Here is a 124,115-nt window from a genome sequence, read left to right on the forward strand (position 1 = left end):
GTGACAGATAGACAGATGGATGGAGTCTTAGTAATACGGTCCCGTTTTTACCCTTTGGATAAAAACCGCGAAGAAAGAGTTTAAGCCAAAGCAACTCTCATAGATACCGTTGCCCGACTTAAACTTTTATCATTACATTTATTACCTTATTATTACTAGGAAATAATTAAAAGCTTAAGCCACAGAACCCGGTTTAAGTCTACATTTTCCCCTGATTTCCGTTTTTCCATCGTAATTCTATCCTTTCGCAAGTTTCGGTTAATTAAAGGATACCTTTTGTCTTTAGAGCCTATTATGTTCAAGATTTGAGAAATCTAATACCCCGAAGATGATTCAATGTAGTCGTGCATTAAATTTTATAAGATCTTTGCGTTTTTGTTCCGGAATGAGGATTAATGAATATGTTATACATTTTAGATGATTTTTGTATTTCAAAATTTTTTAAAAGCTTTCCAAAAAGACTGACAGAAAGAGCTGACTCTTCCATAGAAAATGGACCAGCCAAAATGTATGAAACAGCCAAAATTATTTTTTTGCTGGTTTAGTGGTTTCATTTCGAGGTTGATCCCATAGTAAAAGTTGCTTAGTATAATTCCAAAACCGCCCTGGCAACGGGAATGCAGTTATTTTTAGCCACCCTGTATGGGAACCTCAGTACGGCTACCATCAGTTTGGCATTGACATAAACGCTATCGTGAACGTAATTTACTTTCTCTACATATTAGTGCGAAAGAGATATATAGAAAGTAAATTACATTCACGATAGCGTTTATGTCAATGCCAAACTGATGGTAGCCGTATGGAATTTTATAACAAAAGTTAAAAGTTTAAATTATCATAACACGAAAACTACGAAAAATCGGCTAACATACACGGGGTATATTCTGATAGTCCACGAAGTGAGGAATCTAAAACCAATTTTTAGACGTCAAGGTTTGGACCACCCTGTAGGTATATATTTCATTATTTTTATCGTATTGTATTTATTATGTTTTTCAGTTGTTTGCAATAGTTCCTAATTTAATTCTCTTACTTTTATTCTTGCACCATTTTGGTTATGGTTGACTGGCCATTTGTACATTTTATTTGTATTTCGCGCAATAAAGTTTAAAGAAATAAATAATTATGTAGATTTTACTTCATCCGATGAACTTTAAACCGTTTCACCTAGACATTGTCGGCTCTGAGTGGCAAGTGACGTTGGCTGAAACGTCAATAATCGAACCGGAAGTTGTCGTCGGCCATCGCAGCTCCATTAGGGATGTGTCGACAAGGATCCGGGCAAGCTGGATATGCTCCAAATAAAAGGCTAATTCGAACGTGCATTCGGATATAAAAATGATCATTTTGCTATCTCACACGCGTGTGTGTATTTCGCTCGTGATCGTACATGTACAATGAGCTGCATAGGTAGCTGACCCCCCATGCATAGAACTTTGTTAACAGGGGGATCAACTATCTCTGCAGCTGACTGTAAGAAAAATAGGTAAGTACATTACATGTATTATAATAAGTACCTAAGAGAGCAAATATAAAATAAATAGCTACAAAGCAACTACCACACCGCTCGTTATCAATGTTGCCAATAATTGAAAATAAGGGTAACATTCCATTTCCAACGACAGCTGCACTACTGTCAATTTTACTATGGAAATTGATAATGACAGCGACGCGTTCAGTACCGGTCTGTACCGGTAGTGCAGCTGCGGTTAGAAATGGAATGTTACCATAAAGGTTGACATAACCTTATCCTTACCCTACTTAGGAAATCCTTACTTCACCAGACAGTAAATTACACGAAAAGTTGTCGTTGAAAGTTACGTTTAAAGTAGCCATTGAAAAATATGTAATTAAAAGTAAAAAATGAAAATGCATAACCTGTTAGTCCATCCCTAACTTCGCCTGTGCTTCGGCTAATCATTAATTAATGCCCATAATACAGTTACTGTATTACGATTTAACTGAATACTTTATATGTATATATATATTTATATATAGTTTATATGTTTATGTATACATATATGTATATGTGTATTTTATGTAAGTATATGTCTAAGTATATATATATGTGTCGCAACCTGGTCATGATTACGGATGGTGAAATGAGTCCGTACTCATGACTCGTCGGAAGTTGCTGCGGAACGCAAGCGCCATCTGCGGCGTTGTACGGAGTCTAGGAGTGGGGGCACGAGAATGGCGAGAGGTCATTCTACTTCCAGCAGTGGAACAGTGCGCTAGTCTCTTAGGAACTGTACCGCGTTTTCGTCAGAACTACCTAGCCTACCTATTGATTTGTGATTACTCGTAACATTAAAATTGAATTGTTTAAAGATACCTCACTAATAAAATAATAACAGTGTTTTCTTGAGTTTTACTTTTGATAATTATGTCCGATGAAGAACTCGACCCTCCTGATCCGTTATCAGATGTGGGATCTCCCCGTGTTGCCCAGCGAGGTTTTTTTGCAAATAGAAACGCACAGTTAATACAATCGCGAAGTGATACGCGTAATAGAGATAATCAGTGGCGTGAACTATTTGAGCGGCAAAATGAAAACATGCAACAGTTAATCAAAGCAATATCGTCATCGGGCTCGTCAAATAATCAACACTTTGTGCTGCCGGAATTCAACCCTGACAAGGCGGAAGTGGATGCAAGATCATGGTGTGCGACCGCTGACCTTTGTTTAGCTGACAACCCACTAAGCGGGGGACAGCTTATCGTGGTGATAAGCAAGGCGCTCAAGGGTTCGGCATCGGCATGGCTGGCTCACATCTCGTATCCCGGCATGAATTGGCCAGAGTTCAAGGATTTGTTCATCGCAAGGTTTGTCTGTACTGAGACAAATGCAGGTACCCTCATTAATTTTTCTAATGACAATCCAAATGAAAACGAATCGTTGTCGGCTTACGCTAGTCGCCTTATTTCCTCTTTAATGACTCGCTGGAAAGATGTAACTAAAGAACAAATTGCGGTATCGACAGTTCTTGCGCATATTTCGCGATATGATTCGCGCTTACAACGGCTAGCATTTACAACAGAAATTACGTCACGACAACAGCTTCAAAAAGAATTACAAGCTTATTCGTTTCTTAAACGTAAAATTGCAAATAATAATGACAACAAAGCTGTTTCCGATTATAAACGATTAAAGCTTACTCCTTCTACTTCTCTAAAATGTTTTAATTGTGGCAAGGTTGGCCACAAGCGATCAGATTGTCGACAGAAAGGAAAAGACGCTAAGCAACTCCGACCATCAGCGGCTACAGCAGCTTCGGCTTCTCCAGTGCTACAACAACCGTCACCCAAGTCAAGCTCCATCGTGTGCTTCAAATGTGGAAACAAGGGACATGTAGCCAGCGGTTGTATCAGCAGACCCCGGACCAGCAGCGACGTGCCTGCGGAGCGTCGTGTCGAAATATGTGAAGTTCGACCTCCATTAGGGACACTTGAACATAGTGGTGAGTCGTTTTGTTTTTTTTACGACTGTGGTGCTGAGTGCTCGTTAATTAAAGAAAGTGTAGCGCCTAAATTTTGTGGCAAACGGATTTCTAATGTAGTATCGATTACCGGGATTGAAAAAGGCTGTATAAAATCAACAGAACAGATTTTGTGTACTGTAAAAATTAATGATTACTCAGCAGAGCTCTTATTACATGTTTTGCCTGACTTTCATATGCGCGATGATATTGTGATTGGTCGTGATATTTTAGGGCAGGGTATTTCTGCGTATATGACGGCTACTGATTTCTCCTTAGATAGAGTTAATGTCGTGAATAGTTGTGATGTTGCAAATACCCTACCTAACTTTGATAACATTGACACGGACATTTCTTCGCAAGACAAGCCAAAACTTTTGCAAGTCTTAGAACGATATTCAGGCTATTTTACGACCGGAATGCCAACTACGCGCGTGACTACCGGCGAACTCGAAATAAGACTCAAAGATCCTAATCGTACAGTGCAGAGGCGTCCCTATAGGCTATCTGCGGACGAACGTAGGTCAATGCGTGATAAGGTTGATGAGCTTTTGCGAGCGAACATTATTAGGCCCAGCCGTTCTCCCTTTTCTAGCCCAGCACTACTGGTCAAAAAGGCAGATAACTCTGATAGGATGGTTATAGATTATAGGGAGCTTAACAATAATACTGTCCCAGATAGGTACCCGCTGCCCTTGATTCAGGACCAAATTTCTCGACTGCGCGGAGCTAATTTCTTTACAAAACTTGATTGTGCTAGTGGCTTTCATTTAATTCCAGTCAGCCCCGACTCAATCGAACGCACAGCCTTCATAACACCTGATGGCACCTATGAGTACTTAGCAATGCCTTTCGGATTAAGAAACGCAATTTCGGTCTTTCAGAGGGCTATTATCAATGCTCTGGGTGATCTGGCACATGATTACGTCATTGTGTATGTTGACGACATTTTAATTGTCTCTAAAGATGAAAAGCAAGGACTTGAACGTTTAAATACCGTTCTAGACATATTAACAAAGGCCGGCTTTTCTCTTAACCTGAAAAAGTGCTCCTTTCTTAAAACAAAGGTAGTATTTTTGGGTTACGAGGTAGAGTCCGGTGAGATAAGGCCAAATAAACGTAAGATAGAAGCATTAACTGCGCTGCCTCCTCCTGAATCCGTGACCCAATTAAGGCAATTTATAGGGCTGTCTTCTTACTTCCGTCAATTTGTGCCAAAATTCTCTACCATCATGGCACCGCTTTACAAATTAACGTCGCTAAAGGGTAATTTTGTTTGGAAATCTGATCATGAGGAAATACGCAAAAAGGTTATTTCAATCTTGACGAACGATCCAGTTCTTGTGATATTTGACCCTCAATATCCGACTGAATTACACACGGACGCGAGTTCAGACGGATATGGTGCAATCTTAATCCAAGTTATTAACAAAAAGCGCCATGTAGTAGCATACTATAGTAAACGTACCACCTCCGCAGAAGCCAGGTATCATTCTTACGAGTTGGAGACCCTTGCTGTAGTGAACGCGATAAAACACTTCCGTCAGTATTTGCATGGTCTTAAATTTCGTGTCGTAACTGACTGTAACTCCTTGAAGGCCTCCCGCAATAAAGCTGATCTTACCCCAAGAGTCCACAGATGGTGGGCTTATCTCCAGCTATTTGACTTTGACGTAGAATACAGGGAGGGCAGACTTATGTCTCACGCAGATTTTCTTTCACGTAATCCGTTACCAGCAGCAGATGTCAGCCAGAAACACCCCGTCAAGCGAATTGAACGAAAGCGCGTGGATATTACCGAGCTCTCTTCAAACTGGCTTTTGGCAGAACAACAACGTGATACAGAGATTGCTAAAATTGTCAAAGATTTAAGTAATGAAGCAATAAATAGAGACCTCGCTAATACCTATGTGCTTCGTTCAGGAGTATTACACCGAAAAATCCAGCGAAATGGTAGGACAAAATGTCTCCCAATTGTTCCACATGCTTTAAAATGGTCCGTTATAAACAACATTCACGAGTCCATAGTCCATCTTGGGTACGAAAAGACACTTGAGAAAGTGTATGATTATTATTGGTTCGAGGGTATGTCGCGATATGTTAAAAAGTTTGTGGACAATTGTGTGACATGCAAAGTGGCAAAATCACATACTGGTAAAGTCCAAGCCGAATTGCATCCAATCCCAAAGGTAACAACCCCGTGGCATACAATACACATTGACGCCACAGGTAAGCTGAGTGGAAAGAACGATTGCAAGGAGTATGTATTTGTCCTTATTGACGCTTTTACGAAGTTTGTTTTGCTCTACCATACCAAAAATATTGACACTAAGAGTAGCATTCGGGCTGTAACTAATAGTGTAGAACTTTTTGGCGCTCCAGCGCGTATAATTGCAGACCAGGGTAGATGTTTTGCAAATAGGGAATTTCGTGAGTTTTGTGATAGCAAGAACATCGAGTTGCATTTAATCGCGACTGGCTCATCGCGTGCTAACGGGCAGGTAGAACGGGTAATGGGTGTGATAAAGTCTATGCTAACCGCCATAGAGGCTACTGAGAGATCATGGCAGGATTCTTTAGGAGATGTTCAACTGGCGATAAATTGTACTGTTAATAGGGTCACAAAGTTCTCTCCTCTGGAGCTGATGATAGGTAAGGTAGCAAGGCCGTTGTCACTAATGGCTAGCAATATTGATGTTGATGTAGACTTAGAGGAAATCAGGGAGATCGCGGCAGAGGGGATAGAAAAATCGGCTCAGTATAATAAACAAAGATTTGACAAAACCAAGGCAAAACTTAATAAGTTCTCTGTGGGCGACTTTGTCCTGATTGAGAACGAAGAACGCAATCAGACAAAGTTGGACCCTAAGTTTAAAGGTCCCTTTAAAATCATAGAGGTACTTGAAGGTGATCGTTATGTTTTGAAGGCTCTAAATTCAAAGCGCACCTACAAGTATGCTCATGATAGGCTAAGAAAAATGCCCGAGGGACAAGCACCCATTAACATCAGTGATTCTGAAATATCGGAACTGGAAGAATCTGATTAATAACATTACCATATGGGTAAGTGTCTTCTTGAGTCGCAGTCATGAAAATCACAGGGATGATTTCGTGTATCGCATAAAACCACAGGGATGGTTATATGTGGAGTGACCACAGGGTTGGTTGTATAGGCTACAGGGATAGCCGGACAAAAGAGACACTGTTATCCAAATAGGTATTTTGAATATTGTAAAAAAAAAAGATGATTTGTTTTGATGGGTGCTTGTGCTCGAGATATTACTTTTGTATCCAGAAATTCTGCTATTTTCTTTGCATAAGGTGTATGCATTGTATTAGTTGATTGTGTAAAAATCATAGAAATAATGTAAAGATAATGAACAGGATAAGACAAATAAAAGAAAAATGGCATTTTTGGAGTTTTTATTGTTCAAAACGGAACTTGAGACAAGTACTTGGTCAGGATTGACCGAACGATGATGATACTGTTCGTGTATTTTCACTGTTGCAGATTAACACGAGGACGTGTGACACGTAGGATGGCCGTGTCGCAACCTGGTCATGATTACGGATGGTGAAATGAGTCCGTACTCATGACTCGTCGGAAGTTGCTGCGGAACGCAAGCGCCATCTGCGGCGTTGTACGGAGTCTAGGAGTGGGGGCACGAGAATGGCGAGAGGTCATTCTACTTCCAGCAGTGGAACAGTGCGCTAGTCTCTTAGGAACTGTACCGCGTTTTCGTCAGAACTACCTAGCCTACCTATTGATTTGTGATTACTCGTAACATTAAAATTGAATTGTTTAAAGATACCTCACTAATAAAATAATAACAGTGTTTTCTTGAGTTTTACTTTTGATAATTATGTCCGATGAAGAACTCGACCCTCCTGATCCGTTATATGTATAGGTATGTTTATAGTTTATGCGTATTTATACTATTTATTAATATGTACCTAGTACTGGTTTTTTTTTTCTTTAAGTACTTATTTGCTCTCATCGTCCTTTATGTGTATCCAAAATTCTCATAGTGCTATTTGTCCATATTAAATTGTCTTTCACCTGTTAGTATCTGATCCTTTCGCATTTTCTCAAAGGTTAGCTGGAAGAGATCCCTTTTAGGGATAAGTTCGCCTTTGTACATAACATTTTTATTTTTGTTTTGGTTTTGTCCATTTTATGTAAACCTGTTTATGTGCAATAAAGTGACATACATACACACGATTTAAAACATTTTTTTTTATATTCGGGACATCTTACGATATAACGACGATATAAACATAAAATAGATAAATACATATTTATATACCTACATAGAAAATAATGACTCAGGAACAAATATCTGTGTTAACGACAAAAATAAATGCCATTACTGGGATTCGAACCCAGGACCATCGGCTTCGCAGGCAGGGTCACTGCCCACTAGGCCAGACCGGAATTCAGGGACGTATTTTGCCGATCCTGATCTTCAATGAACTGCAACATTGATAATGGATACACAACAAAATGGAAATCAAATCAGCGAATGCAAAGTATTACGCTGATGTGTACCTATAGTCATTTGTTTTACAAGGGGGCAAAGTTGTTGTTTAACCGCTCGTGCTAATATTGATACCCGAGCAAGCGAAAGATTCCAAAATTGAAGCACGGGTGTAGCGAGTGGTTCGAAAAATGGAATCTTGAGCGTTGCGAGGGTTTGAAAGTACGAGGGTTAAACAAAATTTGCCCCCGAGTGAAACACGAAATTTTTCACCACACCAACCCGAAGCAAATATTAAATGTAAAATATCAAACAAAATCAAACCAAATGAAATCCAAATGAATGTTATTAAATATTTATCTTCCAAAATCATCATTTAAAAGTCAATTCTACCAGCAAACATAAGAAAACAACTCAAAATTTGCATTAGATTACTTTGCCTCACATGTGAATAAAATGCAACTTTGCTATCAGTTTTTGAAGTGCATAGCAAGCCTTTCCGAGCTGGTGTGGTGAAAAGTATATTTTATTAGAAGGATTTCATAAGTTGGTATTTTGCATATTCCACAATCTTTAGATCTTGGGCGCTTCCGCCGGTCGTCCGCACCAATTACTCCCGGCGGACTCGATAGAATAACCAAATTACACACTTTTCGCGTCACACCCCTTAGATGGAAGCTGGCTGAAAGGAAATTAAAAAATTAGTAGTGTCATCTATGGTTAATCTCGGCACAGACGATCGGCCCGATTCGAACTTTAAGATACGTCAATTACTAGATCTAGACACGATATGGATTAGATGTGTCAGTGTCAAAAGTGTCGTTTTTGTTTGCAGAAACACTGACACATCTACTCGTAATCCATATCATTGTTAGATCTATTAATTGACGTATCTTAAAGTTCGAATCCTCCCTCCCTAATTCTAAGATCCCTTACAGGGATAAGTTCGCCTTTGTACCTGTATTTCTGTAAATATTATATAAACCTGTGTTGTGTACAATAAAGTGATTACTACTAAAGCCTAACAAGTTCCTTTTTAGCCCTCGCCACGTTGCGGATTTTCGATGGAACTAATTTATTTTAATGGCAATTATTTTGTTTGACATCCGACATTGAAAGTCATTGAATGTCACCGATGTAAACAAATCGAAAATGATTGTAAATATTTCAGGATAATAATAGATTTTGCAATCAAAATGCCCAAAAAAATTCACACCGATGCTAAACAAATAATTTTAAATACATTAAAATACTTGCGACAGAAAAAGGATACGGGATTCAGTAGCATTCCATTAAACAATGTTGTGAAATTATTTGTTGACATGACGGGTACTGATTTTCATAGTGAGTTTGTAATAAACTGGTTAGTTTTGTACTAAATATGAATATTAATTATTAAATTATTATTTTTCTCATTTAAGGCGTCTTTAGTGCTATAATCAAAAATATTTATTATAAGAATGAGCCATTACCACCACGAGTGACTGAATCTGGTAAATATATATACGGAGGTCGAATATTTAGAATCAAATTATGGCGGATAGGTAAATTATTCATACTTAATTATCAACTAAACATGCTCTTTCGATTGGGTTTCGATTGGGAAACATACTTCTACAACTCACATGTACATAATTGTATACCTCACTCGCTCTTGCACGATGCCAATACACACTGTCCCGACTATTCATGACGTACACGTATTGTTGCTATATGTAAGCTGTTTGTAGCGACATTATATCAGGGCTAAAAAAGAACTTGTCAGGCTATACTACTACTAATGGGGCAGCTACGCTTAGGCAAAACGTAGTACAGAAATGGTATCATGGTCGCATTTTTATCATTTGTCATGTCATGCGTCACTTTCACACTTACATATTTGTTAGAACGTGACAGGCATGGTGACAAATGATAAAGAGCCGAACATCTTAGCCCCACAGATGTAGTTCATAGTTGTTTTCCACCGCATTTTCTCGGAAACGTTCGTATTCTACTTCATATAGACTGAAAGACGCGTTCGTAGGTTTCCGTAAAAATGCGATGGAAAATAATTATGCTCTACCTACATCTATATCTAATTTCGCAAAAGTGTTTAATAACAGACGGACAGACCGACAGACGGACAGGGTAGTCTTAGTAATAGGGTCCAGTTTTTACCCTTTTGGGTACGGAACCCTAAAAAGGAGCAAAATAACAAAAGCATCATACCTTTACACAAAATCAAAAGTCTGAAGTAACATTTGCAAAATAGTGCTCAAGGCAATGTCACTTCAAACATTGCTTGCCTCTTTAAACCCATGTTTAAAACGTTCAGTTACAAATGGAAACTCTTGCATCTTTAAAGTCGTATGTCTTTTAACCCTCTGAACGCCAAGACGTCTCCTGACGCGCGCGGCTGCAGCCCAAAATAAGGGTAACATTCCATTTCTGACCGCAGCTGCTCTACTAACTAGTACGAACGCGTCGGTGTTTTTGTCAATTTCCATAGTAAAACGAAAGTTAGTGCTGCTGTCTTTAGAAATGGACTGTCACCTTAAAGGGGCCCACTGATTAACAGTCCGCCGGACGGTATCGGCCTGTCGGTTGTTCGGAACTGTCAAAATTCTATTCAAACTGACAGCAGGCCGATACCGTCCGGCAGGCTGTTAATCAGTGGGCCCGTTTAGTCTTTGTGTATTCCAACAAGGTTCACGGTGACGCGCCGCACACGATAGGCGTGGCATTTAAAGGAGGAGTTCAAGGAGGAGTTTTGGCCGAAGGGTGTCAAGTTCCGGCGGTTCCACGGCCGGCTCCCTGACACTGCGGGGTTGCGAACTGCATCGCAGCCATAATTGTGTTTTGAGTTTTAAGATATATTTTGTAATAAGATGTATGCTAGTTTTAAAGTATTTATCTATGGGCCAATAGTTGCCTGAAAATAAATGTTTTCATTCATTCATTCAAAGGGTTAAGATTTGCTAAAGAGAAATATGTGTGGTTTGGCTTGAGACGTCTCCATAAAGATTGCTGATTTCGGGTAAAAAGCTGTGCTACTTTTCGTGTTCAACTTTTCCTCTCTTTAACTTGGGGAATGGCAATTTTTTATTCAGATATTTACTTTTAGCTGCTTGTAAATAAACATTCGTCGTGTTTCTTACAGTTACATCGTATTTTATCTCCTTGCCGAAGGCCCGTATTAGCTCGGTACTTAGAGGCCAAATTCGAACTTAGGTACTCAGTGTACCAGAATAATGGGTATCTGTATAACAGTGGCGGATCGTCCATAGAACTCGATTCCCATCGGCTTGTCTGATATTCAGGCTCTTGGGCTATTTCTTTAAACTTATGCAGAAAAGGAAGGGCAACTCAGCTACGGCTTGCCTACGAAAGATCTAGATGCGCCGCCACTGCTGTATAATGTCATTTAGCTATAGTGTCTTTTATTGTGTATATTCGCGACAATACATGTATGCAAAAATCATTCAAATATCATTCTAAGATCAATGTACCTACGTCGAATTGGCCTGTTAGTATTGTCTTTGATAAGTTGTAGCGTTATTCGATTAATGTATATTATTGCATGGACAATATAAGTGCTATTAATATTGGACCTTATTACACTCGGAAATCTAATAGCAAATCATTAAAGCAGCAATTATTTATATGACCTTCAAATATATACGGTATTTTACAAAAATATTTTTCATTATTTTTGAAACTCCCATTTTGTCCTATAACTTCTAAACAAACCAAATCTCCTAACTTTCTTTACAACGTACTCAAAATATAAGTTAAGATTATAAATTTTTAAGCTAACTCAAGCACACAAACGGCAAAAACTTATAATTTATGCATCCCCCTAATTTCCTTCAAGAAGTTCATTCAAGAGAGGAACAAGAGACAATTTACTTGAAAAATGTCTCTGCAAGAGTAAGTAGCTTTTAATTATACCTACTTTATAATAAAATAAGACAGATTTAGGTACCAGGGTCGAAGTCACGCAAAAACATGTCGTAAACATAAGCGAGAATTTAAAATAAGGTTTTATATTAGTCATGGTCTGACATAACAAAATCACTCTGTGTACAATTATGGTTTTGCTTCAAGAAGAAACTTTGTTTTTCCTGTATTAAATAACAAAACTCTTAATTCAATACACAGTCAAAGCTAAATTCACCTTTATGGCCGCCACTGACAGGCCAATTCGAAAGTGCACCTGAAATAAGAACGATATTTGAATCATCATCATCAAATCGTTCTTTTTGCTTTGAATTAGTGCGAGCCAGACGCAAATGATAGCTCTAGCCGCGTAGCCAAGATGCCAATCGTTTAAGCTCCGTAGCGATCAAAAAGCAACGCGATAGCGATTGTAAGCTTGGCTAGGCCGGCTGATATGATTCCAATATTATCAGGCGTAGCTCACTCCGCGATTTCGTCACTTTGCTAAAAAGACATCCTTTCCACACCAATTTTGGTGGCTAGCCATCAGTCATATTCGAACTTTAAGATACGTCAAATAATAGATATGGAAACGATATAGATTAGATATGTCAGTGTCAAACAAGTGTCAAAAGTGACGTTTTTGTTTGAAGAAACGTCGCTTTTGACACTTGTTTGACACTGACATATCTAATCCATATCTTTTCTAGATCTATTAACTGATGTATCTTAAAGTTCGAATTGGGCCGCATAAGCCGCGCGTGGCGCTGCCGCCACCTTATCTGTCCTGATCGTAACGACGCGTTTTGTTAGAGAGTGAGTCTTCTGTACGTAGTACTATTATTCTGTGATATTTTTCAAAAACCGTTTAGATATCAGGTGCACGTTCGAATCGTCCTGAGATTCGAATCCCCGTAGAGCCACTACGCCGTAGCACTGACCCTCGTAAATTCGTAGCAAATGTCGTAGCACTTGGCCTTACGACTCTTTAAATTAAATGTTCAAGCTGTTTCAAACAATTGATTTCGGACTTTTAGAAACCTAACCTGAAACCTATAGTAAAGTCATAGGGTCTCTATTGTTTCCCATAAAGTTTTAAGTCATAATGGAATGTTTTTCCAGATTTTTGTTAGTCGTAATTTGGTTTTTCTCAGAAACGCGTAATTTTGGATTGTCATCAAACAAACCTAATCTAACTTGCTATCTATAGGTGGGATAACCCTACGAAAATCCTGAAAAGTTAAAGGTTTCAGAATTATGACTGTGGACGCAACTAAAATAGGCGGTCGCCCTGCCATATAGTTAGACCGTAAAAAGTGCAAGTGTCATTTTAAACGTCAAACTTCTATGAAATTATGATGTAATACTATATAATACTTACACTGCGTGGGCTATCAAATCCGCTGCAGACTTTTATTGGTGCGACTCATAGACTAGGAATCCTCTAGACCGAGTTTAGAGCAATTATTTCATGACACAACAACCGATGATGCCTAAAATGCGGGGGGGCGCGGGACGAGGTAAGCGAAGTCCCGTGCCGTGATTGGTCCGTTCAAAGACACGAACGTCACACAAAGACACTTTCGACTCGAACATGGACCGTATGCGTGGCAGAGGGGGTAGCGCGACTATGCTCAGTCTGGAGGATGTTTTGTCTGTGGTGCGACTATACTAAATTTGTACGGGAGAGCATATGTGTGGTGACCTCGATTGACTTCTGTGCTTCGTCTAATAGTTGAGGTGGTTCCGTGATTTATAATAATGCTTTCATAATCTTTAACTTTTTCAACACCTTGATGCAACAGCATTTTCATTCTAGTTATATCTCCAGTCTCCGTATACGGATGGTCAAAACTCCAGGTTATTTCATAAAAAAGATAAGCTATTTCATATAAAGAACAGATTAGACCACAACGGGTATTTTGCCCTGCGTCAGAGCACAGTGACAGTAACCCATCTCAGAATAGGAATACGATATTTAATTTAAATCTCCACTGCTTGTTCGCTCGCTGGATTCATCATAACATAATCCATGACCGGTCACGGTCCTTAAAACGTTCACAGTTATTACTGACGCATGCACATGTGCACATCTATGTATGTATACTGTAGGTATTTGTTTAGGTCTATTAGGTCCCAGCGTGCATAAGTTGTTCCCAGAAATCGCGAAGCGTCTGGTTGACGTAACTGGTGACCGAAGAGCTGGCGGCTACCTCGCACAACGTATCAGCATTGCGATACAGCGAGGAAATGCCGCCAGCATCCTTGGTACAATGCCTCAAGGGCCTATTTTAGATTTAAGCTAATTATTAATTTCTTTTAGTAATGCCACTGTATATATCTTTAGATATATACTACTCTCTTATATATGTACTCTGACCAGACGCCCCGAGGACAACAATCCCGCAATGTTGCTATCGGTAGACGGTGCAATGTTTGCACTTTTGAGTTCCTTTGAAACTTGCTATAAAAACCCCCCTATATTGTACACCTTGCTTGAGTAAAATAGGTTCAGACTTCAGAGAAATATGTGAAATTTCACGTACGTAGAAATAGGGGATTATTTTGATTGTAATAACAGGTTTTGATTTTGATCTAGATTTGTTTTTTTCGTTTGAAGGAGAACTTACAGATCATATCAAAGACAAATCCAGGTTAAATTCATAACATATTACAATCAGAATGGTAACAGAAGTTGTCCACGCTAAGTCATTCACCGAGTTTTATTAATAGCCACTTTTCACCACTAACTAATGACGTAGAAAAACATCGTGCGAGACGGAATTTTTATTTGTTACTACTTAAACATTCCGCTGGCATTTTTTCGAAGGCTTACATTTGGTACCGCCTCGACGGTAAACCGCGCACAAACTATTGCGAATTTCAGTTCAACCCTTAATCTCTCCCTTCTGCGGGCAGGTACCTAGCTAATATACACGCAGAGGTTACATGTTGAAGGAGATAATGGAAATTAATTGGCAAATCAGCTTTATACTTAATACATAACGTATATCAGTAAAAATAGTAAGGTGGCGGTAGTGGTGCTCGACGCGGTCCCAGTACATGTCATTTTGAAACTTAAGTCTTTATCAATAGAGGTGACAGCAGGGTGTCATCTATAACACTTTAAACTCTCGCGTTTTGTACACATATTAAATAATGAAATTATATCGCGGTAGACTCGTTTGTGTAATTAAATAGGGTGTCATCTATTGGGCATTAGCATGTCGAGCACTTGTATAACCACCAGTATTACCACCTTACCTAAAAGGCTAAATTAATTCTGGCCAATGTTGTTGTCGTCCTTAATTTTACAGTATTTTTGCGAGTACATATTGTCGATAATTTAGTGTTCCACTATTAGGCTTCGCTTTCCCTAGTTTTCCACTCAACCCTGTTGTTTGTATTTTCCCACCATTTCGGATAGAATGCCTCCAACTTGTCCCGCCAACTTTTTTTGGGTGTGATCGTGCTCCGATCTGCACCATCTATGGCGTTCCGTTGGTCGCACTCAGTAACTATTTTAACCCATCTTTCCGGGTATCTACCGTTACTTTCCGTGGCCATATACCCCGCATATGCAATAGAGCAAAAAAAAAACCGGGCAAGTGCTAGTTGGACTCGCGCACGAAGGGTTCCGTACCATAATGCAAAAAAAAAAACAAAAAAAAAGCAAAAAAAAAAACGGTCACCCATCCAAGTACTGACCCCTCCCGACGTTGCTTAACTTTGGTCAAAAATCACGTTTGTTGTATGGGAGCCTCATTTAAATCATTATTTTATTCGGTTTTTAGTATTTGTTGTTATAGCGGCAACAGAAATACATCATCTGTGAAAATTTCAACTATCTAGCTATCACGGTTCGTGAGATACAGCCTGGTGACAGACGGACGGACGGACGGACGGACGGACGGACGGACGGACGGACGGACAGCGAAGTCTTAGTAATAGGGTCCCGTTTTACCCTTTGGGTACGAAACCCTAAAATAGGGTCCCGTTTTACCCTTTGGCTACGGAACCCTAAAATTACATATTTACGTTGAATAATGTAACATACTTGATTCATTTAAACCGTCACAAACATTTTGCTACGTCGAACATATTCACGATCTAAAACCACCAAATTTCCTTTAGCTGTGGCTCAGAATACAGAGCGACATTGCTGAATGCAGAATCTTGTCAAAACATCAACATGCTGCGCCGAATAGAGATTAGCCTGTGCTCCGGAGATTCGCAGATTGAATCTATTGGCTGAATACTTGTTCAAGAATATTTACGACAGAATTGGTATCATGGATTTTAGGTACCTCCTATAGGATCCACCAGGAAGTATGGATACCTGGTATATAAATATAAATAGAAAAGACAGTTTAAGTTTAATAAGATAAAATACTTATCTTATTTTATCTTTTGTATAGCTATGTCGTGTCTCAGGACCAGCGTCAAGGTACCAAGCTGAGTAGAAACCTTTTCAGTGACGTTATAAGGTGTTTTTGTGACCTATGTAGTTAAGTTTTTGGTGTTTTGTGCTTAAACGTCTTGAATATATAAATAAATTTTATTCTATTCTACTTAAATATATCAATAAATATATTATGTTAATATGTGAATTGAAGTTTCCGTTTTCATGTCCAAACCATCTAATTTTATATAATTGTAAGACTGAGGCATGACACAGTAATCTACGATTAAACATTATATCCATTGTAATTTAAGTAACATAGGCTAAAAAAAATTTCCCAGAAGGCCGTGATTTAAAACCAAAGTTTTGTTAGTTATTTAAGGGAGCGCTAAGAAAATTTAACTTTGCGGGTTAAATATAGCCCAGAAGTTGTATGAAAGTTCCTCAAAATTGGTCCACCGAGTACTTGCGGATTATCAAATATTACTAACAGCTTAAATAGATTACGCCGTAAGTTTGTATTAAACATATACATAAAGGACATCTCTATAGCCTGGGAAGTAGTGTCATAAGGTGCAAATTTTGGTATCGGATGAATTCACTTAGCACAGATGTAATATACGTAAAGCTAAGCTAATTGAGCCCGGTAGACATCCGCCACCCCCTGGCAGGTAGGCAGGGGGGGCAGTCAAAGTAATTTGTAATGGATTCAAGCTTTGAACTCCTTTTTAACCCCCTTAGAGGATGAATTTTTAAAAATGCTGAAATTACTTTTCTTGTATTCTAATAATATGCGCATATATAAAGTTTCAAGCCCCACACTCGAAAAAAATGTTGATCTCCATACAAATTTTCAACCCCTATTTCACCACCTTAGGGGATAAATTTTCAAAAACGCTGAAATTAGTTTTCTCGTAATTTAATAATATATCTTTTACCGAAGTTTGAAATTCCTAGCTTAAAATAAAACATGAACTCCATATAAACTTTCGTCCCCGTTTTAACCCCCTTAGGGGTTGAATTTTTCAAAATCGCTTCTTATCTCTTGTACACATTATAAATGTAACCTGGTATGCAAATTTCAACTTTCTAGCAATTATATATAGTTTCGGCTGATAATATTAATAATTGAATAAAAAATTGCAAACCGATTTTGATTTGTTGGTCAATATTTTTGTTTTTTTCTATTAAACTGTACGTTAAATGTCTCAAAAATGAATTCCTTATGCCCGATTTATCTGGAAATGATACCAAACTCGAGGTGGTAGGTAAATAGAAGCCGATATGCAGCGTGTAACTTTGGATGCCCCCCTGCTTACCCACCAGGGGGTGGCGTTTGGCTACCGGGCTGGATTGGCTTAGCTTTACGTATACTACATCTGTGCCAAGTGAATTCATCCGATACCAAAATTTGCACGTCCCATACATTGGGTGACACTGCTTACCTCACTACTACCAGTCAACCATAGGGCAAATCAGAAATTCTCGAACGTGGGTGCAGTGAGAAAAATATTTCAGAACACAACCACTACATATTAGCAGGTTTTTAACCTTTGGAGGTAATTCACAACTTCTCAGCTGTATGAAAACGTGTGGGAGGTTACAATTTCAATGAAAATTAACAATAAACTGAATAATAAATGTGTCTCTTTGGTGTGCCGAAAAAAGCTAATTTGCTAATTATAATTCTCCTAGTAATTTAGGAAAGTATGAATATTTTTAACAATTCATTACCATAAAACCGCCTAGTTAAAATCGTAAAGCACTGAACTACGGTAATTATGGTCAATAACTAAATCGAATAGATTTGTTTAGGCATGATTGGCATGAATAATTATTATTTCAGTGTCGGAGTGATGAATATTGAATTACGAGTTGAACTTTGTAGACCGTAGTTGGATAGTTTGTAGTTATAAGAACATATTATAGGTAGGTATATAATAAAATATCATAAAGAACACGCTCTGTTCAGACCCTTACACCTTAGGGCGAGCTTACCCCTCTGCCGAAAAACTAGCACCATTGTACAAACTTTTGCATGGACTAACATGGCTATTTTGTACATTACGTAAAAATCATGTAGAAATAGCAATACTTTTGACGTCCCTTCCCCCACAAAAATCGGCAGACTGTTTCGTACAGAAAATGACAGCCATGACGTCTCCAGTTACTAAATGCTCTAAGCCTACTGCAAACCACGTTCGGCGTGTTGCCTCCCTGTCACATTTACGTACGAATTTACAAGTGCGACAGACAGGCAACACGTCAAACGTGGTTCGCGGTAGACCCTCTCCTAAGCTAAAAAGCGGTATTTGCATAAAATTTTCATTGAAAATACGTCCTTCCCTCCTAAGCTAAAAGGACGTATTATCAATGAAAAATTTATGCAAATACCGCTTTTTAGCTTAGGAGGGCAGCTCAGGCGAGGACAAATCCCCACCACTCCATACAATAATACATTTATCCAAGCTTGAGCCGATAACGCTTTAAAATTCTCGGTACATTGGTTTTACGAACTTTATATTGTCTCTGTTACTACACAGAAGCCCGGTTTCTTTCCAATTAAACTTGGCCGTTTTTATTTCTTTTAACTTTACCTATTTAGCAAACCATTTGCAAAACCCTTGCCCCGGAATCTTAATGCCCTCAAGGAACAAATCCCAACTCATCTCGCCCGTTCCCTGAGCCGATAACTTGCTCAAACAGTAACTTGACAGATTAGCCGAGGGCCCTCCGACTTTCGAGACCCTCTACATGTAAGAGGTTACAAAGGGCTTGGGAACTGATTTTAAACGAGTAGAATTGCTGTGTAGCTCTATAGAATGGTTATGGAAGCCTTTTTGAACGTTTTTACATAACTACATAATTTGTAAACGACTGCTGTAGAAAAACAATAGGTACGTATAATTTTAATTTCGTAAGCTTGTGTATTACGTGACGCATCAATAACGTAACACAAGAAACAAGCGTAAAGGGTTAAAGCCCTTCCACCTTTACCGCACTTTTCCTCAGTAAGTATCTAGGTAAATATGGTGAGCTTAGGTACCCGTATAAGGGCACTTGTCCATATTATCTGCATGGTGAATTTCATTCCAATCTTATATGAAAATTAATAAAACATCACGTGACTCGGACATTCAGTCGTCGAGACAACAACCTACCTACCACAACCTCTACACCTAATACATACAACCTACATGGAACCTATAGACAGCCCAAAGTGTAAGTACATTTAAGAGACAGCCTAATACGAAATTATTTAAGTTGGTATATGAAACGAGATATTTAATATCCGAATGGCATAAGATAGTCGAAAGCAAAGAGTAAACTTTCAACTGTAGGAACGAGTAGGTATATCAGACTGCGCCGGAGCTTTCAGAGCCTATCAAGTCTAAACCTGAAAATCGAAAAGCAAATAGGCCCGCACCAAACGACATAACCTCGAATTAGGCTTGCAAGATTGCGGTGCAGCAGGAATGCAGACCGCGAGCTGTTTGCAGTGGCATGCCGCGGCAGATTGGGACCCGCATTGTCTAGGGCAGATCCATCTAGTCAATACATGGAGCTAGGTTTTCAGGGAGAAAGCCAGGAAACGAAAATAAAAATTTTTAAAAACGGACAAGTGCGAGTTAGACTCGCGCACGAAGGGTGCCGTATCATTACGCAAAAACCGGCAAAAAAATCACGTTTGTTGTATGAGAGCCCCATATATATTTAGTATTTGTTGTTATAACGGCAACAGAAATACATCATGTGTGAAAATTTGAACTGTCTATCACGGTCCATGATTATACAGCCTGGTGACAGACAGACAGACGGACAGTGGAGTCTTACTATAACAGGGTACGCAACCCTAAAAAAGTTTCATTGGTATACAAATAACTGTAAAAATATCGATCGTTAGCTGTTTAGCATGTCGCTACAGATTGAAATCCACATTGTTTTGAGCAGATCGATCTAGACATGCAGACAAGCCAGAGTAAAATGATGGTGAACTAACTACCTGACATCATTAAGACATCGTTTTGATGTCAGGTTCACGTTCAAATTGGCCTGTTTGTAAAATTGTAACCTCATATTTCATGTAGGTACTAATATGTCACTACTAGTACCTACATATAGGTAAACTGATGCTGGTCGTCAGGAAATTAATGCTCGGTTTCCTAGGATAGCGGTCATATAGCGGCTGTCTCCTTAAATACTACGACATCCATATTTAGCCGTATTATTTAGTATGGAGACGGCCGCTATATGACGGCACCGCTATCCTAGGAAAACCGATCTTGACTTATTGACCAAGTATTTAGATGCTATAATGAAAATGCCACCTTCCACCTGTAATTTTAGCTTCACCGTAGCTCCCGGTACCGATGAATAATGTGCCCGCACGGCCCCCAGCCGATCCACGATTTGTTTACGATATGGAATTAAGCTCCTGCAGAGATCGTCATCCAATCATCCGTGTCACCCGATCCAAAACAGCTTAACCACCTAGACTAATGTATACCCTTTAGTCGTTTTGGATATTTGGTTGGGAGTACAGTTCAGATTGAAAGAGCGCACGTGACTTGAGGGTCTATTTCCGATTGTGTTAACTGAAATATTGAAATTATATTGCAGTCGTATTGGTTTACACGTTAGGGGATTTCAGTTCGACTTTCTATGTACTGAAATTGGGGAACCTCTACGCTAAAAAGCAGATAGAGAGTGTCTAAATACACTTGCCCTCTGTCTGACACATTGAGGGAATAACCATTAAGTAATCATGAGTAATCAGTAGGTATTAACTGATCGACTGCGAAGATTATGTTCAGCTTGGGCAAAAATGCTTTTGTAGTCACATATCTTCCTCGCGTTGTCCCGGCTTTTGCCACGGCTCATGGGAGCCTGGGGTCCGCTTGACAACTAATCTTATCTTATCTTATCAATTGTATCTGTGATTTTATGAGGAGGTTCGATAATTAGGTATTATGGAATATTTTTATGTACACTTTTTTCACATAGCCACTAGTAGGTATACCTAGGTATAAAAAAATCCCTACCTCCTATTAGCATGCAGTTAAGATAAAATTAAATGAAATATTTGATTGGATTGGAACTAGGATTTGTGTCCCGAATACCTAGTAACGTGTAATGGAACTCGTATCGTTGCACGGAAATTGACTTTAGGATTTAAGTGCTTTGTGGCAGTCTAGATAATGTACCTGCATTATCTATCTGTCTGGCTGTGAAGGAGTCTGAAATTCATTGTCTGGCAACCACGTTTAAGCTAGTTGTAGTTAATTAAAACAAGAATCAATAGTATAGATAATTTTATTTATATATTTATTTATTTGATCTTTATTGCACATAAGAAAACACACTGTACAAAAGGCGAACTTAATGTCATAAGGCATTCTCTACCAGTCAACCTTTAGGCAAAGCAGATAAGTTGTAGGCGGTGCAAAAATATGTGGTATAATTACTTTGATGATACATTTATTTATTTTATTTATTTATAATGTCAGTGAACAGTTAGTATCGAAAGTAGAGGATGAAAAAACCCTCCAAAAGTCCTGCCCCCAGGGTGGCAGTAATACTATTACCTACAAATAATCTCTATAAGTAGTTGTCGGTTATCGCGACAGTTAGTCATGATATAAAACTTTGGTAACGGATTATATCGCATATAATGAATTTAAAATACCTACATCCCCTTTAAAAGTTACGAACGAATAAATGTTGCCTAGGTACAATGACAAACTTTTTTCTCTGTAGGTACTGTTAAAGGTGTTAAGTACATTAAAGTTTTATTCTGCATGTGTGACAAAGAAGTCAGTCGAATGTTTATTTGGATATCTTAATTATGTATATAGTTCGTACATGTATTGGCGCAATGATAACAAAATGTGCGTTCGAACTGACCTCCAGTCCATTTTTCTATAACTTTTAGCTTAAGTTTATAAAATGGTTTTTGATTATATGCGAACTACTTTTCTCTACGAGAATCTTCTGTACAGTTCCGTATGAAACAAAAGGCACCTTAATTGGTTTCTTTTACTAAACCGACCTGCACATAAGGATGATGAAGTCATGAGAGCGCTACCATTTGCAAAACTCTACATAATATGTAGAGACAGCCAAAATATATGAACATGTAATTTTTTAAGTTACTTGAAATACTTTCCTTAGGGAAGTAGGTCGCCGCCTGTAAGAAAGGGGCCTTGACCCGCACTCCGGGTTTTTCCTGGTGCAAAGGCTGTTCATCGCAATTCAACGCTGTAATGCAGCGAGTGTGATGGGCACCTTAGCGCCGGGGGTAGCGCAGGCTGCGCAGGGAGGCCTCTTTCAGTAGTTTTTATATTCCTTGGTTTATTTTAGACATATTTAGGGTTGTTAGTTTTAATTTAGTATTATTCATAGATATATTTATATAGGTCATAAGTTATTTATTTGTCATGTTAGTGTCTTTTTCAATGAAATAAATTTGTTAGTTTGTTGAAATACCTATGATGTTCCTTCACGCGGTTATGATGTTCACCTGCTTGTGCGTGAGATCAATTAGGTACCTATATATTACCTATTTGTTTATTTGTTAGGTAATTTTGGGTCCCTTCATCATCTCTCGTCCCGACTTTTTGCCACTGCTCAGAGAGGGAGGGTTCAGGGAGGCGCATAGCGACAAGTTCCCTAACGGCACAGAATTACTAAATACAGAAGACTCACTCTCTAACAAAACGCGTCTGTTACGGTCAGCACAGATATGGCCGCTAGGTGGCGACAGCGCCACGCGCGGCTTATGGCAAACCCCAAAATTGGGGCCGAACGGATGTACTTTTAGCTACCTGTAGCAAAGCGACGAAATCGCGGAGTGAGACACGCCTGCTAACGGCTCGGCCACGCCATTGAGCGACTTGCGACGGCGACAGGAATAACCGGAGGTTCGAGCGAGACACAGCGATCGGACCTTTCGTTCCCACCTATGGTTGTCGCTACCGCCATCGCCAGTCGCGTAATATCGTGGCCGAGCCTTAAAGTGTGAAAACAAAAGTACGTAAGTAAAGAAAGGATTAAAAAGATACGCCCGCTTCTGGCTAGCTTCGGTACCCACCTAGCACATTTGGATTTAAAGTGCTATAGGATAGGACCAATGTTCCGATAGAACGCAAGTTCGACATTAATTGATTGCTTGAACATACTCAAACATTTTGAGGACATAAAATAATTCAGGCTCTAATAGGTAAACTTGAATAAAAGTTTAACATGTCCATACGTTTAACGTCGTTGATAATACATCCAAAATATATTCACTCCGTCTTTCATTCCCTTTGCGTTTGCAAGAAAAGACGACGGTTCGCGGAATGCGGGCCTCGAGATAATTTCAAATGAAAATATTTTCCACGTCTTTAAAATTTTTGCGGGATAAGCCTCGTTGGTTAAGCATTTACTTTTTGTAGACTGTTGAAATGCGGCAGAAATACTTTTGTTAGATCACGAAAAAGTCGTTTTACTGCCCAGCCTCTCTCCTGTTAGAAAAGTAAATTGGGTACTATTTTATTGACAGAGAAAAATCCCCGCAATTTGCGAACTTCGATTTTCGCGGTTATAGCCCTGATTTGATTCTGATGAAGTATAAATTTAATATTCCGTGATAACCAATCTCCTTGCCTTTGACTAAAAGCCGTAACACACTACCGCACCTCGATCTTGTCAACATTGTCTACTTAAACGTGTTATAATAAATGTCAGCTTGTTTCTACTCTGTGGTCAATATACCGTACCATAGACATAAATAGTTTATTTTATTACAACTAGTGAATGAGTCCGTTCAACTTCAACAAGATATAAACAAAAATTGTGCAGTGATTGTAGTGGGCGTAGTCACTAGCGCCTTTTATCTGATAAATTAATTGATTATAAAAGATAAGGCCCTAATGCTGTAGCGACATTGTACTAGATAAAAATATAGGGCTACTCTGATAAAAAGAATGCAAACCCAACACATTTAGGGCACAGTGTAATGTTTTGTTCTTCAGTAACTTGACTAACCAGATTTTCGTATAAATTGTAAGGATTAATAACGTTTTCTTACTGTTGCTGTATTTATAAAGTGATTATGGAATAGGTATAATTCATGAAAGTGTCTAAGTTCGAAGAAAAGTGACTCAAACTACAACTTACATCGACTATGTGATTCATCAAAACTTTTCTCTTAATTACTGTGTGTAAGGTGCGTGTGATGCGAGAAAAATGTTCCAGAAAGCATTATTAGCCCTTTTTCTGACTGCTAACGTGCAATGCCAATCGAACAAAGACTTATACAATGGACAGTATAACAACGAATTTTATAAAACGCAAAGATTGGACAGTTCTCAAGAGACAAGACTGCCTAATCCTGGAGACAGTGATTACAGGACTTATGTGTATAACAGCAGGAGATACGGGACGGATCCAACCCGGTACAATCCTTTCAATCCCAGTATAAACCAGCCGGGAGGTTTTCCATACAATCCCCTTAATACAAACCCTTTGGATGACTCATACAAGTTTAACACAGTAAGTTTTTGAATTTTTTACATGTTCTACTGAATTGCTTGTTTACATGACTGTTTGTTTACTTTATCAACCATCTAACAATTGTAACAGAAACTTTTAACCTCAGTTCAAAAGTACGTAAAAATAGGACGGTGTAAAGAAAAAAGAATCTAATAGGAATACTGTGGGTTCCTTCCTTGTGCACTAACATAAGACATGTTAGTATGTTAGTCTGTTAGTCCCTTGCTTTTTATTGGTTGGCACTGGTATCTTAATTAAAGATTATGTTTCGGTTTAGTTAAATGATTGTAGTTTTAATATTTAATGACATTCTGTAAACAATGTGTACCTAAATATGAAAAATATTCCTAAAAGTTCTTTGTTAACATATTTTTGGACCTGTATTGCAATTTATTATCTGTAACATCCGAACAGTTATCTTGGCAATCTATATTATACTCTGTGATTACAGCCCCAAGACCCAAACAACCCAGATGCCCTGTTCCCGGGAGTGCTCGGGGGCTGGAGAGAGGACCTCCAAGGCAGGGAGCGGCGGGACTCACGGATGCTCAAGCGAGACATCTTTGTTAACACAAACTATGGACAAGTGCAGGGTTTTAAGGTAATTAAAAGTAATGTATTTGAATTAAATATTATAATATGTTATATGAATGTACAGTCGCCATCACCATCAGATATATTAGAACTGCCAAAGTGCTCAAAAATATCTGAAGATACAAATACAAGTAATTTATTGAGAAAAGTATAGTACAGTGGTTGTTCTTAATGACTAACGCTTACGCTCTAACGCTTTGGCAATAGAGACATGTTCAGATATTTGTGAGTGCCTTGCGGCCCCGATATATTTGATGGCAACTGTACCATAAACTTAAATGTTACCTATCAAAAGCAATCCAAACTTCCCTCGCCATATTCTTTCCAAAATACTAACAAATTAGGTATTTGTATCCTCATAGCACTCTCTGAAGGTTATATTCATTAAAGACATCTATCCAATTATATTTTAGTGTTTATAATAGTCAGATGATAGTCAGAGTGTTTTCCATTAAACAATTCTGCTGCTAGACATCAGACATCACATATTGGTTAAATTGGCTCAATTAGTTAGTAACAAGATCAAGCAGCTGCTTTTAAACGCACATTTTATTTAGAGGATTTTTTTCAGGTCCATTTATATGACAATCCAGATCCAGACTCTGGATATAGACCCTGGTTGACTCCAGTAGAAAGGATACAGGGAGAGGCCTCAGTTTTCCTGGGGATTCCCTATGCTAGACCTCCTGTTTTGGATGGAAGATTCAAGGTAAGTTGCTACATTGCATTCTCTAGTTTGCGATCACGGGTTATTCCCACTAGTTACCACCAAGTTCTTACCAGTGGTAACTCCTGGGAACTTTTTTCCCACCTTTTACCACTAGTAACTACTGGGAAAAGGTATTCCCAGTAGTTACCACCAACTCAGTTTGGTCGGTCAGTTACCACTGGTAAAAGGTGGGATTTTTTTTCCCAGTAGTTACCAGTGGTAAAAGGTGGGAAAATAAAATCCCATTAGTTACCACTGGTAAGAACTTGGTGGTAACTAGCAGGAATAACCGGCGATCACCGCTCAAAAATCTTAGTTCTGCATCTCTCAGTGACTGAGAGGGCAACTCGAATGCACACTGACTTCAGAATGATGTTATACGCTCGTACTTCTCTCTACATAACGACCTAGGATAACTAAATGAGATCATTCAGATGTCATTCTGATAATGTCAGTGTATGTTCGAATGATCTGTGACCAATCTTCTAAAAATTGTTGTGTGTGACCACGTCTCTATGCTACTAAAATGACAGTCTAATTAGCCAATTAATCCTCCCATCCTATTTTTGTATCAATTTTGTATTATAATGACAAATTATTCGAATAAATTGAGACAATTTACTTGTTTTAATATCGTACTTATTAAACAATGTTAATGTACATTATCTTCCTTCCATAGCCCCCTCGACAGCACCCAGGCTGGCAGCTCCTCCAGGCCGTAGACTGGGGCCCCGCATGCCCCCAACCAGTTAGGTTCACCGGGGCAACCAAAGGCATCCGCGACATGGACGAAGATTGTCTGTATCTCAACATATTCTCGCCTAATGTAAGTACCAGTTTTTTATGTGTAAATGGCAGGTGACATCAGATTTAACCCCTCAACGGCCTCCTAGCCTAGTTGGTAGAGACCCGGAACAACAGGCACGGGTTTGAATCCTGGTATGGGCATTTATTTGTGTGTTCATCACAAATATTTATTACTGAGTTATGTACTTTCGTACGAGACTAAAGTTGTCCTATAATTTTATTTATATAGCCCTTTATTCTGAACATGATTGTTGGTTTTTAGTTTTGAATGTTTATATGAAGTCTCTTGGTTCAGTGTGCCTGTCGGCAAAGTTGTCCTATAATACCTATTAAAAAAAATTGTATGATTATATTTCCTGACCTATTTCTCTTTGCTGGGAAGCGAGGATTTAAACCTTTGGTGAATCAACTGATATATTGAATAGTAAATTAAATAATTTAAACATACAAGTACACAATTTACTACAACATGTGAAAAATAATGAAAGTAGCATACAAACAATAATTTAAAAAATATATGAAGTAACTTAAAAAAAATACATACGTATTTCAAGCCATTGGCCATTTTTAAGGCCGCCTATTGTCTTATGTCCTTCATAATCTAGGTCTGCGTGCCGAAGCGTATTATAATAATTGTTTTGTCACATAAGCTGTGCCACATAAATTGCAACTTATGTAAATGGCATACAGTCGTATTTACTATGATATTTGGAACGGATTTGTATAAGTATTATGTTGATAATAATTATAATTAGGTATATGGGTCTCGTCCGCAGAGATGTAGTTCGTTTGATATGATTTCATAATAAGTAATAGTTGTACAACATACATAAGGTGCAAAAGGTTATTAGTATTTGTTGCCTAATGGATAGGTCAGTATAATAACATAAGCATTCCTGTAAAGTTAGCAGATTGAAACAACGCGCCACTCGCGCCAGAACTTCACTTCCAAATATTAATAAATCACTATTTTTATTGTTTATATATTAGTTTTTGGGCTTCCTACCCAAAGGGTAAAAAATGGGACCCTATTACTAAGACTCCACTGTCAGTCTGTCTGTCTATCACCAGGCTGTATCTCATGATTCTCATAAACCGTAACTGATTGTTAATTTTTTTACAGATGATATGTTTCTGTTGTCCTTATAACAACAAATATTAAAAACAGAATAAAATAAATATTTACACTGTAATTAATCTACATATTGAGGGCATCTCTCAATATGTAGATTAATTACAGTGTAAATATCTTTTTCTTAAGCTATTCGAGAATGCGTCAAAGGTATCTCTATCTATCTACAGTCTACACCTTTGGCGCGTAGTCTAATCCGGTACTTCTAATGCTGACTGTACTAAATACTTAATTTTCAGAGTTTCTATTATAATACTCAAATCTAAACATAGCCTCTAGAAAGTTTTATTTTTAAGTAACGCGGTAATCTCATTACGTAAATAGACGCCAAATAATTACTCTTTCAACTGAAATTAGCATAGTGATTTCACGCTGCATCGGTCAAAAGTTCATTGACCCGTAATCTCATTAAGCTTGCATTGGTTTAATTACTCCAATTCATCCGGTAAAGCGCGTGGCGGTTAGTAGTTTTTAAATGAGTAATAATATACTTTATGCCAATGGAATAAGAGTTACAATTGGTCAGTTAACAGTGTGCACGATGGCACATATGCCGAAATGACCTTTACTATCTTCGCGCACAGATAGTCATCACTAAATAGAGCGTTTAAAGTAATTTTCAGTTGCTTCTCATACTATGTTTTAGTTTAACTCACATTTATAGACGGGTCTATCGCGAATTTATTTTATTACGGTCTTTGTTTAACGACGTTTCGACACAGGTTTCACTGGTCGTGGTCTGCTAATGTCGGTAAATAAAGGTAATAATATAAATTCGCGATAGACCCGTGTATAAATTTAATGTGAGTTAATAATTAATATGTGTTCAAAACCCTAAAGTTATAAATATTATATGTTTTAGTTTTATCGTGAAATTTAATTAATATATCTCACCAATCCCAATAGGTCTCAGGAAAGGGGGAGGCCTATGTTCAGCAGTGGACGTTTTATGGCTGAGATGATGATGATGATCTCACCAATTATGGGCTCAGTTAGGTTGCGTCCACATTTATGGGCTGTACCTATGTGTACGAGAGTAGGTAACAAAAACACCTGTTTTCCGGGAATATACCTAAATAGTCTGCTTTGGTATAAGTTTTGTAAGATGTTACAGAAGGCATAGATCTCATAGGCATGTTTCGTTTATTTGTAAATATGACAGCGCATGTTGCATCTAGTTGTAGGTGATCTATGCCTTCGCAATAAGACCACAGATTCAATCAACGCGACGATGCTGCCTGGTAATTCGAATTTGAACTCTATACCTTTATCATACGTAGTCATATTCATATTTATCTAATTATACAATGGTCTTATCGTGTCAGCCTAATTTGAACTTTACAGCATGGATATAAGCAGGCGCGGATCCAGCCCTAAAAAAAGGTTGTGGTCACAGCCACTCCAAATTCGGCCAAGTGCGAGTGGAGGGTACCTGATGATTCCCCGACCAATAAATTCGCAGAGGGATCGCAAGCGATTTATTTCAGTCTATAATACACACTTACAATTTTACAATTTTTAGCAGATTGTCTAGTCGCATTGTAACGTTGTAACGTTTCGCCGAAAATGGTTTCGTAGAGTCAATTATTCGTAGATGTAACTATTGGCCGACTAACTTTTGGTAGACTCTTGATTCACATATCATTCAGTTCGCTTCTGTGTAAATTAGCAGACCAATTATTAGAAGAATTTCATTAGAGTAATCTTTTCATCAAGCAACCTTCAGTCGAGTAACGTTTTATATCTTTTATAAAGTTTTTGTCAAGTGGCACTCGATCACACTACGTATAGGTCAGGAAATGAATGCTCAAAAAACGTTGTAGAGGGAAATGCTAGGAACACAATTTTTGAAAATGAATTCAGCACCCCCGATTTATACGAAAATGATACCAAACACGGCCTAGCAGCTTCACTAATGTAGATATCAAGATAAAATTGAAAGCCCTAAATAAACTTTCAAGATCGGATATCTCAAAAACTATTCAAGATAACGAAAAACTTGATTGAATAAAACTTGTAACAAATTTTATCAGCTTTTGGTTTGTCTTAGTAGTCATGTCGCTAAGACGCAAAGTTTCCAAGATATAAGTGAAAAACCGAAAAATGAGACCTTCTTTCCCCCCTCTACCCCCCAGCACCGGGGCTACGGCCGGGGACTTTTGATATGTTCACCTCCTAACTAGGTCCAAACAAAGTTATGGACTCAAAAATTGTGTTCCTAGCATTTCCCTCTATAACTTTTTATTGCTTGGCCTAATATAAGTACTGTGGACGGTTTTACCTGTGGACACTGCCGGTATTTAAAGATCTACCTACTAACGATCGTGAACTTAAAAAAATGCATTTTCTTATTCGTCGGGTGACAAGCAAAAGTCATTAACTAACACCATTGAAATTATTGGACAATAAACCGGGTTACAAAGTGTAATAAAATGCATTGTTACTTTAATTTTTCGATAGTACTTATTAGGTAGTGACTGTTGCTTGTTACCCGACGATATTACTTACAGATATTAACCATATTTATAAATTGACGGAGATTTTTTTGGCTCTGAAAAAAAATTTATGTTAATAACTTGTAATTATATATAATAAAAGTGTTATTTTATTAATAACTAAATTTTTATCCTCGTAATATAAATGTTTTTTTTTTTTGTGAATTCGGTGAATGATACAAGTGTGTAAATAATCACAAAATAAGCTTCAAGGTTTCATTGTTGTTTTCTACAGTTTTCGCATTTCACCAGATGTTTAATTGATACCTAACTAAATAGCATGGTTAATAAAAAGGAGGTAGAGTAGTGTACCTACCTATGGTTAATTTACTCGGGCAATTTTGACGTTCATCAAACGATAATTCTACGAAAAGTAAATCTGCGTATCGATCAACTGACTACTCTGCGTACTTATACCTAATGAAATTCTGCCAAAGCGTCTGCGATACTAAAATCGGCGTTTTTCTAGTCGGGGAATCAATCGGGCACCCTATTAGGGTTGTGGGCATGCCCACCGTGCCCACAACGGTGGATCCGCGCCTGGATATAAGGCTGATAGTTCACAACTAATAGCCTATGCCGTTTTTGCCGCTGACACGTCAATCTGATTTGAACTCTATGGCGTTAGTGTTACAGTCAGTTTGGCAATTAATGGACGGATTAATATTGCATCATATGCGTGATAGATGGGGTTGATTGACTTGATTGGTTAGTAAACTGTCGGTTGCTTTGTTTAATTTTGAAATTGGGACTTCTCTTGGGGTAAGGAGAATGAGCCAAGTTTAAGCTGCCTTATTACTTTAAGTTACTAAGATACTTTAAGTTTCGTTAAGCTTATTTTAGTGTACTAGGAGCACCTTTAGATTCATTAATTTACTTATACTTACCAAGCTTATTTTATTGTGCTACGAGTAGGAGCACCATTAAATTCATTAATTTACTTATACATACTTACTTCTCGAGTTGCTATTGGTCTCATAATATGCTTCAATGGAGCATTCCACGGGCTCTCCCGTACAAACGCATTTTATTTCCTGCGTTACGAATTTTTTTTCGGCATTTAAAGCAGGCGATTATTTTTCTGTGAATATTTTTGACCATTTGTCATATAAAATGAAACTCTTATGCCTGCAAATCTTCAGAAAATTCGCGTTTGTACGGAACAAACGGTAGACAATTTCATGGAATGCTCCAATAGGCATAGACAAAACTTAAAAAAGCTATATATTTTATTTATTTATTTATTTACATAAGGAGATCCAACAGCTAACTAAATGACAATGGAATCATAAATAGATATATAGAGCCAATTACAGGAACTCGCAAATAGATATGTAGTAAAAACATATACTTAAGTAACACGCATCACACACACACACACACACACACACACATCGCACACATGAAAGAGATAAGACTCAAACCAAAACTAACAACATTCGCTTACATAATCAAAGCCTACTACCGGTGACAGGACACCAATTAAGTAAATAGTGTAAAAACAAAGAAAAAAAAAACTGAAAAACTAAGAACAAAATAAAGTGTTATGTTATAACTTAGATACTACATATACAAAGCACTCACTTACGAGATAAATAAAAAGTGCCTAATTGAAACACATTTCCGTCAATTTACGCCTCACGGAGGGAATGTCGCAATTAAATATATCAATGTCAAGCTCTTTCGTTAGCTTATTCAAATTACGGCTCGCACGGTTAAGAAAACTATTACGTCTGTAGTTGGATGATGTTCGCTTTAATGAGATAGGAGGAAAGTATCTTTTTAACCGAGAAGGGGTTACGAATGAGATCTGCTGGAGCAATTCCGGGCAATCTATTTCACCAGTTATGATTTTAAGGAGGAATATAACATCAGCAATTTCACGTCGTTCGAATAATGGTACCAGATGCTGTTTCCTACAAGTAACTAAGTAATCAGTTCGACTAGAGGGGCACTTAAGTTTATGGCTCAAATACTTTAGAAACTTTTTCTGCACACGTTCTATCCTACCTATGTACGTATTATAGCAGGGGTTCCAGATTTGGGATGCATATTCAAGTTTACTTCGAACTAGAGAGCAAAACAAGATTTTAAGTGTTTTAGCCTGAGTAAAATAAATGGAACTGCGCATTATAAAGCCTAGCGTTTTCAGGGCACTACTTACAATACCGTCAATATGAGTATCAAATAGAAGTTTAAAATCATGTACCACTCCCAAATCTCTCATAGATTGGACCTTATTCAATAATTGGCCTTTGAGTTTATATGTGGTAGGAATTATGTTATGTCTACGCGAAAATGTCAGGAAGGAACATTTCGATGGATTCAAATCTAATTTATTATTTAAACAATATTCGTCGAGTCGCGTGAGGTCAGATTGAATCAGCAGTGAGTCATAGGTCGTATTCACTTTCCCAAAGATCTTCATGTCATCAGCAAAACAGAGTAGTTTAGAATGTATGAAGCACTTACTGATGTCGTTAATAAAAATGTTAAAAAGCAGTGGTCCGAGCAGTGAACCCTGGGGGACGCCACTAGGAATAGTCACCCACCCTGAGATGTAATTATTCAGCACAACTGCCTGGGACCTATTGTCGATATAAGAAGAGAACCATCTCAGTAAGTCGCCACAGATTCCGATGTCATACAACTTGGATATCAGGATAGCATGGTCAATACGATCAAAAGCCTTGCTGTAATCCGTGTAAATGACATCAACCTGGGTGCCATTATCCATCGCACCAGTAACATACTCATTGAGAAGGACAAGGTTGGATACTGTCGATCTGCGCTGCAAAAAGCCATGTTGGTTCGGGCTAAAAGAACTTTTCAAGGAAGAATAGACTTGGTTATATACAATTTTTTCTAAAACTTTCGATAGTATACATAATTTGGAAATAGGTCTATAATTTTTGATGTCAGTTTTAGGTCCTTTTTTATGTACTGGTGTGATGAAGGCCGACTTCCACAATGGCGGGACAATACCCTCTGCGAGTGAGCGCTTAAATAACAAGGAAATGGGAACCGCCAAGCTATCAGAACAATTTATCAGGAACTGGGCAGGTAGATCATCGGGGCCAGCTGACTTAGACGGGTCTAGTTTAAGTAGCATGTTTCTGACTATACCAGAGCTTACACCAATACGCGTCAAGATAGCTGTAGAATTAACAACATTACTAGGATTAGGAACAGTGTTATTGGAATTTGATGTTGAAAAAGACGATAAGAAATAATCTGAGAAAGCCCTGCATATATCTGGTCCAGTGTTAACTAAGTCACCATCATAATTTAAACTATTAGGTATGCCATGTGATTTAGACCGCGATTTGACAAATGACCAGAAATGTTTAGGGTTTTTACATATATTACTCTCGACATTACAAATATAATTAGTAAAACACTGTTGCTCCAGCCTTCGTACTCTGTCCCGCTGTACAGTAAACGATACCAAATCAGATTTATTCCTATATTTTTTATATTTTTTCAAATATTTAAATTTTTCCTTAATAGCATATTTCAAAGGACGTGAGAACCACGATGGAAACGAATCAACTTTAATTTTTTTACTTGGAACAAATTTGTGCCTCAGTCGTTCATAGTTTTCGTAAAAGAAATTGAGAGAATTAACTAACGAACGCGTAGAAAACTCCGCCTCCCAGTTTATGGATGAAAATTCACTATTTATGGACGCGTAGTCACCCTTGTTATAAAAATATTTCACGCGAGAGTCGGATCGCAACAAGTCAATAAAAGTGAAATTAACCTCAATTACTAAAGCTTTGTGGTACGGGTCAATCGGTACCAATGGATTCAGACATTCGCACACACTTACAACATCGTTCGATAGAACGAGATCCAACAGCTTCCCGAAATTATTTAAGACGTCATTATACTGGCAAAGACCGTGTGTAAACAAATCATCTACTAAACTGCATTCATCACTACTTACGTAATTAGACGGAACTAACGAGGAATCCCGGGGCGTCCATAAAATATTACTCATGTTGAAGTCACCGACTACTAAAAACTTATCGTTAGGATTACTTAAAATGTTATCACCTAAACGGCCCAAAAAATTGGATAACTGCTGCGAGAAAGAGTGGCCCTGAGATTGCTTACACAGGTATAATACACAAATATGAAGTTTGACCGAATGTTTGTTACCGTCATTAAGTGTTAAAGTGACCCATAAGTCCTCAGCAGAAGACTGGTAAGTTGGCTGCGGTGTTACTGTCAACTGCCTACGAGTAGCAATTAGCACACCTCCACCTCGGGTTTGACCCGTTAAAGCAAGATCACGATCCCGCCGCCATACAACGTAGTGGTCATCAAATAATTCAGAATCTAGGATCTCATCCACTAACCACGTCTCGGTCAAGATAATTATGTCATAAACTTCCCTACTAAGATTACGGTAAAATGTTAAAGTTTTCGAACGAAGGCCCCGTACGTTTTGATAATAAATAGTAGGATAAGTCCTTCCTACTGTCGAGCTATCGAATGGAATAACATAAAACTAAAATAGAATAATTGTAGATTAAAACACATGAAATAATTGCGAATCGTATAAAAATAAGTAGGTAGGTACAAGGAGAATAGCAACTTATAAAATAAGCGAGCGCGCAAACACCATCCAAAACAGAACATAAAATCAATGCTATGAGTGCGAGAGAGCAAGATCATTAACATAAAGTGTAACAAATGCGACAAAACGAGATCATTACATTTAAGTGAGCGGCTCGAAAATGCGTAACAACCAATGCACTTAGTGATAAGCCCGTGCAGTAAACAATAGGAGCGGTCGACCCGGGTGGTCCGTACTGCGGTACTCAAACTTACGTGCACCCGGAGTAAAAACAAAGTAGGTAACATTAACATTAAATTCGACCACAATAACTTTAATAAACAACAAACTAGAGTAACTTGTTTAAATCGCACTCGTTATTTATAACAGTAATTTTTGAACTATCATTTTTACGGACATGAATTTTACAATATTTGACCCAAATATACTCATAACCTTTAGCCTTAAGGGTTTTTTTTGTATTGGTAAGTAGTTTCTTATTTTCCGAAGTCAGGTGATCATTCAAATATATATTATGAGTGCTGCCCTGGAACCCGATATCTTCCGCTGTGAGCTTCTTCTTCAATCTTGCCGAGGCTATGAGGTCTTCTTTTACGTAGCGGTTATTGAAACGAACTATTATTAGCTTCTCGTTTGAGTTTTTTTAAACTCTATTCCAGACGGAAGCAGGCACCACAGCCCAGAAATACCCAGTAATGGTGTACATCCACGGCGGGCAGTTCTCCTCGGGAGCCTCGAACCTGTTCCCCGCTCATATGCTCGCGGCCTTTTACAAGGTCGTCGTGGTCTCCATCAACTACAGGCTTGGTGCTCTTGGTAAGTAGGAAGTACTGATCAACAATCTTATTTCAGTGTATGTATATGTATACTGAACTTATTAAAGCTGTCATTAAAATTAAACTATTACCTACGCTTGTACTGTGTTAAATGTCTCGTTAATAAAAGAAGAGAATGAGGTACCTACATAACATTACGTATGAATGATAACAGTGAAATATAATTTTAAAAATAAGACGCTGACAATTTCTTGCCTGTTGTAATAGTGTGTCTGTTGCTGCGCATTCTCATGGTGTGATACCTGTAACATTTTAAGACTGTGAACTAAGTAATTTGAATGTTTTTGCCATATCTAATTCCAAAAGTCTGGCTTCATAAAACTATTGCTCAAAGTATGTATACGTATTTCTTTTACAGGCTTTCTCTCTACTGCCGACGACAACTCCCCTGGCAACTACGGCATACTCGACCAGGCGATGGCCTTACGTTGGATCCGGGACAACATAGGTAAGGCTTTTGACTGGTTTAAACCTTTAATATCTTGTGTTCCATTGACTATTAAAAGTTCCATGGCTGAGAGTATACTGACATTTGTAATGCGTGAATAATTTCTACAAAAATACGTTCTTAAAGAAAACTTGCAGTTTATTATCTAAGATATATTTCACAGGTATACCTCAGGGTGATACTATAGGGCCATAACTATTCCTAGTGTAAATGTAATAGTAAATATAATAATAACAATAAATTAAACGATTATTAATAATGGATAGAGTTCGACCAAGAAAAGTCTGCATCAATTTTGATAGCTCACGCAGTGCAGGTGTTATTTATACGTCATCATTTCACAGAAGTTTGACGTTTAAAATAACATTTGCACTGCGTGGGCTATCAAAATCGCTGCAAACTTTTCTTGGTCTAACTCTAAGAGCGTGTTTGATATATGCCCTAACGACAGTAATTACTTACCACTCGAAGCCCTCATTTGGGAACAACCATAGTCTTATTGAAGTATAATCGCATTCCTTGTTGTAGATCCGTTCAATGGGGACCGCAATTCCATCACCCTTTTCGGGCCGGGCGCTGGCGCCGCCTCTGCTGGTTTGTTGGCCTTAGCGCCGACCACAAGGGATATAGTCACCGGCATTATAGCTCAGGTAAAGGTTTAAATGATGATGATGATGATACATTCCTGTTATCCCTCATTAGGGACATAGGGCTCGCAGAAGAATCCTCCATTTGTCACGATCTTGAGCGGCTTCTTCCAGCTCTTTCCAGCCGAGTCCAGTTGAGCCAGCCTCTTTCTCAACTGATCGCCTCCATGTAGTACAAGGCCTCCCCGACCGCCTACTACCGGCCGCATGCCAGCGGAGACCCTGCTTGGCCAGATGGCTGTCCGGCCTACGGAGTACGTGTCCGATCCAGCGCCATTTCCTTTCGAGGATTTCCCTTTTAAGCGAAGGTTTAAATAACGAGTAATAACTAAGTTGCCGCGTAAGAGCCCTCGCGGTTCAACTTCGATTTATTTCTTATGCAAACGTGCGTGGTCGTACGCATTTAACCGCCATACTTTAAATATTTATGTATGATGCGAAAATATTAACATCCAAAAACGTTGCAGGATAAAGAATATCTAAAGCTCACTCCACACTCGTACGCGAAACGCGGCGCGAAGCCGCCATTCCCGCACGAGTGTGGAGTGAGCTTTCTAACACCTATATATTTTTAAACTTTTCCATAAAGGCTGGATTTAACTATCTATTTTATTTTACTTACAGAGCGGCTCAGCGCTCGCAGACTGGGCGATGATAGAAGACAAGTTTCGTGTGCAAAACACCTCGCTCGTGTTCGGCCGTCTACTCGGCTGCCCCATCGACTCTTCATGGAAACTGGTCAACTGTCTCCGTCAAGGCCGTAGTTTCTACGAGTTGGGGAATGCTGAATTTGAGGTATTTTACTACACTAGCCTGTCCTTATAAGAGTTGATTGGAAGACCTCGCTCATGTTCGGTCATCAACTCCACTGCCTCTTTTGACTCTTCATGGAAACCGGTCGACGGTCTCCGTCAAGGTCGTATCTTTTGCGAGCTAGGAAACGCTGAATTTGAGGTACTTACCTGTCAAATGCTGTCTTGTCGTGCACTCTACGGTCACCTTTGGGGGTTTTGGTACCCCACTTTGACCTTAAACTGTGTTGATTATATATATTTTTTACCTTTCAGCCTCACGTCGGCTTCATCCCCTGGGGTCCAGTCTACGAGAATAACTTCACATACCCTGCCGACGGCTGGTACGAGGGCTGGAGGGAGCGAGACTGGCACTTCCTGGACGCCATGCCTGAAGACCTCATCCGCAGGAGGCAGTTCAACCCCGCGCTGCGATACATGACCGGCGTCACCACGCAGGAGGCGGCCTATGTGCTGTGTGAGTACATGTAGACAGGTTATATACTATAGGATACAGGGTTGGAGACGCGACTGGCATTCATGGACGCTATGCCTGAAGACCTCATCCGCAGGAGGCAGTTCAACCCCGCGCTGCGATACATGACCGGCGTCACCACGCAGGAGGTGGCCTATGTGCTGTGTGAGTACATGTAGACAGGTTATATACTATAGGATACAGGGTTGAAGACGCGACTGGCATTCATGGACGCTATGCCTGAAGACCTCATCCGCAGGAGGCAGTTCAACCCCGCGCTGCGATACATGACCGGCGTCACCACGCAGGAGGCGGCCTACGTGCTGTGTGAGTACATGTAGACAGGTTATATGCTATAGGATACCTCGAGGGTTGGAGACGCGACCGGCACATCCTGGACGCCATGCCTGAAGACCTCATCCGCAGGAGGCAGTTCAACCCCGCGCTGCGCTACATGACCGGCGTCACCACGCAGGAGGCGGCCTACGTGCTGTGTGAGTACATGTAGACAGGTTATATACTATAGGATACCTCGAGGGTTGGAGACGCGATGGCACTTCCTGGACGCCATGCCTGAAGACCTCATCCGCAGGAAGCAGTTCAGTACTTCTTTTTGTCACGGTTCGTATAAAACAATTTGGGTCTAACGGTGGGTTTTGACGTAAATTCACGTAATATTTTGCACTCTTTTGGCCTTAGAAGTTGCATCAGAAATGCACGGTTTAAAGTCAGGGTTCCTCCTCAGCATCTCACCGTAAAGGGACCGTGTGCGTTGTAAGGCTCTTGAAAGAACATTAAATTTACGTAAAATAACTTTCTTTGTCCACAGATAACAACCAATCTCTAGCGCCCAACTTCGAGATATCAGAGACGTGGTTCAACCAGAAGGTGCAAGAGCTGGTGAAGCGGTACAACTACACGCTGAACCCGCGGGGAGTGTACGAGGCGATCCGCTACATGTATACCTACCACCCCGAGCCGCATAACGTCAGCGCCATCAGGGACCAATATGTGCACGTAAGTGTGTTAAAATTCATATTTGTTCATATTTGTGTGTTGTATTTGTGTAAACAGAATAACGGTAACACTTTTTCACAGCAGTTATCAAATTTTTTAAGTAACCTAAGTGTAATAGTATCTAATAACCCCGATGACAAATATTTAGTGGTTGGTGATTTTAATATGAGTAACATTATATGGACTGGCGGCGGCTCGTCTATGATTCCGTCTAATTATGTTACCGCTGATGAGTGCAGTTTAATTGACGATTTAAGCATGCTTGGTCTACTTCAATATAATGGTGTTTTCAATCAATTTAATAAGTTGTTAGATCTCGTCCTTTGCAATGATCTTGTCTCTGTGTGTGAATGCCCTACCGCCCTGGTACCCATTGATCCCTATCATAAGCCCATAATAATTCGTATGAATTTTTCAATGACGGACCCCTTACATTCAGCTCCTCAGGTGAAATTCTTTTATAATAAGGGTGACTACGAGTCTATTGATAAGGAGTTAACATTAATAAATTGGGAAGAGGAGTTTTCTGGACGTACTCTTAATCAGTCACTTGATTTCTTTTACGAATCTTTTAAGATGTTAAGGGATAGTTACATACCTAAAAAGAAAATTTATTCTGATTCGTATCCGGTATGGTATTCATTAGCACTAAAGAAGGTTCTAAAAGAAAAACATAAATACTTTAAAAAATTGAAGAGATATGGTAATATATCCGATTTAATTTCATTTAATGTTCTGAGAGACAGGGCGCATAGATTGGAGCAGCACTGCTTTGATATATACATGGAACGTGTGGAATCGAATATAGAGAAGTCCCCTAAGCAGTTTTGGGCATTTGTTAAATCTCGTTCGACTTCAAACAAAATTCCTAGTTGCTTGAAATATAATAATAGGTCGGTTAACAATGGGCCAGACATTTGTAACGCTTTTTCTGAATATTTTACTTCTACTTTCTCCTCGCTAAATTTTCCACCTCAGGTAAATCATAGTACGGGTTGTGTATTCGGCTTGAGTGGTGTTGAAGTGAACCCGAATATGGTCACTAGAATACTACTCAACTTGGATACAGCTAAATCTGCTGGCCCAGATGAGTTACCAGCTCTGTTTTTAAAGAACTGTGCCAAGGCACTTGTCATACCTATTGTTCTATTATTTAGACGCTCTTTAAAAGAATGCACAGTTCCTGATATTTGGAAATCAGCCTTTATCACCCCTGTTTATAAAAAAGGATCTAAAGCGGATATAACTAATTATAGACCTATCTCTAAGTTATGTATTTTGGCCAAGGTTTTTGAGAAAATTGTTTATGAACAAGTATATATTTCACTTAAACACTCATTTATCTTAAATCAACACGGTTTCTTACAACGTAGGTCTACTATTTCAAATCTTGTGTTATTTAATGAATATGTATCTAAGGCAATGGATGACGGCTTTCAAGTTGACGTAGTCTACACAGACTACAGTAAGGCCTTCGATAAAATTGACCACCGGTTATTAATTTCTAAACTTGAAAATATAGGAATCAATGGAGATCTACTGAGATGGTTCACATCCTATATTGATAATAGATCTCAGGCCGTAGTTGTCAACAATTACATGTCAGGGTGGGTAACGGTTCCAAGTGGAGTCCCCCAAGGATCTTTACTGGGTCCGTTACTTTTTAATATCTTTATTAATGACATTGGGAACTGTTTCACCTACTCTAACCTACTCTGCTTTGCCGATGATATGAAAATTTTTATAAAAGTAAAGTATCCCCATGATTCAAGTCTCTTACAGTCTGATTTGTTACGCCTAGATGAGTACTGCCTAGCTAATGGGCTTGACCTGAATCCTTCCAAATGTTTCTCAATGTCATTTTCGCGCAAATATAACCCAATTGTTACTTCTTACAGGCTTAAGGGTCAACTTCTTGTCAAAATACCCTTTATGAAGGATCTTGGAGTCATCCAAAACTCCAAACTGCTATTTGATAAGCATATTGATAGTATAGTAGGCAGTGCATATAGGTCATTAGGCTTCATAATGCGTAATTCCACTCACTTTAAGCAAGCAAAAACATTGAAAGTGCTATACTGCTCATTAGTCAGAAGCAAGCTGGAGTACGCATCTCAAATATGGAACCCCTGCTATTCTACATATACTGAAAGAATAGAACGTATTCAACGTAAATTCATTAAATTTCTGTGTTTCAAAACTAAATCTCCTTATAGCTCATCTAACTATCTATCTATTTGTAAAAGACATCACTTAGTTCCACTTCAAAAACGGCGGGAAATAGCTGACATAACTTATTTACTTAGTATCACTACTGGTTTGGTGGATAGTCCTGAGTTACTTTCCAATATCTCTTTTAATACTCCCACTCGTTGTAAAAGGTATTATCCTCCTATTTCCGTTAAATTTTCATCGTCTAAATACAGACAAAATAGTTTCTTGTCGCGTGCGAGTAGAGCTTTAAACAATCTGGCAAACCAATTAGATATAGATATATTTAATTGTAAGATACCTTTGGTTAAACATTATTTGACGCTAAAATGTTTTGATTGAGCATGTGTAATAAGTATTTGTTTGCTACTTTTCTATTGTATTTCTGATTGTAGGTTTTTTTTTTAAATATTGTCATTTTTGGAGTGTACTTAATATTTACTGTAAAAAAAAAAGAAAAAACTCTTATGTTGTGTGTTGCTGTGTCCGAGCGTCGACACTTTTCATTCAAGTAAATTTGAATGTACAATCTCTAGCTACATGTGTGATCCTGTAATTGGCTTTCCATCTCTTATTAATGTGGCATACTCTGTATAGATAGCTGTTGGATCTCCATAACATAAATAAATAAATAAAAATAAATAAAAACACTTGAGGCACTTAGATATTAGTGTCTTACTCTGTGATTTAGTAGAAATAGAACTACTTTATTAAGTAATAGAATTAAACTATTGTGGTTTTTGGACATTGGACTCTAATTTATTAAACAAAGCTATTGTTTCTTTTATATAGAGATGGTTTCTGTTCTAAGTGAGACGAAAAAAGTCCGTTTAAAAAGCATTTTTATCGTCATATCGACTATCTAGGTATATGGTTAAATTCATAGGAGAAATACGTATCGCAACCAAAAGGTATCATTAGTATGTCACTTAAGTGTGTACCAGTAAAGCGGTACAACTACACCCTGCATCTGCGAGGAGTCTACGAAGTTTTCTGGTACATGTAAGGCCTCAGGTCGACGTCTGGATGACTCACGGACTTCTGACCGAAGTCTCCTGTTTGGCGAGTCCGGGGCAACCTGCCGAATCCTACGCCGACAAAGATCGCTCTTTAGCGATAAGATCACCTGCTATCTGCCTCTATAATCAAATCTGTTTCTGAAATTGTATCATCTACTGGACTGTTCTACCTTCTGTCTGTCTATATTCACAGCTCCTATCGGACTTTCTATACCGCGCCCCTACCGACAAGATGGTGAAACTCCTCCTTGAACAAAAAGTCCCAGTGTACATGTACGTCCTGAATACAACAGTAGAATCCTACAACTGGCCCCATTGGAGACAGTACTCACACGACGTCGAACATTACTTCCTGACTGGGGCTCCGTTCATGGACCAAGAGTTCTTCCCGAGGAAGCAGAGGATCGAGAGGCAGATGTGGACGCCGAATGATAGAAACATGAGCCATTTCTTTATGAAGGCGTTCTCGGATTTCGCGAGGTTTGGGTGAGTTGATTGCGATTTATTGACAGACGTTTGTCAAACAAAAATGAATCAAATATCATTTATTATCCGACAACTAAAACCCATCTTACAGACTAAAATGCACATAATAATTATGACTTTACAAGACCCACCGGTGACACAGAATAAATAATAGTACTAGGTACAGAAGATTCACTCTAACAAAACGCGTCTGTTACGATTAGGACAGATAATGACCGCTTGGTGGCGACAGCGCCACGCGCGGCTTATTGCTAACCACCAAAATTGGTGTGGGACGGATGTACTTGTAGTTACCTGTTGCAAAGCGACGAAATCGCAGGGTGAATCACGCCTGCCGGTCATTAGTTAAAATAAGTTATAATAATTATTATTTTTCAGCAACCCAACCCGCACAAGAATTCTCGGTGTGCACTTCGAACAAGCGACAGAAGGTCAACTCCGCTATCTCAACCTCAACACCACGTACAACTCAACCATACAGCTCAACTACCGACAGACCGAACTGGCCTTCTGGACGATGTATCTACCGACGGTAGTGGGCCGGTTCGTGCCGACCTACCCTCCTATCACTGAGGTAATTATCTGTAGACAATCAAATACATGATACAACTCCGCCATCCAGCTCAACTACCGACAGACTGAACTGGCCTTCTGGACGATGTATCTACCGACAGTGGGCCGGTTCGTGCCGACCTACCCTCCGATCACTGAGGTAATATATCTGTAGACAAGCAAATACACCATGCAACTCTACCATACAGCTCAACTACCGACAGACCGAACTGGCCTTCTGGACGATGTATCTACCGACGGTAGTGGGCCGGTTTGTGCCGACCTACCCTCCTATTACTGAGGTAATATATCTGTAGACAATCAAATACATGATACAACTCAACCATCCAGCTCAACTACCGACAGACCGAACTGGCCTTCTGGACGATGTATCTACCAACGGTAGTGGGCCGGTTCGTGCCGACCTACCCTCCTGTTACTTAGTCGGTCCGGTCAGTATTTATCAGAGAATTGATTTTAAGCCCTGGTTTCCTAGGATAGCGGTGCTGTCATATAGCGGCCACCTCCATATAAAATACTACGACATCCATATTTAGCCGTATTATTTTGTATGGAGACGGCCGCTATATGACGGCACCGCTATCCTAGGAAACCCGAGCTTAAGAGTTGCAGCTGTGTTGACAGTAACAATTCTATTGACCAATTTAGTACCCATTACCATTATAGAGTGAAATCTCGGTAGCTCTATTTGCAGAACGATGGACTAGTCATCCAGAGTCGCGAGACAGTGAATTTTTCCGTTTTCCGTTTATTTCTACGCTTTGTTTTGTTTCCAGTATTGGTGGGAGCCAAAGCAACCGCTCCAAATTGCCTTTTGGACTGTGTCGGTGGCGTGTCTCCTGCTCATAGTATTGGTGGTTGTCTGCTGTATGCTGTGGCGGAATGCTAAGAGGTAAATTAATTACAGTTAACTCAATCTTCCCTAAAGATCGGTTTTTCTATGGTAGCCGTCATAATTAGACCGACCGCTTAACTGAGTCTTCGCCTGCGCGGTACGGGGGTGACGGGGCGGGACGACTAAGGGTGGCGGGGAAGGTGCGGGCGCCGTACGCCTCAGCGATGGCTCAGTTAAGGCCCCCCCCACATCTGGCGTCTTTCGAGCGTCGGCGTCTACAGTTCTATGGCCGACGTCGACGCAACGTCGACGCAGCGTCGACGCAACTGCGCAGCGACGTCATTTTCCATAGCGCTGGACCGACGCCGACAGACGCCGACGCTCGAAAGACGCCAGATGTGGGGGGGACCCTAAGCGGTCGGTCTATAGCGGCCGTCTCCATACTAAATCTTCTTCTCTGTCGTATCGCTCTTGACAGAGCGGTCGTGGTCACGTTGAGGCGTCCGCATCGGTAGGAGAGGCAGACACAGCTCTTCGCACGATCTCCCGCCATCTCTCCCTGTTGGCAGACTGTCTGGCACAGTCAGATACGCTACTATACGCCATACTAAATAATACGGCTAAATATGGATGTCGTAGTATTTGTTTGGAGACGGCCGCTATATGACGGCACCGCTATCCTAGGAAACCAAGGCATAATCATTATTATAAACTAGCGACCCCCCCGGCTTCGCACGGGTACACAAAACCTTATCAGATTCTGTACGCCTAAACCTTCCTCAAGAATTTTTGATATAAATAACCAGGTGAAAACCGCATGAAAATCAGTTCAGTAGCTTTGAATTTATCGAGAACATACAGACAGACAGACAGACGCGGCGGGGGACTTTGTTTTATAAGATGTAGTTATAGTGATGCTTTAAGGGTTCTTATGCTCCATGTGCATAAGGACCATTCTCTAATAGAAAGATGGAAAGCCACATATTTTTTTTTTTTTTTTTGTTTTATATTGGGGACATTTTACACAGATCAACCTAGCCCCAAACTAAGCAAAGCTTGTACTATGGGTGCTAGGCGACGATATATATACTTATATAGATAAATACATACTTATATACATAGAAAACACCCATGACTCAGGAACAAATATTAGTGTTCATCACACAAATAAATGCCCTTACTGGGATTCGAACCCAGGACCATCGGCTTAGCAGGCAGGGTCACTACCCACTAGGCCAGACCGGTCGTCAACGTCGTATTACGAGTATGAAAAATATAGACGTCTAGCGTCTTAAAAATGCATATTACAATCTTCTAATACTTTTTATATTTCACGCAGGGCTATGCCTCCTAAATGGAAATTACTACCGGCAATGTAGGTGAAATATTACGAGTAGATAATGTTATGCTGTGAATTTTTTTGTTAGATTAAATTGGTTTTTATTTTGCTTGTCATGAAAACCTGTGTACATGTGTCAAGTTCTCCTCGGTTTGCCATCATAATGTTTGCAGTTTTGTTATATCCTCCTAAGGCCCAAGGTCCTACCTATAGTACTTATTCAGTTCAATGGAATTTAAACCATATTCGATTGGAGCAGAGTTGCTTTTGGTTTATTTCGTTCAGTTTTTAAACAACGCAAAATCAACTCTATTGCCTACATTGTAGGTTCAAATTTTAGTGGCAAAATTTTTATTTTTTATTTGTATGGGTGGGCCTTAGGAGGATATGTGTCGGCGGCCGATCATAAGATCAGGCAGATCGTAATGTTCCGTTTTGACGATAGTCTCATTAAACCAGTACGAGTATATAGGCAGGATAGGTTCGTTAGGTTGCTTCAGATGCCCGAAGGGCAAACTGCCCAGAAATAGGAACCCCGCATAGCGGGGCTCCGTCGACCCAGGGAACGAGTCAAAGATTTTCACGTTTCACGATATGCCTAGGAATTGATCTTACGATCGTCCGCCGACATATGCATGTAGATGTGACAGAATGGTGTTTTTATTAATTTCTTAACGTTTTTTGCCGTTTATAATGAAAGAGCATTTTTTGCTTAAGCTTTGAATAGTTTTAATGTCAAGCTAAGAGAGAAAAATCGAGATCTACTGTTGAAGTAGATCGAGCTGTATGTACAGGCCGCGTAGCCAAGATGCCGATCGCTTACGCTCCGTAGCGATCGAAACGCAACTGTCACTGTCGCACTAATATGGAAGAGTGATAGAGAGACATATTGCTTTTCGTTGTCGAAGCGATAGCGATTGTGACCTTGGCTAGGCCGGCTGAATTGCCACATAATGTACTGAGGCCTACATCGTTAGTTACATCGGCTCCCAAATTACGAAAAAACATCGTTATTGCAGAGAATCTGACCGTTTCTACGACGGCGACATATTCATGGTTCCTGAGCTGGACGAGAGCGGCATCGACAACGCGACGCGGTCGCGCGACAATATCTACGAGTACCGCGATGTGCCCGTCAAGAAACCTCATACACCGCCCACTCTTAGTCGAGCTGTAAGTACCTAAGATGTTAGTTAACTGTAGTTTATTAATTCTCAATCAGTAAAGATCCGAAAAATTTTTCCTTTTTTTCAAAATTTCTACATTGTGGTGAAGGCCGCCAACGGAGCTGCAGCTGACGTTCGCGAGGCCTCATGATACAATTTTTAGAAACAGTTTATACGTACTCTTGTACTGTCCGTTCTCAGAGGGAGACGTTTTTCCATTATCTCAAATATTGTGAATTTAACTTTCTAGCCTAATATCAACCTTCGTACATATGCACCTGCCGCGATAGCAGAGGACGCCTGTTCGGTTCCAGCCTGGGGCACTGGAGGTCACTTTTTCTTAGAATATGACATTTATTTCAGCTTATAACTTCCGTGCAGTCCAGAAAAGGTTCACGATAGGCGTGGCATTCATAGGGTTAACAAACCTTTTTTTTTGTCGACAGACGTCCCAGCCGGCGACACTGACCACATTATCGACCCGGCCGCCGTCGGCCGCGTCCACGGGCTCGGCGCTGTCCCTGCAGGAGGGGCTGGTGGCCAGCTCGCCCGCGCCCGCGCCCGCGCCGCCGCTGCCGCGCGCGCGCTCCAGGACGCAGATCGTGAAGGGAGTGCCGCAGACCACCGTTTAAACCGCTAGTTTAACAAGTATATCGAGCGATTGCCGTCAGTAGAAAAAAGCGGCAATCTTAAAAAAATAGGTGCAAAAGATATAAAATTTGAATTTCGCGCCTGTTTCTGCTGACAAAGTTGTTTCACAGACTACTAATCATGGACTGACTTCGTAACGAGCCGATAGGGAGCGTGCAGAAGCGCCCTATTCATTGGCGCCAAGTATTATGTCAAGTTTCCATTTTTAGATTAAGCTCCTACATGGCAGACCCTCCTAAGTGAAAGCCAGCGTGAAGTGGCAGCACCCGCTTAGAAGCGAGAATTGTTTTTGCTTTCGATTAAGGTCACGAAATGGCAGCCCCTGTAACATACACGGTCTATATTTCGTGCACACACAAATAACGTCAACTATGAACCATGCATCGCGCTGCCCTCGTTGTGTGAATATGTGTCAAAATAGCACCGAAAAAACAATTGTTTGAAATTGAAGCAATTTTTTCCTTTTATTTAAATTTTGTTAGATAGAACAATTTTATTTTTATATTTTCGTTCTTTATCTGCAAGCCATGATTGTATTTATCTCGAACTCTTAATATTTACCTGCACTCATTAATATTTAACGATAAGTTTTCATTTTTATTGCTTTTTATTCTTTTGTTTTTCTTTGCTTGTTTTGTTTTTTAATAATACCACCGTTAATTAGTTTAAGTATCATTATGAGAAAGTTTGTACCTTAACAATAATTATGACAGTATTAAAATCAACATTCCATATTACTATTCACAGTTATTATTTTATAGTACATGTGGTACTCCTTACCGCACTAGTGCGATAATTAGCACATTACGTAACCATGTCGAAAATTTAAAGGGCCAAGTGTACTGTAAAACGTACAATACATGTAATGTAATATTTACGCGTGATTATTTTAGTGGATTTGTTAATAATCAATATGACTGTTTTACGTAAATCGATGACTGATAACACTACATAATATGAATATGAAACTCAAAATACGAGTTACATAAAATAGTTGTCGAAATTACTGTTTTGATAGCTTAAAATGCTCGTCAGTCCAATTTTATCGCTAGTTTTAGGGACACTGTAGACATTAAAATTGCCTTACTTGTGAGTTTCATTACATTTTGAATTCATTACATTTTATACTGAATTACAGAGCAACATTAAAATTTCCTTACTTTTGAGTTTCATTACATTTTATACTGAATTACAGAGCAACATTAAAATTGCCTTACTTGTGAGTTTCATTACATTTTATACTGAGTTAAAGAGCAATTAGTGAAAACACCATATCACAAAATACTCCATAGCGTCTCTTTTAAAATAATGATAAATAACATAACCTAATTTAGTGCCTTGGATTAGTTGGATTATATACTATGGGTAAAAAAAATATGTTTATAATTAAAAGTTAACATAACACTAAGTATTTTGTGTACATGTTACCTTAAAGGTAAAGTTAGCCCATAAGAACTAATGATTAACTTACAATTGCAATGTGCAGCTTACTTCTTAATTTTACACACTTTACTATTAAAAAGTAATATTAGTATTAGCCACACAGAATAATTAGGCAGAGTTCGCTAAGACTACACTGTCATTTCATAACAACCTTATTTTATAGTGTTTATATGTAGTTAAATTTTTCTGAGGTGATTTTTGGGCTTACCCTTTTCGACACCGTGTCAAACACAAAAGCTGTCACTCGGACGCCACGTCACAAAACTGAAATTGAACTTTATGCATATGCACGTAGGTCTATGTTGCTCTGTGATCTGTAACGGGTTAATCCGTCTTTGGCGTTGGACCTGCGGCGCGGATATATCGGTTATTCGCGTCCAAAAGGTTAAACCTAAAAAATCACCTCACGAAGTTCCAACGACACGCACGACACGCATACATTCTTAAATCGAAAATGAATGACTCGAACCTTAAAAGTGTGTATGTGTGCGTGCGAAATCGACCTGCCATGAAGTCACAACGTTGTCTTAGCGACCTTTCCTGTGGTATTAGACATGAAAAGACATTTTTTTTATAATATAATTATATAATTAACTTTAAATGTTTGTGATCGTCTGTCCGTCCATTTTGTGCAATCGTGTGTTATTTGTAATGTGCCTTGAAAGGTAGGTAGGTATTTAGCTATTTATTATCAATCTATCTTGTATAGTTACTTTACACGAAATTAAACAAATGATGATATTTGTTATGTTTTATTTTAAACGAAATAAATGTCACATACAAAAGAGAAAACCCAAGGAAGGCTTATAGTTTAACTAGTAGTGTGAATACTTGTAAACAAAAAACACAGATTAAAATATTTTCATAGGAACATAATTTAAATTGTTCTTAGAAGATGTTTTATTAGGTATACTGTCAAATAATATACTTTCCAATTTTTTTATTTGACCAGATTTTACTTCTTGATAACGAGCAACAATGAAATAAATGCAATAATGAGCTAGATGACAAGGTATTATCAATTGTAAATCAAGCAACGTGGTTCATAAAAGCTTAGAAACATACAAAAATTAGAATACAAATTTAAAATTAAAATATTACATATATTATATAGAAACGTGTCATAAATAAAAGAATAAAAATTAGGAAATAAACAAAATATGATTAATTAATACAACATTTCAAATAAATTCGATATCTAATACTTGTTCAGTGATATCGGTCGAAAACCAACCGTTTTTAGAATATCATTTCCATAAGTATATTTTTGGTGTACAATTTATTGCGATAAATAGCTCATTTATGAACAATTCGGTATGTTTAGCGAGTCTCCGTCTGACAGTAAGCATCCCGTTACCGCGCGCGCTTTAAATTAAACCTACCGGGCTAGCACATGATTGGCGCGACAGTATCTCGCCGCGAGATGGACTACCCGTCTTTTTCTAATTAAAGAGGGACGTCCAATCGTTGTGCTTGGCCTACTGGGTTGCGGAGGATCACAATGCCGGCGTCTATATTTCCGTGTTCTTATAACCCGGCAACCTTCAAATCAAGAGTGAACAGGCACCTTCTGGGCGATCTCGCTCCATCGTAGGCCACGTCTACGCCTCGGCTAGTCTGTGGCCATGAGTAAGCCCATTCATAATTTAAAAAAAATGTTTCGTGATGTTTTTCGGTTAACATTTTAATTTCCAAGATTATCTATCTAGTCTCCGGCTTGCAGAAGCATGGCATAGGCGCGTGCGACGTATAAATGGGCTGCGCGGGATCGCACCCGCACACCCGCCTCGCGTCCTCCCCCCCTCGCGGCAGCAGCCGCCCATGTTTAGCCATCAGGTCCACCACGTAGTTAGCGCGCAGTAACCCTGCCGGGTAGTTCTCTTCTATCATATTGTCCTGAAACATTTACTTGTTAGCTCTGGGTAAATGTACAGTCAGCTGCAGATAGAACAAACAAACAAATGTCTATACAGGGTGGGTCAGTTATCTCTGCAAGTACACATTTATCTGTAGTTGAAGTTTGCAGCATCGGGTAGTTAATGTATTGAAGGAATTGCAGAGCAATTACCTATACCTACGTAATACCAGTGGGGAGACATTCCTGACTTTGGTCGAACTCGGCTCCGTTCGACTCAGCATTGCTCCGAGCAATTATTAGGGTTGGCACCACTTGACTTCCTTATGCGTGCACGACCACAGATAAAATAATCACTTGAATTTTGCCAACACTAAATAGCCGAAAGGGATAGTGCTATAAATAAATAAATAAAATAAATAAATAGGGCAATTAATTAAGCATTTATCGGCAATTTTAATTTAAATATAAATCGACATGGACGGAACGAAGTCTGGATTCGTAGTAAGTATAGATATTTTAACCCTTTTGTAGAGAGTGTTCTCCGACACTTCCGACTGAACGTCTAAACACCTTCGCTAAGAAGTTTTTTTTGCCGAAAGCTGTCGATAGTTACCCGCCATCGCAGACATGTGTTTTTTTTTATTTTAAGTATTACTTACTACGATTATCATTTCTGTTCATATTACTTACTGAATCCGTTTCAGGAACGGCGACTTCGCACCACGCATGCGCGCTGCTTCGCCTGTGTAGCGCACACGGCAACCCGAGGCGATCAGCCAAAACCTAAAACAGTACGGTTACCATCAGTTTGTCACTGACATAAACGCCGTCGAGAACGTAATTTACTTTCTATACATCTCGCTCGCACTCGCATATTAGTGCAAACGGGATGTATAGAAAGTAAATTACGTTCTCGACGGCGTTTATGTCAGTGACAAACTGATGGTAACCGTACAGTACTAGGGTAAATCAACTTAGCTATTGTATTCACTCGTTGTCATGGTTACGGTTGCCTGGTTCACTCTGTATATCCTGGTTTTATTTATATTTGTGAATGAATAAGGATCAAAGTCAAATGGGATTCTAAAATTTTTAACCATTTGTGTCGAAATATGGCAGTTAATGTACTGACTAGGTACATAATTTGCTATACAGTGTGTTTTCTGTAACTGTACGCCTCAAACTGACCAACATTTGTTCAGCAACTTTTGAAAATAACTCATGGTTTGATTTTTATTTCACTTTAAAGTTTATTCTAAGTCGCAATGTATTGCAAATTTTGTCGTGTTTACAGCGTGACAAGAAATGTCAAACACACTGATGTCAGCGTACATTGAAGGCAATATTTATTGTGTATGAAAAACAGGAAGTCTAAAGGATTCATAATTTTTGAAAGTTGCTTAACAAATGTTGGTCAGTTTGAGGAGTACAGCCTTTAGTTTAATTTATTGCTCCTGTTACAGAAAACACACTGTATATGAAATATGTATGACTGTATTATGATACAAATACATATTTTTTAAACCAGTATAGGTGACGCCATTACACACCTTGTACAAAATTGCTCTCTCCAACGCGCCACCGCAGCGTACCCATCCCAGGCCTATCACACAAGAATCCAGGTCATTCTGAAATATAAAACGGCCTAGATTCTATTTCATTGAATCAAAAGTTCAATGATAGTAGTCTGACAAAAAGAGTAGAAATTAAAAAGTGGCAATACTAGTGTAGGTCCCGGGTACGTATGTCCTTAAACTACGTCCAAGACCACCAGTGGACGGGCAGCAGCGTCCTTCAAATTCGGTGTACCCGACTGCGATCGCCAACCCGCCTGCCAAGCGTGGCGATTATGGCATTCACCCCCCATTCGGCACGTATTGAGGTCCAAGGGGGAGGCCTATGTTCAGCAGTGGACGTCTTATGGCTGAGATGATGATGATGATGAATACTAGTGTCGTCCCTTTCAAATAAATCTATAAAAAACGGGACGACACTACAATATTGCCACTTTTTAATTTCTACTCTTTTTGTCAGACTATACCTAACTGATATAAGACAAATACGTGCTTCGAATGGGGTTGGTCCATCGAACTATTTCACAGGTGGTCTTCTGTAATGGCTCCTCTACACGATGGGCCAGCGCCGGCCACTCCAAGGGACGTAGCCATGCGGTAGAATGAGATAGCAATATGCTTGCTCCCTCTAACGCATAAATGCGTCCCTTGGAATGGCCGGCGTTGGCCCATCGTGTAGAGGAGCCGTAAGGTGGAGGTACTCACCCCAGTTGGGCTGCTAAAAATTCAAGCGTGAATCACGCTTGAATCTGGAGCGCAGCGAAACGTCATCACGCTGCCTGTGGCCGGTGGAAGTTTTTAGCAGATGGCGCCATCATAGCTTGCCCCGTCAATCCCTAGAATTATGTCAAATTTGTTTTTTTAATACCCTGGATGCCAGCCCTTTAAGCCAAATCTCATAGAAAAAGGGGCAAGCTATGATGGCGCCATCTAAGCCAGCCTTTGACAGTTGCCAACCCCATTCGCTGTGTCCTAAAGGGATATCCAGACGGGACTGACGAAATCAGTCGATTTGTCCAGGAAAATAATTGGGCAATCTCATCTAGCGTCCACACGTACACAAATTAAATCACCAATTTGCATTTTACTATGAAAATTGGCATTTTTGTGTCCGCACCTGCTGATGTGATCGGGGAATCAAATTGGTATTTGCGTCCGCACGGCCCTGTTCGATCGGAGAATTTCATCAGATTGGCGAAAAATTGTCTCGTCCGTATACAACTTAGTTAACATAGGTACTTAACGTTTCTGAGGTGAAGGGGTGATTTCCCCTAGAGTCGGGTCCGAGTCCGGACGGCTGCTGGCGAGGTTGCGGAAGAGTACTTCGGCGTTCCTGGGACCTCGCCGTATAGCAGCGAGGCGGCAACAGAGGGGTTTTAGTGGGTAAACCTGGGGTCTCATTAGCCCACAACAGGGAGTCCCACATAACCATCCCGGCCCGTCCCCGCGCCGGGGTGGTATGCGTAAAGCATTTCCCCTCTTGAAAAAAAAAAAAAAAGGTACTTAACGTTTATAAGATACCTACCATCAAATCGGAAAGGTGCAGGGCCACGGTGGGCATGGTACAGTCCCTCTCTTGGTTTCTTCCACACATTTGCTCGACCACAAATCCGGCTAGCAACAGCGCTCTTTGCTTTAGGGACGTGGAAACTTCGTCGCATTTGTCTCGATATCTGTATACATACAATGATTTATAACTCAAGATATGTTGTAGGCGTTCCAAAATTGAAGCGCTTGCCTTGTGACAAATTGTACAAGTTGCTAACGAGCTCGCGCTCACCGAAAGAGACAAGCCCATGCTTAACATACAGTATGACAATGATGAATGGTATGCCAATATTAATCAAAAATAATAGATTTTCTTTGTAGGTATACTTCGTTTTTTTAGCATTAGAAATAAGGTAAACAATCTTGATGTGTATTTTGATTGAAAAACACGTTTAAAAAATAAGTTACGGCAAATATGTAACAATTATGAATCTAATACGATCATTTATATTTTTCTGCTTTCATAAGTAACAGTTACTGATTTTTAAATAGCGTTTTTCAATTAAAAGACATGTCAAGATCGCTTACCTTTTTGCAAGTTCTTTCTAATGCTAAAAAAACGAACTATAGGTATAGAAATAAACATGGAAGTATTTTTGTGCTCCTTTTATTTATATTCCACAGATATATTATTATGTTATCTTTATCATCCCATTGTACAATATTTTAAGAGAATAAAGAATTATTTCATTCCCATAAAAGCGGCCAAGTGCGAGTCAGACTCGCGCACGAAGGGTTCCGTAGGTACCATAACGCAAAAAACGGCACCAAAATCACTTTTGTTGTACCTATACCTATTTATTTATTTTATTTTGGTTTTAATATTTGTTCTTATAAAGGCAACAGAAATACATCATCTGTGAAAATTTTAACTGTCTAGCGAGTTACAGCCAGGGCCCTATTTCATCAACGTGACAAATGTCGCATTTGTCGACATCACTGTTACTGACGTCACAGGCCTCCATAGGCTAAGGTAACCGCTTACCATCAGACGGGCGGTGTGGTTGTTTGCCACCAACATGTTAATTAAAAAAATACTCCACTAAATTGCCAGTAAATAAGTATTTATTTTGCGAAGCTAATGACAAATTGTCACAAGAAATACGACAATTGTCACGAAATTCCGACACAGAACTCATTTGCTGTCAAGAATTACCGAAAGTTCTTTGAAATCTTGTGACAATTGTCATCATTATCATCATAAACATCACAAGAGAAATACCTGTTTTTTGCCGTATAAAGTTTTTTAAAATAATACAATGATGGTGACAAACAGAAATACGGCCCGCCCGATGGTAAGCGATAACCGTAGCCCATGGATGCCGTCAGCAACAATGAGACTTGTCGAATTGTCGCACCTGTCACGTTGGTGAAATAGGGGCCAGGTGACACACAGACAGACAGACGAACGGACGGACAGCGGAATCTTAGTAATAGGGTCCCGTTTTACTCTTACAAAACTAACTAATTGAAAAGGAAAGTGGCTCAGCTTATGTCTGTGCCAGAAGGCTTCGGAAGGTTTCTTTGGGTATGTACGGAACCCTAAAAAAGTAGTTATAATAAGGTACCATATTCATTCTCTTAATTTTGAATTCCATTGCCTGTATCAGGGCATGGCAACACTAAATTTCGCACTGCGCAGTCGCGAAAAGAACAAGCGTTCAAATCATGAATCTAGGATATACCTGGATCTGGCATGAGTGGTGGGGGTAACTGACAGAACGAGATAGTCTTATGTATCTTTCAGTAGGAGTAGCAGAGAAAGCGGTATTATTCCTTGTCCTTGTCAGTCTCACTTTTTGTTTGTTCCCCACCTTTTTAATAGTATGGAGAATGGTGGGCAGCAAATGAATTCGACCAATCACAGTGTCGCATTTGCGTATGTTTTGTCCCTCACGGAGGCACGCGTATACCACTTCTATGCGATCCTACCTTCTATGGTTCAAATCGACCAATCACGTCAGTCTTGGTTTCGGTTGTAAAAATGTTGGTTTATAAAAGTTTACTCGGTGCATAAAACTAGAATTTATATTAAAATAGTGTGAGAAGTGAACTCATTTTAACATAAAAAGATTTGTAACATAACTTTCAGTGTCTGTCCATAAGGATATACGCCGGGCCGGTCGAAACATTTAAATCTGGGCGTGAAAAATCTAGCGAAAATAGCCACCGTCACGACAGTCATCAGTCAGGTATGTGTATTCATTTTTGGTGGTTTGAGTAATGCTAGTAAAGTTAAAAGTTTAACCTATGGTTTACAGTTAGTAATTATATGGTAACATTCCATTTCTAACCGCAGCTGCACTACCGGTACTGAACGCGTCGCTGTCATTGTCAATTTCCATAGTAAAATCACAGAATAAATAATAGTACTAACGTACAGAAAGGAAACTTCCTACAAAACCGAAGTTTGACAGCAGTTCAGGGTCGAATCATGCTATCCCTATCTAATAAATGGTACTCTCCCTTTCGGCTATTTAGGGTTGTCAAAATTCAAGTGATTATCTTATCTGTGGTCGTGCACGCAAAAGGAAGTCAAGTGGCCATTCCTAATAATTGGTCGGAGCAATGCTGAGCCGAGCGGAGCCGAGTTTGACCGAAGTCAGGAGTTTCGCAGCCCTGGTAAAATGAACAGTAGTGCACCTGCAGCTGTCGTTGGAAATGGACTGTCACCTATAACATCATAGGCAAAATACGTAAAATACGTAACACCTTTCAGCTGAATCGGATACCAGAAAGTGGTAAATCGTACCGAAACAAATAGTTAAATAAATAAAGAACAAACGGGGCTAGATAAATAAAAGCATGTAAAAATAAACCGAGCCACTCATGTCTTTGATGTACTTATTGGGACTGCCGGGACTGGGTTGGCCAATAAAATAGATAGTCAACTTTCAAATACATCCTTCTCCGCCTATAAAGCTAAATCGAACTTCCTCGTTTTTATACAGCATCCGAATGGTTGTGAGTTATGGACGTTTTCTAAATATACTTGGTCAAGCAAATTTTGTCAGTAGAAAAAGCCGGCAAATTTAAAAAATGTAGGCGCGAAGGGTTATCGTCCCATAGAGAATTTGAATTTCGCGCCTTTATCTACTGACAAGATTTGCTTGATCAAGTATATTTAAAAGTATCTAGATTCTAGAATTGTTCATACCCAGAATTGTCTGGAAAAGATCGGTTAAGGCGCATTGGAGTAACTTTGACTAGGTACAAGTTAATTTATACATATAGTGCTTCACTGTTAATTTGCTATATTTAGGTAGGTACCTACCTACTTGATATAACGACAAAACAAGCTTCATACCTCACTTCATAGTGCGCGGGTTCCATCTCGATATATCGTGTAGATTTTGTTCTGAAATTAATGGAAATAATATGCGCATTAAAGGAACCTACTCGTCAGGTACTAGGTATTTAAAGATGTGGCGGATATATACTCTGGCCCACCCACTTTGTAAGTAGTATAGTTGACCTCTCATAGAAAATTTAACTTCACGCCATATTTATTCTACTGACAAAGTTGTTGTGTACCTATCTATCTAGGATCTACATTTTTCAGCTTAGGTACCTGCGCAACATTGACACATACATATCTAAGGGCCCCCCCGCATCTGGCGTCTTTCGAGCGTCGGCGTCTACAATTCTATGGCCGACGTCGACGCAACTGCGCAGCGACGTCATGGACCGACGCCGACAGACGCCGACGCTCGAAAGACGCCAGATGTGGGGGGGCCCTAACGCAACACTAGTTGCGAGCAATCGTGCGCGTGATGCGAACTCATCAACCAATCGCGCGCGTGATGGGAATCGCATTGTAGCGGTGTCACACCGCTGTACTGGCCCCATTCATGCCTCATTCTTATTGCCCGTGAGGCCAGTCCTTAAATATCTACGAGAATGCTGCGCAACTAGGAGCCTAGCCAAGATGACATTAACCGTAGGTACAACGCCAAACGAAAAGGCTACTTGCTTTAATTTAAAAACTTGTCATAAGCTATCATAACTTGTCATAAGTCAACATCGACAATAGTCTATTTCTATCTTACTGTATAGGATTAAACCATCATCTTATTGATGTGACAGGCCAATGATGATGATGGTAAAGGATTAATAGAGACGGAGACAATAATTTCGATTTTAACTCACGTGTCGCCAAACCACAGCCGCTGCTGCAGAATATATCCTCGTAAGTTGATATCATCGGGGAGCGGCGGCCGCATTCTCATCGAGGAGGCAGTCATAATCGATGACGATTTACCGCGGTCTGAAATAACGGAGTAGGTATACGAATTATCAACAAAAAAATATCAGTCATAGTCATAACTATAAAAAAAAAACCAGGCATAAAGGTCGATACATTTCTAGTAGATACCGTCAAGCGGGCTAACTGGGGACAGAGAGTTAACAGATATTTTTTGACTGAACTAATCAAGCTAGTTGAAAATTTTACCCTTTTAGACAGTCCTAATTCAAGGATTGTATAAAGTACTATGATATAATTGAGCAATATTTCGTTTAATGTCTAATGGTATGTTATCCCTCGTATCCTCAGTTACTCATACTTGACGGTACTTACCTCAAAAGGAGAAATATGGTAGGTGTCCTTTACTATGAACGGATAACCGCATCATTATGCAGAAGAGATCCCAAACATTTTAGCGTCCAAGTTTTTATATATGCATGACTGTGTTCTTTTAAAAAAAATTTTTTTTCTTTCCATCGTTTACTCAAGTTTGCACTTACACTGATATTGTCCGATATCAAGCGACACCGGATTCGGAGACTGGGGGTTGGAACAGTGATATGAACACCGGGTCTTCGTGGGGCGGCGGTTTGTCTAACAGCTGCTGGATGGTGGGAAACGGAGTGGAAAGTCGCTTTTGGACGTAGAAACCTTCCTGCAATTATATATGGTCGGTATTTTTTTGTGATCCTCGCTAGTTCTAGTCTAGTCTTATATGTACAGCAGTAGAAAAACCTAACGGGTTTAGGTTCAAAATATAGTACCTATTATACGCTCTTCCCGTCTTCAGGTCATTTTGAACATCTTTCCGATGACTTGTGTTCAGTCGTATTGTCAAAAGTATTCGGCCGATTTTAATGAATGACAACCGATTCTACATATTTTACCTACCCCAAAAACAGAGAATTTAATCGAAATAACCCCAATTTTCAGGGTTCCGCACCAAAATGGTATAATACGAACCCTTACAGTAGAAAGTATTCCCCGATTCTGGCCCCGCCTCTCAGTGGTCCCCGATCCCGACCCCAAGGCCGAGCCACCGCCCCTGCTGAACCTAAAAAAAAAAAAAAAAAAAAAAAAAAAAAAAAAAAAAAAAAAAAAAAAAAAAAAAAAAGCCCCCCCATTTGAATTGATTGCGCTAGGTCTCAGCAGTGCCCGGCGCCTCCTTCAGGGACTTACGAAATACGCTAATTAAACAATACACCTTGTTCACCACGGTAACAATAGGCTTATCGACCCTTTTCTATTGTTCGATCTCGACTCGGGCGCGCTATTGTGTTACCGAGCATACTACCTGCCTGGACCCTTTCCTTAACCCACCGACGTCTCCATTCATGCCTTCTTTATGTGTGTATACTGTAGGTGTTTGTGATAGGTATTTTGCAATAGGTATTAGCGACAGCTATTTGCAATAGGTATTAGCGATAGGTACTTATTTGTGATGCATAGGTACTCTAACTATCAACTCTAATAACCCGCATTATCTTATTACCTCTTGGAGCTATTTCGATTTATAAGGACAGTTCTAACCTTCTTCTGACGTAGAATTTACACTAGTAATCCTTTGGCAGCCTAAACTAACCTTAACCTTTTACCAAACCTAACTTATTCTTCGAAAACCTAACCTAAACCTAACTTGACCAAACCTAACTAAAATCAACCTAACTCATTTCAAACTAACCTGCTTTCACCTAGTCTTCCGATATAAAGTAAACTCGTAGTTACTTGTTTCTTTCTATTATTTAAAAAAATAACGAGGCGTGTGAGGCATTTCTTGTGCACTTGTGTTCATTGTTATAATAGCTTAATTGTTTTATTGATAGACGTCTATTATATTTTATACTGACAATGGATTTATTGTTTCCTATACCTATTCTTTTATAATTTGGGTTTGAGTAAAGAGAACGTCTGTTTAGATGAACTTGTTGATACATGTTACTTTGTGTGATTTAAAAAAAAGAACGAGACATGTCAACTGGTTTCAACATGATTTAGTCTAATACATCAACATTTCTTGTGCGTTGCTATTCATTGTTATAACAGCATAATTGCTTTATTAATAGACGTCTATTATATTTTATGCTGACAATGGATTTATTGTTTCCTATACCTATTCTTTTATAATTTGGGTTTGAGTAAAGAGAACGTCTGTTTAGATGAACTTGTTGAGACATGTTACTTTGTGTGATTAAAAAAAGGAACGAGACGTGTCAACTGGTTTCAACATGATTTAGTCTAATACGTCAACATTTCTTGTGCGTTGCTATTCATTGTTATAACAGCATAATTGCTTTATTGGTAGACATCTATTATATTTTATACCGACAATGGATTTATTGTTTCCTATTATGCTTTTGAATTTGGGTTTTAGTAAAGAGAGCGTATGTATTAGATGAACTTGTTGAGACATGATTTTAACGGTACTGTACCCTGGTCATAGTGACACAGTATAAAAGCCAAAGAGAAATGAGTTTGAGTAAGTATTACCGTCGTGGCAGTCCACTGTATCAGAGCTCCTTGTATCTATTGCAGTATATAGAAATATAGTGTTAATTCAACAGTGAAGTGTTTAAGTGTTTATAGAAAGACCCAACAATGGATGTAAGTATGTCTTTTATTACCGTAACTTACTTTGTTTTGTTTTCACTTGTGTTCTTTGTGTTTTAATTATCAAGATTGTAGACAGTGTGTAAATTATTGTTTTATATTGTTTCAGTTCACTGAAAATACTTTCAAGAACTATTACTACCCGGATAATAATAAAGACGAATCAAGCGATGAAGAGGGTACGCTTGGTTTCAAAGTTAAACAAGCCATCGCAAAGAAACGTTCAGGAAACAATATCGATAGTTTCTTTGAACGACCTAAAAAGCAACCCAAAATTGTGAAACGGTCTTCGAATGTGAGCAAAAGTTCACCAGACGGTGTTGCAAACTTATCACCCGGACAAGACGACGGGGCGTATGCATCACATTTGATTAAAATCGAGATATATGATATGCAAACAATTAAAAACGTCCCACCCATGGAACACTGGAAGCATGCGGACTTCAGATTGAAATATTTTGCGTTGGAAGACGATTTGGAGCTACAAAATACGCGAAATATTATTTATAACATAACAAAGCAATTAGCTTCTAAGGACAGTAGTGTGAAATATTTTATAGATAATAAGAAACAGTGATAGTTATAATTATTAATGATAGTAGTAGCTTAATGATTGTGTTAACGTATTTCTCATTTTTTACCTCTCCTTAAGTACATTTTCCATGTAACAGATTATTTTTATTGTATAACATTACAACAAGTTTTAATTTAAACTTCTCACTTGTAAAGGTCACAGTCCCCACTCTTAGAAATCTTATACGTGTAGTCAACTATTTAAATGAAAGAAAGCACTGTATGATTTCTCATTTCATAATGGACTCTTTGAGCTGTGATGTCTACGATCTTGAACTTATCAGACTCTGTGAAGAAATAGAAGAAAATGAAGATCTATGCGAGGCTGCCCGTCTTGTGAGCCAACTTCATCGAGAGGCGTAAGTAAAAATATTCCTGTTCATACATGTTTATAACTCTTAACCGGTACCTGTTTAACAAAGGATGGGTCCGTAACTTGTTGTGACCTGAACTAATTGTTAGGATAAACGTGGGGTGGGAGAGGACTGGTTATATAAGCGGGGTATCTCGAGTTCATATCATTCAGTGTTTTGGTGCCGTGCTTGTATTGTGATATCCTTTTCCATAATGGTGTTTACTTATTATCATATTGGTCTCACCTTACCTCGTGATAAGATTGAGGAATTAAGTAAAGAATTTATTGTATCATATTTTCATAGAAATATTCGAATGTGGTACATTTCAAACAAATTACCTCACACGTTACTGGAAGATTCTGATATTATACCGTATTATACACCATGTGATGGGCATATAAAAAATTCCAAGGGGAATACTGAGTCATCAGATGTGATTGATGGAGTTTTGATGATGCAGGCCTATTGTCAGCAGTGTCGAAAAGACTTACGTTAGTATATACAACCAACCATTTTAGTAATTATTTTTATTTTATCTCACATTAAGATATTTATGTTTATTTTGTATTGTTATAGATCTTCTCAAATAGGACGGGGAGTAAAAAGGACAGCTGCAGTTTTGGAGACTGAAGAATTCTTGTTGAAGAAAAACCGTCCAGCAGCTGCTGAACCTGTCACATCAACATCACCCGAACCAGTTCCCGATGTCATTGTGAGTACAAATAATAATCATGAAATTGAATGTTCTGTGTGTAATAAGTTTGTCTCTAAAAGATATTTTAAAAATCATTTAAATAGTAATCTTCACAAAAATAATGTTTTAAGGGCTGACATTGAATGGGTTAATGTTCAGTTAATTGAAAATGCTTTTAAGAATAGGGTGGCCACTTACAGAATACTATTAAATGAAAATGTTCACCAACCATTTACTCCCGAATCTATTTTACTAGGAAATAAAGATAAAATCTTTGCATTATTGGATCGTTCCCTCACTGATCACCATGCTTTAAAAGTAAACTTTATTTTAAATGCGGATTTTACTCAAGAGAGCAAACAAGTAAATAATACATTTGATTTCCAATTATGTAACAATGTAGTTGATGTTAGCAGCGACAAAGATGAGATTTTCGAGTCAGTTGTTAAAGATATATTAACAAAATTATTTAACTTTGAGAGAAAAGATAGTGGATGGAGTTTAGTAAAATTTAACTATCTAGATGTCAATGTAAACAAATTTAATCCATTGCGTGGTGCTTCCTATATCGAATTACCACGTGATATTCAGAACAGAAAAGCAGTTATTAATGTAAAAAATAGTGATCATGAATGTTTTAGATGGGCTGTATTGTCAGGCTTGTATCCACCTACAAGTCATCGTTCAAACACTACGAAATCGTATATAGCGCATAAAAATAAATTAAATTTTGGAAATTTAACTTTCCCACTTAAAGTTGGAGATATTCAGAAATTTGAAAAAATGAATGATATAAGTATAAACGTTTTTGGTCTTGAATACAATTCGAAAAGTAAAATACATGATGTAGTAGGCCCATTACACTTAACAAAGTGCAAAAAAGCTACCCACTTGAACTTATTGTACATATCCAAAGACAGTAAGGGGCATTATTGCTATATCAAAAATTTATCTAGGTTAGTATCCAAACAATTATCAAATACACAGCATGCCGCACATATTTGTGATGGTTGTTTGTCGAACTTTACAACTCGTGACAATTTAATGAATCATCAAAGAAACGATTGTTTCCATGTTTGTACACATTTACCTTCAGAACAGGATAAAAAGAAAAACTGGTTCAATGAAAACGTTTCCTCCAATATACTTACTTTCGATAATTATGAACGTAAATTAAGGGTACCTTTTGTTATTTATGCTGATTTCGAGGCCTTTCTAAACCCGATTCAAACAGGTAAAATTAATCCTACTACATCCTCAACAACAAATATACAAAAACATGAGGTATATAGTTTTGGATACTATATTAAATGTTCTTATAATGATAAATTGTCAGTGTACAGAACATATAAAGGCAAAAATTGCACCCAGGAATTTATGAAGTATATGGAACAAGACTTAAAGGCCATTTGTAGGAGAAATACTTTTGTAAAAACTCCATTGCCTTTATCTAATGCAAATAATGTGCATATTTCTCAGAGTAGTACATGTTATATTTGTGATAAAAATTTAAACGAGGATTCAGTCATTTCCTATAATTACCATACTGGTCTTTATGAAGGAGTGGCACATAAATTTTGTTCTGAAAAATACAGGGCACCTAATTTTGTACCTGTATTTTTCCATAATTTGTGTAACTATGATAGTCATTTTATAGTGCATGGGCTTGGTTTGATGGAAGGCGACATTGAACTGATTCCAGAGAACAAAGAGAAATACATTTCATTTTCTAAGAACTTGCAAATAAATAATCGCACAGTTAAATTGAGATTTGTTGATTCACTTAAATTTATGTCCAGTAGTCTTGACAAATTGGCAAAAAACTTGTTGCCTGAACAATTTCATGAATTAAAATTGAATTTTTCATGCGAGGAGGATTTTAAACGCTTATTACGAAAGGGTGTATATCCCTATGAACACATGTCATCATACGATTCTTTAAACTTAACAGCTCTTCCCTCTAAAGATGATTTCTTTAGTTCCTTGTCTGATAGTCACATCTCAGAGGAGGATTATGATCACGCAAAAGATGTTTGGTCTCATTTTCAATGCAAAAATATGGGTGATTATTCTGATTTATATTTAAAAACTGATGTTTTATTACTAACTGATATATTTGAAAATTTTAGAAACCTTTGTCTTAAGACGTATGGATTAGACCCCGCTCATTATTATACTGCTCCGGGATTTAGTTGGGATGCAATGTTAAGAACTACAAAAATAAAACTAGAACTCCTAACTGATATCGATAAAATAGCTTTTATAGCGAAAAATATTCGAGGTGGCATATCACAATGTAGTAATAGATATGCGAAGGCTAATAATATTTTTTTGTCAGATTATAATCAAAATATCCCATCGTCATTTCTTATGTACTTTGATGCAAATAACCTTTACGGGTGGGCTATGTCTCAATGTCTTCCTACCGGTAAATTTGAATGGGTAAATACAGATACTGACTTTAATATATCTGATGACGCTGATCATGGTTTAATTTTAGAAGTTGATCTCGAATACCCTAACGAGTTGCATGACTCTCATTCAGATTTGCCATTCTGTCCTGAAAACGTTTGTTTGGGTAATTCCAAAGAAAAAAAATTAATTCCTAATTTAAATAAAAAAACGAATTATGTCATTCACTATAGAAATCTAAAACAGTGTTTAAAAAATGGTTTGAAATTGAGTAAAATCCATCGCATTCTTAAATTTCAGCAGTCTATGTGGTTAAAAAGTTACATAGATTTGAACACCCACATGCGATCACAGGCATCATCCGATTTTGAAAAAGATTTCTTTAAACTAATGAATAATTCAGTGTTCGGTAAGACCATGGAAAATGTTGCAAAACGTGTAAATGTCAAATTATTAAATAACTGGGAAAATCGAGGAAAAACGCAGGGGGTTCAATCTTTGATAGCGAAACCCGAGTTCCATAGTTTATCCATATTCTCTGAGAATTTAGTGGCCGTTCAGTTGAATAAAACTAGAATATTTTATAATAAACCGATTTATTTGGGATTTTGCGTATTAGATATATCAAAAACTTTGATGTATGACTTTCACTACAGCTACATGAAAACCAAATATCCAGACAATCTTAAGCTTCTTTATACAGATACTGATAGCTTAGTATATCAAATTTTCACGGAAAATTATTACGCAGATATAAAATCAGACCTTAATTTATATTTTGATACATCTGACTATCCTCCTAACAATAAATATGATTTGCCGTTAATTAATAAAAAGCGATTAGGGTTTTTCAAAGATGAAAATAATGGTAGAATTTTAAAAGAATTCGTAGGTCTGAGATCTAAAATGTATACCTTAGATGTTGAAAAATATGACGAGAATGATGAGAAAACTGAAAAATACGGTGTTTTATCAAAAGCCAAAGGAGTCAATAAATGTGTTACAAAAAAATTTACTCTTGACAATTACAAAACGTGTTTATTTAATAAAAATTTGCAACGCGCTCAAATGCTAAGATTTAAGTCTATGAAACATATAATATTCACTCAAAAAATAAATAAAATATCATTATCGCATGAAGATACAAAACGATACTTATTAGAAAACTCTTCTGACACTCTTGCGTGGGGTCATTATAAAATACCGCAATAATTAAAAAGTTTTTTAAGTTGTAATTTAATCACACAGAACATTCGAATTCCAAATTATTGTTTGTACATTGTATATTTTTAAGATATTACTTGTAAACATGTAAAAAAAAATGTATGAATTTTATTTTATTATATCTTTTAAGGAAGTTTTGTAAATAAGAAACAAAAAAATTAATGTTAAAAGTGTGATCATATATAATAAATTTATTTTTTTACGTAATCCTTTTGTTTTTTTCTACTATATCTGAGTTGTTTAAATAGTAATCTTCTTTCTGAATATTACCATTTAAAGTCCATCCGTTAACATATCAACACTCACCCACACACACACACATACACATAGATTACGATATTTAATAATGATTCACTTTTATCATCCTTTCACCACCATTGTCGCAGGTCCTAGTGGCTGTGGTAAAACTCAATTTGTCACAAACTTTTTGAATAACTCCAAAGAGATATGTAATGTTGAATTTGATGAAATTATTTGGTGTTATGATGAAATGCAACCTCTCTACAATCTGGAAAATGTAAATTATAGTCAAGGAATACCAGATTTTTCAATTTTTGATGGGAAGAAACCTAAACTTCTTATTATAGATGATTTGATGAGAGAATCAGATGGACGAATCGTTGACATTTTTACGAAAGGTAGTCATCATAGAAACTTAAGTGTTTTTTATATTACACAAAACATATTTCATCAAGGTCGAGGTCAACGTGATATTTCATTGAATACAAGCTACATTGTATTTTTTAAAAATCCCAGGGATAAAACTCAAATACGCTACCTGTCACGACAAGTTTACCCAGAAAACTCAAAGTTTGTGGACGAAGCCTACAAAGATGCTACAAAGGAGGCTCATGGTTACCTCATGATTGACCTGAAACAAAATACAAATGACATATGCCGTTTCAAAACAAAAATATTTCCGTTCGATGGGCATTGCACAGTGTATGTACCTAAAAAGGGGTTTAAATATGATAAAAATCAGCATATTTTAGTCAGTTCTACATGATGCATGCAAGAGTAAACACATATAAACATTTACTTGAAGCATTGCAGTTGCTTAAACCCAAATATCGTACTGCGTTACTTAAATCTTGTGACGATGAAGAGATCAACATTATTTGTGAGTGTATTTATAACGTCCTAAATGGGAAAATTCCATTAGAAAAAAAAGAAAAGACGAAACTAAAAAAATATAAAGATATTTTAAGAAAATTAGTTTCGAAAGGGAAACATAAAATAAGAAAAACTGTTATAGTTCAAAAAGGAGGCGCATTTCTACCTATTATTTTAGGTGCAGTTTTAAGTGCTTTAGTGAACTCTTTATCATAAGCAAAATGGAAAACACAAAAAAAATGTTATTAGTAGAATCAGATTTTATTGAAAGACTGAAACGGAATGAGAGTCCACCCGAAAATTCCTCATCTCGGCTAGATGGAGAGATGCAAAAGATCCTTAAAAGTAAAATGAATGATCGCGAAAAGTGGACGTTATATTCTCAAGCATTACAAAGATTTCTACATTTTATTGAAACAGATCGAAAACCGTTTAGAATACCCATCGTGATGGAGGGGCTAGATCAAGTCATCAACGAAAGTAATGATATTATAAAAACAAAAGTGAACAAAAAGGAGGAGAATGAAAATAATGAGTCAGTTACAGATAATATAACTGAAGCAGCCACACCGTCATCGTTTAATACACCACCTGGTGAAATAAATCAAGAACTAATGCCAATCAGTCCATCAAAAATTATAAACATATTACCTAAATCTTATGAAAGAAAAGCTCGAACGTTGTTAGATTACATTGTTTCAAGTAAACCGAAAATTTGGTGGAAACAGACTGGTGAAGTTGTTATAAATAACCAAACCATTCAAAATAGTAATATTACTGATTTGGTAAGCGACACCGTTAGATGTCTTAAACGTCCTAAGCCAATTGGATGGGAAGTGTTTGCTTTACTTTTAAAAGATATCGAAGTTCCTAGGTCATGCATAGGTAATCCTACAAATTTAGCATTTATTAAAGGTACTCCTTTGATTGAACCCTTTACCCCCTCCACATCTGTGAAGACGAGAGCCTCAACAGATAAAGATAATAATACTTCTACACCTCTTGCTACACGGGAGCAAAAGAGATCCGGAAAGAAAATAGAGTGGGAAAGATGGACTCCTTATTAGACATTAACAGAATCTACTATGATGTCTCTAATCCAGCTGGCTATAGCAGTTTAAATAATTTATCAAAGGAAATGAAAGGTCAAATGAACAAAGAGGAAGTGAAAAAATGGTTACAATCTCAAGATACGTACACGCTGCATAAACCTACTCATAGACGATTCACTAGAAATAAATACATTCTCTCGAACTTTAATGAACTTTGGCAAGCCGATTTAAGTGATATGAGTACTTATAGTCAATATAATGATGGGTACAAATATATTCTTTGTGTTATTGATGTATTCAGTAAATATGCTTTTGCAAGAGCCATGAAGAAGAAGGATTCAGCAACTGTTAAACAATGTTTTGAAAGCATATTTACTGAAGCCAACTCTGTTCCCCGTCACATCCAATCTGATAAAGGTACAGAATTTGTTTCAAGGGCGGTTAGAGATTATTTTAAGAGCAAAAATATTAATTATTATACCACTAATAACCCCGACATTAAAGCAAGTATAGTAGAAAGGTTTCAAAGAACACTTAAAATGAAAATGTGGCGTTACTTCACTCATAAGAATACATATAACTACACAAATATATTACAAGATCTTTTACATTCTTACAACCATAGCTATCATTCTAGCATTAAAATGCGCCCAGTTGATGTTAGCTCTAATAATATTATGACTGTTTGGTGTAATTTATATGATCGCAAAAAAGATAGGCAAATTTCATCAGAAACTAAAAAACTAAATGTAGGTGATCATGTTAGAATCACTAAATATAAGCATGTGTTTCAAAAAGGTTATGAAAGTAATTGGAGTGATGAAATATTTATTATTGATTCGATTATTAATAGATCGCCACGAGTTGTTTATACAATAAAGGATTTAGAAGGTGAACCCATCATTGGTACATTTTATTCTAAAGAATTACAAAAAGTAACTTACCTCCCCTCCAACGAGTATAAAATTGATAAAATAATACGCTCGCGTCGAGTTGCTGGCAGAAAGGAAATACTAGTTAAGTGGCAAGGTTATCCTAATAAATTTAATTCTTGGATACCTGAATCAAACTTAAAGAAAATATGAGTGAAAATAGTTTTTATCTAACTTTGTTAAGTAATAGTTCATCAGATTACTACACGGATAACACGACTGCACATTTCTTAACTAAATTACCAAAGACCATTAAATTGGATGGAGAATGGGTAGTTGGGTTGGTGGAATTTCAATACCCTTGTTCCATGTATAATGTTCAAGAGCACGAAAACATCATTTATTTAAAGAAAACGGTGTTATCACCCACCGATAAAACTACAAAAATAGTGGATATAAAAACTCATATACCAGCCACTACATATGATAATATAGATCATTTTCTTCAAGCGTTTAATGAAAACCCACAGTTAAAAAATAACGTAAAATTTCGATATGATGGATTAACAAAACTGGTTGGAATAGCAACAACAAATAAAGAAATAACATCTATCATAACAACTCCGATACTAAGTCTGCAATTGGGTTTTAAACCGAGAACAAATTTAAAACAAAATACATTAGGAAAAAACCCTGCAAATTTATATTTAGGTTTACCATCTCAAATATTTGTTTATACTGATATAATACATCCACAAGTAGTCGGAGATGTTATTACTTCATTACTCAGAATAATACCTTTAGATCCAACTAAGTTCATTTATGGAGCTTATAAAACTCACATCTTCTCACCCGCTCATTATGTACCAGTTTTACGAAGAGAGTTCGATACAATTGAAATAGATATAAGAACAACGACTGGTGTCAGAGTACCATTTCAATTTGGATCTTCTTGCGTGAAGCTACACTTTCAACGAGTAAAATGATTTACAACAGATCGTCAGTCTCTTGTCCTTACGAACATTATTATTCACACCAAGCCGGCTCTGGGATAGGTATTGTCTATAAGGGAGTTCCATACCAACGAGGACATGGTATAGGCAGTTTTTTGGGTGGACTATTTAGATCAGTGCTCCCTTTGTTATCTAGCGGTTTAAAAACCATTGGAAAAGAAACCTTAGGGGCAGGGGTTGGTCTGTTATCTGATATGGTAAATTCTCGTCCTATGGATAGTTCCATTCGATCACGATTTAAGGAAGCGAGCGCTAACCTAAAAAGAAAGGCTGATGAAAAAATTGATTCTCTCATGTCAGGATCTGGGTATAAAATGTCGAATAAAAGAAGAGAACCGCTCATTACTCGAAAAGCATCGCGACGAAGAGGAAGTAAAAATAATAATAAAAATAACGATATATTTTCAAGTTAAATAATGTCATTTCTACACAATCATTCATGTGAATGTGCAAAATCAGAATTAGATATATTTGCCCTTCCATCAACTCAAACAAGTATTGAAAGCGGACATTGGATTCATTACAAACCAATTTCATCTTTAAGTGATGATGGCCCCATTGAATTTCAAGTACCTGGATCAGGAGATGACTACATTGATCTATCACACACAATGTTACATATTACTGCTAAAGTGTTGAATCAAGATGGGACAAAATTAAAAGCAGATGTCGGAGTTGGACCCACCAATAACTGGCTACATTCCCTTTTCAACCAACTTGATGTATATTTAAATCAAAAACTCATATCACCCCCAAACAATACATATGCTTACCGTGCTTATATGGAAAATCTTCTCAACTATGGACCGGCAGCCAAAAAAACCCATCTTACTTGTGGGTTATGGTATGAGGATACCCCAGATTTTATGGATACCGTTGACGCCAACAACAAAGGATTTCAGAAAAGACTAGAATTTATCAAAGAGAGTAAGCAAGTGGAAATGATTGGACATTTGCATGGCGATATATTTAACCAAGAGAAATTCTTGATAAATGGCGTTGAATTGCGTATTAAGTTAGTCCGATCAAAAGAATCGTTTAATTTAATTTGTCATCAAGATAAAAAATTTAAAGTACAAATAACAGATGCTAGTCTCATTGTTAGAAGAACAAAAATTAATCCTAGCGTTTTGTTAGCCCATCAAAAAGTATTGGCAACAACGACTGCGAAGTACCCCATTACGAGAGCAGAAGTTAAGGTTCTCACAATACCATCAGGGGTCCAGGGTAAAACATTGGATAATATATTTCTCGGACAAATTCCTAAACGGTGTATTATTGGATTTGTATCAAATTCAGGTTTTAATGGAAATTTAGCTTTGAATCCATTTAATTTTCAAAACTATAATATGAATTCATTTAGTTTGTTTGTAGATGGTCATGAAATTCCTTCTAAAACATTACAACCGTCATTTAGTTCTGGTTTAATAGCGGCGGCATATCACACCTTATTTTCCGGAACTGGTATTCATTTTCACAACGAAGGTAATGGAATAAGTAGAACAGATTATGGTGGAGGTTATTGTTTGTTATGTTTTGATTTAACCCCAGATTTATCTGCTAGTTCAACTTCACATTGGAATCTTGTTAGACATGGAAGTGTTCGGATAGAAGTACGCTTTGATTCGGCTCTAACTAGCACCATTAATTGTATCGTTTATGCAGAATTTGATAACATTATTGAAATAAACAAAAACCGTGATGTATCTGTAGATTATAATAGTTGAAAAACATAATTATATAAATACAATGTTTTCTTTCGTTTACTTTATTTTGTTGTAGTCATTGTTTGCAGCATCATCAAGACAAAAATTGTTATTAATTAAGTAATTATGGATACTAATGATATACAATTTTGTATGAAGAAATTAAACCCACTTTTTGAAACAAATGTTTTTGCTGCTAACAAAATACCTATTTGGGTCGATCTACCTGTCTTTATTGTTAGTAATTTGGACCCTGACACGAAACCAGGCTCCCACTGGGTTGCCATACACATTGATGTTACTGGTATAGGAGAATATTTTGATTCCTTCGGAAGGAAGCCTTCAGGTTACCATAACTTATTTTTAAAAAGAAACACCAGACAGTGGTTTTTTAACAATAAACCTCTTCAAAACCATTTTACTTCAGTTTGTGGTGAATATTGTTTAGTTTATTTGTATTTTAAATATCATGGAAAAACTATGAAAGATATGCTAAGTTTGTTTTCTGATAATTCTGTATGTAATGACCTTATATTAAGGAATATGTTTAAAACATTTTTTGTGAAATAAAATAATACGTGTACTTAAATAAGATTTTTTATTTTTTCATATAATACAAAGACCATTCTAAACTATACTTTTTTTTTTAAATTACATGGAAAATGTACTTAAGGAGAGGTAAAAAATGAGAAATACGTTAACACAATCATTAAGCTACTACTATCATTAATAATTATAACTATCACTGTTTCTTATTATCTATAAAATATTTCACACTACTGTCCTTAGAAGCTAATTGCTTTGTTATGTTATAAATAATATTTCGCGTATTTTGTAGCTCCAAATCGTCTTCCAACGCAAAATATTTCAATCTGAAGTCCGCATGCTTCCAGTGTTCCATGGGTGGGACGTTTTTAATTGTTTGCATATCATATATCTCGATTTTAATCAAATGTGATGCATACGCCCCGTCGTCTTGTCCGGATGATAAGTTTGCAACACCGTCTGGTGAACTTTTGCTCACATTCGAAGACCGTTTCACAATTTTGGGTTGCTTTTTAGGTCGTTCAAAGAAACTATCGATATTGTTTCCTGAACGTTTCTTTGCGATGGCTTGTTTAACTTTGAAACCAAGCGTACCCTCTTCATCGCTTGATTCGTCTTTATTATTATCCGGGTAGTAATAGTTCTTGAAAGTATTTTCAGTGAACTGAAACAATATAAAACAATAATTTACACACTGTCTACAATCTTGATAATTAAAACACAAAGAACACAAGTGAAAACAAAACAAAGTAAGTTACGGTAATAAAAGACATACTTACATCCATTGTTGGGTCTTTCTATAAACACTTAAACACTTCACTGTTGAATTAACACTATATTTCTATATACTGCAATAGATACAAGGAGCTCTGATACAGTGGACTGCCACGACGGTAATACTTACTCAAACTCATTTCTCTTTGGCTTTTATACTGTGTCACTATGACCAGGGTACAGTACCGTTAAAATCATGTCTCAACAAGTTCATCTAATACATACGCTCTCTTTACTAAAACCCAAATTCAAAAGCATAATAGGAAACAATAAATCCATTGTCGGTATAAAATATAATAGATGTCTACCAATAAAGCAATTATGCTGTTATAACAATGAATAGCAACGCACAAGAAATGTTGACGTATTAGACTAAATCATGTTGAAACCAGTTGACACGTCTCGTTCCTTTTTTTAATCACACAAAGTAACATGTCTCAACAAGTTCATCTAAACAGACGTTCTCTTTACTCAAACCCAAATTATAAAAGAATAGGTATAGGAAACAATAAATCCATTGTCAGCATAAAATATAATAGACGTCTATTAATAAAGCAATTATGCTGTTATAACAATGAATAGCAACGCACAAGAAATGTTGATGTATTAGACTAAATCATGTTGAAACCAGTTGACATGTCTCGTTCTTTTTTTTAAATCACACAAAGTAACATGTATCAACAAGTTCATTTAAACAGACGTTCTCTTTACTCAAACCCAAATTATAAAAGAATAGGTATAGGAAACAATAAATCCATTGTCAGTATAAAATATAATAGACGTCTATCAATAAAACAATTAAGCTATTATAACAATGAACACAAGTGCACAAGAAATGCCTCACACGCCTCGTTATTTTTTTAAATAATAGAAAGAAACAAGTAACTACGAGTTTACTTTATATCGGAAGACTAGGTGAAAGCAGGTTAGTTTGAAATGAGTTAGGTTGATTTTAGTTAGGTTTGGTCAAGTTAGGTTTAGGTTAGGTTTTCGAAGAATAAGTTAGGTTTGGTAAAAGGTTAAGGTTAGTTTAGGCTGCCAAAGGATTACTAGTGTAAATTCTACGTCAGAAGAAGGTTAGAACTGTCCTTATAAATCGAAATAGCTCCAAGAGGTAATAAGATAATGCGGGTTATTAGAGTTGATAGTTAGAGTACCTATGCATCACAAATAAGTACCTATCGCTAATACCTATTGCAAATAGCTGTCGCTAATACCTATTGCAAAATACCTATCACAAACACCTACAGTATACACACATAAAGAAGGCATGAATGGAGACGTCGGTGGGTTAAGGAAAGGGTCCAGGCAGGTAGTATGCTCGGTAACACAATAGCGCGCCCGAGTCGAGATCGAACAATAGAAAAGGGTCGATAAGCCTATTGTTACCGTGGTGAACAAGGTGTATTGTTTAATTAGCGTATTTCGTAAGTCCCTGAAGGAGGCGCCGGGCACTGCTGAGACCTAGCGCAATCAATTAAAATGGGGGGCTATTTTTTTTTTTTTTTTTTTTTTTTTTTTTTTTTTTTTTTTTTTTTTTTTTTTTTTTTTTTTTTTTTTTTTTTTTTTTTTTTTTTTTTTTTTAGGTTCAGCAGGGGCGGTGGCTCGGCCTTGGGGTCGGGATCGGGGACCACTGAGAGGCGGGGCCAGAATCGGGGAATACTTTCTACTCCTTACTTATATACAAAGCAACAAGGAAGTTGTATTGTACTATGGAACTACCAGCGATATATACAGACCCTAGTAAAGTCGTTTAAATCCAGCCGTCCAGTATAGGCCAGCTTAGCTGATGGATGGTGCCGAAAGATCGCCTCCAGGGCGGGCTCCCAGGCGCTCACCACGTTCCTTGTTAAACGGTTTTCAACCATACTGTGAAGTAAACAGTAATGCTTTTCCATGTAATCCTGGAACGACCCTGATAATTGAGAAGTGCTTTGAAATTTGCAACTGTAGGTCGATAATGTCAATATATCATTAATTAGGTTCAAAAGTCGCTTTGGCCGTTTCACAAGTCAACTATACCATATTCGAAGTATTTTCCATGTAAAAGCAATTAACGAAATCATTATTTTATAAGATCAGTCTTCTTGTAAGATGGATTTTCATAAAGTTTATTAGGTAAAACTGACACATTTCTAATTCTAATAACAAAACTTCCGTGAGACACAGACATATTAAATATACCCTCGGTACGGAGTGAAACATGTCGAGCGTTTTTCGACTTAAAATACGTGAGTGACCCGTTTTTAGGGTTCCGTACCCAAAGGGTAAAACGGGACCCTATTACTAAGACTTCGCTGTCCGTCCGTCCGTCCGTCCGTCCGTCTGTCACCAGGCTGTATCTCACGAACCGTGATAGCCAGACAGTTGAAATTTTCACAGATGATGTATTTCTGTTGCCGCTATAACAACAAATACTAAAAACAGAATAAAATAAAGATTTAAATGGGGCTCCCATACAACAAACGTGATTTTTGACCAAAGTTAAGCAACGTCGGGAGGGGTCAGTACTTGGATGGGTGACCGTTTTTTTTGCTTTTTTTTGTTTTTTTTTTTTGGATTATGGTACGGAACCCTTCGTGCGCGAGTCCGACTCGCACTTGCCCGGTTTTTTTAAATCTACATACCTATTTGCTATCCACGTTTATTCAAAGAATTTCAGCCAGACAAAAATTTTTGGAACAACTTTTAGTTAGGATCCAATCCCGAATACACTAAAAACTAACTGTTTCATACAAATAGACTAAATTTTATCAGAAAAGTTTCTATTTATATTGGGCAACTTACTAATGCACAGTGCCGCGGCGTAGATACACATCCGCTCCTTCATCCGTCACGCTGGCCGTGATGAGCGTGCACAACGCGGTCGTAAACCCGACGTGCTTGATGTGCAGATACGTTGACACCACCTGTATGTAAGAGTACGTACAGCTGCAGAGATAGCTGACCCCCTCTGCAAACAAATTTCTATGCAGGGGGTCAGTTATCTCTGCTGCTGACTGTACACAGGTTACGTGAGTAATCTTGCCTAATTAACTAATCCCACGAATTGACGTAGGCACTAATTTTTGCGAAAGCGACCGCCATCTGACCTTCCAAACCAGAGGGAAAACTATTAGGCCTTATTGACATTAGTCCGGTTTCCTCACGATGTTTTCCTTCACCGAAAAGCAACTGGTAAATATCAAATGATATTTCGTACATAACTTCCGATTCCGATAAACTCATTGGTACGAGCTGGGGTTTGATAAATAAGTTAATTGTAGAAGCCCTCATTTATCAGGGTTAGTTATCAATGTCAAGGATAACAATGCAAACTCCAACGCGCAAGGGAGCGCCTGTGAGCTGTAGAATTTTACATGAAGATTTGGTATTAAATTATTAAGTTTAATTTTTCGATTTAGACCACAAGGTGACTGGCTCTTCAGCGCGCAAGGTCCTGAATATTGTAAGCTGCTTATAATATCAACGCGTCTACTCAGTCCACTGTACCTCCTCGCCCTTGCAGCGGGTGAACAATTATTTTACGACTGGCTCGACCATGAGACCGGTTAGCACCTTGCAAGCCATCACCTTCAAATTGATGTCAATGCGCTGAAAGGATAAAATGGTTTAACGGGTCTTCATTAAAACATATTCCCCGGGTCGGGTCTTAAAACAAAGGGCTGGAGTCTTAACCAATACTAGATCACGCCTCTCAGATATGAGAATTCGACATGGAACCAACTGTGTACCTGCAAGATGTTGAGCATCTCTTGAACGAAGTCTGCATTGAGCATGGCCTTCATGCTCAAGTGGTAAGTCTGGAGATTAATGTAGCACTGCACGGCCAGACGCTGTGCTTCTATTGGGCTATCTTTAACTGAAATACCAGAATATTGAGTTATGAGCTTTATACAATATTTGTGGGTAAGTATTCCTTTTTCATCCGATGCAGGTATTATGAACAGTGTATGTTGCAAAACTTTCCAAAAACTGAGGTATGTAATCTAAAACTCCTGTTAAAGTTAATAAAAAATAGAAATTATTTTAGTTTTTGTGAAGTGAAATTAAGTTTTCACTTTCAAACGATTAATTTTACTTCCCATTCAAATAAAATGAGAAAATATTTTACTTAAGTAAGTATATGGATACTTTCGCAATTTTAGACGCTGTCTGCCGGATCATAACTATGTCTATCTAAAACCGACGGCAATCGTTTAAGACGTTTGCCCGAAGGAATAAAGTATAGGATCGCTATTGTCCCATGCACTTGGGTTTAGGGCAGTCTTTGAACTTACACTTTTTGTTAATATTCCTCAGAGCTGCAAACGTCTTCGGCTCCACAAGACTGTATGCCGCCTTCGGGATCTTCAGACAGAGGGCGGCCAGAGCTCGCAGCGTGTTCATCCGGATGTAGAACGCCACCGCTGCGACGTCGCTTAGTATCGCTGTTGAGGACAAATGTCAACATGGTCATTGGAAACTTGTTCTATTTATCTGTAAACTAAACACAATACCAGCTTCCACAATACCAGATAGTAATATATTAGAAGCGGTGGTGATTGACTGGATCTGACGTCCAACTATCGGTTCGGAGGTCGCGGGTTGAAATCCTAGCTCGTTCCAATGGGTTTATCGGAACTTAGATTTTTGTGATATTTTAAGTAGATACCTAAGACAAACAAAGACGTTACTCAAACATAGAGAAATTCATTTTTTACCACAAAGGGACTCTGTTGTTTGCAGTAAGGTTCATTATTGAGTGGGAAATTAAAACACGTCCTCTTGCTATGATATTTGTAATGCGACTAAATAAAAATGCATGTATAATGCTGTCACTAGGTATGATGATAGGTATTTGTGTGCGCCTTAACATACCGCCGGCCAAAGGACTACCAAGTCCTTTAAAAAAAAAACAATTATACATTTTAAGAAATTAAAAGCATGCAAATAGATTGATAGGTACATTAATCATTAATCTCTATTGGCAATAAGCATAGTTTTGTAACAGGTCTTTTCACCACACTATCACCACTTTTAACACTATACACTCGCGTTATATGATCTGGACCTGGATGTTTAGCGACTATTCGGCCGAGAGCCCATTTTCCAGGTGGAAGATTGTCGGTTTTAATGAGAACAATCTGTCCCTCTTTGAACTCTTCTACTCTTTTCAACCACTTTGGTCGCTGTTGCAAACGTGACAGGTACTCTTGCTGCCATCTACACCAAAGGTCTCTAACCAATTTCTGTGTATGCTGCCATCGTGATAGTGAGCTCATTCTAACATCTTTCAAGTCGGGTGATGGGACGTTTATGGGTGCTTCGCCGATCAGAAAGTGCCCTGGTGTAAGGGGTTCTATGCTGTCTGTATCGTCGTTATCAATTGGACATAACGGCCTTGAATTTAAGCATGCCTCAATTTCGCAAAGGATCGTGTTAAATTCCTCGAAGGTAAGGTGAGAGGTGATGATTCTTTTTAGGTGATGTTTCAGGGATTTTACACCAGCCTCCCACAAACCACCAAAATTCGGACTATAGGCGGGGATGAAATGCCATTGCGTACCATCTCTAGCCAAGGAATCGGAAATTTCACCAGCGAAATCTAGTTGTGCCTCTTTCCATGCATTAATCAATTCCTTATTGGCGCCAACAAAGTTTCGTCCTTGGTCGCTCCACAAATGGTTGCATCTCCCTCTCCTGGCCACAAATCTCTTGAAGGCAGCTATAAAAGATTCAGAAGTCAGGTCACTGACGAGTTCTAGATGTATGCATTTGACTGATAAGCATATAAATATAGCTACATACGTCTTAGTGGTCTTTGCTCCTCTACCCTTAGACATTAGGGTAGTGAAAGGTCCTGCAAAGTCGACGCCACTATGTAAAAACGGTCTAGCAGGCGTAACTCGTTCTCTTGGCAGGTCTCCCATCAACTGTGGTTTAGGTGCAGCGTTTTGTCTGACGCATACAAGGCATTTATTGACGTGAGCCCTTACCATATTCTTTGCCTTTATAATCCAAAATTTAGAACGTAAATAACTCATTGTGAGTGTTATTCCACCGTGCAAGGTCTTCAAGTGTGCGTCGGCTATTATGAGAGGAGTTAAGTTATTTCTGTTACCCAATATTAAGGGATGCTTTTCTTCGTTGTTTATGTTTGCAAGTCTAAGCCTTCCTCCCACTCTCAGTAGACCTTCTTCCAAATAGGGATTTAAAGATTTTATAGAGCTCCGTTTGTGTACTTGTTTGTTTGTCGTTAATCTATCTATATCTTCTCCAAATTCTTCTTTTTGTACAAGTCTTACACATATTTGCAGCGTTTGTTCTAAGTCGTGAGTAGTTAGATTTAAATTGTCTATGCTCAGTTTTTTCATATTCAGAAATTTGCGGCAATATGTGATTGTTTTTATTAATTCTTGTAAATTATCAAATTCTTTAAATTGGTCTGTCAAATTACTCTTCTTCTCGCTTGCATGCACGTTTAAATTTGTTTGTATCACATTCTTCCTTTCTATGTCAGTGGAAATGACATTAGGTCTTCTGTATTCTATTTCCTTTCTAGATAGCCATTCTGGCCCTTCCCACCAAAGCTTAGAAGCCTTCAAGTCGGACAAGTACATTCCTCTGGAAGCGATGTCGGCGGGGTTATCCTCTGAAGTGACATGATGCCATTGGTTTTGACTAACATTGTTTGTTATTTCCACAACTCTGTTTGCCACAAACGTTTTCCATCTTTGTGGTTCGCCGAAAATCCATGAAATTACAATTGAAGAGTCTGTCCATGCGAATATTTGTGAAGCTGGTATTCTCATAGCACGGCTGACTTGTCTTAACAATTTTGCCAACACAACAGCTCCACACAGTTCCAATCTGGGCAATGAGACAGTCTTCACGGGAGAGACTCTTGTTCTCGAAGCAATCAACCTTGTTCTAACTGTACCATCCGCCCCTTCTACTCTAATGTAAACGGCTGCCCCGTATGCGGAGATAGAGGCATCACTGAACCCGTGAATCTGAATATTTGCTCCTTCAGTGCTCAAAGTGTCAAGCCATCTATCAATACGGATCTCATCGACATGTCTCAAGTCTGCTCTTAATTGAAGCCATTCATCTTTTAAGGGTTGACTAAGTGCCTCGTCCCAATTCACCTTTGCTAGCCACAACTTCTGTATCAGTATTTTAGCCATCAGGACACACGGTGAGATCCAGCCCAGAGGGTCAAACAGTTTCTGGATATCCGACAAAATTGTTCGTTTGCTGATGTGATTGTTTACTTCTGGAAGGTTAAGGTTGTACTCGAATTGGTCTGTTCCCATGTTCCATTGAATACCAAGTGCCTTGATCGTGCCGTCCATGTTTAAATCCAGATGCGCGTTAGCTGATCTGTCTTCGGGCTTCAAACTTCGCATAAATTCAACACTATTGGATGACCATTTTTTTAGCTGAAATCCACCCTTTCGCATAACTTCTTGCAATTGGTTGCTAGCTTCTATGGCTTGTTCGGTGGTGTCACATCCCGACATCAGGTCGTCGACGTAGAAGTCTTCTGTGATCATCTTTGCTGCAACAGGAAACTCGTCTCCTTCATCTATAGCCAGCTGTCGCAACGTTTTAACTGCCAGATATGGAGCTGAAGCTGTTCCAAAAGTTACGGTAAGGAGACGGTAATCTTCTATTTCCTTGTCGCTGCTACTTCTCCATAAAATTCTTTGATAGTCGGAATCTTCTTTGGTTGTCAGCACCATCCGGTACATCTTGTGAATGTCTGAGACGAAGCATATAGCGTGCATTCGCCATCTCATTATCAAACTTCGCAAATCTTCTTGTATAACTGGCCCAACCAGAAGGTCGTCGTTTAATGAGAAACCATTGGTACCCTTACACGACGCGTCATAAACGACGCGCGTTTTTGTAGTTTCCTTCTCTTCTCGAATAATTGCATGGTGGGCTAAGTATACACTCTTCTTTGTATGTATTTCTTCGGTTGGTACCTTTTCCATGTGCTTCTGTTCGATGTAATCGTCAATCACCTTTACATATTCTTCTTTGAGCTTTGGCATTTTTAGAAATCTTCTCTCTAGTTGTATTAATCTGTTCTGTGCTATTTCTCGTGTATTTCCTTCACATGCTCGTGGTACTTCTGTCTTTAAAGGTAATTTGACGATGTATCTTCCTTCTTCATTTCTTTTGTAGGTACTTTCGTAGATTCTTTCACATGTTTGTTCTTCTTCAGTTAATGTTCTCTTTGTATCTGGTTCTACTTCCCATATAGTCTTCAGTAAATCATCAACATCGACTTGATGATGCATCGTAATGAAAGATTTTTCTTGTGTACTTGTATCCGTGTCTCCATTATCTCCAAACAAGATCCAGCCAAAGTATGTTTTCTGAGCACATGGTGTACCCGGTGGACCCTTGATTATTGGTGTATTTTCTTGGATAATCTGTGCATATACTTTCACTCCAAGGAGAAGATCTACTGGACCTGGTGTATTATAACTTGGGTCAGCCAGGTGTAGATTTTGTATGTGAGACCAGTTGCTTGTATTCATAGTTTTCATGGGCATTTGAGTGGTCAATTGCTTAGAAATCACATAGGCTCGAAGCTGTATGGAATACGACGTTTGATATTGCGACGAAACCTGTAATTGAACCACTTGATTTGCGTTCGCCTTTATAGGCCCCAATCCAGTTATGCTTGCTCTTGTTGACTCTCTTTTAAGTTTGAGTAATTGAGCCGCTTTCTCACTGATGAAAGATGCCTGTGAGCACGGGTCGATAAGAGCTCTCAGTGCAATGGTGTGACCTTGCTCACTCTTTACGTTTACGATTGCGGTTGCTAATAAGCCATCACTATGTCTAGCTGTGTGATGAGATGCAATTGCCACGGTAGCTTGAATTTCTGGTTCAGTCTCGTTGACCTTGGAGAGCGTCGGTTGAGTCTTGCTATCTTGTTCTGCTGTTTCCGGACTCTTGGAGACATGGACGAGTGAATGATGGCGCTTGCGACATATACGACATGACATGGGCAGTCGACACTTGAAAACCGCATGTCCTGGTGCTAGACAATTATAACACAGCCTATTGTTTTTTGTATATTCACATCTCTCAGTGGGTAGCATTTTTGTAAAGTCTTTGCAATGAGCGAGTGTGTGATTACCTTTACACATGACACAACTCTTCTCTGTGTGTGATTCTGTAGCGTGGAACGTGCGTTCTTTGTTTACTGTTCTTTCGCGCGGAGTTGATGAAGCAGCGGTGATGAGCTCGAGCGTTCGGAATTTAGCTTCCAGAAATTTGACGAAGTCTGTCCACTTGGGTAATTCCTCAGAATCGTCCTTGTGAGCATACTCCTCCCAATCCTTATGTGACTCCGGGTCCAATTTCTGCACTACCAGAAAAATGATTAAAGGATCCCAGGAATCGGTGGCCATGTCCAAATTTTGTAAACTATTTAAGCATTCAGTTGTAGTATCCAATAATGATTTCAGTTGAGTGGCCGACTGAGTATTTAATTTCTTTTGCATAAATAACCGCTTCAATACAGAATTCACTATTAACTTTTTGTTTCCATACCGCTTTTGAAGAATGTCCCACGCTTGTGTATAATTACTTTCGGTAATTTGAACGTGCTTTAAAATCGCCTCTGCCTCGCCGGATACACTGGTCTTCAAATAATGCAATTTTTGTACATTACTAAGCGACGCATTGTTATGCACAATAGACAAAAACAAATCTTTAAAAGTGGGCCATTGTTCATAACCACCGGTAAAACTTGGAAGTTGAATTCGAGGTAATTTTCCCACTTGGTTATCCGAGTTACTTATATTGGGGTTGATTTGTTTTGTGTTGCTGTTCAATAAGTCCTTAAGATCGCCTTCAATGTTCAGGTATAAATCTTCGTAAATAAAGTATTCTTCGTTAATAAAATATTGCGTAACAGCTCGTTGTTCGCGTGGCATAACCTTTATAAGTTCTTGATGTGTTTGTTTGAACGTCGCCCAGTACTGTTGTAAGCAACTTAATCTCGCCTCAACATAGCCTCTTGTTAATCGTGCCTTAGGGCATTTCTTTAAATTCACTTGTGTTTTCTGAAGTAAACTTGCCGTATCTTGCAAAACAGTCATCAATTGATCCGCCGTAGCCATTTTTCGTAACTTTAATCTTCACTTATTCACGTAAAAACACAAGTAAACACAATGTTTTGAAGTAAATTATTTAAGTTGAAACTAAATTGCATTGAAGTCGTATCGTTTTAACTTGTTTCTATCGCCTTGTTTATCACATTCTTTTGTTCTCGCGACCAGGGGGCCGATTTTTGAATTTCGATCATTCGATTTCGTCACTCGAAAATCGGTGGAAAACGGCAAAATGCTAATTTTTGAAATACGAGCGATGGAAATTTGGAATCTAGTGGTATTGACCACTCGATTTCAATTCTATTAGTAGAATTTAAACGCCTAGTAGTAGAGATATAAGTTAACGAAATACACGAAATCGAGTGGTCGAATTTCAAAAATCGGCTACCAGGTGTCCGATGGCGGGCGCTCGATGCACTTTTTCCTTATCCGGTTCGAAGGACCATATGTTGTTTGCAGTAAGGTTCATTATTGAGTGGGAAATTAAAACACGTCCTCTTGCTATGATATTTGTAATGCGACTAAATAAAAATGCATGTATAATGCTGTCACTAGGTATGATGATAGGTATTTGTGTGCGCCTTAACAGACTCGATAACATTGGTGTCCGACATGCGCGCTGCAGAGGGCAACAGCTTGGTCATGTTGGCGACTCCCATCGCCGCATCAGCCAGCAGATCCACGTTAGATCCGAGGAGTTGGTGGCAGAAGACCAGGTCTGTTCCAGTCTGGTATAGAGCCTGATGATATACAGCAGCACTCAATTAAGTTGACGCGCTACTAGGCCTGCTACGATTTAGGTACGCGCACTTTTTTATATATAGCCTAGAACTGCTAATTCTAAACTGGTTCCACAAACATTCGATAAAGTATAGTATTGGGTCTCAAACTTGTTTGACCAACCGTTCCTCACCAACAGGAGCAGAAGTTGACGTTTAAATAAGATTTCATGAATTTCATGATACATAGGCCTCCGGGGTCTACCCACAAGTATTATTAACTGCAAATGCCACTGACAGGTACATAATATCTACGTTTCATTCTTAGCTTATGTGAAAGTTTTGTGGTCAGATTATATCTCATCAGTTTCCTTAGATACGCGTAAAATGTGAAGCACGCTACATACGTCTCTGCCGCTAGACGAGAAGGATATCTTGGTGAGCACAGCCAAGCAGTAGGACTTTAACATCGGCAGCGCCATCTCCAAGTATGCCACCAGCCGCAGAATACATCCGGACTCGTATACATGAGACGCGTTCTCATCGGTTTCGACGTAGTTTTTGAGAATGTTTAACACCACCGCGTGAACGTCGTGGAACTCGTACGACTATTCAAATTATAAATTTTAAGGTTAGTTGTAGTTACTGATGTGCCAGTGGAAAGTTTAAAAGAGTGCGAATTTCTACAAAGGTAAATTTCGGAAGCTTCTTATGCTTTAGTATAGAGATTGAAAACTTCCTGTTCCAATATAAAAAATTCTTTGAAATATTACAAAAAAAAGCTTCAGAACAGATCCTACTTTTAGGAAATTTTCCACAATCTGTAGATCGGTACTAGGCGTAAATTCGTACAATAACAGCTGTTCAATATTTATAAGTTCAGGGGAAAAAATAAATTTGTTTGCAGTTTACTGACCTCTAAAATATCACAAAGATCCGTCACCCCCGTGGAAGATCTAAAAGTCCTCTGGACTACCTCATCATTGTACCGACATATCAGCTGATCCATCGTCTTAAATGCTGCATGTTGTATGGCCAGAAATTTGCTTTGCATCAATGCTAGGAGTGAGGGCCAACTGAATTGCTTGTTAGTGGTTACTTCTGAAGCACAGACCGGGTCATTTAGTAGGTTGCTGAGGGTCTACGAAAAAGTAAGTAATTAACTACTTAATTAGTCCGCAAAACATACATGGGCATAACGACTGAATTTGCATTAGAACCTCGAAGAAGACGCGACTACAGTAATCAAGCTAAAACCAAGCAATCTGAAATAGCAAAAGCGGTTCGAAAAAGGTATAAATGCCTTCAATCTAGCTTAGAGAATTTGACGGTTACATTAAGGAAACTAAGCAGTCAGTCTTGTTACCTACCTGAATATAGAATATTTAGAATAAAACAGAACACACACACTACACAGCACTGCTTACGTACCTGCAGGCAATTCTTTTGCACATCAGGGTCAAGACAGTTCTTCATCCTCGAGAAAAGGCTGTTCAGGATATTGACAGACAGCAGTTGTTCGCAACCGAGCGGTTCTCTGGTCAGCTCTGATAGAACTAGTGATGCAAATTCTAGGACGAATATATCTTCAATCTGTAAGTTGTGTTAAAAATAAACGGTCTCAATTTTACCTAAACAAAAAATATCTGCAACAACCTTTGGCCAAAATGACCAAATGCTTACCATTAAAGTAATTTTACTCTAGCCCACCCACACCCGATTCAAAGTTCCTATATCCGTATATACGGGCGGCATTACCAAGCTAAATAATAATGGAAACTTAATGGACCAGTCAAAACCCAGAGCGAGAATCACTGTCCTTCCTCCCTCAAGCGCCTGCTTCACTCCATAAAACCTCAGTTTTTTAATATCCATATATGATTTAATGACGAGATATGTTTCTTCTTCGTTGGTAAGGGCTTTCGCGTCTGCCCGGAAAGAAACAAGTATCGGTACGAGTTTAAATACGTTTTGGATCATGCTGAGAATCTGGCTTATTTGTTGAGAGTTACCTTCACCAACATGAGCGCGATCTTCCTCAAGTTCTGCGGGTCTACCAGCACTTGTTCCGGGCCGCCCGGCAGTTGGCAGAGCTGCGCTAGAGCTTTTAATGCGAACCTGGCGCAAACATAGATTCATAACTTAAGTAATTTTATCTTTATTTGACCTCAGATATGCGTGGTTAAAATATTTCGTATTCCTCGTGAGCACCTTGTATAGGACAAATTGACTAAATCCCATAGTAATCTCACTAGGTAAGGCTTGTGTTGTGGGTACTTAGACAATATATTAATCTAGCTAGGTCATATCTCTGGGAAAACGCGCATTTTTGAGTTTTTATAATTATGTTTTGCGAGCAAACCTCGGTCTCCCAGATGTTAAATACATAGAATCTTAGAGCATTCAGTAACTGGAGACGCCTTGGCTGTCATTTTCTGTACTTACAAAACATTCTGCTGATTATTGCGGGAAGGGGACGTCAAATGTACCTACTGCTATTTCTACATGATTTGTACGTAACTTTTTTTTAAATTGAGAATCAAGAAACAAACGGTCATTTACATTAATGCGTAATGGTAACATACAAATAGCCATGTCAGTCCATACAAAAGTTTGCACAATTGCAAGGATTTCGGCAGAGGGGTAATCTCTTAAAGGCGACTCTGGTTATTAAACGCTCTAAGCATTGAATATAATCGAATGACTCAAATTTTCTAACTTTTCGAACCTGTGGGTTTGTACACCTACTTTTTCCATGTGTGAGGTGACCTTATGGGTATCTTACGAGGATCTAATTATACCGTGGATTTTATTGGTAACCCGGCACTCAATCATGAAGAAAATGTAAACCACAAAGGACGTGGGACGTAAAAGTTTTGCGTTTCTTAAAATCAGAACTTCGTGATTGTTGGAAAGGTGTGTACGAGTAGACTAGGAAGAAGAAGGCGAACCTGCGAATATTTAGCTCACGGTGTTCTACGTGTGGTAAGATGCAGTCGATCGCGTTCAGATTGAATAGCACGTAGCGGTTCTCAATATCTTGAGCGGAGAACTTTGTAATCGCTTGAAGTGTCTGCAGGAAAGAAATTGTAGTTCCAGGCAATTTTAAATAATGTAATGTATACTGAAAACTTGAGATATAGATTTTAGCGCTTTTAAAAATGTAAAATTTTTGATTTTCCGAGTATAATTAATTTAATTTTATACTTTATAATTTGGTTGGTGTTTAATAGAATTAAACCCTGATCGGTTGCCATGACTAGGTAAAGTACCTATACTGTAACACCTGTAGGTAGCAATACGGTTGTTACGAGTAGGTGGATTATTGGAAAAACGGATTTCATTCAACAAACCGTGTAGATACTGTGGCTAACATGTTACCTGACATAGTATCTCCGGTTCAGTAGACTTCAAAAGCAGTATCGAAGTGTGAGCACTCTCCGGCGTTATCGTATACGCGTGGAAAGTAAGGTCTTTCTTCCCCGCCAGCTTATTATCTTGTTCCTTTTGCAACGGCTTTGCCATTATCAAAGAAAATATTATACAAAAATCAAACTAAAATAAATACAAATTCTATGGAGTGTAGAAGTAAAGGAGAGCTATCTTTTATGATAAGACGGTTGTAAAAGTGTCCAGCTGTCAGTATAAAGAATAGTTCGAAATCTCTCCGGTGGCGCTAGTAGGTAGTACTGGGAACTAACATGAATTTAGACCTTATTGACTGAGTGAAGTGCGCTGTCAGTTTTTTGAAATTTTATTTAAAATTTTCATAAATTGATTTATTAAATTTAGGATTTCCTTGTGTAGTAAAACTAGCCGCCCCTGTCTCAGTACGCATCATATAGACTGCCACCTCTGTTATCTAGCCACCTCGGGCCTGGGCTTACCAGGCCTTAAGCCCCACATTCACACTCCTACCTTGTAGGCCGCCTCGTAGTCCGCCTCGTTGGGTAGGATTGTGTATGGGGGTTGCGGACTACGAGCCGTCCTACAAACGGCTAAACGGTAGGACGGCTCGTAGTCCGCAACCCCCATACACAATCCTACCCAACGACGTGGACTACGAGGCGGCCTACAAGGTAGGAGTGTGAATGTGGGGCTTTAGGGCAAATCCTCCGCTATAGGATATATTTTCTATAGTAAAAATGGGAAAAGTTTGCATCGTAAACAGTTGCCAAAGTGGGCGTAAGAGGAAAAAACAGAAAAATGTTACGAAATCCGTATCTTTTTTCCAACCAACGGTAAGTATGTAATTTTCACTACACCTTATAAAACAAAGTCCCCCGCCGCGACTGTCTGTTCGTGGGTTTGAATGTATCTTTGCGATAAACAAACTACTGGACGGTTTCAGTTCGATTTTCATGCGGTTTTCACCTATCAATAGAGTGATTCTTGAGGAAGGTTTACTTATATAATTTGTTGACTAGTGCGAAGCCGGTCGCTAGTTATTTAATAAAATATTATATTGTGATTTTTATATTTTTCTTATAAATTTCACAATTTCACTTCAACAATTCTTCATTTTTCTATTAATTCTCAGACTCCGGCACGGTTGGAAAGTTGGAAAAAGTCGTTAGGAATTGCATTAAAAGCAAATGATTATATTTGCCATCTTCATTTTAAAGAAGAAAATATAAATATGTACGAAAAGTTAACTATTAAAGGAGAGCTCAAATATATTCCTACACAAAGAAAAACGCTTAAGGAAGAAGCTGTGCCCACGATTGAGCATCAGTTTATTCCCATTCCCGAACATGAACTCCAAGCCAATACTATTCACATAGAGGAATCTTTCGAACCATACCCCAATCAACCTAAGGACGAGCAGCAACAACAAATCAATGCCGAGCAACAGGAATTATCAGAAGATCAAAATGATTCTAATTATTTAATGGATTATGAAATGATACAACAGGACTTTGCGGAACCATTGTTTAGTCAATATCAGGATACTAATGTAACAATAAATCCAATAGAGAATTTTAAAAGTAAGTTTCGGGCATTTTCGTTGTTGCCGCCTTTTTGGCTACATGCAGAAAATCCTAATGGGCTGGAATTTATGCGAATGGATCCAAAAACTCAGAAGATTAAACATCATATACGTTTAAACGATGATCTAACTGTCACTGTAAGTGTTTATTAATGTAACAATAAAATTCGGTTGGCATGATTTGAATTTGTAACGAAACATAATTGCTATTTAATTGCAGGTAATTTTTCCCAATAATGAACAATTGCCACTAAAGGAGAAAATTAATTCATATGACAACACCTACGATTACTTAAAATCGGTTGAAAGATGGCCTTTGTGCGTTGGTACTCAGATTGACGACAATAAGTAAGTTTTGGTAGATTGTTAACCAAGGGATGAACGCAGTGAGAGTATAGTCCGAGGCTAAAATGATGCCATTCACCCGAGTTAAACACTCTTCTTTTCATTTCGAATACGAGGAACCTAGCCCCAAAGCTTGTACTATGGGTGTAGGCGATAATACAACTGTTTGCAGTCGTCTTATGAATATATATACCATAATGTAACAGTTGTATTTAAAATAAAAGGATAACTCGTAAGCCTAACTTTGATTTTATTTAACATTTTTGTCATTAAAAATATTGTATGTAACGGTACATTAAATAGGTCTTAATTCTTGAACCTATCCTATTAAAACTCGACTTTTATGTGTATTTTAAGAACCCTTATTATGTAGGTACCTGTAGATTAAAGCACTATTTATACATAAACAATGGTACAGGAGAATAATAAAAGATAAAAACGAATTTATCTAATAATTACATCAATTTTCAGATTTTGTAAAGGTGTGATTATTGGTGATGATACTTACGAAAGAAATCAACAGTACCCAAGATGTAAATCTTGTCGAATATTACGAAATCGTTTGCAGAACCGTAATTCCACTTCAACTCTATTACAAAAAATGGCAGAAGCTAAACGGCGCGCTTCAAATCTTGTACATAAATGCAAGCGTCTGAAGAGGACGGTAAGTCTTATGCCGGCTACATACGTAACGATAAAACTGTGCAGTCCGACTGTGCAGATAAATCGAACCGTGTGTATGACAAATCGTTACGATAATCGACAATCGGACAATCGGACTGCACAGTTTTATCGCAACGATTTATCGTTACGTATGTAGCCGGCATTAAAGCCGTAACAGACTACCGCACCGCGCCACGACCTTGATGGTGCGGTTAAAATATCTCTTTCACGCTCCAAATTATAGCTACATCCTTAGCCCCCTCCAGACTATGCGCGTGAATCGCGGGCGAAGCCGCGAACGCGAGTGTGGAGTCGATTTCGCAGGTCTGCGTTCTGGACTCCACACTCGCGTTCGCGGCTTCGCCCGCGATTCACGCGCATAGTCTGGAGGGGGCTCTTAACGCACGTACGGCGACCACCTTACGACTATCGATACGTGCGCCGCACCGCACTAAAGTCGCGGAATGGTGCGGTAGTCTGTTACGGCTTTTTATCAAAAACATATTAAATAAATAAATATTAGGGGACATCTAAATAAATAAATAAATAAAAAGTCATTTATTGTCGCAACAAAACTTACAGCAACAAATCGAACAAAGAGAAAACAAAAAAGGTTACAGCTTACATTATAAGGTTAAAGTCCGATAGGGTTATTGACTGTATATAAAATATAGAATATATTTAATTAACGAGATATACAAGGAGAATGTAATTTTAACGTGACATCGTGTCGTGTGTGCGTTCATATACACTCCATAGTCGCTAACCGTTCCGACACGTCGCAAAAAAAAAAAGAGAACTTGATTTGACTTGACAGTCAACCACCCTATATAAAGGCAATAAGCATTAATTACAGCACAAAGCAGAATAGCGATAAGTATACATACATCTTTTAATAACTATTTATATAATAGGTATAACATTTAGAACTATTTGTTAATGTTTAATTCCTAAGTGCGACAATAGGCTCGGGACTCAGCTTATGCCGCGAGTCTGGCGACTGCACAGCGCTGTTTTTCAGCCCGTACCTGTCTCTAAGCGTATAAAAAAAAAATTGCTAGCTATAGGGGAATACATGCCTTCGTAGCCTGTATTAACAAGATCTAAAGGCCCCTGTACACAATGGGCCAGCGCCGGCCAGGCCAAGGGACGCTGCCATGCGGTAGAATGAGATAGCAATATCACTTGCTCCCTCTAACGCATAAATGCGTCCCCCAGACTAGCCCACGCTGGCCCATTGTGTATTGGCCTTTACACAGGTCAACCTAGCCCCAAATTAAGCAAAAGTTGTACTATGGGTACTAGGCGACGCTATAATATACTGTATTTGTATAATTGAAGACGTAAAATAATACAAAAAGAAACTTGAGCAAGAAGTTTTCATACATATTTTTCGAAATCATTTCGAAGTCCCTTAAGGCGTATCCAGATTAGTAAATTTTTCGCCAATCTGATTCAATTGCCCGATCGAATCAGGATCGAAGTGCGGATGCAAATACCAATTTGGCTCGCCGAATTCAACCGCCGATAATGACCGATATTACCGATAAAATGAAGTGCAGATGCAAGAATACCAATTTGTGAGGCCAGTCTGGATACCATTTCTGGATTTTTTCAATGTAGAGGGCTCTAATATCACCATAAATCTAAAATTAGAGATTGACGCCAATTTCATTTCTGATAAAATCAACCGATTTGATCAGTCCCGTCTGGATACCACTTTACTTAGCTGTTGTTTTTTATTCGCACACCCGCTTATAGACCAACAAGAAATTGTAGAAATTAAAAAGTGGCAACATCGTAGTGTCGTCCCTTTCAAATCAATCTAAGAAAACGGGACGACACTACGATGTTGCCACATTTTAATTACTACAATATCTTGTCGGCTTATAACTTTATACATTGTACCTACTTGAGTAACGAATTTCATATCGACCGTTCATATAATTGCAGAATATCCAATTAAGGGAGAAAATTTCCTTGGCTAAGGCGCAGTGTGCAAAGAAATCGGATACCGTAGTACAAGCATCTATTTCAAAACTACCTGAAGAATTTCAAAATGCCGTGAGATCATGTTTTGAAGCCGCGAAAAAAAATAATACAAAAGGTCGTCGATATACGTTAGAATGGATTTATGAGTGCATGTTGATACGTATAAAAAGCAGGAATACGTATGAATTTATACGTAAAAGAAATATTTTACCCCTTCCTTCTGTACAAACTTTAAATAAGTATCTCAGCAAAATCAGCTGTTCTGCATATGGATTCCAATCCTCTACTTTCTTTAGTTTAAAAGAAAGATGTGAGGCGATGAAGAAGGAGGAGAAACGAGGAGTTATTTTAGTGGATGAAATGAAATTAAGTGAAGGCGTTTATTTTGATTCTCAAACCATGAAATTTAATGGTTTTGTTGACCTGGGGCAACACACTCCAGATAATTTAAAAAATACAACAGCGGACCATGCTTTGGTGTTCAAGTTTGTGCCTTTTCGAGGTAGATGGGTTCAAGCCTTAGGTTGCTTTTTATCGAAAAATTCATGCAAAAGCGAACCGCTACATAAACTAGTTTTAGAGTGTATTGTTTTAATGGAAAACAGCGGAATTTGTGTTGATGCTGTCGTGATGGACGGTGCACCTTGGAACCGAGGAGTATGGAAAATATTCGGTGTAAATGAAGACACTGTTAGCTGTGAACACCCTTGTGACTGCTCACGACGGTTATGGATGATTTCAGATTTTAATCATTTAGTGAAATGTTTTCGAACATCTACTTTGGATGATAAGCTACAAGAGTTCAAGGTTAATTAAGAGTAATGCATGAGTAATGATAATTTTAAAAATATACAAGGTGTAATTATTACATCTGACCAAACTCTGAGGGGTGAATATGTAGGTCATACTGAACAACTTTTACTATAGCCAACCCTGAAATCACGAAAAAGAAATCGCCTGTTTAATAGAAAACATTGACTCTACTGATTCACCGCAATATGTATGAGACAGCAGATTTTTTTTCACGATTTCGGGGCTGGTCCCATAGTATAAGTTGTTAAGTATGACCTATATTCACCCCTCAGAGTTTGGTCAGAGATAACAATTTCGCCTTGTATAAAATGATAATACGAAGTCAAACTAATGTAATATTCTTTTTTCAGACCCCTTACGGAACTGTGAAAAAAAGACATTGGGAAGCGGTATTAGAGGAAGAGAATTATCGTCAGCCTAACTTAAAAATCGCTTACAAGTTAACACCAGCGCATTTGAAACCGAAAGGTTTTCAAGTAATGAATGTTCCTCTTGCAACTGAAGTATGTACCTATAAATATAATCAATAATTTTCATTGATTGTCCGGATTTATTTCGTAGGACTTTCGGCTCATCAAAACTAATATTATTAATCTTATAAAAACAGGTGTTTGGTCACGAAATTTCGGTCGCCATGGCTCACTATCAACCCTATTGCGAGGAATTGAAGGATTCAACTGCAACACAAAAATTTATTGATCTTGTATTCAATTTGATACAAGCTATGTCTTCGCGTATACCAAGAGATGCTCTGTACGTGAATGAAAATTGCAGACGAAGAAAGGTAAGAAATAGTTGGCGATTAAAATTAAGGTCAATGCGGAGAAGACCGTCTATCAGCTAAGTCCGTCTACTCACTATAACATTTAAGGGAAGACCGTCATAAAGAAAGACCGGCCGGACGGTGCCTTAAACCAGAAGTAGCCAACCTTTTAATGTATTTTTGTTAGTAGATACCTCTTATAGTGAAGAATATTTTATGCCGATTATAATTAGAATTAATATAATTATGCGTTGCTGGTAGTGAATATTATGTGTTAATGTTAATATGCCGGAACCGCCGCCGCCTCGCAACCTGAATATATCCCTTGGCACCTATACAGCCTATACTGTAATTTTTAGTTTAATATAAAAATTAGGAACATTTAAAAATTTGTATGGAATATATTTTTTGCTCCTTACTAATATCTGTAAATGTCTACTACTGACTATACTTTTGTGTAGAGAAGCGGCCGTCCCCTTTCCTCTTAATATTTCATTGTATAGCTTTGAATCTTGTTTACTTAATGAAGAAATACTTTTTTCAGGCGATCCAGGAATTTTTAGAATTCCTTGCAGACTGGGAAAAGCTCGAAAAAAAAATACCTGTGTCAAGGAGCACGTTAACTGGATTAAAAGTAACTTGTAAAGTTTTGTGATACAACAAATTGTAGACTTGTGATACAATTTACATATTTGTAAGAATTTTCCACTACAAATTTGTTACTTGTGGTACGCACATTTGTATTATTACAAACTTGTAACTTGACACTTGTAAAATTGTAATTGTAAGTTTTGTGGGATAGGCCACTGTCCTTACATGCCTGTTGCAAAGTTAGTACTATTATAAATGCAAAAGTGTGTCTGTTACCTCTTCACGCTTAAACCGCTGAACCAATTTAGATAAAATTATGGAGATAGTTTGAGACCCGAGGTCCTATATTTTTTATTGAATAATAATTTTGACTTGTTTTCAGAGATTTTTCTCCGTCATGAGATATTCGTGTGGAGGAAACGATCACCCTGATCCCAAAATGTTTGCACAAGTTTACCGATTGGCGTCTTGTTTTTCCCTAATACGCCCTCCGAAAGGTTGTAACGTTTCCGGCAAAGATTTGCTGAAGAACTTACTAGGAGCAAAGGATATGGTAACTGGTTCAAACGAGGCTAAGCAAGCATGGCTGGAAAGCCTCGACCATATACTAGATAATGGTGAACCATTGATTGATGGTTATGAAGACCATGACTACAACGAGGCTGTCACCAGTGACGCGGTGCAGTCTTACATTGCTGGGTACATCGTCCGCAAATTGCGAAAAATCGTAAAATGCAATAATTGTTTGAAACTCATACAAATGAGTCCCAATGAGGGAAAAATGTTAATGAGAAACGACGTAATCGATAAAATGGATTTATACGGCGGGTTAATTTATGCTAGTGACGATCTATTCAATCTGACCAAAATGATAGAGAAATGTGTGTTAAGAGCAATAAGCAAAGCTTTAACCAATATGGAGACGATCAGTGAAATTACGCAAGAATTACAAAAAGAAACATTGATAAAAGTTGGATGTGCCGACCATTCCAAACAAGTATCAAAAAAAATTATCGATATGTACGTAGTTATGCGAGCCCACTTTCTGGCAAAATATGAAAATAAACGTTACGACGCAGCCAAAACCAAAACTAAAATGAACAGGAAAAATGCCAAGTTATTGTCTTAATTACTAGTAGTTCGCCCCGAACTAAGAACTCGTATTCGCTGAAAACTACCGCGCAGCGCGCACACTCAGGTTTTGATTTCCAACTCAATCTCACTAGTGATACCTACTAATACTTTATATACGAGATTACCGCCACGTGGGATGTTGACTCGACGATCATTGTTGCGATAGTCGTCTCGGTTTTTTTTCCGTCATGAGATATTCGTGTGGAGGAAACGATCACCCTGATCCCAAAATGTTTGCACAAGTTTACCGATTGGCGTCTCGTTTTTCCCTAATACGCCCGGTTGTAATGTTTCCGGCAAGGATTTGCTGAAGAACTTACTAGGAGCGAAGGATCTGGTAACCATTGATTCATGGTTATGAAGACCATGATTACAACGAGGCTGTAAACCAGTGACGCGGTTCAGTCTTACATTGCTGGGTACATCGTCCGCAAATTGCGAAAAATCGTAAAATGCAATAATTGTTTAAAACTCATACAAATGAGTCCTAATGAGGGAAAACTGTTAGTGAGAAACGACGTAATCGATAAAATGGATTTATACGGCGGGTTAATTTATGCTAGTGATGATCTATTCAATCTGACCAAAATGATAGAGAAATGTATGTTAAGAGTAATAAGCAAAGCTTTAACCAATATGGAGACGATCAGTGAAATTACGCAAGAATGACTAAAAGGAGCATTGATAAAAGTTGGATGTGTCGACCATTTCAAACATATATTAAAAAATGTTATCGATATGTACGTAGTTATGCGAGCCCACTTTCTGGCAAAATATAAAAATAAACGTTACGCCGCAGCCAAAACCAAAACTAAAATGAATAGGAAAAATGCCAAGTTATTGTCTTAATTACTAATAGTTCGCCCCGAACTAAGAACTCGCATTCGCTGAAAACTACCGCGCAGCGCGCACACTCAGGTTTTGATTTCCAACTCAATCTCACTAGTGATACTTAGGTAAGTAATACTTTATATACGAGATTACCGCCATGTGGGATGTTGACTCGACGATCATTGTTGCGATAGTCGTCTCAGCGGACGGTCTCATAGCGAAGAGTCTCGACCAACACCTAGAGACTGGATCAAGGGTCAGATGCAGGCAAATTGTGACAAAACATTCGCTGATGTTAACAAGAAATAACTCAAAATGTAGTCAATATGATGGGTGCTGAGAAAGGGGCGGCTAACAGGGCCTGGGGCCTAGGGCGGCAAAGACTGCAAATCCGCCACTACATTATACATATATAAAAATGTGTTCGGGTGTTTTTTTTTGTTTTGTAAGTGTTTTTATATTTTACTTTTATATTAATATTAAAAACGAAAAACAAAAAGAGCCTTTTATTTCTCGCCGGTAAAACAAACACAATATTATAAACTTAAATTTACATTAGGTTTAGTATTACAATAATATTTAATATTCCTCAAATCAATGTTCTATTATGCTTGGTTATGTAATAAGTAGTAAGTAATTATATTTTGTTCTTGTAATTTATTCTGCAACAACCCCTCCTGTGAGGGTGAAGGCCTCCTCCAGTGATGCTGGTCATCACAATTTCTGTTCTCTATCTTTTTCAACTTACATATGTATATCAATATTAATTTATATATTGGTATTAAATACCTACAAATACAAATAATAAAAAGCTAATAAATACTCTTATCGGGATTCGAACCCGGGACCTCCTGCTTCATAAGCGGGGTCACTACCGACAAGGCTAAAAGACCGTCAAAAATTGGTTCGCGATGCACAGTGGCGCCGCGGCGCGGCCTATTTAATGTTTTTGAGGGACACTTTTTAATACATGAAGATTGTTTTCCTCATCTCTACCTTCCATAACAAATTCATCAAAAATTAAATCAACTGTGTGTCAAAAAGAAAAGAACACTATGCTGTGTGTCAAAAGCAAGTCAAAAGTGACAAGAATTTAAAAAGGTTGCAATCGGTAATTTTTAAAAGGAATTTCAGGGCGTTACAGGATAATCGTTATAGGAGCGTTATAGGAGCCTGCTTTGGTGGGGGGAGTAGGAGGTTGACTTTAGTTGGTGTTGGTGGTTAAGTTGTGCTCGACTTGTGCTATGGCGGTGTTTTGGGTGTTGGTGCCGCCGGTTATAAAAAGTATGCATGAAGAAACTATAAGGGAAGTTGGAGAAATCGCATTCCAATATCTACTGAATCCCTTCCCCGGTTAGTTCCCGATTCGCTGCTTTTGTTTCGCCGGATTTACTTTACGAGAATATACGAGAATCCGTCGAAACAAGAACCCAGTGAACCGGTGTGAATCTGGAACTAACCGAATAGCTGGCGCAATAGCAATAACTACAACTACCTACGTAGTTGGTCAAACTAAATTTGTCAGTAAATAAGCACAAAAAAGTATATTAGGTACCTACTCATCCTTTCCTTTTAGGTGCTAGTAGTGTAAGACAAACATAGATAGTACGATTCTCTGTGTCTATGTTTGAAATGAGACAGACCTTTCTTCAAATCACCCGGGAAAAATAATAGTTTAAAATTTACGTATTCTATGGCGAATGTCGCCCTAAGTCGTAAACCTCGTAACTCCCCCGGTAAGAAGTCTAAGCAGCTAGGTATGTATCATAAAAACTTATTTCAATGTGACATCGCTTTGCGAATTCTGTAGGTACATTAAATAAAAAGATTTTCGAATTTCCCAAAGTCCAAAATGGAAACTTTCTTTCCAGTGAGCTATAAATTTTCCAAGGAACTTCACAACTTAGTTTCACAGGCATACCTATGTGGAAGTTTAAAAAGTTGTACATTTAAATTAAAAAAAAAACCTTTAATAAGTACCTACTTCCCCCAGGCAGGTATAATTGGACTCTACATCCGAAGAGCTCCGCCTGGACGCGGGGAAGAAGAACTTCCACATCACATCCGTGTATGTGGCGACCATGGCTACCGTAATGTATCCGACACAATTTTTATCGCCTGTCACTTTCGCACATATACCTACTTGTTAGAACGTGACAATAGGGGATATTACTGTAATGTTCTGCCGCCAGAGTGCAGCACTCCGACTCTAGTAAATTCATAGACTAACTTACATACTGTGCCTTAAACTTGCTTTAACTGTTTATTGACAAGTTTTCACAGACAATAAAATATAACATTGTCGTTTTTAAAGCAACTGTGACGTGAAAGTACTTATTAAGGTTTACATTCATGTAACAGCTCATTCGGAGATATAGAACGAATACAATTATAAGAACGTTAAATACCTAAAATTACTTTATTTCCCAAAATTAACATTAAGTATACGTAAAACTACACTACAATAATAATAACCGAAATTATACATGTTACTTAAAAATAAGTTTGTACAACAAAATGCTTAAAATCCTTGTAGTCGAATAAAAAAACCACCACGAATCATTCCCGGTGCAAAGGTACCCAATACGCTCGCAGCGTTTCCCCGTTGATTTGCGATGTAGGCACCTAACCTTTGCACCAGGAATGACGCGGAGTGGGGATCAAGCTCATGCAACCGACACCCACATCCGTCAGGAATAACCGTGCCCCGAGCACCAACATCAAGTGGTCTCGACAGCGAGTGAACCAAACAAATATAGTAGTATACCCTATAATGGACGTGAAACCAGTAATGGGACAAAAAAACATAATTCCTCTAAAATAAGTATCTAAAAGTAGTTTATCAACACTGGCTGTATATTATCATAAATAAGAGTCCTAGAGCTGTTTCAGTTTGAAGTTTCATTAAATTTGGTTGCTTTTTAAGAAATTGGCGTCAACCCAAAAGTTGTCGTGTCACTGAAAAAAAATACCACTACGAATTCTTAACAACTTCGCTAAGAGAGGTGAGTTAATTTATCAAATTTCAATTAATTAATACTTGATGAAAACTAGAATGTGTTTTATTAATTGCATTTACCATGAGATAAGGTATACGGTATACAACACACTATGGTATGACTCCACAGATGTAAAAAAAATAGTGGTATTTGGCCCAATCCCATTATAGGAGCTGTAAAACTGCGTACCTCCTATGATGGGGCAATTGACAGAATGATGCTTGTCATGCCATAATTTCATGTTTAAACAATACAGAAGTAAAATGTAGTTACGAAATATGTCAATCAGGAGGTATTCTCGGACTTCGGATAAATTAATATCGTTTTTCCAAACTTTTATTTAACTTGCTCTGTTAGTTAGTGTGGGTCCAATCTTGGTAGCTGAATTTGAGCCACTTTTCGATTTCCGATTCAGTTGAAATTTTGTGTAAGTACGTAATTAAGTATGCAAATTGGATGATAATGCAATATTATACGTCCATTACCGGGGCCCATTACTGGAGCTTTGGTGTCCATGACTGGAGAAAAAAAGCATAGTTTTAATTTGTTAAATATGTGGAAACTGATTGCTGTATCTTTCATACAACACGCCTAAAACATGAAAGACGGATAGGACTTTCATCTTTTAACACGCTAAGCGGTAGACCATTTACATGTATACGGGAAATATCATATATACTCCAAATTTCCTCTTAAATGTCCCATGACTGGTGCTGTTACTATAGTCACCCAAGCACACATACTTTTCCCTGAGGATGTTATCGGTTGTAGAGGATCGTCTTTCCGGGACCTTCTGACATAAAGTTATTTTTCATTAACATTTGTTTCTAAGACTTTAGCGTCTCTGGCTTGCAGAAGCATCCCGTAGCCGCACGCGACGTATAACGGGGCTGCGAGGGATCACACCCGCACACACGTCTCGCGTCCTCCCCCCCTAGCGGCAGCAGTCGTCCCGGTTTCACCATCAGGTCCACCACGTAGTTAGCGCGGAGTAAGCCTGCAGGGTAGTTTCCTTCCTCCATCTTATTTTCCTGAAACATTTATTTGTTAGCCTTCGGTAAATATACATTTATGTATAGAGTGACGGCACCAATCATGGACATGTTAAGCGCACTAAATTAGAATTTCGTTTAAAAATGGGATGTTTTTTGACGATACAAAAATGGTAATTTATTTTTCGGCACTTAAATACATGAGGAACATTTAAACAAAACCAAAAATTCTGTATGTTTAATATATAATTAATAAAAAATATGTAAATTGAAATTTACGAAATCACCATTGATGGACATCAAAAATTCAGTAATGGACACCCAGTCATGGACATGGACCCAATTATGAACATCCATTAATGGACACTTTTGTATTGAACACATAAATGAAACAAATTATATCACAAATCAACTTTTATTAACGCTATTTGAACTTTCCTTTAGATTTCTAAGTTATACTATAAGAGTTTTAGTCCGGTTGCCGGCTGCATGAAACAAACCTGATCAAAAAATAGAATATACCTACCCTGTAGAGGAGCGTTTTCACAAATCGTTGTTGGTGACGTATGTGGAATTCCACTTTGGGAAATATTTTAAATTATTTTATGGTGTAGCTAATTAGATAGTTTATTGTTTGAGGTGCATAAAAATACTAAATTTATTGAGATATATTAACAATTCCAGTAAATAATCGCAATTAATCTCGTGTCAGGCTAGGTCAAGGTTCCATTACGTCACTGATTTTGCGATTGATAAAAAAAATACAGGAAGGGTTAAAGTGTTTTAATTTTTATTCATCAAAATATAAACAAAAGAATCTTTAAAAAAAAAATATAAACGTCTTCTAAATAAAACAAAACAACCCCGTTTTTATCAAAAAACTTTCCCTTACGCTACTTTTCAGTGCTTTTTACTATATATTATTGTCTACAGCTTGACAAATGACTAATATTTTAATGAAATATTAATAAATCACTGATACATAATAAAGTTAAATAACTTTTACAAATTAACATCTTAAAATCGTTAGAATATTGTATATAATATCTTAAGAAATACATCACAGCCATAGCAGGACATATTAGGCCAGTCGGCCCAGTGGCGTAAGCTAGAACACAAAATGGCGTTTAGGAACTATAAGGCAATGTTCATACTGCTTTGCATTTTCAAAAAATAAAGTAAACTACCAGAATTATTTTATTTGTGACCACCTCCACAGCTCCGATGTTATGATGGTGACTGTACATCTTGTAATTTTACATTGTACAGTGGGTCTGACGAGGTTATAATACGCACACAATATATAAATTTATTACCTTTAGCAAATTAGCTTCGTTATGAAACGACCCTAAGAATTCCATTACGTCACTTTTTATTTCCATTCACGCTATGGTGGCGTAATGGAGGTAACGTATTAACGACAACGCAACATTAAAATGTAAATTGCTAATTATCTATTAGATCTTCAATTGAATGTGTTATTTATTCGGAATAACGAATAAATAACAAGTTCAACAAATTAAAAAGTTTTAAGTAGAGGATTATCCTACCTTATTAAAATCAGGCGTCGTATTGGAAGTTTTGTTTTTGACTGAATGCCACGCGACCACTCTAAACTCATAATGCGCATCAACTGCCGTAGTTTTCAACAAAATGGCGGCTGCTATTGCCTTGAAATGTTGCCTTAATTCAAAATCAGATCGTATTTGTTTAAAAAAATGTTGCCAAGCCTTTAAAACTGCGGTGGCGTAGTATGGAAATTCCGCTGTACGCTATTCTGCAGGACAGGACAAAATACGTTGTTTTTAATTAAATTTGTACTGTACTACTCGAGTTTAAGGTTTAGAATTGAGGATTAGTTTATTGTTGATCAGAAAAATAGCCGTTACTTTGAAATAGTCTTGGAATAATATTTTTTTTCTTACTCTGATCTTTGCCTGGGTAGTATGGGACACGTCAAAATTGGACTACTTTTTTAAGGTTTTTCGGTTTTATTTAAAATTTTGCAATGCTAAATGCGTTATTTTAGGACCAATAAAAAGCCAAATGAGTCGAAAAATAGAATGAAACTTGTATGGTAGGATACCTGACTTTGGGGACAGTAAAAAAAAAGTGGTCGGCCTCACCTTAGCCTGGCAGTTTTTGCAGTCCGACCAGATTCATTGGACCACATGACAGCTACAATTTACTTCATCTAAAAATAGAATTGGTGACGTATGTCTTGGTCGGCCTCACCTTAACCTGGCAGTTTTTGCAGTCCGACCAAATTTATGAAAAAAAAAACATGAAAAAAGACCTATCGAAAAGTCGTATGAAACTTTTATGGTACGATAACTGCCTTTGAGGACAGTAAAAAAAATGGTCGGCCAAATCCTGTATTGGCCGGCCGATTGGCGATTGGGTCGATCAAATTTGTGGTACCACGTGAGAGCTACAATTTACCTCGTCAAAAAATAGAATGAAACAAACTGATTATAATAGCTAAAATAAACCTGTTAACGTATGGCTTGGTCGGCCTCACCTTAGCCTGGCAGTTTTTGCTGCCAGGCTACGAGTTTTTGCAGTCCAGATTATAATAGCTAAAATAAACCTGTTGACGTGTCTTGGTCGGCCTCACCATAACCAGTCAGTTTTTGCAGTCCGACCACAGTTATAAAAAAATCATCAAAAAAATCTTATCGAAAAATCGTATGAAACTTGTATGGTACGATAGCTGCCTTTGCGGACAGTAAAAGTAAAGTGGTCGGCCAAATCCTGTGTAGGCAGGATCCTGTGTCCGACCAATTTTGTGGTACTACGTGAGAGCTACAATTTACTTCATCAAAAAATAGAATGAAACAAACTGATTATAATAGCTAAAATAAACCTGTTGACGTATGGCTTGGTCGGCCTCACCGTAGCCTGGCTGTTTTTGCAGTCCAACCAAATTTGTGGTACCACGTGACAGCTACAATTTACCTTGTCGAAAAATAGGATGAAAAAAAAACGGATTATAATAGCTAAAACAAAACCTGTTGACGTATGGCTTGGTCGGCCTCACCGTAGCCTGGCAGTTTTTGCAGTCCGATCAAATTTGTGGTACCACGTGACAGCTATTATTTGCCTCACCGAAAAATAGGATGAATAAAAAACGGATTATAATAGCAAAATAAACCTGTTGACTTATGGCTTGGTCGGCCTCGCCTTAGCCTGGCAGTTTTTGCAGTCCGACCATATTTATCCATCCATCTAAGACAAAACAAAGAGCCCAATTATGGACAACTAAAAATACCCAGTTATGGACATCGTCCATTATTGGAAAATAAAGAGCAATCACAAAATCAACTCAACTCAAATGTTTAGTGCAACAAATTAAATAATTTAACACAATAAACTAAAAAAGTAATAAAAAGCTTAAGCTTGGACACTTGTCCATTACTGAATTTCATAAAATTTCGAATCCAGTAATGAACAAACCCCACAAAAAACTTATTGCTGTGACTGGACATATTCAACTTAGCTCAATTTACTTGCAATATAGTATTATTCAATAAAAATAACATCAAATCTCATTACAACATAACACAAGATAACACCATGCACAAATATGTACTCACCTCCTTAACGATTTCAACAACAATAACGGATTTTCATGACCACCGCCCGCAACGAGATTTCACTTCGCAGCCATCTTAGAACAAAACGGCTGATTTTGGTGACGTGTGTCAAAATGACAGCTCAAACGTCTATTGGTTATGCTTTAGTGTTGCCAGTTGAAAAATGTTGGGACAGTTACTTAATAAATTCGATCAACGTAAAAAATGTCCATAATTGGTGCCGTGTCCATTACTGGTGCCGTCACCCTAGTTGTAGTTTGTAGCATCGGATAGTTTACGTATTGAAGGAATGACAATGGCTCTATTATACCTCCTTGCGATACACCCGTAGGATGTGTGTAGACTGACATTATACTTCATTTGTTAACCGACTTCCAAATCTCAAAGAAGGAGGTTGTCAATTCGGTTGTATGTTTTTTTATATAAAAAAATAGTTGGGTTGTTTTACAGTACTTGACTTTAACGGTATATCCCTACTTATAATTATACAAATAATATAATCAGAAATAGAGCAGCTACTGTTAGTATATTACCGGACCCAGCTCAGGAACAGCGACTTCGCACCACGCATGCGCGCTGCTTCGCCTGTGTAGGGCACACGGCAAGCCGACACGGTCAGCCAACACCTGAAATAGCACTTGGTTTTACAACTTTTGTCACTCTATGTCTTGGTTATTGCCTGGGTCACTCTGTATATCCTGGTTAAATTGCAAACCAAATTGCACCCGTCAAAACCGTCCTAGGCCATGTTCGGGGCTAGCTGTTAGTATATACTGCCCTCCACTTGGAATACCTCCTAAGCCAAAATTCGGTAACGCAGAGACAAATGGACTTGAAAATGGTACTTTCATATCAAAATTTTGAAGTAGGCACATATTTGCTTTGAATTCATTTTAAAATACTGCTTTACCTGAGCAGGGCAGTATGGATGCACCTACCTTGTACAAAAGTGCTCTCTCCAACGCGCCGCCGCAGCGGACCCATCCCAGGCCTATCACACAAGAATCCAGGTCATTCTGAAACATATGAGGGCCTCAGAATATAGTCTCAATAGATTTTATTTATGAGTGAAACGTAACGTACGCGAGAAAGAAGGATTGCAAGAGGTGTGATAGGTAACAACGATTTGAATGGAGACCGAGCGAGCGTGCAAAGAGGTTAAATAAAATACTAAAAAGTCGTTTTAACCGGTTAAATAAAAGAGTTACGTGTTTAATTTTTGACGTGATAACGTCTTATTAAATCGATGAACACCGGTAGCATGCACGAAAAAGTGTCACGTTCAAGGCCTGTTCACTTCCTAAGAAAGTTATCGCCGTGTGCCTGCTATACGGCCACAATTCAAAATTTTTGATTTTCTGGATTATTGCAGATTCGTATTCAAAATTGTTCAATTTACGACCTTATAACGAGAGCCATAGCAAAAAAGGTCTTTAAGAGCCTTTTTCTCACAAGTGGCCTTATGGATTTGACCATAAATTGTCAGACAATTCCCTGCAATACAGCCACTTTTGAGTTGTGGCTATATAGCACACGTTTTCAATTAAGCTTTTGAGTTGCGTCCTAGAAAATAATAATTAGCGTAATAAAATTTACTAAATTTTTGATATATTTACAGAGATATTCAAAGGATCGCCGTGCATGGTCGTATGCCACGATTATAAACTTTAAGGTAAAGTGGCATACGACCACAGCTATCCTCTGAATCTCTGTAAAAATATAAATATGTAATGTAGTAAATTATATTACGTTGTATTATTTTATTAAAAAAATTATAACATTTATAATATTTCCTGTTTGATAACTTCAGATAAGAATTCTATCTTGTTTCATACTTTTAGAGCGCGATTTGCAGTAGTCGGGTTTTAGTTTATGAACTAATTTTTTATTTAATTAATTTTGGGGTCATGACTTCGTTACTAACTATTCGAATCCACTTTATATTACTTTTACGAGGGCATCTCCAGTACAGAAATGCACGCAGAGCGCCACATATATCGGGCTGCGCCATCCTTTGGCATGGAGGCGCTTTCGGCTTCCAGCTTTGGAACGAGTAGAGTGCGCCTCCTACGTCGGGCTACACCCGACTATTAATATGAGGGCGCCGAAGGCGCCCGTCTTTGGAACGCGTAGAGCGTGTCTTGTACGTCGGGCTACGCCTGACTCTTTTAGTATGAGGGCGCCAAAGGCGCCTGGCTTTGGAACGCGTAGAGCGAGCTTCGTACGTCGGGCTACGCCCGACTCTTTTGGTATGAGGGCGCCTTCGGCGCCTGGCATTGGATCGCGTACAGCGAGCTTCGTACGTCGGGCTACGCCCGACTCTTTTAGTATGAGAGCGCCCAAGGCGCCCGGCTTTGAACGCATACAGCGCGCCTCATACGACGACGGGCTACGCCCGACGCGTTGAGTATGAGGGCGCCGAAGGAACACGTACAGCGTGCCCGTACGTCTCTGTACGGCTGTTTCATGCATTTGCCCGGATTTGGTAAGCGTCCAGCGTGTCACGTATGTCGACACTTTTAGTATGAGAAAGTTGAAGTCGCCTGGCTTTGGACCGCTTGCAGCGCGCCACGTACGTCGAGCTACGCCCGACTCTTCTAGTATGAGGGCGCCGAAGGCGCCCGGCTTTGGAACGCGTACAGCGAGCTTCGTACGTCTCTTGTACGGCTGTTTCATACATTTTGGCTGATCTGGACTTTTATACCTATTCACGTTATAAAATATTGCAGGTCATTAAAAAAAACACTATGTTTATAGCGGCCAAACAAATTTATTTTGCAAATACCTTCTTGTATCGCCGTAGTCGGGTAATACGCGGATAGAATCCAGAGCGCTTGTAGATTCGTAGTTCGAATTACCTACCCGATAAATTAATGTTTCATCGGGTGCATGCAAGCAAAGCCGAGCAGAGGGTGCAAAAGCTAACAATATTTATATATTTGAAATGTGCTAATTGAGCTCTTTCAAATGATATACATCACGTAATCATTACTTATTTTTATTTTTTTCGTTCGTGACTTTATGGCCTTGTTAATTTTTTTGTGACTTCATATAAATAAATAAATAAATATTATAGGACATTCTTACACAAATTGACAACGTCCCACAGTAAGCTCAAGAAGGCTTGTGTTGTGGGTACTCATACAACGATATATATAATATACAAATACTTAAATACATAGAAAACACCCATGACTCAGGAACAAATATCTGTATCATCATACAAATAAATGCCCTTACTGGGATTCGAACCCAGGACCATCGGCTTACGCAGGCAGGGTCACTACCCACTAGGCCAGACCTATAACCTATAACCAGCGGACGATTAAGATAATTCGAATGACATATATATCGTTTGTCAAATTATAATGTGTACTTTAGAAGTTATGAGGGAACAAATGAACATACATACATACATACATACCCACATACATACCGGTCAAAATCATAACCCTCCTTTTGCGTTGCCGTAGTCGGGTAAAAATAAAGGGATTTTAACTATTTTGGTGTTTTTATTTATATTTACATGGTAACCTTTATCCAATAATTTTGTGTTTAAATTTGGCCGCATCTCAAAATCTTAAAAAAACGTTTCTGCAATACGGCCACAACACTAAATACCTGTCTTTCGGGCCTTGTATCTTAAAAAATATACATTTCTTTTAAAAAGTGGCGTGGTCATAAGGAGGGTTATATCATTCCGAGTAAAAAAAGCAAAATTTTAAATTCATAGACCTAAAACTAAAGGAGTAAGATCCTATTAAACACCCTGAACTATACTCTCACAACTTTGAGACGCGATTTCTCGAAAAAAAGGTTTTTTGAGATGTGGCAGTGTAGCAGGCACACGGCGTTATGTCCCCAAATAATTGCGCATGTGTGCGCCTTAAGCTTCTATGTGTGCGTTGGCCTCCGGGAAAAAGTTGCGAGTAATAAAAATAAAAACATTTTTCTACAGCAACATTGCTCCCAACTCTGATTTAAATTATCACGAATTTTATACAATATTAATCATAAAACGGGACTTAAAACGCTTAAAACTTAATTACATGCGATTAAGTTTAATAATATATATTTGCTTCCAATTGTCTTTATCAATGTTCATAAAATATATGGAGGGTAGGTACGTCTACCCACCATAATAAAAATATATTTGTCAATGACTGTCCAACTGCTGTGGTTAAAGTTCATAACGAAAATTTTATTTATTAAATCTTTAAATAATACATACAACGTGTACCGCTACGTACCACTTAAGACTGTAAGTCTGTACTGTACCTACATGGATTACAGCAATGCACATAGAAAATGTGCTAAATGCGGAGCAACGGCTGTTGAAGCAGCCAGAGTGAAATTTACAACTTTAGTGGGTTCAGAAGGAACCGAGTCATAACGCATCTGGAATGAAGAAATGTATGAATACAAGTTAGAAATCTGCAGCGAAATGCTATACATGGAAGTATTCTGTCCGCTCAATTATGACCCAACGCAAACTACCCCGCGATAGGCGGTACTTACAAACTGCTCGATTGGCAATCTCAGTACGACCGAGATGACAGTCAGTGACAAATGGCTAAATTGATTTATAAAAACAACGTGTTTTTGTAATTAAAAATATATTAATGTGTCGTGAAGTGGTGCAGAAGTTATTTTGGTTCATACCAAGGACAGTGGAATCACTTTTCACTTGTAGTAAACAGATAACTTCAGTAGAATTTGGAAAAAACATGACGATTTGTTTTCAATACGACCGTGCTAAGCTAAAACGTAACAACTGCATACGACTTTCATAACAACATACGACTTTTTAAATTGCGAGGATAATAGGGATGGTGTTATGCTAAATGAAGTAGACTATTTTATTAACTTGTGTTTGGTTTAGGTATTTTCTATATATGTAATTATAAATGTAGTAATAAATTCCTTCTTACAGATTTGTATTTTCCTTTTTTATTTCATGAGATGGAGCTATAAAAAAACTACCTAGTTATTTCAAATTATTAATCAAATTTGGTATTGTCATTTTACATTACTTTCCATTCAGATTCCCACAAGATGCTATTCGCAGAGAACTATGGAAAAAAGCTGTCCAATTAGAGAGACATGAAATTGAGTGGATGCCTGGCAAGATATCTAGAATATGTTCTATTCATGAGGTATAACCCGTGAAATAATCATACCCGGTCTCCTATATGTAGATAAATTTTTCCTATCATGCTTTCACTGAATTAATTTAACAAATACACACATTATCTGAAAATGTTGATCATTTGAATCCACCCTCTACTGTCACATATATGTAGGTTCTCTCTCAAGCCATTTCCGTTAGTAGAAAAGAGCGGCAAACATATTAACTCACATTACAGACGGGTCTAACGCGAATTAAATTCAATTACCTTGATTTACCGACGTAAATCAGTTTCGTTCCGTATAATGTGAGTTAATATGTGTTCAAAACGCGAAAGTTTAAAATATTATAAGAGCGGCAAATTTAGAAAATGTAAGCGCGCGAACGGCAGTCCTATACAAAATTTTAATTTTGCACCTTTTTCTACTGACAAACTTGCTTGACCGGCTATATATACATATAAAATATTCTGAACTGAAAGTGGGGATTTATTGTGACTTCGCCTGTTCAAATATTATTGACCCGATTCGTGTACCCATGTAAATTTTGCAGACTGTATAGCCAGTCCGATTTCTAAGATCAAGTTCGCCATACATTTACTACCATATGGCGTACTTGATCTTAGAAAAACGGACAGACTATACCTGAACGTGACTTCGCACTGCCATGCAGATTGATAATAAAATATACAAAATACTTATTATAGCGGAATACATTTATACAACAATGATATATTTACTTATGTTGAGTTAGTCTGTCATGTCATAAGAACATTTTAACTAGTTATCTTTTAATCTGCATTAAATTATTATACGTGAATTATTTGACTGGTTCTTCACTGTATGGCATAAACCTATCCCTGTCCAAGTCATATTCTAATCAAATATGAACCACGAACTCTCAGCGGCCAGTACGTACAGCAAGAAGGTTATTAGGGGATTAATGTCGCTGATTGGTAGTTATTGACATTATATGCATTTCATCTACACTTAGCTATGTACCATTAGTATAATAAAGATGACTATTATTTCGTTTACCAGCTTTGATTACAGGCTCTGTAAACGCGTCGTCTTATTTGAATGTAGGCGTAATTGTGTGTGTGTGCTAATTTGGCCCGAGAATTTGAACGGTAATGTTCCTAAAGGCGGTATCCTTAGTTATATATGATCGCAGGAAATCTGTGTAAAATGTCGTGTGTAAAGTGTAGTGTATCTGTGTGTAAAGTGTAATAGGTAGGCATGCCTAATGTTATTTGTATAAAAGGTACTGAAAACTTTGTGAATGCGCTTTATTAATGTCTATTTTTTTATTAAGTTGCCAGTTGCCAGTTTTCAGTGTATATGTTTATATGTTAAACATTTTTTAATAAATAATATATATAATGTTGTTATAAACATAAACATGCCTTTTATTTAAATCAATTGATAATACCACAAACAAGGGTTTATTTGCATCTTTCATATATTTCGTGATATGAATATAATTAGTTATTAATTAGAATTACTATACCTACCTATAATACCAATACCCGCCAGGCTAAACCGGTTGTCAACTTTAGTGTTTGGTACACAACGAAGGCGCCTCTAGTATAAACGTATAAACGTTTGGGGACATTTTTTTGTATGGAGTTATCGTTCTTCTCCTAGTGAGTATTATATTCTTTGGTCACGTTGTGGCATAGACTTATAATATATAGAGACGGTGTCTCAGCGAGCTGTCACTGTTGCCACTTTTGTTTAGTGTACGATTAACAATTTAACACCACATTGCTGTAGCCATGTCGATACCCAGCAAACATTTTTGGTCAATATTCCGAAAAAGGCACCTATTTTAGGTCGCACAATTTAGGGGATCAAAATGAGGCACGTCGAATCGACGTCGTGGGCACGTCGAGTCGACATAAATGGGGAAAAAACGCACGTGCCGGCGACGTATTTATTGACGGTAAATTAGTGATTACAACCATTAGGTCAACACTAGGTCATGTTTCCGACGTGGATTCGACGTCGCCACGACGTGCTGCGTAGTAGAAATGTACTAATTTGGTAATCTTTACCACCTTTAGACGTGATGGTGACATATTTTTATCCATATAATTACTATGCGAGGCAATATTTAGATGAGACGCGATGAAGAGAAAAAGAGACACAAACATTACGCTTATATATTCTTTTCACTCAGAAACAAAATGTCTAACAAGAAAACAACTCAAAGTTGTGCAATGATAATGGCGGCCACTAAGTCATGTAAAATTATTTAGGCCGATTACGCAGATGAAGAACGGTGAAATCTAGTGCGCAGAAAATTTTTTCGTGCAGTATGTTAGGTTTACATACTAAACTATCGATGGGCTTTTGAAATATTAAAGTTTTCAACATTTTATAAAATCAAAATGCATATATTTGCTTGTAATTGAGTGTTGTAATTGAATATTTGTGTGTGTGAATGTATTGACTCGATCAAAAATATTGTTTTATTTTGAATATTAGCACAATGAAGTACCATGTGATGGCACCATTCAAGATATAAAGCAACTTAAATTATGCAATTTATATTTAGCATCTCGTTATAATGAAAGAAAATGGCGGCACAACCTTATGGTATCGATAGTACTTTACAAGTGTTTTTAACTATATAGTCGCAATTTGGTATCTATTTTAAGTAACATTTACCTAAAATTAGTAGCTAAATCGACATAAAATCGACGACCTAAAGGTCTCCGTATAAGAAATAATTACGTTGCAAATACAACTAAAATGTCTTATTAGTACATTTGACCTATTGGTCAAACTTTGAAGTTAATTTTACCTAATGTTTCGACTTATTTTCAACCATTAAGTCCCTGACTTCATGGTCCCCGTATAAGAAATAATTACGTCGCATATACACCTAAAATGCCTTATTAGTACATTTGACCTATTGGTCAGGGTTCGAAGTTAATTATACCTAATATTTCGACCGATTTTCAACCAATAAGTCCCTGACTTCATGGTCTCCGTATAAGAAATAATTACGTCGCATATACACCTAAAATGCCTTATTAGTACATTTGACCTATTGGTCAGGGTTCGAAGTTAATTTTACCTAATAAATCGACCGATTTTCAACCAATAAGTCCCTGACTTCATGGTCTCCGTATAAGAAATAATTACGTCGCAAATACACCTAAAATGCCTTATTAGTACATTTGACCTATTGGTCAAGGTTTCCAAGTTAATTTTACCTAATAATTCGACTTATTTTCAACCATTAAGTCCGTGACTTCATGGTGTATTTATGAAGTGAAATTTACGTTTTATTGTCCCTATATTTTGACTTGAAAGTAAAAGTGTACAATACGTAACATTATTGGTGAAATAGGACGTAATTTTTACTTAAATTGGTAAAACCTTCTTCGAGCCTAGGAAAAAATACTTAAAATGTTTGCTGGGTAAAGTCATATCGATAAACTATCGACATTTCTTTCAATTTTAATTTTACTTCAAAGGTTTGACGATATCTAAAATGAACAAAAACGCGTTTATTCTTTATTGTGGTTATCAGATCACAATTTTATCGTCACGCCCTAGCAGGGAACCAAGGGAAAGTTCAGATATTTAATTAAAATACATAAATACCTACTAAGATATGTGTTCCGCAATAATTGAAATATTTTATTATATTGTAATATGTTTATTATTCATTAGCATTTCAATTATTTATATGTTTAACGAAGATATTGAAGCTTCAATTAATAGCTATTTCGTTCCGCTGTGTAGCGTTTATAGATATATAACATGATTAAAATCGACTTTTCACATCCCTAAAAGAGCACACATACACGTTTTTACGCACACATATACAGCCTGGATGCATCAAAAAAGGCAACACTTGATTTGAAGTTCACCTTGTCAACAGTATGGTTGTCCTTTTTTGACAAATGGCATTTTTAAAATAGCGAGGAGAGAGAAATTATACTAGTTGCTGCGCCGTCAAAGAGAACAGAAAGCGTAGGGGCCTTGCGTTGTGGACATATCTCCATAGTAACGTTGTGGACGGATCTCCATGGTAACGTTCCGGCCACGTTTTCTTATGACGTTATCACGCAAAATAATTCTCGTCCGTAAATCGACTTTACAGGCAATTGGGATTGGGAATTATTTATCCCAGTAGTTACCACTGGTAAAAGGTTGGAGATTTTTTTTTCCAGTAAGTAGCTACCACCAAATTTTTATTAGAGTTTGTATTAAACATGGCGAAACTATAAGGGTTTCTAGGTGACTATATACTTACTTAATGGCGCAACGACCCAAAATGAGTCATGGCCTCCGACACGAGTACACACGAAACTATATGAAACCCTAAAAATGTATGAACTCGCACATGTCACTAATCAATGTATAAACAGGCCCTATGACCGCCCTTCTGGCTTGTTCCTTATTCCACGCATGTGTTCTATTACAATAATTGGCCAAGCACGAAGTCGAGACTACGGTGTTCAGAGCACCGTACGACACATCCCTAGGTGGTTTTAAGTTTGGATACTAATACTAATTTATCCCATAAGTACATTTTATTGACTAGGAAATAAGAAGGTAATGTCTGGGAGCTCTGGGACCTTGGAGTTTGGACTTTTATTAAAGTCCTCTGGGCTAGTATAGGTAATGTAGAAGTTACAAAGCTTCTACCTTAGATATATGTATTTTTTAGAGATTAAAGATTTTATTTACCACCTTGTCGGGTTGATTGTATATCCATACCAAATTACAGCTTTCTAACACTAACAATCAACCTCATCTTGGAGGTGAAAGAGGAAAAATCGTAAGTCCCATTTCGGCCAACCGAAATCAAGAACGTTTATATAATATAGGCCTAATACCGTTTATCTAAAACGTTTGGTGAAGGCACATTTCTAGTAGAAACAAATTATTATGAATTTCTCTGTAATTTGTACAAACCATTTCGTAAACTGACATCCCGCTAAACTGTTGTTTTTACATCTTACTAGCATCCATAACATATTGAAGTATGTATATTCTTCCACTTGTCTGAACATTTTCATTATTATTGATTCTTTTTTTGTGAGAATGGCTTTTTCTGCCACGGCACTTTGCCAAAATTATTGATTCTTTCAAACACCAAAATAGTTGACAATTTAATATACGTCAGAGTTGACAGGCAACTTCGAGCATGAAAAACTAAATCCGTCAAAAATACTGGGTATACATACAGCCTCATAATCTTTGATATAGTCGCAATTGTTGTATTTTAAACTTGTAGACTGGGCAGGCACGACTCAAAAAGGAATAATATTACAATTAAGTCTGTGATTCGGCATTTCTCGGTTTTTGACGTTAGGCTTGTTTCTGACTCAAAATGTAATTAACGTAAAGTATTAATCAATTTGCTCATGTTTCATAAAAGTCACAGAAATAAGTACCTAATAATAAATGTCTAAGTTTGCCGGCGGCACCCTAGGTTAGGTTTTTTATAATGTGTTTATATGTATTTTTTATTGTTTTGTAAGTGTTTTTATATTTTACTTTTATATTCATATTATAAAAACCCTAGCCTAAGAAGAATGATGAATAGAGAGAATGTCTAAGTTTTAGTACAAGTAGGGTAACTTGGCGGAGTTGCTACAAAGAATTGCGTATAATTTGAATATAAATCTAACTTACCGGACAATTTTGGACTTATTGTACATCAGTTTTTAAAAGCAAAAATATTTTAGTAGAACTGGAATTCATGAGTACCAAATCTTAACTGACATTTTTGTCACTCAAACAAGTTTGATCAAGATCGGTTTACTTTATATTTCGTCAACTTTACCTTTGTTTCCAAAAACTGTGAATTGTGATTTTTATTTTATTTTTCGTAACAGAACAGTATCTAGTTGCTGCTCTCACCGATCGGTTCAAATATACATATACATAGGTAGGTACTTTATACAATAAATGTAATGGTACTTAATGAAAAGGAATGTACTGTTTCGACGAATCAGATACTCTCAGTAAAATCTATAGGTAGATGACGCCATAGCTGTTAATAAATATTGAATGACTTTATTATCTCTATTCGCTTTACTAACTCTATGTGCTCTAATGTGAAAAAAAAAACACAACGACAGTGAAGAACGGAATTCTTAATTTAAATTTGAACTGATAAATAATAAATATGATTCTTACTGAGCACACTGCGATAGTCCATTGGTTGGAAAGCCCGTTCGAAATTTAAACTTATTTGCTTTCTAACAAGGTTGCATTTTGCAGATCTTTTACTCTCTCATACTTATAGTAGGCTATTCAGAAAAAAAATGAAATATCTCACAAAAGTAAGTAAGTAGAATTAAACTTTGTATCAAAGACATAAGTCATAAATTTCAATGCCAAAGTTTTAAGTAAGGATCTTACTTACTAAAACTACTTTTTAATATGAATGACCAGTGTAAGCATCAGTTAGCTAGCCCTAAGCAACCAAAGATCAGGCTGCAGTTTAAAAACTAATAAAGTTAGAGTTAACCTGATAATTTTCCCGCCGTCTCCATACTCGTTTTAGTTGGATATTGACTGGTCAGCTGCCTGTTAGCTATAGTTTTCCCGAAAATCGCCAGGACAGAGGTGAAAATTTTTGTATGAAAACTTGCAACTTTAAATGCATTTTTTATCGAAACTATTGCATTCTAAAATGAAGTCAAAATCAGTCCATCGACTCAATTTTTTGCAAGCTTTCTAATGGTACCTCACACGATTCTTACAATTGAAAATAAAATTCAGCCTACCCCTCTTAACCCCTAAATTTCCCCCTAAAATCAGAAATAAGCAGTTTCGACTTATTCACAGTGTTAGTGATGGTACTTGCCATAACTATTCCAAATTTCAGGTACCTACATCAAACGGTCTTTGAGAAAAACGCATTTAACCGATTTGCAAGACCGAAGTGATCCCATAAGAGCACCGTGAACAAAGTTTTGTACGGTGCTCTAATAATAATGAGTTCTAAATTCAAACTGAAGGAGTATACATTTAAGGTATTATAGGCCAAGCGCGCACCACGATATTAATTTTTGCGACACGATTTTAGAATCGCGCTGTAATAATTCACTGAAAATTCACTGCGCACACTGCGATGAAAAAGTCGACGATTTGTTCATTCTCAACATGGATTTCTTACCAGTCGCTTGTCATGAAACGTGTCTTTAATATGCGATGAACTTTGTTATCGCTCGAAGTGTCTGCAAGAAAGAAATTGCAGTTCTAGGCAATTTTAAATTAGATAATGTAAAAACATAATTATGTATTGGTATTTGTAGATATTTGTTCCCATTTTGAAAACTTTGAGCTGAAGATTTTTCTCGTTTAAAATGGAAACGACCTATGTAATTTATAGTAGGTAGGTAGGGAATGCAAATCGGTTATTTTCGGTTATTTTTTGTATGGAAATAATCGGTTATTAACCGAAACCGCGGTTATTTCCATACAAAAAATAACCGATTTGCATTCCCTACAGGTAGGTAACTAAACTATTCGATATTTCGAGAATACTTAATTCCAATTTTTTTTATCATTCCGCAAATTTCAACTACTTGGTTGGTGTTTAGTAGGATTAAGCCCTGAGTGTTGGCAACCTATACTATAACATGGCAAGATTAGGTAGGTAAATACTATAATAGCTGTTAGGTAGCAGTACGGTTGTTAGGTGGGTTTTGGTCAGAGTGGAAAAACGGATTTCAATCAACAAAGTGTGAAGATACAGGTTATATATACAGTGAAACCTGGATAAGTGAGATCTCAAGGGACGAGCAAATTTGTCTCACTTAAAGAGGTTTTCCACTTACCCAGGCTCCCAGTTATCCAGGTACAAATAAATTTCTGTCTCATTTATAGAGGGTCCCATTAATAGAGGTGAGAATAGAGGATATATCTCAATTATAGAGGTGGTTAATAAGATGTTTTGTAATTATCTTTAAACGTTTAGGTAAAATAATCCTTGTCCCTAAATAGTTTTTAAGTCTGTTTAAATATTTAGTTGAATTTATTTTTAATGATTTTCCAAAGGATAGCTAGAAGATTTCAATTAAATTTGATACGGACTTCGTTCTTGTTCTTTATCAAGATTTCAGCTTTCGTTTCAATAGTTTTAACTATATAAAGTAACTAAATGAAACTTGAAGTCGTTTAGACACAATTAAGCAAATGCGGAATTTGTGGATAGACTAAGAGTTAGTAAGAATACGGAAATAGATCAATAAAGTCCAAGTTAGAGAGGTCATAGATTGACGTTATCTCAGATACAGAGGTAATTCAAATAAAATTCTAAAAAAACAATTAGGAAAATGTAATGTTATAAATATAGTCTCAGTTAAAGAGGTAAAATACACTCTCTGTCTCAATTATAGAGGTAAATGTGACTATAAAATCACAACAACTAATCGCAGTTATAGAGGTTCGTTTTATCTCACTAACAGAGGTAATTCAGTGCTAAAGTGTCGGGACCGCACCATGAGTCCCAGCTATAGAGGTTTCTCACTTATCCAGGTCCCACTTAACCAGGTTTCACTGTATATGTTACCTGACATAGTATATCCGGTTCAGTAGACTCCAAAAGCAGTATCGAAGTGTGAGCACTCTCCAGCGCTATCCTATACGCGTGGAAAGTGTGGTCTTTCTTCTCCGCCGACTTATCATCTTGTCCCTTTTGAAAAGGCTTTGCCATTATCAAAGAGAATATATTATTTTACAAAATTATGTCCATATTAAACACAATAACACAAATTGAATCAGCCCTTATTCAACGCGCGTTAAAAAAGCGCTTGAATCTGTCCGCACTCTAAATTCGATTTAATGACCAAGGCTTAAAGTCGAAAATCCAACAACGCTTAATAAAAAGCGCCACCGCCATCGTGTGAATAAATACGCATGTATTCAGTTGTGCCATCCGAATGCTTTTTTAACGCGCGTTGAAAAATCTGTCGTGCGAATGGGGGCTAACAGGAGATAAGAGTCTGGCTAGAGTCTGTGCGGAAAGAGAAGAGTCGTGGGATTTGAGGGCGCGCCAGTGCTATTTTATGGTTTTTGCTATGCTGACAACACTGGTCACGTGATTATAGTACGACACTAAAGGTCATGATACTTGAATCCCTTTTGTTCCGGTTTTTTACCACGGCTTACTAAACGGAGGTGGTGGTGTCGGCTCGTCAACTCAATCCTCTGATTTAGCGCAGGCACTAATTTTCTTTTTAAAACACACTTGTTTTTATATCTCAGATACTAAAAAGTGACTGCGATTGACAAAACTGCTAAAACTATTTAAGAATCTGCCCAATACAACTGTAATCTTAGTACCAAACAAGATACGAGTCTCATTTATGTACTGCCTAATCTGTGCAGTCCAACAGTTATTAAAACCGGGTAGATCGGGTAGAAATTGGGCAATAGAACTGTAATTTTATCTGAGATATATTTCACCCATTGTAAACTTGACTTGTAATGTACGTGTACATTATTAATAATAAATATGAATATGAATAAAAATAGTGCATAAGTAGGTAGGCCTTATTGGGATATGTCCGGTTCTCTCATCTCACGATATTTTACTTCGCCGAAAAGTCACTGCTAATTATTAAATATAATTTCGTAACTAACAGAACCTACAAATAAAGAAATATTTTATTAGAAAAAGATTTATTCTTTGTAATCGAAGTCTGAATTAAAATATTTAATGTCACTTATGTTTGAACTATCTTCAAAACAACCAGGGACACTCATAGAACTATCTTCATCTGAACTGGATGTGCTTGAATCCGGCACGTAGATTACGAATTCTTGCATATCACCTACTAAGCGGTCTTTTATTCGAGATACCGTAGGTACTTTTACACAATCCTGAAAAAGAAATTACATATAAATATGCATAAAATGGCAAGTATCAAGACTATATTTGTCAGTTATTTTAAAGATCATGAATGACCTGCATATTTATGAAAATTAATATATTTTGAATGAATATACTTACCGATTATGTACCGGAGACAAGTTACTTAGGGGGCTTATTAAATAGGTAAATATTTAATATTAAATACAACATCAATACCCGCGAATAACGGAAACACGTTCCGCGACTTTTTGTAAGTCGATAGTCGGCTTTTAGCCGTTTTCTTCCCGCTGACAAAACCGAACAATGTTAAATATAATTTTCCTTGTGGTTTTATGTACGGTTTTATCGTGTTTTGAAAATATTTTATACATAAAACTTGCGGTTTTTGTTAATAAAAATATATAGGTGAACCAGGATCTATTGAGGGTGCGCCATGTTACGGAAATTTGTTGGTACTAATTTCTAGCAATGGCAACAATTTTAATAATAGACAACATCTACCCTCTATGATAGTTGTCAATATTGACAATGTAAACATTGCTTTGTCTAGTTTCGTGTGAATTATTATTAGACTGCAATAATCATGCCGAAAGTTTTAGATTTTACAGAGAAAAAAGTTGTAAATAGTGTATATAGTTATTTATTGGAAAAAAAACGTGCGGGAGAGGATTTTCTTCCATTAGAAAACATAACGAAATTAGCATCTGAATTGACGGGTAAGTTTCAAACTTATGGACAAATGTCACTATAGTCAGGTCGTCACGATTTGGTTGATGTCTTGTAATAATTTGATTTGTGTATTAGGTGTATCGCATGCATCGGTATCACGGATTGCTTTTGTTCCAAACGCACTGTTGTCATATAATGACAAAGAAAAAAAAAGTGACTACCACGAGTTCTTCAATAAAGATAATTTTAAAAAGTGGGTCACACAAAAACTTATTCCCAATCTCGACAAAAATTCCTGTGTTGTCATGGACAACGCAAGATATCTTTCTTTTCAGGTCAATAAAGCACCTAACACTCAATGGAAGAAGAGAACAATTGTCAAATGGCTCGATGACAATAATATTAGTGATCCGCGAAAAGCAACTATAGCCACTTTGCTAGTTATCGTGAGGAAAAATAAGCCCGATTCGCACTTATTAAAGTTGTCGGAATAAAACAAAAATCATCTGCCAATTTCCATTGTCCCCACTATACAAATTGTTGCTATATAAAATTCAAAACGAGCGCCCTCTTGACAATACTCCCAAAGTTCTGGTTTACCTATACATTGACAGAAGTTTGTTTACTTTTTACAAGACAGGTGTCAAAGGTTTGATTGCCATATAAAATTTAAAATGTTAGTTCCCGTTTCTGCCACGACTCTTCTCTTTCCGCACAGACTCTAGCCAAAAATTGTCGACAGAATTTCGTTGTTGTATCACCAATTGCCTATGATTTAAAAAAAGCTTAAGTCAGTTGTCAATTTAAAGTTGTTCAAACAGATCTTGTCAGTAGAAAAGGCGGCAAATTTTAAAAATGTAGGCGCGAAGGGATATCGTCTCATAGAAAATTTGAATTTCGCGCCTTTTCCTACTGACAAGATTTGCTTGACTATCTACTATAATATGTAGTTCAATTTTTTTGCGGTTTATAAGGGGTTTATTTTAAATAATATTAATAATGTCTATACTGGGATTACCGAGTGAGGTTCGCAAACTATTATTTCTGTGCCTCCAGTGTAAAAGGGTTAAACTCAAAAAATGTCATTTTTCATTTCAGTATGGCCGAAAAACGTTTCAAACCGTGTTTTCTCTGCATTGTTTCTAAAAAAATTAGGTTTTTGTTTTTAGTTTAGATAGTTTAAGTCATGAATTATAACTTGTAATTTAAATTAACCTGACTTATGTGAAAGTAACGGAAATATTGGCTTTCAAAAACAACTTATATCCCTTTTCACAAAAATAATGAATGTGTGAAAAGGTTAAACTGCACTTTCTCTAGTGTTGCTAAAATCTTTTTGAACTTTTGTGTTGTGTAAAGAAACCATTTTGGGAACTAAATATTGCATTTTTTTTAGATTGATGGTACAAAAAACAAACCAAAGAGAATAATATCAATGTAATTAAAGAGTGACTTAATATATTTAATTACTCTGTTGAAATTGTGAATGGTTACTGAACAGAGTAATGTTGTACTGTTGTACTGTAGTAGTGTTGTACTGACAACAGGGCAGTTGTACTTGTTTGTCTTACTTCCCCATCTTTGTTTTTTTTATTTTTTGTTTTTGTTGCACAATTATTTCATAATCAGCCTTTTAGATGTCTTTTCTTCTACAGGACTTTCTTTTTGATATTTGACTTCCACCGTTTTGCACAACATTGACCAACAAAAAAAAATTATATGGAAAGGAATCTAAGTGAACATTAACCATAATCATTAACTCAATTTAGCGAAACTAGATGGTGAAAAACGGTCAAAGTAAATTATTTATACCCCTTTACACATCATGACGTCTTAAAAAATGTTTGTGAATAATAAAAAAACTTAAGTTTTACCGTCATTCACGAACTAGACTCGGTAGTTGAAATAGATCTAAGTGAATTTTGATTTCTTTACACCGAATGTTTCTTGAAATGTAGTTTATTCATTAAGATTAAACTTTACTTTAACTATCGTGCGTAACACGATTCTTAAGATTTTTGGCAAACTTAAACCCTTTTGCACAATCGATATCTCAGCAATTAGAAGTCGTAGGGCCGTGGGTGTCAGCCCAAAAGATGTAGTTTCATGTAATAAACCTTGTACTGGCAAAATTTGTAATTTGGACAAACTCGAGTTTAACCCTTTTACACTGGAGGCACAGATTTAAGCTCGTAAATAATTACGACAACGTGCGAAGTCGATGTGTAGCGTTATATATATAACGAAAAACTGCTTGTTTACAACACCTAAACAAAATATGTAAAACAAATTAGAGGTTGGTGCTCTATAATCATTTTGATACTTAGGTAGCACTTAGCATATTTGGCATAGTACCTACTTATGTATATTTTTTGGTGATTGATAAATATTACGGTATTATCGAGCTAGGTCTTATTTACAATAATTTTGATTTTTCGCCTTGTTACAATGGTAGGTATATGGTGAGAAAGTGTTAACAAAATAATGTGTTTATCGTTGACTGTACTTTACATAGTGGTAGAAATTATGTGAGCTGACTTTGAGTGCACGTCAACGTATAAGTATTTAACTGATATGCACAACATTTTACATCTGCAGTCTATGGCGAAAGTTCACCTTGAAGTCGTATAAGGCCCTACAAGTACAGTATAATAACGCATTTAGGGCGTTGATGGGGTGCCGCGATATTGCAGCGCGTCAGGGATGTTTGCGGATGCGCAATTTGTGTCGTGTTTTAAAGCTACCATGCGCCTGCGAGCCGCGTCCCTGGGCTATAACCGCGAACATCGAAGTTCGCAAAATGCGGGCATCCCCGCAAGTTGCGAATTTCGGTTTTCCTCCTGGTGCGACGCGTACGCGACAGCTCCAACAGCGTCCTGGAAATGATTGCGGACAAGTTTTGTCCGTATATCACATTTTGCTGCGGACTTCATACGCCCAGCAGTACTTACTGTGGTAAACACATTGAGAAATGGATGATGGTTGTCAATGTGCTTACCACGGTTGCTGTAATGTTGTAAATTATAATATTCAGTATGCGTTTAATGTGCGTATTTGTTTAATATTAATGCCTGTATTTGAATTATGTATTTATGAGTCACAGATACTTGAAATAAATTAATTTTAATTTTATATCGTTAGGTACCTTACGTGTGCACAGAAAATCAAAAATATTTCCTAGTATCAAAACTATAATCACCAGCCAAGATTTTTTGAATGTAAAGGTGGCTACTGACGAGCCTTCCAACAGTCCAAATAGCGTGGCTGCAATCCAAAATCGGTCCGTGAATGTCAAAAACGTACAATGTTTAATATTAGGATGCCGTCCATTCGGATGAATCCATTGTAACGGCATCATTTGGAAGGCTCGTCAGTGGCCTGCTTAACATTGTATATGTTACCTGACATAGTATCTCCGGTTCAGTAGACTCCAAAAGCAGCATCGAAGTGTGAGCACTCTCCGGTGTTATCGTATGCTCGGAGAAAGTTAAGTTTTTCTTCTCCGCCGACCGATCTCTTTTCTTTTGCAAAGGCTTTGCCATTATTTGTTTGTAAAATACCCTTAATAAACACAAATTGAAACTGTTGTGTGTTAAAGAGAATATAACAACCATAACAACCATATATAAGTTACTCTATGATAACAACTATGTTGTGTGTCAAAACGTGACATGGGTTTAAAAAGGTTGCGATTGTATTCGTTAATTTTTGAAAAGAAAAATAACTGTCATATATTCAGTATGCTCACTGTATTTGTTTAGATGTATTTTATCTTTATAGGAAGGAAGAATTTATTAGTGCGTTGCGTAGGCACTGCGGCTAGAAAGTTCAGGGCATTACAGGAGGTCTGGGTTCTAGCCCCCGTTTGGCCTATTTTGACAGAATGATAACTACGAAACCCTACACTGGGCATGGCCCGACATGCTCTTGGCCGATTATCTTTAATATATGACATCCCAGCAAACATTTTAAGTATTTTTTTCTAGGCTCGAAGATTTTACCAATTTAAGTGAAAATGACGTCCTAAGTCACCAATTATTTTACGTATTGTACACTTTTACTTCCAAGTCAAAATATAGGGATAATAAAACGTAAATTTCACTTCATAAATACACCATGAAGTCAGGGACTTAGGGGTTGAAAATAAGGCAAAATACTAGGTAAAATCAACCTTAAACCCTGACCAATAGGTCAAATCTACTAATAAGGTATTTTAGGTGTATTTGCGACGTAATTATTACTTATACGGGGACTATGAAGTCACGGACTTAATGGTTGAAAATAAGTCGTATTACTAGGTAAAATTAACTTCGTACCCTGACCAATAGGTCAAATATACTAATAAGGCCTTTTAGGTGTATATGCGACGTAATTATTTCTTATACGGAGACCATGAAGTCAGGGACTTAATGGTTGAAAATCTGTCGAAATATTAGGTAATATTAACTTCGAACCCTGACCAATAGGTCAAATGTACTAATAAGGCATTTTAGGTGTATATGCGACGTAATTATTTCTTATACGGGGACCATGAAGTCAGGGACGTAATGGTTGAAAATAAATCGAAATATAAGGTAAAATTAACTGCAAAGTCTGACCAATAGGTCAAATGTACTAATAAGACATTTTAGGTGTATTTGCGACGTAATTATTTCCTATACGGCGACCTTTAGGT

The 124,115-nt window shown here is 37.7% G+C and overlaps 2 protein-coding genes and 1 pseudogene across 2 annotated transcripts; 2 read left to right on the plus strand and 1 right to left on the minus strand.

Annotated features, from left to right (window-relative positions):
* Positions 1-24,077: 24,077 nt before the first annotated feature.
* Positions 24,078-49,812, plus strand: LOC134680318 (cholinesterase). The gene is made up of 16 exons (XM_063539433.1): positions 24,078-24,812; positions 25,264-25,413; positions 25,978-26,115; positions 26,795-26,941; positions 35,794-35,950; positions 36,329-36,418; positions 36,947-37,068; positions 37,690-37,860; positions 38,133-38,334; positions 39,161-39,348; positions 42,772-43,064; positions 43,443-43,638; positions 44,414-44,529; positions 45,812-45,847; positions 46,831-46,984; positions 47,424-49,812. Exons 1-16 carry the CDS (start codon positions 24,507-24,509, stop codon positions 47,607-47,609), a joined length of 2,652 nt encoding a protein of 883 aa, XP_063395503.1. The 5' UTR covers positions 24,078-24,506; the 3' UTR covers positions 47,610-49,812.
* Positions 49,813-50,692: 880 nt separating this feature from the next.
* On the minus strand, positions 50,693-87,613 carry LOC134680366 (uncharacterized; annotated as a pseudogene).
* A 592-nt stretch (positions 87,614-88,205) lies between these two features.
* On the plus strand, positions 88,206-95,184 carry LOC134680320 (uncharacterized). The gene is made up of 6 exons (XM_063539434.1): positions 88,206-89,207; positions 89,290-89,417; positions 89,886-90,078; positions 93,233-93,385; positions 93,490-93,666; positions 94,190-95,184. The coding sequence occupies exons 1-6, from the start codon at positions 88,719-88,721 to the stop codon at positions 94,298-94,300; spliced, it is 1,251 nt and encodes a 416-aa protein (XP_063395504.1). The 5' UTR covers positions 88,206-88,718; the 3' UTR covers positions 94,301-95,184.
* Positions 95,185-124,115: the final 28,931 nt, after the last annotated feature.

This window comes from Cydia fagiglandana, chromosome 3 (genome assembly GCF_963556715.1).
Source record: "Cydia fagiglandana chromosome 3, ilCydFagi1.1, whole genome shotgun sequence".
In the NCBI taxonomy this organism is placed as follows: domain Eukaryota; kingdom Metazoa; phylum Arthropoda; class Insecta; order Lepidoptera; family Tortricidae; genus Cydia; species Cydia fagiglandana.

Bases quoted from the DNA above. Each gene is read 5' to 3' on its own strand.
- LOC134680318 (XM_063539433.1), top strand. From the start codon at position 24,507: ATGTTCCAGAAAGCATTATTAGCCCTTTTTCTGACTGCTAACGTGCAA. The intron at 45,848-46,830 runs GTAGGTGAAATA...TCGTTATTGCAG, and splicing joins TGGAAATTACTACCGGCAAT to AGAATCTGACCGTTTCTACG. The intron at 46,985-47,423 runs GTAAGTACCTAA...TTTTGTCGACAG, and splicing joins CGCCCACTCTTAGTCGAGCT to ACGTCCCAGCCGGCGACACT.
- LOC134680320 (XM_063539434.1), top strand. From the start codon at position 88,719: ATGTACGAAAAGTTAACTATTAAAGGAGAGCTCAAATATATTCCTACA. The intron at 90,079-93,232 runs GTAAGTCTTATG...TTCTTTTTTCAG, and splicing joins GCAAGCGTCTGAAGAGGACG to ACCCCTTACGGAACTGTGAA. The intron at 93,386-93,489 runs GTATGTACCTAT...TTATAAAAACAG, and splicing joins ATGTTCCTCTTGCAACTGAA to GTGTTTGGTCACGAAATTTC.